Raw genomic sequence first — 104,645 nt, forward strand, 5'->3', positions numbered from 1 at the left:
CTACATGTACGTGAGTCTACATGTACGTAAGTATACATGTACGTATACGTAAGCCTACATGTATGTAAGTCTACATGCACGTAAGTCTACATGTACTATACGTTTTCGAAACAAAAGATAACAGAAAAATATATCAATAACACTTATGATATCAAAAACGTTTATATTGTGACCAAAGATGAAGTTAAAACGCCAAAAAATGCAAGAGTCACTGTGTAAATCTTTGTTAAAGTTTATATACCTTAATTAAACAGTGATCATGGATTAAGCCGAATCCTGATGAAACACCTACATTATGAGCACCAAGGCATCTTCGTAAGAAAGAAAGCAACAAAAAGCTGATTGACAGCTAATGTTAATTTGTCGGGGCCAGTTGGTACGCCAACTAATGCGGTGTTAATTTAATTAAGTATCTTTGACATAACAGGATGGAACACTACACCACAACATTACTCTGAATTAAATCTTACATTTCCTAATAATATAGAATTACGTCAGAGAGAGAAACATTGCAGTTGATTGTCTCTAGACCTGTAGCAGCGTATCCAGTTTGGAATTATTTCAGTACATCGGCAAAGTTTAGTACTTGTGCCAACCGCTAAAAATTGGATTCAGAATTAACATAACTTTGCCACTTTATTAGTACAAATGAGTGAAATGACCGTCTTGTACAGTCGGAAATTAGGTCAGTGTCGGGAATCCATCTATATTATTCTAATGATTGTAATATTCTGCACTTTAGTCTGCCCTCATGGGGCGGGGCGAGAACTGTACTACACGAAGCACAGGGACCTGGCACGAAAAAAAAATTAACCAATAGTATACATATATATATTATAGTATCAAGGGTATGAACTCGGCGGTCGAGAAAAACGGACCTATTTTTTTAAAACCATGATTATTTTAATAAATGGGTTATATACAACATTCACGGATATCTTACCTTAAAGCAGATCTCAAATAAAAATGGCCAAGTATTAATGGCTTGATGTCGAAAAATATGCTAGAAATACATTTCCCTGTCCGGTGATGTCGTCTACTCTTCCAAAATTGAAAACAGTACCCAATGCCACTTACATACTTCAGAAGTCACATGATCAGTTCTGAATTGAAATTAGGGGTACACATTTCCACACACCAATGCCAATTGGGTCCAAGAACTAACTGACTTCTTCTCCTATCACTGCCTTCATATTCATTCATTATTTTTTCTCTGCATACAAAAGGTATATCAAAATGGATATGGATCAAATAAAATGTTATGTGGGATGCAAGTCCAAAGTTATCCAAATAAAGAATATGTTTTGGGATTGTTACAACATCTGGGTCTGAAGACAGGTTGCCCAATCAACCCTTCTAAGTGTAAACAAATTTGTGTGAAAGGCAAGACATGTTTTTTCCCAAATCAGTGTATTTTCCGTAACATCCATAACTAGAAACAAATAGAAAATAGGACACTGTGATACATATACATGTATAAAATTTAAACATGATGATGTAAATGACTAGAAATATTTAGAATGGAAACAACCCTTCATCCTAAAACAATACATTATTTATATAAGTACATTGTTAATCACAGACATAGAACAAACACACACACCAGGGCTGTTACAGCTACCATTACAACATATAGTTACAATATATATAGTTACAATATATATAGTTACAATATATATAGTTACAATATATATAGTTACAATATATATAGTTACAATATATATAGTTACAATAAAAATCCTTTCATGGATTTATTTATGACTTTCACACAAAAGAAAGACCTTATGGTTAAGTTACCACTGCTTAATGCCAGATAATTAAGATAAATACCAAAATAATTGTCCTCAACAATCATTATCTAGTCACAACATGAATGTTCACAACTTAATCATTATACATATGTATGTATGGCCGATGTTGATTTGTTATAAGGATTGCCTCCCCTTTTTGTATGTTGTGTATTTCAGAAACAGCTAGATCTAGAGTCAGTATATTGATAGGATTTTTGTTTATAGCAAATAATGCTGAAAAAGGGAAATAATACTTTCAAAGGCCAAAATAACTTTGTGAACTACAGTTAACTCATTTTGAAAATTCCTTGGGCGATGCATCATACATATAATACTATTAAAATATGTATATAGCACAGCTCCCAGCACTCCCCATTGAAAAGTGTTTATTGGTTCTTGTAAACACTGATATTTCCATCTCTTACTAAAGTAAAGATTGCACAATTAGCAACATCAAGCTTCAACTGCTGAAAATCACACTGTCAGGCAATTTGTTTTTCTAATCAATCCCAAAATTTGCAGTGCTTCTAAAAGAATAGCAATTGATAACAATTTTCAGCTGCCATATATTCAAGATGGCTGACTGTTGGTCATCTTTATTAGGACAGATTATAGACCATGGACATAAGGAAATTCAGAGAGCACCTCATTTGAAGATGGTCAGCTTAAAAAGGAAAAAAATAAACACATCTTTAGAACAGTATTTTTCATAAAGAGAAATTATAACATTTTAAAGCCTTCAATAAAAGTATTTTCATTAAATGTACACATAAATACAAATGTAGTGCCTACACAATACAAGTTAGTATTCCCACATGTCACAAGTGTTATAGATATTCTAGCTTAGAGCAATAAAAGTAATACATGTAGTTTAATTACCGGTACCTCATTCTTATATTTACATCAATCAGAAATAAAATGTACATCTTTTATCTCAATAATCTTATTGTCCAAAGGGGCCTAACTCTCATAGAAAAAAATGCCTTTAACAATAAAGTATAGAGGTGAACAAGAAGTACAGTTTTACATGATAGTAACCCATGTTGACTTAGTGATCATGAACCGTATTGAAAATACAAAATGTACTCCTTCTCAGGTAAAAAAATAACATTTGATTTTTGTTTATTAGAAGAAAAAAAATGGTAGGGCCATATCATAGTTTTAATTCCTGTAAAACATTAATGGTCTAAAAAAAATTGAAAGATTTCCATTAGCAAGTAATCTATATTCAAAGCGGCTTTGAACCATGAACCTGGTACTATACAATCTTGGTCCCATTTATTAGCAATAATACAGACCAGCAGACTATGGCAGACCTAGATTCCTTGGTGATCTAAGTTATTGCACTCTCCCACACCTTGGTTAAAATACTATAGTTCTAGTTATAATAAACTTGCTAATAAATATAATATCAATGGAAACCAATACTGATGTAAAGAATATTGCATAAAGTGCTATATCTAGTTATAGTGTACAAAACTTCAAACTACAGCGACAAATTTATCTATGATTTCCTTGCAAGCTTCACATTACACTATGCTGTACACTTTAACAATAATAATTCAGCAACATTACACAAAGTACAGCTGTATCCATGCCTAGGAATTATCAAATCACCAAGTCTGTATATTATAATATTTCTTAGTACAACAGTATACACAGTTACTAGGACATACTTGTACATATCTAGAAGTACTACTGTGATTTTTATTTTAAGAATTATCTATTGCTGGGTTTCCTAGCCCACTAAATGCAATATTACATGATGTAAAACACATGATACCCGTGAAATATTTATGAATTGAAATCTAATGAAATTCACATTACAATGAAAATCCAAACTCTCCATCAAGGTCATAATCATAATCATATATATCATCATCATATTCAAAGTCATTGTCTGTATCATGTCCGGAGTGTGTAGTCCCACTATCATCAGTATCTGGGTCAGAGAAACGCATTGTCACCTGTAGAGCATTTGCATAGGCATCATCATAAAACTCCACCGAGTCAAGCTCCAGGAGGTCGGACTTGGTCAGGTATCCAAAGGTTACCAGGGAGATATTGTCAATTGGAGGTGGCTTGTGGATAATGGTTTGCGGATACATCTCGCTGACCTCGTGTAGTGATGTTGTGTATGGTGCTGGGTTGTTGAGTATGAAGATGCTGTTGTCTGTGGCTGCCTGTATTTGGTATCCATACATATCAGTCAAATTATCAGTCAGAGACCCAGGTGTTGGCACCTTGCGGAGGGAGGTAACCCACTTACACCTGACTTCATCTAAGACAAGTGCAGGTTTGCCTGGGTGGTAGACGAGAACGGTATCGTCTCTGATGCATAACATGTACGGCTTCACAAAATCATCATAGGAAATTTCGGGAGGGGAGATCTCCCATGAGTTGAACACTTTTGATTTGGTATCAAACATGACAAATCCAACTGATTTTTTGATGCAGAATTCCTCTGAAGGACCAGTGCGATGACGGAACCATAAAAAGATGAATCTGTCATTTCGGACAGCTGCTCTTGCTAAACTGATGAATCGGGCTCCAGGGATTTGATGACACTTATACTGATGATTAGTTAGACTGCACTGGAACAAGTTACCTGCTCCTTCCTTGTTGCCAATCACATAGAGGTTGTGACCACATACTGCCACAGCTGGTGGCACTGAGCGGTAGTTGGTAAGGGTTGTTCGGTACGTTGGATTGTAGTAGTCTGCAGTGCGGAATGAATACACAGCTGGTTGCCCTTTCAGAAGGTCAACCACCAAGATGTTGATCTTCAACATGTCCGAAGGGTAAGGGAAGCTCGGACAAAGGTACATATAAAGGCAGTTTCTATGGGCAACGAGACTGCAAACGGTTTGTCTGGATGGTATCATTTGAGAAAGCTTCTCGCTGCTTATTGGAAACTGAAACCATTTTTGGCTGTATATGCTGTAGACCAAAATTCTAAGGAATTTCATACCTTGGTTGCAAATTACTGTATAGAGAACTGGACAAATTGTATCTGTTACACTTATCGACTCATGAAGAACATTTTCCTTCAACATACATGACATATGTCCTTCAGCATCTCTTCTGATTGCATCGGAGAGAGAAGACTGCATGAAGATGGACAGGTCCCGCTGCTTTACACCTTGTCCCAACACTGTTGTAGCATTGTCTCCTATGTCATATACCCATAATTTTATACAGGCACACAGGTCATTCTTGTACATCTCTCTGCTTTCCTTATAGTACTCCACCCAGCGTGTGATCAGCCTTTTCAACTCATTGTAACTTGTTTGGTGGACAGTTCTCGGATCCTCTAACAACTGGAAAAAGTATGGCGGAGGAACTTCCAGAATTTCATCATTATGAATCAAGTAGTCATGGAAACGAGATTCAATTATCTTTTGACATGCTTCACTTACTTCAAGCAAATTGTGGTTTTCAGTGAGAAATTTCACTCTCAAACAATTGCTTAGATCTAAGTTACCAAGGTCCAGATAGAACTGCTGGCAGTAATCTTTCACATCATCCAACAGTAAGAAGTCTGATACCCGGAGTATATCATCAACATTGGAGATATTGACTGTTAATGATCCAGTGTACATATAGTCTAGTACGCTACTGAATACGGTATCGTCTTCCAACAGCAGAGATTCTGTGAGGTCTATTTCCCTAGAGGATTTCTCTCTCATTTCACATGTAAACATGGACAGAAAGTATGGGCTCCACAGCGCCAGTATAGCACGATGGGCGTGATAAACTCTTCCATTTATCTGGAGGACGACGTCGCATAGCTGCCCCGTCTCTCGCTGCCTCATCAAAGGCCTTATGATATAATCCTGTGGATTCCTGAAGAATTGCTTCTTCTCTGCTCTCATGTAATGAGACATTATCGTTTTTATGAAGACGATTTAAAAACATCTTCTTCTTGTCCACATTCTTGATGTTACTTATTACCAAATTATTCGACAAGATCAGAATAATCACCGCGCATTCATAATGTTAAGACAAACACAATTGGTTTGCCCAAGCAATCAATACTTATGTTGATGAGGCGGAGCCAACATAAACAAACGTCAAGCGTTTAGTTGATTCAGACATTGCTGACCTAGGCCTAAATGCCCACTTGGACCCATGAAAACCGACAAAAGAGGCAACGAATCCGATTGCAAGTCAGGGGTGTGTTGTAGAGTTGGCCGTTTTCGCTTATGAATTAAAGACGGATCTCGTGATTTTATATTGTTTTCAGATGAGCATTGACAAAGCCTCATAGGACTGTATCAAAAAGTGTACCGTAGGTCTATCTAAATCTTTGTTGTAAACAGAGGGGTGGCTAGTCGTTCCAAATTCTTCTGATTTTCCGCATGTGGATGTTAGTGCACCCTCTAAACGCTTGAAATGTTGCTTCTGAAACACGTGCGTTGTGTATTGGATGTTCTTCCAATCTAAAGCTTGCCGAAGGTATTTTTTCTAAAACGTCTAAAACGTCAGATACACACAAAAAGTACACTTTATTGTCTGTCTGTCTGTCTTACTCTATCGGTTGGAATATTTGTTTACAACAGTGGTGTGTTTGTAAGAGTTAACCCCCTTGCCTCAAAACTTTTTACATTTTCGACTTCTTCTCCAAAACCACTGAAGCAATTTCAATGATATTTTACACAAACCTTCTAAGGCATGTGGCAAATCAAAATTGTGAATCATATGACCCCAACCCTCAGGGAGCTTTGGAGGCACCAAAAGGTGTAAAATTGAGTAAAATTTCAAAAATCTTCTCCACTCCCAGATGTGGTAGAATTGAATACTCTTCATTGCAATCAATGTACCTTTCAGGCCAACTTCCTTTACTATAGTCATCATGTTTCGTCCGTCGTCCGCCGTGCGTTATCTTTTTACATTTTGAACTTCTTCTCAAGTTCTACCAGCGCGATTTGGCTGAAACTTGCATGATGATCCTGACATGGTCTCGACAAAGTGTTGTTGTTTTTCTGGTCGATCCAAAATCCAAGATGGCCGTCACAGCTGCCATCTTGAAAACACATTTTGAACTTCTTCTCAAGTTCTACCAGTGCGATTTGGCTGAAACTTGCATGAAATGATTCCTTCTCTTTCCAAATCAATATGCATGAATGGCAATTTTTCTATTGTGAGGTTACACTATTTAATGTCAGGTTTTCACAGCATTGATTTTATTATATGATTAAACATTCTCAGTGGCACTATTTGCGATTCATGTTAAAGATTACTTCTCACAGATTTTGTGTATTTACAATCAGTATTTATTTCAAAATTAACAAGAAAATAATGTGGATGTATGGGAGTCTATATATGGTGGCTAAATACCTGATCTCCATGCTTAATGCTTAAATTCTGTAAAATTCTTATTTCATGAAAACTAGTTTTAGAGGAGCTTTATGATCAATTCATATATACCGGTTCATGTATATGTACTTGAACAATGTTATTATGTATGACGTCAATGATTTTAAAGATGCTCCACCGCCGACAGAGCATAAATGATATTCATAGTTTGAATAATAATTGGTGTTTAATCGTGTATATATATATATATAATTAACACAAAAAATAATACAAAATAATTTGCTTCGTCTTTGGTGCATGTGCAATCAGTACTTCATTCCATATAGGATATAGTGGCACAGAATTTTTTCGGGATGCAATTAATTATTTTTTATATTTTTAACTTTAAGTAAAATTAGCAGATCAAACTTTTCATTGGTGGTAATGGTCTAAAGTAACTTTTGTAACTGAAGAGAAATACTAAATCGTCTGCTCCTGTTTTTAATAGTGAAAAAATACTATTTGTCTGCGATGGAGCATCTTAAAGAGTTTCACAAAATATCTTTTTTTTTCTTTATACATACATGTGTACATGTACTTTAATATACAGACATGATTGTACTTCAATTTGTTATTTCAGAAAACACTGGTAATGGAAATCAGAATAAATGAGCTGATCATGTATGGTGTACAATGTCCATGACCTACTTAAACATGTCCTCTAAGGTAATCATGCATAGACCATATCTGTTCTGTAGAAACACTGTTGGATGTTCAAAATGGATTTGGAAAGACAAAAGCATGATGATTCCAACACCATTAACGATACTTTTGAATCGTCTTCATGTCAACCAAACATTATGCAATGAAAATCATACTGCCTCAAGAGATGTTGTTTGGAGCAGAAAGCAGGGACGTCGTCTGAAGATCTTATTATCAAAACTTATAAGAGAGGGCCACCCATTGGAAGTCCATGAATTGATATCTACGTTGCAGGAAAAGAAACTATATAATGAAAAGTTGTTTCCGTACTTCTTGTTGAAAATGACAAAAGATCAATCACTGGAAACTATAGAAGACATTTTGCGAGATCTTGATTGTACCAAATTTGATATTCCAGAGCTTTCCATTCTTATTAGTTTCTATGATCGTCACGATGCAGAAGACCTTGTTTTATCAACTTATGAGCGTATGTGTGAAATCTCCGATGGTGTCTTTGATCATTCAACATTAAAAGTGGTAACAAAAGCACTGTCTCGGACAAGTAAGTGGAGGGAATGCTTCAGACTAACCGACTTGTACTTGATAGTTAGGGCTGATGTACCTAAAACCTTTGATTATGTCCTTGCTGCCGCAGCAAAGGAAGAGGACTTTCAGACCTTCTGTGATGTTTTAGTAAAGGTAGAAAATGTGTTAAAATCTGATACACGTTCCACAGACCAGGCACTGCCACTTTGTTTCGGTGCGTTTGTGGATCCCTACTTGGCAGCACTAGAGAGAGGAGTGAAACATTTCTCATTTGAAAACCTGTTCTACTTAATGAGGAAGTACAAGTTTTTTGTGAATGAAACTTGTATTCCACCACTTGTTGCCTCACTTGGTAGGTGGGTATTAGTTTTGTTTTTACTTAAAACTCATCTCTCATTTAGGCTTTAAAGTCTGTATAGCATACAAATTCATTGTGAATATATTTTTTAAGACATAACAATTTTAGGGTTGGAAAAACCAAAATCCCTGTCATGAAATGAGGAGGGACAGACATAGTGTTTATACTGAGTTGGCCCACATGTTCACATTGTTGGGTGGCTAAGGCCTATATGGCAGTCTGCGACTTTAAGCACTAGTCCGATGCCCATGACTGGTAATTCCATAGCTGGACTATAGTGCCAATTGTAATGAACTAGGCTGATTGGACTAGTGGTTCTTCACCCAATTAAAATCAGTATAAAATGCTGTATTCACAATAATGATGGTCAATTGCATTTTCAACACATTTTCAATGTGTGCAATTATTTCATTCTGAATTCATCATTTTGTGACTTTACTTTGGGTCAAAAATCGCAAAGTGATGATGACCGAAGTGCTGAAGCAAAACGGCTGTATATATTTAATTTGGACTTGTGATTATTAGTAAATAACTGGACTACTAAATTTTTGGGTTTTACTTCTCCAAATGAATAGCAGCGAAAAAAAATTAATGCAGGGATCAATCTAGCTCTGATTTATTACCGTTTATGGGTAAATTTCCCCTCAAGGAATGAATTCCCCTCTGGCCTAAATTTCCCCTGCAGATTTAAAAATTCGCCATTTGAAGCTAAAAAATGACCGTTTTTGTAACACAATTTCCCCTGTGACTTATTTTTCATTAATTTTTTTTAGACTTTTGTTTTCAAATTTCTTCATATTTATCATACAGCTACTGCATGTTTTATGATAAACTTAAATCTTTCATTATTGAGCTTAAAATCTTGCTTTACTAAATCTAAAAATAAAATTAGTTGTTTTGCAGTATTTTTTAATCAAAATGAATATAATTTTAGACCAAAATAAGAAGATTCAAATTCCCCTATATTTCGCCAAACTTTTCCCCTATCTGTAAAAGGGGTAGTTTCCCCCAAAACCTAGATTGATCCCTAAAGTTTAACGTCACAGACTGATATGGGTCTCTTGAGGTGTGTAAAGAGTATATTAATTCTGATTGTACAATTTATATTCCCAGGTCTGGCTATTTATGTCATACTGGAGATCTCATTGAGTAAGTTGGTTTACTGTAAACACTTCATTTTCGTTTATAATATTACCTGTCTTCATTAATTTCAACATATTTGCAAATACATTAATTTGGTAATTTCATTATTACCAAAGTGTATCCAAAAATGCAGACTAATAGAGTTTTTGTGTAGTTACATACATTTTGTGTATAGTTGTTTTGAATCATGTACTTTTGGTTTTGCTGTATAATGTAGACAATTGTAATAGATTTATATGGGAAAAAATTGTGTAAATTGAACTAAAACAATATGACCTTTGAAGACATTGTGTAGCTTGAGGATTGCTTATTTTGACATATTAACTAATCATATATTTCATATCTTTCAGTCCTTTTTTCAAGAATACTGAAGTAAATCGATGGAACCAGTAAGTGGAATGGTCAATTATAGATTTATCAACTTGGTCATTTCGCTTTGGCGATTGAAACAGTCAAATAATGCAATCACATACTTCTATGTATGCTCTCTTTCTGTGAAACCCCTCGAGATTGAAGATGACTGCTGGCCATGGTATACATATGCATGTATATAGATATATCATGGTCATAGCATTTAAACCTAAACTTATTTTCTATTACAGTATCATTCCTTAATTTGACTGGCTTACCAAACCAAAATGACTACATAAATTAATAAATTATCGATAAAATTAGTAATAAGCTTTTATGATAACAAGAAGTCAATATTTTGTACATTGATTCTCTTGACTGACTTAATTTTCCATTTCCTGTAGTTTTTATCACATATATGTCTTGCTTTCTATTGATATTCAGTAAGTACAATTATTAAACCTGCCATAGTGACCATCTCTGTATAGATTTAAAGACTACCTGCTGAATAAAACCAGTTTCTTAGGTCAATTTCAACACAATTTGTATGAAGACCACTTGGCTATAAAGACCTTTGTTTTGTCCCTTGGGTGATCTGTGTAGGCAGGGTTGATATTATTTATATCATTATCAAATTGTAGTATGTCGCTGAGCTGACACTACTGTATAGATTTATAGACGATATTATTAGATAGTGAAATTAAGTATGAAAATTGCAGAATATGGTTTAGAAAAATGCTTTATTAAAATGCGTTTTGCACTTTTAAGATTTTATTTTAATAGAGATTTGTATACACCATTTAGGTTGCCAAGTTGTGAGGTTTGCAACTCGCCATTAAACAGTCACAAACTTACAGTTGAGGAGTTTCATGGTTTACGAGACTCGTACTTCAGCCAAGATGGTGTCAATGTTTATCTCAAGAACAATCCCGCAGAATCCAAGTCGCTGGAAAGACTCATCCGTACAAAGGGTCCATTTGATGTGGTTGTTGACCATTTGAATTTGTGTTTTGAAGGAGGAAATATGATGCCACATTTGGTAAATTGTACTTTTTATTTTGCTACTATAATAAAGAAGGACTGGATTTTTCATTACTCAGATAATTATTAACTTCAGAAATATTTTGACTGTAAGTTTTCTGAGTAATTGAAAGTTTTGAGTTATAATACAGTGCAGAGAAAGTGAGCAACATCTTAAGTCATAAAGAAGGACTGATCCTTTGCTGTTCTGATCGATATCAAGAGGCAACGTAAAAGAACACTTTTAGGAAGTAGCGTTGTCTACATTATATTAGACTGGCCACCAGTCTCTAGAATATTGAAAAAAATCACCTAATTTTGCTCGATTAATTTTGTTTCTACTACATATTTGATTCTAAGTTTCAAACTAGGGGGAGATAATTCTAGTAAAGAACTGCTGAGAAAGTGTTATCAACAACTTGGGGTCTGGTGGCCAGTCTATCATTATACATTTATATATCATGTTGGTCCTATAGCTATTAGTACTTCATTGATGCATCTGTAATAGTTGAATCAAGTTGTTTACATTCTGTATTATCAAATCAAATTATGGAAACTGAACTTTAATTTGGTTTCCTGCATGTTTATTCAAAGGTTATAGTGGTTCATATAAATTGTCACTTATGTTTATGAGTTATGTATGTTCAATTATATAAAACTGTTATATATATCCATTACTTCACCTGTGTCCTTTCAGAGTGTATCAATTTTACAACAATTAAAACGAAGGGGCCTTCATTGTCTTGTGATCACCAGAAAGAAGTTTTACAGAGCATTTAAAGCACATCTGAAGAAAGAACTAGAGAAATGTGCTATTGTGTTCATATCTGACTCAGAGTAAGTGAATGTTAGCCAACTGTGGGTGGGACATTAAAACCACCTTATCAGTCAGGTAAAATTGTGCATGGGTGTTATAATCAGTGGTTGAATAAATCATGAAGAACCATGAGTGTACTTGAAGAACATTTGAAAATAAATTTCAGTCTTTCAATTGAAGGAATATCACTATAGTCAATAAGGTAATTTTTTAAGAATGTAACTTTATTATTATATTTTTTTGAAAATCAAGAAATTTTTAGCGGTTTTCCATACACTTCAAGACTTATTGGTATATAATTGGAAAAGTAATGTTTTTAACTCATCAAAAGGGATCAACTACAGAATCTATAAACACGACTTAACATTAGAAAAGTATCTACTAGATCTCCCTCCACGACTAGCTAACCTGTATTGTAAATTTCGAAATTATCAGTGAAATATGGTAGATGAAACGACATCCCCAGAGAAAATAGAACATGTACCATCTGTAATCAGAACGACATTGGAGATAAATTTCATTATTTATTCAATTGTAGTGACCATCAAATTTAAATTAGCATAAAGAAATTGTCATCTCGATACTATTATGAAAGACTCTGCGCTTTTAAATTCAATACTCTTTTTAATTTTGTTGAAGACGACAAATTAGTTTCACTTGTAAGATTCATCAAACAGATAGATATTCGGCTCAGTTCCATTTAAGTATTACCCCTGTTTATCAAATGTCTATGTATATACGTACGTCCTGTCTGTATGTAATTCTCTACACTTTACATTTATAAGAAAAAATCATTGTCATTTCATTGTCATTGTCATATCAGACATGGTTGATTTTGAGACATGCTAGCTTTTAAAGGTAAAGAGGAAAGTCAAAGTACCTCAAATAAAACTGTAAACCAACATTTACGTGCAGTTTAATTTCATTGATTTCGCGGCCAAAATCTTGAAAAATCCTGCGGTAAACTGTTAAAAATAAAGGGTACAGTTGAATACCAGAAGTCTAGATTGCGAAATTTAGTCGCCACGTAAATAAGTTGGTTTATGGTAAGAAGTACAGAAGAAGAAAGAAGGTTAAAGACTGAAGTTCTACTCTTGTAATACTGATTGTACTGTTTTATTTGTTTAGGTCACTAGATGATTTAATTGTATTTGATGCCACTTTCTATAACGGAATGGACACCATGCTACTGAGTAATGATAAGTTCCATGATCATGCATGCCTGCTTGGATCCAAAATGCAGCAGGTGTTCTGGAGATGGCAAAGGTGTCGACAGATCCTCAGATTTCACACATCTAGAGAGGTTATACACTTAAATGTAAGTTATCAACTATCTAGACTAATATGGCTGTGGATATATAGCATTACTGGAAACAAGTTAACGAAATTCTCTATAGTGCTCATCGTCGGAGACCCACGGGTGATCGCACTACACTACGCTACACTTATCACCCGCAAAGTCATCGTAAAATCCTCGTAAAATATGCTAATTCACACATAGAATTGACCAATTAGAATACTCGATATATAGTTCGGAAGTCTTCAGAATGAAGGCTGGTTTATTAGCAAAACAAAAAATGGTGGCGCCCATAAAAACATGTGAGTTTAGTATATACCTTATACCTAATAACATTAAGACTATTTGTATAAAACACTCAAATGACAATACCTCTTTCTGCCCTAATAAAGAATAATGTTATTATAGAAATACCTAAGAAAGTCCTATACTGCTGTGAACGAAGCTAACAACGCTTTTTGTTCATACATGTAGTTTACCTGGCCCATACACACATGTGTATACACCGCTCCTGCGCTCACAGTATTGCATACCCAAAACATTCGCTAGGTGCATAGTGTTGGCCATCTTTGTTGTGCTGCTGTATACTGTACATAACGCTTACTCTGATTGGATGAAATCCCATCCTTAAAAATGTACTGGAACCAATCAAATTCTTCATGCATAAAAATTACCTACGAGGATTTCACGATGAGTTTGTCAACGGGTGATAAGTGTAGCATAGTGTAGTACGATCACCCGGTCTATGATGATGTATAGTGCTGTAATTTAACATTCCTGGCCCCGATTTCTCGAAACAAACTCAAGTCAAAAATTGTCATATAAGGTACATAAGGAGAAAAACTTATGTTTTGACTTAAGTCTTCACTTTTGTTTTGAGAAATCGAGGCCTGATGTATGTGTGCTCCCCTCATCCATTAACATTAATATATACATAAGAATTGTGTCCGTCTTCACCCATGAAGATTTATTTTGTGTCTACCTCTCATCAACTAAAGTAGTTTTCACATTGTTTGTGTTCACCGGTAATCCATCGATTTATACAATTTCAACACATATGTGTCAACTTCTCATTTATCAAAATTTACAGCGATGTTTGCGCCACTTCTTAATCATTAAAAGTTAAAAACATGATAATCATGCCAATCTCTCATCGATTAAAAATTTTGACTCCTAACTGATATTAGACTACCACCTTGCATCAATTAAGATTTACCATGTCCATCATCCATCCATTAAAACCGAGTGCTTTGATAATTGTCTTAAGAAATAAGAACCAATCATTTCTATTAACTAGAGTCTTTTCAAAATCTTCCTCTTTTGGTTCCAGTTTCCAGAAAGTCCTGACGTGTTTGTACAGGAATCTGACCATGGATGGCACATTCCTTATGGAACAAACACATTTCAATTCCCTGACAAGAAAATCTTGTGTGTGAGAAGAAATAAAGGCATGCAGGATGGAAAGTGTATAACAAAATAGAGAACTGTTTATCTTCATTTGTCTAACTAATTTTACATATATTACATGTACATGAATGGATAGCCAGTTATTTTCACTAGGTTCATCCGGTTGACAATTCCACGGTTTTGCTACTCATTTTTATGTTGGAAAAAATTAATCTGCAAGAAAATGAGAAATGTGTGACTTATATATAGCTCTATCGCAAAATTTTAAATGCTAATTTTTTTTGTTTTTTTGTGTGTTTTTAGTCTGAATCATGAAAAATTTTAACTGCAAAAAATAAATGGCTATTAGGTAGGTAGATGTTTTGCATTTTGGAGAAAGAAAACCAAAATTCTTGAAATAGTATTAAGAGTATTTTATTTAACCATTTAAATATTAGTCTTAGTACACACAACTAAATCCCATCTTTCACACCCATCCATGTCAAGTCATCAGCTCTTGTATGCTCATGTAGAAATTAAAAGTGCATATTGAACAATACAGATTGTAAGTTTCCGTGGTAAGATATCAAAGATTTTACTTTCACTCTTATTTGCAGTAGTCTTTGTGTTTGCATTTGTACATTTTGTGTATATATATAGTAATATATATAGGAAAAAGATTGATTAATTCTTACATTGGTTTGTCAATAGGACATGGATATCTCAACTCTCATGTAAGATTTTGGCTGTCAGTAAGCTTGACTGACTACTGAAAATATTGAAATTAAGATTTGTTAAAGCACATACCTGTATGTATATGCATCAGATTTACAGGAAATAAGCTTTACGAACTTAATGTTCTTGGAAAAAAGGAGTAACTGTTTTAATTGACCTTGTGTGAAAATCAAACAATACATGTTATCAATTGAACAATTCAAGACTGCTTTTGTTATTTATATTTGTCCTGCTGTATCATGTTATCAATAGTTATCACTATAGTCCTGAAGTTAATTATTCCAGATTGACAGTAGATATCCATCCAAGATGTTTCAAAGTTTCTCAAATTAAACCAAGCTGACTATACTTGTGCTTGTCCTCAGCCAATGATAACTAAAAATAATCCATTGTCCATCTTGACCTGAATATCTATCAATAATGTTTGCTGAATTTTGGTTTAAACCTCATTAAGTTGGTGGGACCCTGGTAAAACAGTAAGATAGTCTAGTATTCAGTGTAAAATTCTGTCAAAGGCAACAAAACGCTTTAAATTTCCCACATTTTGCAAAGTATTTGTATTATAGACAACAGAAATCCAATATCACAGCTAGTCTTGTATTCAAAACGTATAACAGGTATTTAAAAGCTTCAATTTGGACAATGTACTGAAGTTCTGAAGTCTTTAAAATACGAAAACAAACACCACATTGTCACTGTAATGTAGTCAACACTTTCTGGTGACAAAGTTATGAGGACAATTACTCAAACTATCAACAAAAAGAACAATGTATTTAAATAGTCAAGGAATTATTAACACTTTCACAGATAACAAGCACTGTATAATGTGGTTGCGAAATAATTACCTATCTTTAACTTTACGCGTCTATCCTACTACATAATTACAAAAAAAAAAAAAAAAAGTTTGTTTCTGTACAACATTTTGTTTTGTAGCACAAGTAATTTCCATTCATGAACAGTTTGAAAAGTTTAACTAAGTGAAAATACCCTCGTTAGCAGTACACCTGTATGATCTACAGTACCTACTGTATTGTCTGATGTATTCTTCACCACATTATTGCTAACCCTCTAACACTGGCAGAGAATAATTCAGATTGGGCAGAAGAGCATGCTAATTTCAAGATGGTGTGCACATCCAATCAAAACAAAGGGAAAAAAAGGTACACAGCCCTTCACTAAGGTCTATGTATATATACACACTTTCATCGAAGCGTAAATACATACCCCTACAAATAATTAACCCACCATATCTTACACAAATATTACAGTACTATAGGCTTTACAAATGTCAATCTCAATATATATCGTATTTCTAGAAGCAAATAAAAATAATAACCAAATAAACATTAAAATCAATCATATGCAATGCAAAATATTAATTAAAAACAGGTAAAAATATAATAAACAAAATAATATGGAAACTAAATGGAATGGAAGAAATAAATGGCATTCAGCCACTCTTAAATGTAAGGCCAGGGCAATGGAACAATAGTTACCTGTAGTGCTGAAACTTGTTTATATTCCAAGGTTGTTGTATTATATTAGGTATTTTAAGAAGGGTACAAGGTATACATTGCTAAAAGACTATCAAATTGTCCATCTACCTTTTATTATTTTGACACGTATATATATGTAATAGTAAAATTAATAAATTTTTCAGATCTATACCCATTTCTTTGTGAGGAAAAGGACTTTTTTCTTTCAGTTAACAGTTGTAAACATTTTATACCAAAGGTGGAAGAAAGATGGATGTACCAGATTGCAAACCACATATAGCTTGACAAGGAGAGAATACCATTTCTGTTTTTGAAAATCTGAGATTTATCTTGGTATTTTATTTTTCAGTTTCTTATACACTAGTTGAAACCATTTGTGGAATCACCATCTTATATTTGCTACATGATAACTGTAGACTTTATATATTATGTTACCAGTTTATAACTAGTCAAACTTGTCTAAAGAGACCACCCAAGGGCAAGAGAAAAGTAGTCTTTATTGACAAGTAGTCATTATATGTACACAGGTCAAATTTTGTTATTAAATCATCATTTTGAGACCCAATGAATGTTGTCTTACTAAGCAGGTGGTCTTTATACAGAGGTGGTCTCTAAGGCAGGTTTCAATGTATATTGAAGTTATTAAAAGGATACATTCTACAAAAGGATTACCTAACCCCTAGACAGGTTGGGGTTCATATCCACCACAAACCCTCCACCATGGGGGATGTCATCAGAGTTGACAAACACTGACCATATGTAGCTGGTCCAGAATCTTCAGTAACCAAGGGGATATATACACTTATGATATCTACATAAACGTTAATACCATTAATAGATATATTCCTGACACTGGGTTATCTCGGATGGTGGACCTCGATTCTACATATGATATGTAGGTACTCTGATGTTCCTACACCTAAACAGGTCATGTCCTTAATGACCACAGACTGTTAAAATAACACAAAACTGAGCATGAGCTTTGATTAATTACTCATTGCTAATATCAAGCAGCAAATCATAGAATACTGAAGTACATGAATTTCTATTGCTGAGCATAAAGCACATTCTTATCTGCCACAACAATGTATAAAATATTAGTTGTAATGCCCAATGATAAAACATTGGTGCAGGCAATCTAGCTAATATTAAGATCACAACCTCATATTATAAGGCAAAAGGTGGATGTCTCTTTAATTGCATAAGATTAATCATTAATATCTAAATATAATCTCTAAGTATATAGGAAACTCCATTTCACAAATTGCTTGCTAATATAGAAGATATTGAATAGTTGCATTCTAGAGTTATCTGCCCTTGCAGGTAGATATCCATTGTGTTTTGACATTATTAGATTGTGAGAGAACATTGTCTGAATAAAATGATATTTTGCTCACTTAACGTAACCTGCAAGGACAAAAACGCAGTATCTAATTTGCAAATACAGAATACTTTGTGACAAATACGTTGTTATGGTAACATATAACATTTTTAAATAAAAAAAGTTTATTGTATCAAATAACTAAATTAAATGTTTGTTTTTACTGAAGTTGTAAACATGGAAGTCTTATCTATTCCACAGATTTTGTCAAGCAAGGATTTCCTCGTCCATAATCATGTAAACATGAACATTGATAATGAACATAAATTCATAACAAGTGCTTAGATAAATATGTCGCAATACAATGTACACATCACAGGTCTGTACTCCTGTTACCATATGAAATCTGAGGATACAAAGGAGAACAAAATGTAACCACCAGAGCTAACATCTGTTACCATATAGAATGTAAATTTAAATACTTACTGGTACACATTTATAGGAAAAGACTACAATAACATTAGAATATTCATTAAAATAATATCTACAATTTCTGAAGCATTCCATAATATATTATATATTGAGGATTGTAAGAGTGACCTGACCTTATGTCATTTAAACAAACTTATAATGGGTATCTCATAGTCGACTTTGTAATCAGTTATTGATCAAATGCATCAGTATGGAAATTCCTGAGTCAATATGATGGCTATAAAATTTTACTTTGACATCCTGAAAATAGACAAAAATAATGTTTTTTGATCAAAATTTCTCTTTATGTTGCATGCAATTGCATGGATGCTAATGGTATTAGAAGCATGTCTATCAATGAAATTATTCACAAATATAAGATTATCAATGATGAATACTGTCAGCTCCCTTATTTATCCTAACAAAGCTGATAGGTGATCATCAAAACTTATTGAAGAAATTATTATGTAGTGAAGTAACTAACAAGTTGGTTATACAGACAACACTTCATTATTATTATGAACAAGTCAATTGCAAGACAATTTTACCAGTGAAAGAATCTGTATTTAATAACTTAATCAATCAGCTGTACCACATAGTTTACAAATACATATAAGTAGTTTTGTCCAACCACTGTTATTTGAGACAGAAAGTAAATACGTGTCATATATATATGAGCATACTCCAAAATAGGAAAGAAACCTAAACTGAGATTTTCCCCCACAAGATATATACAATGATGATATTTATATTTATACCACTCAATAACAATTAACTTAAGGTTTGATACAAACCATAATGAAACCATAATGCAAAGCTGTACCACGATTCATAAAGAAGGGTTCCCCACAATACAAAATACATTTATAATGGTTACATTTTCCTTTCTAAAATTGGTAGCAAAAAAAAATAACAAGGACATAGTCATTCAGATCCCCTGCCAATGGAGATATCAAAGCTGAAGTAAGTGTGATTGTGGAGACTTATGTGTATGGAAAAAACCAGGAAAAAGTGCAAAAAATGAAAACCTAAAAATAGCAAAAGGTACTACTAGACCATAAAATGAATGTGTCTATGAAGTGGAAATATCTCTGCTGGTTTTAGAGTTATGCTCATGAAAAGAACCGGCTACAAAAATATGATATTTTCAGCAATGTTTCTATGATTACAGAAAAAAGCACAAAAAGTGAAAACCTAAAAATAGCAAAAGGCACTACTAGATCATAAGAACAATGTGTCTATGAAGTTTCATGGAAATATCTCTGCTGGTTTTAGAGTTGTGCTCCGGAAACAATTCTTACACAAAAATCTGCCATTTTCAGCAATGTTTCCATGGTTACAGAAAAAAGTACAAAAAGTGAAAACCTTAAAATAGCAAAAGGCACTACTAGACCATAAGACCAATGTGTCTATGAAGTTTTGTGGAAATATCTCTTCTGGTTTTAGAGTTATGCTCCGGAAACGAACCTGGTACAAAAATATGATATTTTCAGCAATGTTTCCATGGTTACGGAAAAAATGAAAAAAATGAAAACCTAAAAATAGCAAAAGGCACTATTATACCATAAGACCAATGTGTGTATGAAGTTTCGTGGAAATATCTCTACTGGTTTTAGAGTTATGCTCCGGAAACCATTCGTACGGATGGACGGACGGACGGACCCATTTGTATATCCCCCGCCAACTTCATTGGGCGGGGGATAATAATATAATTGGTTTCTGTGAATAAAACAATCTTTTTCACACATATAAACAAATATATAACATATGTATATTGTATTGAGCCGTAATTAGAGCTCTTATACATATACTGTATTCATTGTATTAAGCACTCCTCTACAAGATAACTCCCCTCTTCTGGAGGAGTTACATTTATATAAACATCCCCATCGCATGGATTTAACGATGTTTTACAACGTTGTGTTGCTTATCTGGAACATCTGCATTGTATTCCATATTACATGAGTCTTTTACATAATGAATCGTGGTGAAATAATCAAAGGAAAAAAGGCATACTGGGTATATATGTTTACTGCGACAGATTAATGTACAATGAGTGCAGAAAGAGCTAAATATGACTGACTTTTTTAAGAGCTTTCTGTCCACAACTGACATTTTCGTTACCTATAGGCACCCCTTCTGATAGAATATTTTAAGTTCCCTGGGCGCTAATAACACTGAATATGGTATATTGGTTAAAAGCCGATGAGTTTGGTTTGTACAGAGACAATGTATATGTATAAAAGGAAAATAACTGCTGAACATGACCAGCATTCTAAATGTACCATTTACATCACACTTACAGCACAGGGCTGCTGTCAAGAGACTACATCTGACTTTGCATTTTGTATTGTATAAGCTGCAGCGTTTGCTCAGACATTGAAAAGGTACCGGTACATGTGCATTTTTCTGTTCGAAGCGTGGTTACATACCGGGTATATACCACCTGTGTGGCGATAAGTAAATTACATGTACCTGTTCAGTACAGTGAGTCTGTTGAAGATAACAGTCATTAAAAAAACTGCAACCATCGCTCTGAAACCTAACCAACAATTGTTCTTTGGGTTCTGATAATACAATGGTATATAGGAAACTCTTGAGATAGTTGATGGCACATAAATGTTTTTAAATTAAAATTGTACTAAATATGTATACCGTTAAATGCTCCTGATAAATTATGATATCACTATTATGAATATTTAACACAAAATATGTCTACATGTAACCACTTAATTATCCAATACACACACCATACTAGGAATAAAACTACCAGAAAAAATCTTCAGTATCATATTTCATAATAAAAGATGCATCTGCATTTAAACAACTTTAAACAACAACGAAACAGGTTCTTAAGAAAAGCTTGGGAAAATGCTTTATATTTGTAATATACTACTACATGAATTTACAGTGGAGCAAAAATATAACAGTAACGCACATTTTATTATGAGTTTAAGATTTTATACATAAAAGTCCCACAGGTTATATTAATTAATCATGAACTTTTTAAAACCACAAATGACACTCTTTCTTAGAGTGATCAATTGACACCCACTAGCACAACTTGTCTGTGAGAAACAAGCCAACTACAATACATAATGATCAACAAAACATGCACATGAAATTAATCACATGATAATAATCACAACGTTGCTGCAAAATAAATATACAACAACAGCACTGTCAAAATGTAAGTTACTGCAAAACTATAGCCAATCTAACAAGTAAAATTTATAACAGTTAATAACCTCTGATATACAAAAATACTTGTATAAAAAGACAATTTCAATTTTCCATATACTTTACAAGTACTGTATTCGACCCATAAGCCCTTGCCCCTATAAGCGTTCCTCTCCCTCTTTGAGGCCTTAATAAGCACCCTGGTGCTTATTGGATCAAATATGGTATGTCAGAACACATTCAGAACCATTTGTGACAGTGTGAGCTTTATTTTGCTGGGACTGAGAGCATGTCATTTTACTTTAAATAATCTTTCACATTTGTTATGTAAATTCTTAATGTATAATAAATAATTTCATATATTTCTTAGATTGAATAACAGATGAAAATTCATGACTTTGTCTTCCACAGTTGAAATTAATTTCATGGTTCCATTACAATAAAGTGCCTAATTTTTCTTTTATTGGAAAACGATCACAATCTGTTATTGTGTGTGCAGGCTAAGCCAATATAAGAGATGATTGTCAATCAGAATCATGGAATTTATATTGTAACAGTATACTAGATCAGACTGAGATTCAGATTGAGGTTCCGCAAGCGGCCCTTCTGGATTTGACACTGGATAAAACCTATATTTTGTGGTCCCTGGTAAACACCAATTTGAAAGAAAAGTTATAAATACAATACTAAATTAGACTTTGGACACTCCATTGTTGGACTGTTGTGTTGCAAGCTGAAGTTGCCTCTTTCTGTGGCCAGCATATATTTTTAGGAATAATGCAAAGAAAACTACCATTATTCCGAAAAAGCCAATAATTGTCACTGGATGCCCGTAGATTATGCAGGACAGTAATATGGCAATTCCTTGGCGAATTGTCATAATTATTGTAAATGTCACAGGTCCAAACCTAGAAAGTGTAAAAAATATAAATAATTGTCCAAAAGCTGAACAGAGGCTTAAAATGACAGCATGAAAGACGAAGGCTGGGTAGCGCCCCATAAAAGCTATGGAATCAAAGAATCCACCCTGTTCTAGCAGGGAGACTGCAGTAAGAATACATGAGAATAAATTTACACCAGTCATCATCTGTATGGGGGACATTTTGTATCTTCTAAACAATTCACCCTGCCAGTTAGACGTAAAGCTATCAAAGAGAATGTATCCTGCCAATAGTATCACTCCAGAGACTGTGGTGACGCTCCCTTTGTGCCGCGTTACATCACCGCTACTTAACAGGAACATGCTAATACCCGCCGATATCATCAAAGCTGTGATGTATTCGTGGTAATCGTAGGTTTTGCGGGAGACAACTTTCCCCATCAACATGACCGGTATCACTTTAGAGGCTTTAGCAAGCACCTGAGTAGGAAAGCTAACAAATTTCAGGGCCTCATACTGGAACCAGCTGCTCATTATGTTGGAGAAAGAACTAAAAGAGTACTTAAATAAAGGCGCATTATGTGGAGGTTGAGCTTTCACAACTAATACAATACTTCCAATAGCCAGTGCTAAAATTCTGTTGATGAATACTAAAAATTGGGAATTCTTAAAAAATTCTCCCTTCTCTGTGTCGGTTTTGCCATACTCAAATGTCATAATCCTTTCCTGTATAACTCCCCAGGTAAGGTATGCTCCCTGCAGACCAGCCACACAGAACATAAGAGTAAGGCATGTCTGAACCTGGTTGGTGTTGTCATCCCCACTAGAACTGGATTTAGATTGCCCGCCTTGTTCAAGTAGTCCCTTTTCTGTTTCTTTACCAAACACACAGTTCTTGATCATCTGCGACATCAGACTTGGACCTGTAAACAAAACAGTTTGAAGGTTTAGGTACAGATTTCTTTAAGATTATAATGAAACATTTTCCATCAAATAGACGGTTATTCAAAATATAAAACACATCCTAATTTCAAATAAAAAAAAAGTTTTAGAAAGTATAAGAATGCATCACATTGAAAGCTCACTGGCACAAGGTAATGATATTGTATCTCTAAATTGATAAGTTAGGTACTCTTCATCCAGTCCCACAGAAATGAGTGTAAAAAGTGGAGAAATGAAATGATCTGAGTAAAACGACTAATATGCACTGTTGTGATTGTGTTCACTGGTCTCCAGGTTTTTTTATATGAAACAGTCACAACTCTTTAATAATCCCTGCACCTGAAGAATACTTTACTTGAAACTAAATGTAATAATATTATTGTTAACACACGACAGGCCTCCAAATGAAGAAGCACTTTCCATTTTATGCAGATATTCCACTTACCTGCTGTTTCATTATAGCGTTTATCCCTGAAGTACTTGATAAGAAGAGCACCAGGCACAAAAATGGTAGCGTAACCTAGGATGTTGAGACACAGTCGAACAAACCAAAAGTCTACCCAGTTACTTTGTGCCATCTCATCAGCTGAAGTGGACTCCTTCCCCAGACAGAGTGGTAGCACTATATTCAACACCAGAATGCCCAATAACCACATGGTGGCCTGCATGACGATACTGAAAAGTACAGAAAGCAGTGTAAATATAGAACAAATAATGGCATGTTGATACCATATTCAAACCAAGAAGTGTCCCATCCCTATAAAAGCACCTCCCCACTTCTTTTGGCTTCAATTCCATTTAAATGCAGACTGAAAATATAAACACTGTGAACACTGTGTTGGTTTCCTTACTGAATTCTTTGTGCACCCCCTTAACATTATTTGCCTCAATTTTTAAGCCCCCTGCGCATGTTTATTGGATCGAATACTAGTGTTGTATAATCGGCTAAAAATGATAATCGATCATCGGTTGGAATCGGAAGACTCATCCGATCCAATAATCGCACAAAATGATCGGTTCAATTTTCTATTCAAATTGCCTATAATCTATATATTAAAAGCTTGTTTTGCCCTCTCTGTTATGAGCAGTGGATATAATGTTGAAAACAAAAATTTCTGGCCTTTTTTGACAGTATTTGGTAAAAATTATTGACATGGAGGAATGTTAGAGAGTTTTCAGTGTATTTTAGGTTTTCAATAGAAAAATATTTGATTCCCAATGAGTTTAATTTTTTTTCCGATGATCGATTATGACATTTTCAATCGATCATCGGATCGGTTGAGGGTCATCTAGCCAGTTAATCGATTATTGCCGATCATCAATACAACACTATCGAATACAGTACATATCATAATTAGCTCTTACTGCACAAGTAATCCCCATCAGACTATAATTGCATAATACAAAAGTCTCAAATCCAAATTTGTATCACGAAATATTTATAAAAACATAACAAATATTCTTTGAAGTTCACTTCTTTCCTTGGAGGGGATCATCCCTCTGTCTCTTAAATCAAATCTACATTGCAATCTGATTAAAACCAGCCTTACAATATACGCTTACACTATAGCTTATTTAAGAGCTGGTTTTCATTATACTGACCTACAATGGTACAATAAATCTGTAAATTATACATAAGTAATTTTACTAAGTGCTTTTTTCACACATGAAATAGCTTTCAGTCTTTGTCAAATTCACTTGGATTATGGTCCTTTTTCAAGTTCACTCATGAAGTACCGATTATCAGTTATTTTGTCAATATCCTGAGTAAAGATCACCAATAAATTGGCCAATTTGTCAAATTCAATCAAATTTTATTAAAAAGGCTGTATATAATAATAACAAGAGGCCCAGAGGGCCTGTATCGCTCACCTGTTTGTTTGTTTTTGAGCATGCAATTCTGTAATTTAGTAATTAGTGATGGTGTCAGCCCCATCATTTGTACGATGTTGAATCCCCACCCTATAAGGATGCTACCATTGCATTATGAGTGCTACCCTATGCTTAGTTTCAGAGAAGAAGTCGTTTATATGGAAATAGCCAAATTGACCCCTTTTTGTCCCGCCCCTCAGGACCCCGGGGGGGTCAGCCGCATCATTTGTACAATTTTGAATCCTCACCCTATAAGGATGCAACCATTGCATTATGAGTGCTATCCCATGCTTAGTTTCAGAGAAGAAGTCGTTTATATGGAAATAGCCAAATTGACCCCTTTTGGCCCCATCCCTCAGGCCCCTGGGGGGTCAGCCCCATTGTTTGTACAATTTGGAATCCCCACCCTATAAGGATGCTACCATTGCATTATGATTGCTATCCCATGCTTAGTTTCAGAGAAGAAGTCGTTTATATGGAAATAGCCAAATTGACCCCTTTTGACCCCACCCCTCAGGTCCATGGGGGGTCAGCCCCATCGTTTGTACAATTTTGAATCCCTACCCTATAAGGATGCTTCCATTGCATTATGAGTGCTATCCCATGCTTAGTTTCAAAGAAGAAGTTGTTTATATGGAAATTACCAAATTGACCCCTTTTGACCCCGCCCCTCTGGCCCCCAGGGGGTCAGCCACATTATTTGTAAAATTTTTAGTCCCCTCAATATAAGGATGTTACCATTGCATTATGAGTGCTATCCCATGCTTAGTTTCAGAGAAGAAGTTGTTTATATGGAAATAGCCAAATTGACCCCTTTTGACCCCGCCCCTCAGGACCCCAGGGGGTCAGCCACATCATTTGTACAATTTCGAATCTCCACCCTATAAGGATGCTACCATTGCATTATGAGTGCTACCCCATGCTTAGTTTCAGAGAAGAAGTCGTTTATATGGAAATAGCCAAATTGACCACTTTTGGCCCTGGCCCTCAGGTCCCTTGGGGGTCAGCCCCAATATTTGTACAGTTTTCAGTCAGTAACCCATAAGGATGCTACCAATCAAATTCTGTTGAATTCCGACCAGCGGTTAAGGAGAATAAGTCGATTGTTGACAGACAGACGGACAGAAGGACGCCGGTATGGCATAAGCTCACCTTGGTCCTTCGGACCAGGTGAGCTAATAAAGTAATAATGATATATTTTATTAACGTGTCACACATTTTTACACAACATCAGTTAACAAATTCTTCAGTAGTAAAAATGCCCAGCCATTAATGTGCTTACGAAACACATACCGTACAAAAATTATATATATAAACATGCATGTACAAAGCTTCATTTTATAATATTAATATAAAGGTTCAAAAGGATAAAAAAACAAAACAAACAATAACAGACTAATTTACCATATGTCATTTTTAAGTGTTAACATTGAAAAAAAAAAAAAAAAAAAAAAAAAAAAACAAGAGGCCCACGGGCCTTAAAAGTCACCTGATATTTGATTAAAAATTAAAATGAGTTTTGTTATATGACTGTGAGTTTTGTCGTTTTCTGATTGGTCTAGACCGCTCGGACAGGTCTTGACAAAATGCAATGTCAACCTGAGACTGATAAACACCTGGACCTGTTCAGCGGTTGACATTGCAAATCCGGTAACCTGGCTATAAATAGACACAGGGAATTCCCTGTCCCTTCCACATTTTTGACCAATCAAAATAGAGCATTGGTGATCATCGGGCAATAACCAAATATAACATGGCAGACAACAGTTAGGTAGGATAAGGAAATATATTTTAACACATTTTAAATGTAGCTATATTTTCGAAAGTTATATTGTGAAGAAATACAGCAGAAGTACTAAAAGTACCTACTGATATACGTGGATGAAGATTTTCTTGATTTTTTGTTTAATTAGTCATTGCATTGTCCTTTATTCAAAATTGTTTCAAGTAGCAAAACTTGTATCATTGAATCGTTTCATTTAAGAAAATAATTATTGACATTTTGTAGGTTAATACGAGGAATTGTTACTAGTAAATAAATATAAACCTTTTAAAGGTGATATTTCCTTCAGGGAATATCACCTTTCTCAGGTTAAACAATTCCTTGTATTAACCTACTAAAAGTCAATATTTGTATAATGTCATTTACTAGCCACCGATGTCTTTTGTTCATGAAATAGGAACATAGATCTAATAGGTCTATATGTAAAGTTTCAGTAAGATAGGTGCATATTAACTCGCATTATCATGTTTATTAAGCTCGGTTCATATTTACTCAAGTTATCGTGTTCAATTATTATTATTGCAAAGGCCAATAACTCTGTAATCGAATGAAGCTGATTTTCGAAATTGCTCTAGATCTTTCCATTGTTATAGTCTGCATACATAGTTTTATTAAGCTCGGTTAATATTTACTAAAGTTATCACGTTCACAATGTCGAATAATAATTATTAATGCAAAGGGCAATAATTCCATAAATTACTTTTGAATCACACTGATTTTTGAACTCTTCAAGATGATAATCAATGTACAAAGATTCATTAAGATTCAGTTCATATTTACTCAAGTTATCGCGTTCACAAGGTCCAATAATAATTATTAGTGCAAAGGGCAATAACTCTGTAAATTACTATCAAATCACGCTGATTTGTAACTCGTCCAAGATCTTTCCAATGTTAGTCTAAAGTTTCATTAAGCTCGGTTTATATTTACTACAGTTATCGCGTTCACAAGGAAATGTTAACGGACGTTGCACGACGGACGACAGACATTGCACAACGACGGACAAAAGACTATCGCAACAGGTCACCATGACCTATGGTCAGGTGACCTAAAAACACAAGCAATTGTGTTATTGTAAATTAAATAAAGACTGCCATGTGTAAATCTTTGTTTTTGAGTTTCTTATTAATTCATACATTTAATCAGAATAACAAGTTCAACAAAACAGTATTTAGTTTAAACTGTGGATTTGCTTTAATGTTTTTATGTGCTAAGGCTTGCGGAGCATAGCTAGGAAAGCTGTGTTTAACAACGACCAGTAAAAATACACATCCCATGGTATCCAGGTCAATATATATCAGTTTTGTAAATTAAATGGCCAATAAATCATTAGTCTTTCTTGATTTGATTAGTTTAACGTCCTATTAACAGCCAGGGTCATTTAAGGACGTGCCAGGTTTGTTGGTGAAGGAAAGCCGGAGTACCCGGAGAAAAACCACCGACCAGCGCTCAGTACCTGGCAACTGCCCCACATGGGATTCGAACTCGCGACCCAGAGGTGGAGGGCATGTGGTAATATGTCGGTACATCTTAACCACTCGGCCACCGCGGCCCCTCTTTCTTGATCAATTTTGTCCAAACTTGATCTTATAACATGAGGATACCTAATATTTCACATGGTTTTATTACTTGGACACAATACAGAGGTTTCAGCTTTCTGGTCAGTCAAAATTGAGATTTTGTTCGATTAAGCTGACATTAGCTATATATGTAAGGGACCTCAAAGGAAGACAAATTTATACTAATTTTAGTTTTTAAGATATCAGATGTCATTTAGTTGCCATGGTTACCAAATAAAACATCAACACGAACCTAAGTGGAATAGTGTAAGGATTATTAGTGAGCATATCTAAAATAACGTTATTTGGTGGTCACAGTCATAATTGAGGGCTAGTGGGGGCGGGGTTGCTAGGGCCTGTATTAGTTGTATTCGCTTTTAATCCTGTGATCTGAACTAGATGAAGTGTAAGTGAGCTTAAACCACAACAAAACAATTAGATTCAAAACAAAATATTACCTTTTCCAAAAGGCTGGTTCCTTATTACTTGTTTTCAGAGATCTGTTTTTGTACCAAAAAAGTAAACTTTGACTGGTAGATACAACATTACTTTTACACAAACAACATAGCATTGATAAAAGCGTAATAAACCAAATATGTAAATAATAAAATAGTTGATCAAAAATCAGTAAGATTTATACCCTACAAAGTAATATATATACGTAAAGGGTGGAAAGCTCCCCGACACAAAACGTTTACCCTCACCTAACTTTAGTGGCCAAAAAATCACATTTCTAGCAGGTTTCATAACAAGAGGCCTAAAGGGCCTTAACGGTCATCTGACTACCTTGCCAATAGTAAAATTAATTATATGTGGTGTCAATTTGTCAGGACCATGTCAGGATCATTTTCAATTTCTTTCAACAAATTTTATTTCAAACAAGAGGCCCAAGGGCCTTAACATATCGGAAATTAATTAGATATAGTGTCATGGTAGCCATCTTCGATTTGTGATCAACAATAGATGTAACAATACTTTGTCGGGACCATGTCAGGATCATTTAATGCAAGTTTCAGCCAAATTGCACAAGTAGAACTTGATAAAAAGTTCAAAATGTGTTTTCAAGATGGCGGCTGTGGCAGCCATCTTGGATTTCAGATCGACTCGAAAAATAACAACACTTTATCAGGACCAAGTGATGATCATTTCATGCAAGTTTCAACCAAATCACACCGGTAAAACTTGATAAGAAGTTCGAAATATGTTTTCAAGATGGAGGCTGTGGCGGCCATATTGGATTAGATCGACCCAAAAAATAACAACACTTTGTTAGGACCATATCAGGATCATTTCATGCAAGTTTTAGCCAAATCGCACCGGTAGAACTTGAGAAGCAGTTCAAAATGTGTTTTCAAGATGGCGGCTGTGGCAGCCATCTTGGATTTCAGATCAACCCGAAAAATGACAACACTTTGTTTGGACCATGTCAGGATCATTTCATGCAAGTTTCAGCCAAATCGCACCAGTAGAACTTGAGAAGAAGTTCAAAATGTGTTTTCAAGATGGCGGCCATCTTGGATTTCGGATCAACCCGAAAAATAACAACACTTTGTCGGGACCATGTCAGGATCATTTCATGCAAGTTTCAGCCAAATTGAACCGGTAGAACTTGAGAAGAAGTTCAAAATGTGTTTTCAAGATGGCGGCTGTGGCGGCCATCTTGGATTTCGGATCAACCCGAAAAATAACAACACTTTGTTTGGACCATGTCAGGATCATTTCATGCAAGTTTCAGCCAGAATCGCACCAGTAAAACTTGAGAAGAAGTTCAAAATGTGTTTTTTTGGCGGCCAAGATGGCGATCACCGCTGTCAGAACCATGTCAGGATCATTTCATGCAATCAGTAAACTTGATAAAAAGTTCAAAATGTGTTTTCAAGATGGGGCTGTGGCAGCCATCTTGGATATAGGATCGACCCGAAGTTCAAAAATAATAACACTTTGTCAGGACCATGTCAGGATCATTTCATGCAAGTTTCAGTAAAATCGCACCGGTAGAACTTGAGAAGAAGTTCAAAATGTGTTTTCAAGATGGCGGCTGTGGCGCGGCCAAATCAGATGATCTTGGATTTCAAATCAACCCGAAAAATAACAACACTTTGTCAGGACCATGTCAGGATCATTTCATGCAAGTTTCAGCCAAATCGCACCGGTAGAACTTGAAGAAGTTCAAAATGTGTTTTCAAGATGGCGGCTGTGGCGGCCATCTTGGATTTCGGATCGACCCGAAAAATAAAGAACACTTTGTCAGGACCATGTCAGGATCATTTCATGCAAGTTTCAGCCAAATCGCACCGGTAGTAGAACTTGAGAAGAAGTTCAAAATGTGTTTTCAAGATTGCGGCTGTGGCGGCCATCTTGGATTTCGGATCGACCCGAAAAATAACAACACTTTGTCAGGACCATGTCAGGATCATTTCATGCAAGTTTCAGCCAAATCGCACCGGTAGAACTTGAGAAGTTCAAAATGTGTTTTCAAGATGGCGGCTGTGGCGGCCATCTTGGATTTCGGATCGACCCGAAAAATAACAAACACTTTGTCGGGACCATGTCGGGATCATTTCATGCAAGTTTCAGTCAAATCGCACCGGTAGAACTTGAGAAGAAGTTCAAAATGTGTTTTCAAGATTGCGGCTGTGGCGGCCATCTTGGATTTCGGATCGACCCGAAAAATAACAACACTTTGTCAGGACCATGTCAGGATCATTTCATGCAAGTTTCAGCCAAATCGCACCGGTAGAACTTGAGAAGAAGTTCAAAATGTGTTTTCAAGTTGGAGGCTGTGGCGGCGATCTTGGATTTCGGATTGACCCGAAAAATAACAACACTTTGTCAGAACCATGTCGGGATCATATCATGCAAGTTTCAGCCAAATTGCACCGGTAAAACTTGAGAAGAAGTTCAAAATGTGAAAAGTTAACGCACGGCGCAATGTGAAAAGTTAACGCACGGCGGACGGCGGACGACGACGGACGAAACATGATGACTATAGGTCATCCTAACCCTTCGGGTCAGATGACCTAAAAACGGTTACTACCATTGGAAAGAGCAATAATTTTCCTTTCAAAATCATTCTACACATGCATACAAAGTACCATCACTAAGAATCCCCATTCTTACAAAAAAATGTCTAGGAATCATCATGCCATTTAATTATATTTTCTCATGCATTATGCATGAGCGAGATCTCTGTTGCAATCTAACTGGCTGACTAAAATGAAAAGTTGTTATACTCCTTTAGGGACACCTCATCATTTACCTTTGGCATAACCCACACACCAGACACCCGAAGAGGAAATAGTACAATGCATTTCCAGACCTCGATCGCACTGTACATGCACATGACTGTGCTCATTTAATATTCACCAAAGCATAGGCAGATATTATGCACTGTCCAGAATTTTTTTAAGGCATATAACATTTTTAATGTATATAGGATAGATGTGTTAAATGTCAAATGATGAATTAACTTTATCAACAATGATAATTTTATATTCAATGAAAAGTACATCCAAACAAGGTTTATTTTAAAATTTCAGTTGAGCTAACTAATTCCGTGGTATTCATTATTATTATGTACTCATTGACACTAGTTAGCTAATTAAACAAGAGGCCTAAATAATTAATCAATTCCACTTAAGCAGAATCAAGTTCAAGAAAAAGTAATTGACCCATACATGTATGGTCTGGTTTAATTTTTAAAAATCTGGTAATATGTATCAAAAAAAGTTTATATTATATATTTACATATGTATAAAGTTTTAGTTAGATATGTACAGTGTAGACATGAAAATTAAAGCCTTGTTCATTTAAAACTAAGGTATGTATACATGCAGGTATATGCCATGGACGGTACTTTTGACATAGAATGAAGATATTCAACTACACTGTTGACATTTAGAGAAGAGCCGGGCGCCCCATGGGGCTTAAACAGTCACCTGATCATGATCATATAATACTAATTTGTACAGTATTTATATATCAAATTGGATGATGCATTGAGTGCTTTGTGGGCGTAGGACCATTTTTAAAACGTTTCAGAGGTCTAGACCATAATTGGAGTAAAATTTGTATATTTTTGTATAGGCCGATATATATGATGGAAAGCAGAAGACTTGCCCCCCATCAGAGACCAAAAAATCTACATTAGCTACCCGACCTACATTGAACGACTTAAAAATAGTTTTATGCATGTATCACAAAATGTGTTTTGATGACCAGATTGACATTATTTATTGAGCTATAGCTACATGTATAATTTACATGCATGGCATACATTTTGTAAACTATGACATCTGTCACACTAACGGGACCATACCTGGGTTTATATAATATTATGTTACTGATCCCTAACATATATACACTTTAAAAGCTCCTGTCACTGTTGTATTTATGTATATAGCTACAATGTACATGTATACATAACACTAAAAATCTGAATGTGTAGCAGAGACATGTCAGCCACAATGCATATATATATATATGTGCCTAAAACAAGACAAACATTTTTGCAAACTTGTACAGGTTTGGTCTTTTATTTATGCCTGGGGGCAATTGAAATTGAGCTTCAAAAGGCGGGAGGACGTTTATAGGACATGCACATTATTGGTTTCAATACGGGGTACTAATACTTTCAGGTATACAATATTATATTTATTATTAGCCCATCATATTTCTATATCACCAAGTTATTAAGTACTAGAGCACCAAACAGGATTACTATACTGGTACTTCCTAGGGGACAAATTAAACATAGCTGATCGATGATATCATGTTATGAGATCGATGTATGGTACTCATACATATGTGTTTAAATATAGGGCTGTTAGTACCCGGTACCCGGTTTACGGGTCGGGTTGGGGATGTAACCGGGTCAAAAAATGTGTACCCGGGTACCCGTCAAAATAGGACAATTCGTCTGGATGTACGTAAACAAGTCTAGAACTTATATTAAAAGTATAACAAAATCCAACTAATTTGTTTTGTTTTCAAATGCAGGTATGATAAAACAGGTAATTACGGTATTTTGTTTCTTTCCTATTACTTCCTGTTGCAAAAAAATTTCCTCTCGGACTGGCATATGCTACACAGTGTCAGACATGCTGGTTAGACTGACACTTTACGGCAGCTCATTAGCAATTATGAATGTCCAATAGAAATGAAGTAGACAATTAACGACTGAAGCTATCTTTACTGAACTCCGATATGTTTTAAATTAATCGAATCTCCGTCGATCAACCGATCTTCCCCAAACAGCAAACATAACGTAACCCAATTTGTTACAAAAGCAGTAGATCTGTGGTCGAGTACCCGTCGGGTACTAAACTTCAGGTACCCGGGGACAAAATTTAGTACCTGTGACAGCCCTACCGGTAGTTAAATAGTACTTCTGTTAAATTGATAATTTGATACCAATTAAGGCAATGCATCAATTATAGATAATGCACATCCTTGAAAAACTTATGTATTATATAGTTTCATTAATGTTAAAATAATATACTCAAATCATACACTACTTTTACAGACTACCATGTACATTTTGATACTTTTAATCATAATTTTGCAATTCACACATTCCTCAAGGCCTACTCCTATAGATTCAGAAGAAGATATTTAAAAATAATGGCAAATTCTATTTTTTAAAAACTTATTTCTAGAGATATAAAAATAAATAGAATTCATATTAGGAATCTACTTATTAAATTTTCATATATTAGCAACTCACAGTACTGTAAGCAGCTGGAGAAAAGAAAGTAGAGTTCTTACAGTCATGCCAAATGAATGCACAAATGTGGCAAGTGGCATACTAAATTTATGTTTATAGTGTTGAATGTTTCTTGATTTTAATTGATGATCGATCGATTACGAATTTTTCCTAAAGACTATATACTATTGAATTATGAATAGGTAATAAACAAATATTTTTTGAAATGAGATAATTTGAGCTCATTTATACTAGCTGGTAGAATTGTGAACCTTTATTATGTAAACCATATATTTGCTATTGCAAAACTGAATCAATTCAAAATGCCTTAAAAGGACTTGTTAGATACACATACAAATAATTAATTCAAATTTGAATGAAAGAAAAAACAAGTTACAATTCATACTGTTAGGTTCATCTTTCTAATTTTTTTCAGAGAAATTGAAATGTTATAATTAAATACAGAAATATAGGAGAGTTTTCTGTAAGTGGTGGTATCTGATTATAAAATCAATAATTAGTAGGTTTTGTCCCTGAATTGATCATTGATTAAAATTTTACCAAACCCGGACCGATTCCGAACACTATGTTCACCAAAAAATATCAGATAGTTAAAATTGTTTCTTCGAAAAAAATGTTTAACACAAACATCAAATAGTTTTCAAAGTTATTCAAACATTTTTAAAACAATGTTATGACCACACAGCAACAATGTTTAAACACCATTCATAGATAAAATATTAAATAGATGAAATAATTTATAAACGAAATGTTATCAGAAAATATTAACAATCATAACATACGCATGGTGTTACAGGCACATCATTCAGTTTAAGGACAAAATGACCATCTTGCAAAATTATCTGCCCTTAATGGGTAGGTAATGATTGTGTGACATAATGTGCTTAAGAGCATGTCATATTTCTCTGGTAAAACAATGCAGACTTTAGCTCAAAAAATGACATCAGAATCAATACCTACCCGCAAGGACAGCTATCTCTGTATTAACATGCAAAGTCGAAATTGATTGTGACATCATGTTTACAAATACAACATCTCATTTTTCACAGAAACTAATTTTCGCACACAAACTGATGACGTCACAACCAATAAGTACACCCAAGAGCTGACAACTCTGTAATGAACAATATCAACTTAATTAGTGACCACACTTTACCTTTGATGTTGTTTACTGTATCTACATCCATACTGTCCACCTCGTCAAAGTCTCCACAATCCTCCTGGGGGGCGGGGATGTTCGGATGAGGCAGGGGACGGCTCTTCTTGGCTGGTTTTACTGACATAGTGATGCCTGGCTCCTGTTTGATCTCCTGTTTTACCCGTAGAGGGGCTGGGGCTGGTTTGGTAGGTTTTACAGAGGTACTGAACGGGTTGTATGGGGACCTGGAACGTGACCATTAGATAAACTTTAAAGACAATAACAAGACCATTACAATGTGTATAGTGATAGAATATATTAACAAGAATATAAAGAAGATTAATCACAAGGCATACTAAGGTACTGAATAGGTTGTGATGATTGTAGTTTCATCACCGAGTATATGGCTTCTACCTCAAGTTAGCCACAAATTCTGGAATGAAAAGATTGAGGACTTGTGAAAGAATATCACACAGCCACTAGATTATTGCTACTTAGTGAGGGAGTGGGTGGGGCTAGACTTGATTACTATTACGACGTATTTTAGAGGACTATTGGTAAAGTGATTAGATTAAACTGTTTGGCCATAATAACTCTGTGTCAGGGAGCAATTACTAGACTGAGTTCGTACAGAAATTAAAAAATATTATTCAAGGATTAAGGACTATTGCATTTTTTGTCATTTCAAGGCCCCATTGAAATCAAATATAGAATCAATCAATTTAGGTTCAGGGAGCAATTACTACACTGCAATTACTAGAACAATTGCTGAATCTGGATTTTAGGTTGATTCTTCTTCAACATTCCGCGGCAAGTTTGTTCAAAGTTATGTTCATTTTACATATAATACAAGTTTTGAATAAGAATATTGTTCAAGGACTTTTCAAGGCCATTTCTTTAATTCAAGGACTTTTCAAGGCCAAACTCTTAATTTAAGGACTTTCAAGGCCAACACTTAAATTCAAGTACTTTTCAAGGCCTGTAACCACCATGTAGAGAGTAGCTAAGCCATTTAGTAATATTTTGCTATAAGTTTTACGAGGTATGCCAATTTAGACTGTGACCTTACTTAGTAGAAGCAGGGCCCCTCTTCTTTAACTTGATGGGGACTGGGATGATAGCATCAGAAGGTCCATTATGGAGTTCTTCCATCAAGTCGCCGAGGAGTTCATCACCGGCCAGACTGACATCCTTCTGTAAAACAATACAATCATAGGCTGACATATTGTAGTGGTACACATAGACAAAATCTCATTCTAGTAAACTACAAGGTCACATAAAACACTGAAAATTCACAATGCAATGTTCCAGGCTTTGAATTATAAGAGTTCAAATGTGTCTTCAATGAATGAATTAAAAAAAGGTTCCTGCATAATGGGTCTCAGCATGTTTTCACTTAATTTCCATTCTTATCTAACATTTAAATTAGGGCTGAAACGATTAGTCGAATAATCGGAGGCGATTAGATTAATGAAGCTAATTGCTGATAATCAATTAAAAATTTTATTAATCGTTAATCGTAACATGCATAGCCAGTGCATTGTAAGCTGACTAAACACGTTGACAGATCATGGATTTCTGAGTAAGCCATTCCGACTGGAGTTTCATCTCTTTTTGTACATGTTTTGAACTCAACAAAGCATATATGATGTGAGAAATACTTGTTAAATTACGTCTCTGTAGAAGTTAAAGTCATTAATCAATGAAAAAGTGGATGTCATGAGAAAGCTTGCAACACGCTGTTCGCCAATTTTCACTAGCGATCGACTCCATGTTGTTACGTCACGGAGGCCTAATCGCCGCCGGGACGCTCGGGAGCGGAAGGAGCAGTAATCTTGAACATTTAGATTTTACTATTGCATGTGTTTATCATATAAAAAGAATGTTTTTGTTCATATTCTAATTGAATATAAGAGTTGTTGATTTATTTTGTTTTTTTGATCACGGAAATAAAAAAGTTCATTGACGAAAATTTGGTCATGTTGCTCCGTGGCGATCCAGATTTGGTTGATTAGTCGTACGTGTGAAGGTCACGTCAAAACAGCGGGTTAGCAGACTTGATTTAAACGATGTTACGGAAGACAATACAGGAACGGAATTCAGAGCTTATTTGGGATAAAATACGTTTGTTTTGTCAATAAATCTATTCTTATTTGTTGGTAGGCTTATATTATATAAGGCATGTCCTCTGTCATATTATACGGTAGGTGTTATTGTTAGTTGATAACAAAACATGGCGGACGTTTTCAGTAGTAAGTAGTGAAACAATATAGTTGCCTTCAATTCAAACGATTAATCGATTAGTAATCGATTACATGTGACCGAATAATCGAATACAAAAATTACTAATCGTTTCAGCCCTAATTTCAATTCATTTGTTTTTTTAAATTATTTCTTGGATGTATAACTAAGTTATTAAACATCACCCTAAATCATAGTTACCTCTGCTTTCTTTTTACTGCCACCTGTAGCAGCCTGTGCCATGAACATAGATTTGATATTAGCCTTGGGTTTCGTACCAGGCCTCACAATGTTGGGGTTCTTGGACTTTTTTCTGTCTTCCTTTTTTTCTGTAAACAAAAGAAAGATATTGTCTTCAATGTCTTATCCAAATAGCAACTGTTATTTAATTCATGGCCTTGTCTATCTCCAAAGTTACAATACCAGAGCCTAATTAATATTTCATTACAGAATCAGAAATAGAATCTGTTTTCTGTAACTGTTAAGAAAAAAACACCTTCACTTTCAATGAAAAAATGAACATCAATTTTAAAAGTTTAGAAAGTCAACTTTTAAAGATTTTTAGGGTTCATTTCATTCAAAGTTTTAATGACAGCAAGGACCATTTCATGTGTCAGGTTTAGGACTGAGAAGGTGGAAGAAAGCAAGAGTACCCAGAGCAAAACTGACCCATGGTCAGCAACTGCACAAACTCTCAACCCCTGCATGTATTGCTCATGGTTATTTGAACACCTAACCACTAGGCCATTGTGGTCCCCTTACAGAAATAAATGAGCTATCCTCAGGAGCACTAAATTGAACTCACTATTTTGGGAAGGAGTAGAATCATCCAGGTCATCATCAAATATCTCTCGGCCATCTTCCACATAACCAGACCCATCTGGAAACCAAAGGACAGAGATAATAGTTATTGACATACTAGGAAAATGAGTTAAACAATAAATCAATATTCCTGAAATAATAAATGCTAGTAATTAACACAACATCTACATATGCATCTGTAAACAAAGTATTACTTGTCTATTACTAAAGTGTATCAAAATAGGACTAATGAACGTAATGAAATACATATTATGCTAACATGTCAACATCACACTTCAATAGCTTACCTTTTTGGGACTTTTTTGTCACAAATAAATATGTTATATAAATATTTTTTATTGGTATAGAGAATCATATTGGACAGACAGTTAAAACTTCATCAATTTGAAGTCTGACCATTAAATGGGGTTACTCTATATTTTAATCTAATGATTTTTCTGAATCTCACTTCAAATTGATAATTTTTTAGATGAGATAACAAACCATCATCCACGATCCAGTCATCTTCTTGTCTCTCCTGAACAATTTTAGAATATTCATCTTCGTCGACAACATCATAGACCAGCTGATCTTCTTTATCCTTTCAAAATGAAAAAGAAATAGGGCTAAATTCTGCATTTTTGGATGTGACCATAAAAATCAGCAAACTTGCAATTAGTAATTTGACATTACACAGATAGAACTAAATATCTAGAGGCAAACAAGTAATGTTGCAGCTAAACGTCTGGATACCAAAAATAACACTTACACTGGTATTCTATGATGGAGTTTTTTTTTGGCACAGATGGCAGCAAATAATCTGTCAATAAAACTAAACTGTGGCCTCATAAGCCTACCTCATATTTGTTTTTCACTCCTGCAGCTTTCGCTTCACGTAATCTCTGCAAGGCTGCGAACTTCCCTTTCTTGTCGATTTTCTGACGTTTTGACCGTCCACGGGCAAGTGAATCTGTTACAAAATCAACAAATCAGGAATAATACGAAATCGAATGCATCATTATGTCACACTATTCACTGTAGATAATATAATGCTAAGAAAAGATAATCGAACACACACCATATTTCAGTTATCGGGATTAGATGGCATTTTACAAAGAATCTGGTAGAGAGAAATAAGATCTTGACGTTTCGTGCACGATTTATTTCTCAGTCAAGAAAGCATCGCTTATATGAAATAACACATACTTTATGTGACATAGCTAGGTCATTCAAATATATGTAAAGAAAAAATAAAATGTTAAATTACCTTGATCATTATCATTATTGTTTTCTGTGTCCGAAGTTGGAGCTGGCGCCATTTTCGCCGATACTCGAATCTGGCGCGAAACACCAGATGGCGCTAGCGGTCATCTGCCGGAAGCAAAATAAATATTGTAAATATTATAGACGAATCCGATTGGGACCGTATTTTCCGGAAATATAAAAAAAAAACCGACCCGGAAATATAAAAAAAAAACCGACTATAGTGTTCTGTATATGTGTACTTTAAACAATAAGTTACTCTACTTCAGTATGATTTTATTGTACAATTATTGAACTGAGATTAATTTTAAATAAACGGCCAAAATATCTATTGTTGTAAGGTTTTTTTTTTCATAATTTTTAATGAAATATTCAATTCAAGTTTTTTTGTATCTTATTCATCTGAATAGGACATTGGGTGTGTTCATACTCACATTATTTTTACATGTCATTATCTCGACATCAAGAAAATAAAAATTCGCCATGCTAATTATATACTTTATTCATCTTTCTTTGAAAAAAAAATATATTACAGGGCCACTACCTTTCCAAAACGGCTTTTAATTTTTAAAGCGGAAATGTAAAACGAGATCGATAATTTTGTAGAGTCATAAAAGTTATTAACTTACCATTAATACTACACTTATCATCATAATCTGAACAATTTTACAAAAATAAGTAAAATGTTTATTTTCATAACGCTAAATACCTACGTGCGGTAATTGAGCGAAATGACTCCCTTCTGTTATCATATATTACGCAGGAAATCTTACATATGATTGTAGTCCGCTAAACCTGCCTATATTATTAGAATTAAAAAAAAAGTATAGGCAGGTTTAGCGGAGTAATATGCTTGGTGTTGTACTGTTGTAACCACTTGGATCTGAGAATTAGTTACAGATTATATCATCATGGACCACGTACCAGAGTGCCCTAAGACCATTTTTAGACGTTTTAGAGGTCTAGAAAAAAAAAAAAACGATAAAAAACGATATCGTTTCAAAAAGTCTACTCTGGTACGTGTATGAATGTAATGTAACTTATTATGATTTTATATGACCCCTCTATATAAAAACACCAGGAATGAAATGCATCCCTGGCCAAAAAACGTCAGTAAAAGTTCTGTAAAATTTGTTCTGGGCAGTGTCTGCTTAGGGCAATAAGATGTTACTCTGGTATCGTGGGTCCAATGATCCCATGATTTTGAAAGTTTGCAGATTTTCGCGGCCACTTTGTTTAACGAATCCATGCGCTGACGTCACAAGAATGGGATGGGACATCCTAAAATCATGATTGGGCCTGAATCTAAATCAAAAGTACCAAACTGGGCTTTTTGGATTAAAATATTCATATAACTGTGACATTTTATACTCATTCCTATAAAAGACATAATGACATGAGACATATCACGAATATTTATATTCCTAAACCCATTTATTTTCCGTTCATGTCAGATTTCGTCCAAATCAGTTCTTTATGACGTTCCATTTCGAGTGCTCTCCCTTGTGTTAAAACTTTAAAATGTTTATCAAAAATATCTTTTTAATTCACGAAAAAATGTATACGATATGTAACAAGCGTAGATATTTTATAAGTAACAAATAGCTTAAGAGTTTACCGTTGAATAATTGAATTCAAAAATAATTTAATTTCGTTTGTGCGGAACTGTGTGACGTCAGCGCATGGATTCGGGAACAAAACAAAGTGGCCGCGAAATCTGCAAACTTTTCAAAATGACATGGGATTAAACTTATTGTGATGGGGTTGTGAACAGGTTAGTGTTGATATATGTGAAGAATAACATCTTATTGTATTATAGGCTTTGGACACATGCAGACAATGCCCAGAACAAATTTTACAGAACTTTTACCGAAGGTGGTGAACATTTTGGCCAGCGATGCATTTCATTCCTGGTGTTTTTTTTTAGTATAAAGGGATATTTTTTTTATATATGTATACTTATATTATTGACAGAACGTCAAACTCCTGTGCTAATTCTCAGATCCCTGTGGTTGTAACTTCATCTTTGGCCATAGGGTTATATTTTATAGGGTTTTTAATGTTTTTTAAATAACCTTTAGGACCTTTAACTAGCATAATATTAGTATGTGTTTTTCTCATGACCAAATGAAATGAAAATAATTCAAATACGAAAAAAAAATTAAGTTTTCTAATTGCTTTAGATATATCATTTTAACAAAATTTAGATTATTTTCAACAGTTAAAATTATTTCACGATTAAAAGATTGGCACTGAAGTAAGTTATTGGTATAAATAGCTTCATTTGCTTTCATAAGAAATTTAGATAGTGATGATAAAAGTACATTTAAATACATATGAAGTAATCCGGATTTTGTGGTCCGGACATTGGTTCCACGTTTATTATTTTCTGTTTATTAAACATCTTCAACATTGACGTGTACTTGGCTAATGAAAACACTGTGAGCAGCAGTCAGTAGTCATAAATAGATTTCTGTAGCACGGAGAAAACATCGACCTTTCACCGATAACGGAAAGCAGACGATGTAGATAAGAATCCATCGAGATCTTCCCGTTGAAAACCATTAATTCAGTTTTAGTGTTGACACCGGTAAGTCCATCACACCACCATTCACACACGTGTATTGACATCTGGATCACAATTTCGTCAGATATTGCTGCGTGATCAATATCACGTGTAAATGACACATTAATTAAATTATGTTTGAATACTTAAGTTTTTTATGCAAATATTTAATAAAGAAATGTCTTCGATAATTTGTACATGGTGGTGATATTCTGTTCAATTTATTTTGTCAAATGTCAATATATAATCCTGATAAAGGCCATGCTGTGAAATGTGTACTTCTATTGATTTTCGGCCTCCGCCAGCCAGTGCAGATGAGACTGCATATGTGCTAAGACAGGCAACATGCTATTCTGACAATGAATTACGTTTGCATTGTTTTGGTTTTCTGAATTTAGTTAATTACTATGAAAGATGATTTTTTTTTATAAATATATGATGACAGGATGCTTGAATTTTTAATGTGATAAAAAAATCTCATTTAAATATTAAAATCTAAAAAAGGAACTTTAGTAATATGATGCATGTTATTACTATATCAAGAAATAATTTTAAAGTCAGAATTCAAGCACCTGTGATAGGATGGCATGCAATTCTTACAGTAGTCAAACTTGTTTTTATGAAAATTAGCTGCAGGTATACATTCAGTTTAAATTTCAATACCGTAGTATTTTATTAATAAAAAAGGTTGGCAGCTTTATTTATTAAATTCAGTATGTTGTATTTTTAGGCTAAAATTTCATATATTATATATCCGGTAGATATCAGAATATTGTTTCATCATATAGATCCTAAACAGTTGTATAAATTTCAGAATATCAAATTTGTTTAACATAACTCACACATCAGAACATTTACCAGCAGGCAATAAAAGGGTTTCAGTTAAAATGTGAGATCAAGAAATAAAATAACATATACATTTAAGACAAAGTACAGCACATGTACTCATAGGCATTGACTGAATCAATGAAGTCCTTAGTTCTCTGATAGAGTTGGGAAAATCTAATATATAAATTCATTAGAGAACAAGGGAGATCACTGGGGAGTAGTTGATAAGTTACTTGCCCAATTTATTAATAACTGAACAGCCAAAGTGTTCAGTGGCTTAATTTGTTAGAAACCAATCCCTACAGGACCATCAACATGTATAATAAATGATTAAATGTATATATTGATGGCTGACCAGAGAGTTTACAGTACAATAGTGTATTTGTAGATTTCAGAAAATATTTCAATACATGTACACCCCAGCCAATCACATTATAATAGCAACTAGTAGAAGTCATCCTACTCCTTTTATTCTGATGAATGTTAGCAGGATCAAAAGTCTAGCACTTTCATAGACTAGTGTACATGTCCTAGCCAGGAACAGAACCAGCAGACTTCTTCATAAGACAAATGCTCCACCTTAAACCAAAATTGAAGCGGCGTCAATGGATGCATTTGGAAGGAGAACGTATTTCAGAAAGAATAACATGATATCTCAGATTTTGTTGCTTTATCCAATCATGAAATGGGGGAAGCAATATAAGCAGGTACAATTCAGAATTTCCTATGCTCTGCCTGCAGGGTTTGGGTTTCCGAAACCCTATTAGGATTTGTGATGGCCATTTGGATATTTGTAATTACTGTTTGGGATATTTGTAAAAAAAAACCACCATCAGATTATTTAAGTTGAACATCAGTATGGATAGCTAAATTCTGTATGGTGATCCTTTGGTGATGATAACAAATTCTTCAGTATGATAAAGGATGCCTGGAATATATATCCCATAGGAGTCTGTGTATATCTGTGCATATCCATTTTAGAAACATTGAAACTGCTTACGAAACACATACCGTACAAAAATTATATATATAAACATGCATGTACAAAGCTTCATTTTATAATATTAATATAAAGGTTCAAAAGGATAAACAAAACAAACAATAACAGACTAATTTACCATATGTCATATTTAAGTGTTAACATTGAAAAAAAAAAGTTAAAAACAAAAAAAAACAAGAGGCCCACGGGCCTTAAAAGTCACCTGATATTTGATTAAAATGAGTTTTGTTATATGACTGTGAGTTTTGTCGTTTTCTGATTGGTCTAGACCGCTCGGACAGGTCTTGACAAAATGCAATGTCAACCTGAGACTGATAAACACCTGGACCTGTTCAGCGGTTGACATTGCAAATCCGGTAACCTGGCTATAAATAGACACAGGGAATTCCCTGTCCCTTCCACATTTTTGACCAATCAAAATAGAGCATTGGTGATCATCGGGCAATAACCAAATATAACATGGCAGACAACAGTTAGGTAGGATAAGGAAAGATATTTTAAAACACATTTAAATGAAGCTATATTTTCGAAAGTTATATTGTGAAGAAATACAGCAGAAGTACTAAAAGTACCTACTGATATACGTGGATGAAGATTTTCTTGATTTTTTGTTTAATTAGTCATTGCATTGTCCTTTATTCAAAATTGTTTCAAGTAGCAAAACTTGTATCATTGAATCGTTTCATATAAGAAAACAATTATTGACATTTTGTAGGTTAATACGAGGAATTGTTACTAGTAAATAAATTATAAACCTTTTAAAAGGTGATATTTCCTTCAGGGAAAATCACCTTTCTCAGGTTAAACAATTCCTTGTATTAACCTACAAAAAGTCAATATTTGTATTATGTCATTTACTAGCCACCGATGTGTCTTTTGTTCATGAAATAGGAACATAGATCTAATAGGTTCTATATGTAAAGTTTCAGTAAGATAGGTGCATATTAACTCGCATTATCATGTTTATTAAGCTCAGTTCATATTTACTCAAGTTATCGTGTTCACAAGGTTCAATTATTATTATTGCAAAGGCCAATAACTCTGTAATCGAATGAAGCTGATTTTCGAAATTGCTCTAGATCTTTCCATTGTTAGTCTGCATACATAGTTTTATTAAGCTCGGTTAATATTTACTAAAGTTATCACGTTCACAATGTCGAATAATAATTATTAATGCAAAGGGCAATAATTCCATAAATTACTTTTGAATCACACTGATTTTTGAACTCTTCAAGATGATAATCAATGTACAAAGATTCATTAAGATTCAGTTCATATTTACTCAAGTTATCGCGTTCACAAGGTCCAATAATAATTATTAGTGCAAAGGGCAATAACTCTGTAAATTACTATCAAATCACGCTGATTTGTAACTCGTCCAAGATCTTTCCAATGTTAGTCTAAAGTTTCATTAAGCTCGGTTTATATTTACTACAGTTATCGCGTTCACAAGGAAATGTTAACGGACATCGCACGACGGGACGACAGACATTGCACGACGACGGACAAAAGACTATCGCAACAAGGTCACCATGACCTATGGTCAGGTGACCTAAAAACACAAGCAATTGTGTTATTGTAAATTAAATAAAGACTGCCATGTGTAAATCTTAGCTAGCTAGCTAAGCTAAGCTAGCATAGCTAGGAAAGCTGTGTTTAACAACGACCAGTAAAAATACACATCCCATGGTATCGAGATCAATATATATCAGTTTTGTAAATTAAATGGGCAATAAATCATTAGTCTTTCTTGATTTGATTAGTTTAACGTCCTATTAACAGCCAGGGTCATTTAAGGACGTGCCAGGTTTGTTGGTGAAGGAAAGCCGGAGTACCCGGAGAAAAACCACCGACCAACGGTCAGTACCTGGCAACTGCCCCACATGGGATTCAAACTCGCGACCCAGAGGTGGAGGGCATGTGGTAATATGTCGGTACATCTTAACCACTCGGCCACCGCGGCCCCTTTTTCTTGATCAATTTTGTCCAAACTTGATCTTATAACATAAGGGATACCCAATATTTCACATGGTTTTATTACTTGGACACAATACAGAAGTTTCAGCTTTCTGGTCAGTCAAAATTGAGATTTTGTTCGATTAAGCTGACATTAGCTATATATGTAAGGGACCTCAAAGGAAGACAAATTTATACTAATTTTAGTTTTTAAGATATCAGATGTCATTTAGTTGCCATGGTTACCAAATAAAACATCAAAACGAACCTAAGTGGAATAGTGTAAGGATTATTAGTGAGCATATCTAAAATAACGTTATTTGGTGGTCACAGTCATAATTGAGGGCTAGTGGGGGCGGGGTTGCTAGGGCCTGTATTAGTTGTATTCGCTTTTAATTCTGTGATCTGAACTAGATGAAGTGTAAGTGAGCTTAAACCACAACAAAACAATTAGATTCAAAACAAAATATTACCTTTTCCAAAAGGCTGGTTCCTTATTACTTGTTTTCAGAGATCTGTTTTTGTACCAAAAAAGTAAACTTTGACTGGTAGATACAACATTACTTTTACACAAACAACATAGCATTGATAAAAGCGTAATAAACCAAATATGTAAATAATAAAATAGTTGATCAAAAATCAGTAAGATTTATACCCTACAAAGTAATATATATATACGTAAAGGGTGGAAAGCTCCCCGACACAAAACGTTTACCCTCACCTAACTTTAGTGGCCAAAAAATCACATTTCTAGCAGGTTTCATAACAAGAGGCCCAAAGGGCCTTAACGGTCATCTGACTACCTTGCCAATAGTAAAATTAATTATATATGGTGTCAATTTGTCAGGACCATGTCAGGATCATTTTCAATTTCTTTCAACAAATTTTATTTCAAACAAGAGGCCCAAAGGCCTTAACATATAGGAAATTAATTAGATATAGTGTCATGGTAGCCATCTTCGATTTGTGATCAACAATAGATGTAACAATACTTTGTCGGGACCATGTCAGATCATTTAATGCAAGTTTCAGCCAAATTGCACCAGTAGAACTTGATAAAAAGTTCAAAATGTGTTTTCAAGATGGCGGCTGTGGCAGCCATCTTGGATTTCAGATCGACCCGAAAAAAAACAACACTTTATCAGGACCAAGTGATGATCATTTCATGCAAGTTTCAACCAAATCGCACCGGTAAAACTTGATAAGAAGTTCGAAATATGTTTTCAGATGGAGGCTGTGGTGGCCATATTGGAATGGATCGACCCGAAAAATAACAACACTTTGTTAGGGACCATATCAGGATCATTTCATGCAAGTTTCAGCCAAATCGCACCGGTAGAACTTGAGAAGAAGTTCAAAATGTGTTTTCAAGATGGCGGGCTGTGGCAGCCATCTTGGATTTCAGATCAACCTGAAAAATGACAACACTTTGTTTGGACCAAGTCAGGATCATTTCATGCAAGTTTCAGTCAAATCGCACCAGTAGAACTTGAGAAGAAGTTCAAAATGTGTTTTCAAGATGGCGGCCATCTTGGATTTCGGATCAACCCGAAAAATAACAACACTTTGTCAGGACCATGTCAGGATCTTTTCATGCAAGTTTCAGCCAAATCGCACCGGTAAAACTTGAGAAGAAGTTCAAAATGTGTTTTCAAGATGGCGGCTGTGGCGGCCATCTTGGATATAGGATCGACCCGAAAAATGATAACACTTTGTCAGGACCATGTCAGGATCATTTCATGCAAGTTTCAGTAGAATCGCACCGGTAGAACTTGAGAAGAAGTTCAAAATGTGTTTTCAAGATGGCGGCTGTGGCGGCCATCAGATGATCTTGGATTTCGGATCAACCCGAAAAATAACAACACCAATTTGTCAGAACATGTCAGGATCATTTCATGCAAGTTTCAGCCAAATTGCACCAGTAGAACTTGATAAAAAGTTCAAAATGTGTTTTCAAGATGGCGGCTGTGGCAGCCATCTTGGATTTCAGATCAACCCGAAAAAAACCAACACTTTATCAGGACCAAGTGATGATCATTTCATGCAAGTTTCAACCAAATCGCACCAGTAAAACTTGATAAGAAGTTCGAAATATGTTTTCAAGATGGAGGCTGTGGCGGCCATATTGGATTGGATCGACCCGAAAAATAACAACACTTTGTTAGGACCATATCAGGATCATTTCATGCAAGTTTCAGCCAAATCGCACCGGTAGAACTTAAGAAGAAGTTCAAAATGTGTTTTCAAGATGGCGGCTGTGGCAGCCATCTTGGATTTCAGATCAACCTGAAAAATGACAACACTTTGTTTGGACCAAGTCAGGATCATTTCATGCAAGTTTCAGTCAAATCGCACCAGTAGAACTTGAGAAGAAGTTCAAAATGTGTTTTCAAGATGGCGGCCATCTTGGATTTCGGATCAACCCGAAAAATAACAACACTTTGTCGGGACCATGTCAGGATCTTTTCATGCAAGTTTCAGCCAAATTGCACCGGTAGAAACTTGAGAAGAAGTTCAAAATGTGTTTTCAAGATGGCGGCTGTGGCGGCCATCTTGGATTTCGGATCAACCCGAAAAATAAAAACACTTTGTCAGGACCATGTCAGGATCATTTCATGCAAGTTTCAGCCAAATCGCACCGGTAGAACTTGAGAAGAAGTTCAAAATGTGTTTTCAAGATGGCGGCCATCTTGGATTTCGGATCGACCCGAAAAATAACAACACTTTGTCGGGACCATGTCAGGATCTTTTCATGCAAGTTTCAGCCAAATTGCACCGGTAGAACTTGAGAAGAAGTTCAAAATGTGTTTTCAAGATGGCGGCTGTGGCGGCCATCTTGGATATAGGATCGACCCGAAAAATGATAACACTTTGTCAGGACCATGTCAGGATCATTTCATGCAAGTTTCAGTAGAATCGCACCGGTAGAACTTGAGAAGAAGTTCAAAATGTGTTTTCAAGATGGCGGCTGTGGCGGCCATCAGATGATCTTGGATTTCGGATCAACCCGAAAAAAAACAACACCAATTTGTCAGGACCATGTCAGGATCATTTCATGTAATTTTCAGCCAAATCGCACCGGTAGAACTTGAGAAGAAGTTTAAAATGTGTTTTCAAGATGGCGGCTGTGGCGGCCATCTTGGATTTCGGATCGACCCGAAAAATAACAATACTTTGTCAGGACCTTGTCAGGATCATTTCATGCAAGTTTCAGTCAAATCGCACCGGTAGAACTTGAGAAGAAGTTCAAAATGTGTTTTCAAGATTGCGGCTGTGGCGGCCATCTTGGATTTCGGATCGACCCGAAAAATAACAACACTTTGTCGGGACCATGTCAGGATCATTTCATGCAAGTTTCAGCCAAATCGCATCGGTAGAACTTGAGAAGAAGTTCAAAATGTGTTTTCAAGTTGGAGGCTGTGGCGGCCATCTTGGATTTCAGATTGACCCGAAAAATAACAACACTTTGTCAGAACCATGTCAGGATCATTTCATGCAAGTTTCAGCCAAATTGCACCGGTAAAACTTGAGAAGAAGTTCAAAATGTGAAAAGTTAACGCACGGTGGACGGCGCACGACGATGGACGAAACATGATGACTATAGGTCATCCTGACCCTTCGGGTCAGATGACCTAAAAACGGTTACTACCATTGGAAAGAGCAATAATTTTCCTTTCAAAATCATTCTACACATGTATACAAAGTACCATCACTAAGAATCCCCATTCTTACAAAAAAATTGGCAGATCGATGTCTAGGAATCATCATGCCATTTAATCATATTTTCTCATGCATTATGCATGAGCGAGATCTCTGTTGCAATCTTACTGGCTGACTAAAATGAAAAGTTGTTATACTCCTTTAGGGACACCTCATCATTTACCTTTGGCATAACCCACACACCAGACACCCGAAGAGGAAATAGTACAATGCATTTCCAGACCTCGATCGCACTGTACATGCACATGACTGTGCTCATTTAATATTCACCAAAGCATAGGCAGATATTATGCACTGTCCAGAATTATTTTAAGGCATATAACATTTTTAATGTATATAGGATAGATGTGTTAAATGTCAAATGATGAATTAACTTTATCAACAATGATAATTTTATATTCAATGAAAAGTACATCCAAACAAGGTTTATTTTAAAATTTCAGTTGAGCTAACTAATTCCGTGGTATTCATTATTATTATGTACTCATTAACACTAGTTAGCTAATTAAATAAAATATAAAATAATTAATCAATTCCACTTAAGCAGAATCAAGTTCAAGAAAAAGTAATTGACCCATACATGTATGGTCTGGTTTAATTTAACTGGTACTATGTATCAAAAAAGAGTATATTATATATATACATATGTATAAAGTTTTAGTAGATATGTACAGTGTAGACATGAAATTAAAGCCTTGTTCATTTTAAACTAATGTATGTATACATGCAGGTATATGCCTGGAGGTACTTTTGACATAGAATGAAGATATTCAACTACAGTTGACATTTAGAGAAGAGCCGGGCGCCCCATGGGGCTTAACAGTCACCTGATCATGTCATATAATACTAATTTGTACAGTATTTATATATCAAATTGGATGCATTGAGTGCTTGTGGCGTAGACCATTTTTAAACGTTTCAGGGGTCTAGACCATAATTGGGTAAAATTTGTATTCTAGTATAGGCCTATATATGAGAAAGCGGAAGAGTTGCCCCCCATCAGAGACCAAAAATCTACATAGCTACCCGACCTACATTGAACGACTAAAAATAGTTATATACATGTATTCACAAAATGTGTTTTGATGACCAGATTGACTTATTTATTGAGCTATAGCTACATGTATATTTACATGCATGGCATACATTTTGTAAACTATGACATCTGTCACACTAACTGACCATACCTGGGTTTATATAATATAAAGTACTGATCCCTAACATATTACACTTAGCTCCTGTCACTGTGTATTACTGTATATAGCTACAATGTACATGTACACATAACATAAAATGCCTGTGTAGCAGAGACATGTCAGCCACAATGCATATATATATATATGTGCCTAACAAGACAACATTTTTGCAAACTTGTACAGTTTTGGTCTTTATTTATGCCTGGGCAATTGGGGAGGAGCGCTTATAGGGACACACTTATTGGGTCAAATACGGTACTCATACTTTCAGGTATACAAATATTATATTTATTATTAGCCCATCATAATTCTATATCACCAAATTATTAAGTACTAGCTATATATATATAGCTAGCACCAAACAATTATCTATAATGTACTTCCTAGGGGCACAAATTAAACATAGCCTCATGTTATCATGTTATGATATCGCACAAATTAAACATAGCCTCATGTTATATATCATGTTATTATAACGATGTATGTACTCATACATATGTGTTAAATATAGGGCTGTTACGAGTACCCGAGTACCCGGTTACGGGTCGGGTTGGGGATGTACGCGGGTCAAAAAATGTGTGCATGGGTGCCCCTGAAAATAGGACAATTCGTCTGGATGTACGTAAACAAGTCTAGAACTTATATTAAAAGTATAACAAAATCCAACTAATTTGTTTTGTTTTCAAATGCAGGTATGATAAAACAGGTAATTACGGTATTTTGTTTCTTTCCTAGTACTTCCTGTTGCGCATGTGCAAAAATATTTCCTCTCGGACTGGTATATGCTACACAGACATGCTGGTTAGACTGACACTTTACAGCAGCTCATTAGCAATTATGAATGTCCAATAGAAATGAAGTAGACGATTAATGACTGAAGCTATCTTTACTGAACTCACATATGATTTCATCGAATCTCCGTCGATCAACCGATCTTCCCAAACAGCAAAGTTGAAACATAACGTAACCCAATTCGTTACAAAAGCAGTAGATCTGTGTCGAGTACCCGTCGGGTACTCAAATTTGGGTACCCGGGGACAAAATTTAGTACCCGTGACAGCCCTAGTTAAATAGTACTTCTGTTAAATTGATAATTTGATACCAATTAAGGCAATGCATCAATTTTAGATAATGCACATCATTGAAAACTTATGTATTATATAGTTCATTAATGTAAAATAATATACTCAATCATACACTACTTGTATTACATGACTACCGGGTACATTTTGATATTTTTAATCATAATTTTGCAATTCATACATTCTCAAGGCCTCCTATAGATTCAGGAAGAAGATATTTAAATAATGGCAAATTCTATTTTAAAAACTTATTTCTATGATATAAAATAAATAGAATTCATATTAGAATCTACTTATTAAACTTCATATATTAGCAACTCGCAGTACTGTAAGCAGCTGGAGAAAAGAAAGTAGAGTTCTTACACTCATGCCAATTGAATCAAATGTGGCATGTGGCATATACTATATTTATGTTATAGTGTTGAACGATTCTCGATTTTAATTGATGATCGATCGATTACGATTTTTCCAGAAGACTATTGATTATGAAAGGTAATAAACGATTTTTGAAATGAGAGATAATTTGAGCTCATTTTATACTAGCTGGTCTGAACCTTTTTTATGTAATATATATCTGCAAAACAACAATTCAAAATGCCTTAAAAGGACTTGTTAGATACACATACAATAATTAATTCAAATTTGAATGAGAGAAAAAAAAAGTTACAATTCATACTGTTAGTTCATCTTTCTAATTTTTTTCAGAGAAATTAAAATGTTAATTAAATACAGAAATATAGGAGAGTTTTCTGTAAGTGGTATCTGATTATAAAATCAATAATTAGTTGGTTGTCCTGAATTGATCATTGATTATAATTTTACAACCCGGACCGATTCCCAACACTACGTTACCAAAAAATATTTTAAAATTGTTTCTTCATAAAATGTTAACACAAACATCAAATAATTGAAAGTTAACATTTTTTTATTGTTATGACCACACAGCAACAATGTTTGAACACCACATAGATAAAATCTCTTTAACAGGTTGGGGACACTCCTGCATATGCAGGATAGTCCTGCATTTGAGTAATAGTCCTGTATTTGAGGGATAATTTTGTTACTCAAATGCAGGATTCTGTGAAATGCAAATGGATAAAAATGTTTTAAAAATTTATAACAAAAAAGGGCGTCATAGTTTTCAGATAGCCATATAACTAATTGAAGACTTAATGTTTTTGTGTATGAACTATTGAATTCTATTATCTCACTTTGTAATAAATTGACAGTTTAGGTGCTCTCCATAAACAACAGTGTATAGCCATCAGGAAAATTTAGTGCCAATGTCATGGTTGAATGACTTTTACCTGTGTTCTATTTTTAGCCCCATAGTAAGCAATAGAGGTGATTTTGTCTGTGACTTCTACAAACATTTAGATAATGAAATTTGTTTTCATTTGAGTAATAATGTGGAAAGTTGTATTAGTGATAATGCCATATAAAAAGTATGATGCCCTTTTTTGATGACAATGTTTAAAACAACTTTATCACTTTTCATTTCACAGAATCCTGCATTTGCGTAACAAAATTATCCCTCAAATACAGGACTATTACTCAAATGCAGGACTATCCTGCATATACGGGGGTGTCCCCAAAATATTAAATAGATGAAATAATTTATAAACGAAATGTTATCAGAAAATATTAACAATCATAACATACGCATGGTTTTACTGGCACATCATTCGTTAAGGACAAAATTCCAATTTAATTTACAAAGATGCTAACAACTCATAGCAAGCAAAAGGTATTTTTTGTATGTAAACATACAAAATAACATGACGTGGCATCTTACCGTTGATGTGAAAACTTTATATCCAGCATAATTTAAGGAATCTGAAAATGCTTAAGATCAGAAAAACATTAACCATATGGAAACAAAACAACCCGTCTATCTAAAAACACGTGGACATCCTGTTGTTGACATGACATACCTGTGTTATGTTTCTCCTAACACGACAGATTGATGGATGTGACCTGTGTGAGTGATGTATCTAGACAACTTCCGGTTCGAAACATATCCGAAACTGCGGCTCAAGACTACTCGTACTTTTCCGGAAAATAATACGCAATAGAAATATAGTCATATAAACAATCAAATAGATAAATGTTGTTCATCGTATAATGTCAAATTGTTTTGTTTTCAATCAAATATTCGTATCTGCATTGTGCTTTCTGACACTGTTAAGAGTATTTGTTTAACTTAATAAGAAAATGAAAATACAATTTTTGTGTATCACTCCGCATGAAGTAAAGCTGGCTTTTCACAATTTAGCAAACTCACACCGGTACTAGACAACAAACTGCATGAAAGATGTCGCGGGGTAGTAGCGCTGGCTTTGACCGACACATTACCATATTTTCTCCGGAAGGACGACTGTACCAAGTTGGTAAGACAACTGTATTCGCTGAAAACAAGAAAAGCTCAGTTTTCGATCAGAAATCCATGCACACTAGCCAATGCAACAGCACAGCACCCCCCCCCCACACTTTTTTTTGCTCAGTTCATACTTCATCATACTCCAACATTGTTTGTAGCATACCGAGAAACTTTCGACGGAGGTCTAATGAGGGTTAAAATTTCAAACTTTTGATTGTGATGATTGATATAACATGATGGTATATGATGTCATACATGTATATTGGTTTTTAAACAAATTAACAAGTTGGACACAATCTACTCAATTAACATGAGAGTCGATCGACTGGTCAGCCGTTTTTAGCTCACCTGGTCCGAAGGACCAAGGTGAGCTTATGCCATACCGTGGCGTCCGGCGTCCGGCGTCCGTCCGTCCGTCCGTCAACAATCGACTTCTTCTCCATAACCGCTGGTCGGATTTCAACAAAATTTGGCAGGTAGCATCCTTATGGGCTACTAACTGAAAATTGTACAAATGATTGGGCTGACCCCCCAGGGGCCTGAGGGGCGGGGCCAAAAGGGGTCAATTTGGCTATTTCCATATAAACGACTTCTTTTCTGAAACCAAGCATGGGATAGCACCCATAATGCAATGGTAGCATCCTTATAGGGTGGGGATTCAAAATTGTACAAATGATGGGGCTGACCCCCCGGGGGCCTGAGGGGCGGGGTCAAATGGGGTCAATTTGGCTATTTCCATATAAACGACTTCTTTTCTGAAACCAAGCATGGGATAGCACCCATAATGCAATGGTAGCATCCTTATAGGGTGGGGATTCAAAATTGTACAAATGATGGGGCTGACCCCCCGGGGGCCTGAGGGGCGGGGTCAAATGGGGTCAATTTGGCTATTTCCATATAAACGACTTCTTCTCTGAAACCAAGCATGGGATAGCACCCATAATGCAATGGTAGCATCCTTATAGGGTGGGGATTCAAAATTGTACAAATGATGGGGCAGACCCCCGGGGGCCTGAGGGGCGGGGTCAAATGGGGTCAATTTGGCTATTTCCATATAAACGACTTCTTCTCTGAAACTAAGCATGAGATAGCACTCATAATGCAATGGTAGTATCTTTATAGGTTGGGGATTCAAAATTGTACAAATGATGTGGCTGACCCCCGGGGGGCCTGAGGGGCGGGGTCAAAAGGGTTCAATTTGGCTATTTCCATATAAACGACTTCTTCTCTGAAACCAAGCATGGGATAGCACCCATAATGCAATGGTAGCATCCTTATAGGATGGGGATTCAAAATTGTACAAATGATGGGGCTGACCCCCAGGGGGCCTGAGGGGCGGGGTCAAAAGGGGCCAATTTGGCTATTTCCATATAAACGACTTCTTCTCTGAAACTAAGCACGTTATAGCACCCATAATACAATGGTAGTATCCTTATAGTGTGGGAATTCAAAATTGTGCAAATGATAGGGCTGACCCCCCGGGGGCCTGAGGGGCGGGGTCAAAAGTGGTCAATTTCCATATAAATAACTTTTTCTCTGCAACTTAACATGGGATTACGCTCATAATGCAATGGTTACATCCTTATAGGGTTTGAATTCAAAATTTTGCAAATGATGGGGCTGACCCCCCGGGGGCTGAAGGGTGGGGTCAAAAGGGGTCAATTTAGCTATTTCCATATAAACGACTTCTTCTCTGCAACTAAGAATGGAAGAGCACTTATAATGCAATGGTAGCATCCTTATAGGGTTGGGATTTGAAATTGTACAAATGATAGGGCTGACCCCCGGGGCCTTAGACGGCAATAGATGCGAGGTCAAAAGGTCAATTAGGCTACTATTTTCATATAAATTACTTTGTCTCTGAACCTATGTATTGGATAGCATATTTGTATGGTATCAATAGCATCATTGTATGGTTGTGATTCAAAATTAAACTTTGGGAGTCAATTTTGCTTATTTTTCTAATTGTCTGAGTCTTGTGATAATTACTAACAAAAAACCAGGTGAGCGATACAGGCCCTCTGGGCCTCTTGTTTTATCGGACGTTACTTTGCTGACTGTCGACTCTCATTTCCGAAGGCCTTTTTCTTTGATGCAGCTTCCGACGTCAGATGAAAGCGGAAGGAAAAGTGCAATAAATATCAATATTTCTTGCTCTAACAGTGATAACATTGATGTGTACTTACAGTTTAGGTATTAATTATCCCACTTATCTAGGAAAACCATAACTTGAGGCCTCATTGTTTGTTTTGTTTGTTTGATTTATTAACATCCTATTAACAGCTATGGTCATGTAAGGACGGCCTCCCATGTATGTGGTGTGTTGCGTGTATGTTGTGCGAGGTGGGTGTACTGGGAGACTGCGGTATGTTCGTGTTGTGTCTTCTTGTATAGTGGAACTCTTGCCCTTTTTATAGTGCTATATCACTGAAGCATGCCGCCGAAGACACCAAGCAACACACCCCACCCGGTCACATTATACTGACAACGGGCGAACCAGTCGTCCCATTCCCTGTATGCTGAGCGCCAAGCAGGAGCAGAAACTACCACTTTTATATACTTTGGTGTGTCTCGGCCAGGGGACAGAACCCAGAGACTTCCTCACAGGGGCGAACGCTCAACTCAAGGCCAAAAGTGAGGCGGTGCCAAGGGAGGCATTAGGAAAGATAAAGTCAGTTAGGAAGAAGAGAAAAGATAAGATCCTAAAAATAGTCGCCTTTTACGATCATGCAATAGGGGCAGCAGGTACAATTCTAACGCCCTACCTGCAGGGTCAATTGAGGCCTCATAAAATAGTATTTTAGCGGATTAGATATGATGAATCCCTTCCGTAACATTTTGACCTAGTTTTAAATATGGCGGCTGGTTACTACAAAAATCGGAACGTGAATTCAAGCGGGCAGAATGCAAATAAAAGTAAAGGCAGATCAAGCATTTTGGGGACTTTGCAATTCGTTTTTTCTATTTACCGGCCGGATCGCTTTCATCATGAAGTTTTGTCTGGGTCATGAAAGTTTACGTTAGGAGATGTAAATATTTGTTTTAGATGGATATTACGGCTGATTTTGTCAAAATACTTGTTGATTTATGAAAGGGAGGTAGATATTTGACATTGATGGCGATTTAAATATGATTTAAATGTTTTATATTGTCACAATCCAAACTTTGAAAATGTTACCCTCAGCATCGGGTAAATGGCCTATCGGAAGTTAGAGGTTAGACACGACGTAATGTTCCAAAAGTGTTTCGTCGTGCTATACCTCTAACATTGTTGGAGTAGACACAATCCTACATACATTGTATGGCCTATGGGTACTTAGTCCGCTAAACCTGCATTTTATTAGTAGGCTTCTTTTTTTTGGCCTAATTTAGTCAGCTAGCAGTACCTCTTAAAAATGTGAAATCGTAGGACAGATTTGGCCTACGCTATGTCAACGGCATATTTCTTATATATCGTTCATGCAACAATAAAATACTTCCGAGACCCTTCTATTTCACACATTTGTTATGGCCGCCGTTTACACATTCAGTTGAGCATACAGTAGCCAATCACCGTCACTTCCGGTTTTATTTTCAAAATACCATGTGTAGTTTCAAATAGACATAATTGTTATGAATGCAGTTGAGATTTCGGGTAAATAAATAACGAATTTCTTACAAGAGTATAAAGGGTCTTTATGTCAGGTGGCCATTAGCTATAGGCTCATAAAATGTCTTATATTTTTTATGAAAATATTTTTCTTTGCACTTAAATAAGTAGTTTATTTTTAAAACATGATAGTTTTGATTTTATTGATTATATGGTTGATATATTAAAATATAAATATGATTAAAAACATGTGTTTTCATGACAGAATATGCGTTTAAAGCCATCAACCAAGGTGGGCTTACGTCGGTAGCAGTGCGAGGTAAAGACAGTGCTGTTGTTGTAACACAGAAAAAAGTACCTGTAAGTATAATTAGCAAACCAAAACAATCACTACCATAATAATAATACAATCACTACCATAATAATAATACAATCACTACCATAATAATAATACAATCACTACCATAATAATAATACAATCACTACCATAATCATAATACAATCACTACCATAATAATAATACAATCACTACCATAATCATAATACAATCACTACCATAATCATAATACAATCACACTACCTAATACAACATACCATAATAATAATACAATCACTACCATAATAATAATACAATCACTACCATAATATCATAATACAATCACTACCATAATCATAATACAATCACTACCATAATCATAATACAATCACTACATAATATAACAATCACTACCATAATAATACAATCACTACCATAATAATAATACAATCACTACCATAATCATAATACAATCACTACCATAATAATAATACAATCACTACCATAATAATAATACAATCACTACCATAATAATAATACAATCACTACCATAATCATAATACAATCACTACCGTAATAATAATACAATCACTACCATAATAATAATACAATCACTACCATAATAATAATACAATCACTACCATAATAATAATACAATCACTACCATAATCATAATACAATCACTACCGTAATAATAATACAATCACTACCATAATCATAATACAATCACTATAATACAATTAGGCAATATTTTTGGAACGGTATGCACCAGTGCACTTTAAACCAAATTTTCTCTTACATGCTAAAATAAAGGCAATTTATTGAATTTAATAATTGCAAACAAAATGTTAGGTGTAGTAATTAGTATATGTTTTTTACCAACTTGTCCTAGAAAACTACATGTATATTTTTGTAAATGTTTTAAAAGTTTATATTGTCTACATACTGATATTCCTTCTATTCTTGGCTTCTATAAAAAATCTGTATATTAAATACAAATTGTTCATCTTTTTATTTCATCAGGACAAGCTGCTTGATGCTGATTCTGTCACTCATTTATTCCAACTGACAGAAAATATAGGCTGTGTTATGACAGGAATGGTTGGTAAGTATAGTTTATTAGTTTTGTATCTGCAAAAGTAGGATACATTTATAAGGAGTATTAGCACCAAATGCTGAAACACAGGTAGTATATACCCTCACCTCCCACTTGGGTGTTGGATGTTACATTGAAAACTGTGTACATATATAACAGTTTTATTTACACCCTTCATTTTTAGCCCACCATCATCAGATGGTGGGCTATTCAAAGTGTCTTTCGTCTGTGGTCCGTCCGTCCTTCCGTCCGTTAACATTTCTTGTTACCGCTATAACTCAGAAAGGGCTGAAAGGATCTTTCTCATATTTCATATGTAGGTTCCCCTAGGGCCCTAGTTGTGCAAATCGCATTTTGGGACTGATCGGTCAACAAGATGGCCGATTTTGATAGTTAAAGTTTGTTACTGCTATTTCTCAGAAAGTATTGACGGGATCTCTCTCAAATTTGATATGTAGGTTCCCCTAGGACCCTCGTTGTTCATATTGCATTTTGGGACTGTCAACAAGATGGCTGCCAGGCCGCCATCTTGGATTTTGATAGTTAAAGTTTGTTACTGCTATTTATCAGAAAGTGCTGAAGGGATCACTCTCAAATTTCACATGTAGGTTCCCCTAGGGCCCTTGTTGTGCATATTGCATTTTGGGACTGATCAGTCAACAAGATGGCCGCCATGCAGTCATCTTGGATTTTTATAGTTAAAGTTTGTTACCGCTATTTCTCATAAAGTACTGAAGGGATCATTCTCAAATTTCACATATAGGTTCCCCTAGGGCCCTAGTTGTGAATATTACATTTTGGGACGGATCAGTCAACAAGATGGCCGCCAGGCAGCCATTTTGGATTTTGACAATTGAAATTTGTTACTGCTATTTCTCAGAAAGTACTGAAAGGATCATTCTCAACTTCATATGCAGGTTCCCTTAGGACCTTAGTTGTGCATATTGCATTTTCGGACTGATCGGTCAACAAGGTGGCCAACAGGTAGCCATCTTGGATCTAAATAATTGAAGTTTGTTATATATCTCAGAAAGTATTGAAAGGATCTTTCTCAAATTTCATATGTAGTAATATGTAGTAAAAGTTTGAAAAGCAGAGAAAAGATCCCTCTTTCCATTGTCAGACGTAGATCATTCTTTGGTGGGCGCCAAGATCCCTCTGGGATCTCTTGTTAAGTCTTAACCTTTAGTAATAAACGAATGACTGCCAGAAACTGTTTTCAAATAATTCTTGTTTGCTGATTTAATTTATCACATTCTTCAATATAAGAAGGAGCTATTCACAGATAAAGGTTAACCAATCAAACAGGTGTCAATTTCACAAATGATGAACTGTGTTGCACATATTTACTTTGACCATACTTTTCATAAAGCCCAAACACTATAACTATTTCTTTATTATTTCTTGCCTTTAAAATAAAGCCTGTGTCATTGCAACTAGATATACATAAAATAATCACAATTTTTGTCCCCAAAAAATGTTTGGTGATAAGATTTCTGAAGGTTTTTGATTTGTGTTATGTATTGTGAATTTTTCTCCAATAGCTGACAGCCGTTCCCAAGTACAGAGAGCCAGATACGAGGCAGCAAAATGGAAGTATAATTATGGATACGAGATCCCAGTGGACATGCTTTGTAAACGGATAGGAGACATCTCACAAGTCTACACACAAAGTGCTGAAATGAGACCTCTAGGATGTAGTAAGTAGGACAGTTTTTAGGTCATCTGACCCGTCGTGGTGCGCAGTGCGTAAACTTTTCATTCAAACGACTTCTTCTCAATAAATGAAAGGCCCAAAGTACTGATATTTGGCCTGTAGCATGCTGGGATGAAGGGCTACCAAGTTTGTTCAAACAAATGACCTTGACCTTCATTCAAGGTCACAGGGGTCAAATAGGAAAATCTTGAAATAACTTTTTGTGAATAACTAAGAGGCCTAGAGACCTGATATTGGGCCTGTGATATGCTGGGATGAAGGGCTACCATATTTGTTTTTAAAAAAATGACCTTGATCTTCATTCAAGATCACAGGGGTCAAAATGGCTAAAATCTTTAAATGACTATGTTGTATTGTGCCAATAGTCAGATGACCGTTAAGGCCCATGGGCCTCTTGTTTATTGAACGTCATAATCAACTTTCTGGTAACAAAACAGTTGGTCCCTGCAAATAGAAACTAGTCTCTGCCAATAGAAACATCATGACTTTGTTAGGAAAAGGCTGTCAATTCCAATCTAGTGATCTACTCCTTGTAGGGTCTTTAATGTAATTAAAAAATCCTTGTTATTGAAATATTTGTATTTAAGATACTGTATAGTTGTAGATTGTAAATTGATAGGCTGTCAAAATATTTACATATACTTACACACATCACACATAAACTATGTTTTTGTGTTATGACAGGTATGATTTTACTGGGATATGATGATGAGAATGGACCACAGATATATAAAACTGACCCTGCTGGCTATTTCTGTGGATACAAGGCTACCTCAGCTGGAGTTAAGCAGCTAGAAGCCAACAGTTTTCTGGAGAAGAAAGTGAAGAAGAAGCAGGAGTTCACATATAATGAAGCAGTAGAAGTAAGACACCATTTATATACTTATTGTATCGCTAGAAATGAAATAATTAAAAAGAAATGAAAAAAAGATAGAAAGAAAAAACAGAAAAGTCAGGAGGTTTATAGTTATGTGTTAAGATAAAATATTACAAGCTTATGAACATTCTGCTTTGAAAAAAATCAGTTGTTAAGAATCTGATCAACATGTTGTTATGACCTTAATATGCGAACATATTTAATGCTTACAAAAAACATTCTGACCCATGATCAAAAAGTCGAGTTCACTGTGTCAAAGTTTAAGATAAACAGTTTCATCTTTTCAAACTTTTCTTTTTGCCAACATTATTTGTGTTGCGATGGTGACTTGCCTACATAATGTCTGGAAGAATGTTTTGAACAGAGTGAAAATGGCTAAACAAGTGGCACTGTTTCTGGATATAATGAAACCTTTCAGAGTTTATTCTTATTATGTTACAGATTGCAATAACCTGCCTATCCACTGTGTTATCAGCTGACTTCAAGTCTTCAGAAGTAGAAGTTGGAGTAGTAACAACAGAACACCCCAAATTCAGGTAACTTGGATGTCTGACATACATCTAAAATTCTATATATTGATTCCTGATACATGTTAATACCAAATTCAACCAAATAAGTACCCATTTCCCTGGAATTACTTCTCAAAGTGCCTCAATTTATGAAAAAAGCGGCATTATATAGTGCTTAATCAGGCAAATTCCATATCTATATGTCGCCAAATACTTTTTTAAAAATCAGCATATTTAAACTGAGATGCATTGTTAACAAATATACAGTGCATTATTTTCATTATTTCTGGATCAAACATCCAGTTTGACCACATTAACCTGTTATTGACTGTAGACCTATCCTTTGATATTACATCAGTTTTGTTTTCTGGTTATAAATTATAACATTGTAACTATAATAAGTTGTTAATATGACCACACTAATTATAGATAAATTCATAAACTACAGATTCAAATTGGTCAGAATTATAAGAACTATGGCAGTAATTATTTTGTTGAAAAACAACAACATGGTAGTCATTTAGTGGTCTTAGAGTGGTTGAAATTCAAATTTTTAGGATGCATAACATAATGTCATACTGACATTTCTAATTTGTTGCTCTAAATGCTTTCATGAAATACATCATAATGAAAGTATAATGATGATTTTCTGTTATTTGGTGATCCAGCCTATTAAATTTGTATGTAATTTTTTCAGGGCTTTAACGGAGGATGAAATTGATGCACACCTAGTAGCCATAGCAGAGAAAGACTAACGAACAATCTAAATCATCTTATAGTTTATCACCCTGTTGTACCAATTCTCTTCATTGATGCCGAATGGAGAGAAAAATCTCATTTAGGATGTGATGTCGTCCATCTGTCCATCACTTCCCGAGGCAGAAAAAGTGCTCCCAGAAAGACTAATGACAATAGTGCTATACACTGATGTATTGAGGTAGAATAAGCTTAAATGTAATGATTCTGCCTAACCCAGAAAGTTTGTTTTATTGATGAATGGTTATAAACAACATTTGTAATATTCCATGTTTTCTAAATGTATAGATTTTTTTCCAAACATGAACGGGATCACTAGTGTCAAAGGACATTTTGATAGACCTCGAAAACTGATTTACATGATGTTATTTCAATTCAATGTAATCATTTTCATTTAATGAAAACAGTGTTTCTGCCATTCAATAACTAATATTAAATGTGACAGTTTGTATTTACATTGTTCTTTTTCCTTATTTGAGGATCATCTTGGAGAAAATTTATTGGGTTTACAATGTAAAAAAGACGACCACAATGTGGCAATCTACATGGTTATATAATTATAATAAAAATACACAAAGCATTATTGATCTACAATTAATTGCCCTATATGTTAGCATATAGTGAAGACCTTTCGCAAGTCTCCTGTGTGATTAATGACATTATAGTTCCCTTTATTCAATCAATTTAAAGTTGTACAGAAGTTCCCCAAACTTGACAAAAGTGTTTGCTTTGGCTGGATTTTAAGGTCCAAATGTCAAGGTCTCTGTTACTTCAAAGGGAAATGTTTTCTTGCATTAAGTTAAAAGGTGATGCATCCACTTTCATGGATTTTCTTATGCATACAGTTTACATCTATCATCTGTACTTCCAGTGATTTACAGGACTACAGTTCCTAATGGTCTTGCCACTTAACTACAATACCATCCAGCTACTCGCTACATCCTAGCGACTCTTCAGTTGCCAGTTCAATGTCCTGTGACTTGGACTGCAGTACCTTCTGGAGACTTGCATTTCAGTTGCCGCAGTGTCTCAAAGCAGCTGTTAGTTAGCAGTCAAATGGTCCTGCCAGAGTCGCCAGTCCAATAGGCCTATCACTAGACTGTCATAACCATCAAATGGTCCTACCACTAGCTATATAGATTGTAGCACATCCTAGCGAATAATCAGCCACCAGTCAAAATGGTCCTACCACTAGACTGTCATAACATCCTAGCAAATCTTTAGTAGCAAGTCCAAATCATCCTGTCAGTAGACTGCAATACCTCCTAGCAAATCTCCAGTCGCCAGTCCAATTTTCCTGCTTCTAGATTGTAGTACATCCTAGCGAATCATTAGTTGCCAGTTCAATGGTCCTGTCACTAGATTATAGTACATCCTTGCAAATCTCCAGTCGCCTGTCCAATGGTCCTGCTACTAGATTGTAGTACATCCTTGCAAATCTTCAGTCGCCAATCCAATGGTCCTGCCACTAGATTATTAGCCCACCATCATCAGATGGTGGGCTATTCAAATCGCCTTTCGTCCGTGGTCCGTGGTCCGTCCATCCGTCCGTTAACAATTCTTGTTACCGCAATTTCTCAGAAAGTGCTGAAGGGTTTTCTCAAATTTCACATGTAGGTTCCCCTAGGGCCCTAGTTGTGCATATTGCATTTTAGGACCAATCAGTCAAGTCGGCCATCTTGAATTTTGATCGTTAAAATTTGTTACCGCTATTTCTCAGAAAGTCCACAAGGGATCTATTTCAAATTTTACATGTAGGTTACCCTAGGGCCCTAGTTGTGCATATTGCATTTTGGGACTAATCGGTCGACAAGATGGCCGACCGGCGGCCATCTTGGATTTTGATAGTTAAAGTTTGTTACCGCTATTTCTCATAAAGTACTGAAGGAATCTTTCTCAAATTTCATATGTAGGTTCCCCTAGGACCCTAGTTGTGATTATTGCATTTTGGGACAGATCGGTCAACAAGATGGCCGACTGGCAGCCATCTTGGATTTTGATAATTGAAGTTTGTTACTGCTACATATCTCAGAATGTGGGGCCGCGGTGGCCGAGTGGTTAAGATGTCCCGACATATTACCACAAGCCCTCCACCTCTGGGATGCGGGTTCGAATCCCATGTGGGGCAGTTGCCAGGTACTGACTGCTGGTCGGTGGTTTTTCTCCGGGTACTCCGGCTTTCCTCCACCAACAAACCTGGCACATCCTTACATGACCCTGGCTGTTAATAGGACGTAAAAATAAACAAACCAAACTAAATCTCAGAAAGTACTGAAAGGATCTTTCTCAAGTTTCATATATAGTATGTAGTAAAAGTTTGAAGAGCAGGGAAAAGATCCCTCTTTCTGTTGTCGGACATAGATCATTCTTTGGTGGGCGCCAAGATCCCTCTGGGATCTCTTATAGTACATCCTAGCGAATCTTCAGTCGCCAATCCAATGGTCCTGTCACTAGATTATAGTACATCCTTGCAAATCTCCAGTCGCCAGTCCAATGGTCCTGCTTCTAGATTGTAGTACATCCTTGCAAATCTTCAGTCGCCAATTCAATGGTCCTGCCACTAGATTATAGTACATCCTAGCGAATCTTAAGTCCTCAATCCAATGGTCCTGCTACTAGATTGTAGCACATCCTTGCAAATCATCAGTCGCTAATCCAATGGTCCTGCCACTAGATTGTAGCACATCATAGCGAATATTCAGCCGCCAGTCAAAATGGTCCTACCACTAGACTGTCATAACATCCTAGCAAATCTTTAGTAGCAAGTCCAAATCATCCTGCCACTAGACTGCAATATCTCCTAGCAAATCTCCAGTCTTCAGTCCAACGGTCCTACCATTACACTGTCATACCTCCTAGCAAATCATTAGTTGCCAGTCCAATAGTATTGCCACTAGATTGTAGCACATCCTAGCGAATATTCATCCGCCAATCAAAATGTCCTGCCACTAGACTGTCATACTTCCTAGCAAATCTGCAGTCGACATTCCAATGGTCCTGCTACTAGATTGAAGTACATCCTAGCAAATCTGCAGTCGCTAGTCCAATGGTCCTGCTTCTAGATTGTAGTACATCCTTGTAAATCTCCAGTGCCAGTCCAATGGTCCTGCCCCTAGATTATAGCACATCCTAGCGAATCTTCAGTAGCCTGTCCAAATCGTCCTGCCACTTGACTGTAATACCTCCTAGCAAATCTCCAGTCGTCAGTCCAATGGTCCTGCCACTAGACTGTCATACATCCTAGCAAATCTTCAGTCGCCAGTCCAATGGTCCTGCCACTAGATTGTAGTACATCCTAGCAAATCTTCAGTCGTCAACTTCTACAAATCTTCACGACATCCAATGGTCTTGCTACTAGATTGTAGTACATCCTAGCAAATCTGCAGTCGCAAGTCCAATGGTCCTGCTTCTAGATTGTAGTACATCCTAGCAAATCTGCAGTCGCTAGTCCAACGGTCCTGCTACTAGATTGTAGTACATCCTTGCAAATCTCCAGTGCCAGTCCAATGGTCCTGCCCCTAGATTATAGCACATCCTAGCGAATCCTCAGTAGCCAGTCCAAATCGTCCTGCCACTAGACTGCAATACCTCCTAGCAAATCTCCAGTCGTCAGTTCAATGGTCCTGCCACTGTCTGTCATACATTCTAGAAAATCTCCAGTCGCCAGTCCAATGGTCCTGCCACTAGATTGTAGTACATCCTATCAAATCTCAAGTCGTCAGTCCAATGGTCCTACCAGTAGACTATCATACCTCCTAGCAAATCTTCAGCCGCCAGTCCAATGGTCCTAACACTAGATTGCATAGCATCCTTAATGAGTTGACAGTCCAATGGTCCTATCGATAGACTGCCATACTCCTAGAAAATCTTTAGTCACCAGTCCAATGTTTCTGCCACTAGACTTTCACACCTAGCAAATCTTCAGTCGTCAGTCCAATGGTCCTATCACAAGACTGTCATACATTAAATTTACTTCTAGTGACCCTTCAAACACCAGTTGAATGTTCGCACACTAGAGACCATATGATCCAGCCTCTAGATTGCCATACATCCACTCAAACCTTCATTCATCCTTGCCCCAGTACCTTGCAGAAGAGAGAGGCAAACAGTGCCTAATACATTGTAGAAGAGGGTCACGCACGTTGTGTACAGTGTGGAAAGGAGGCGCGTTTTTTGTCCTACCTGTACATTATAGAAGAGAGATATTTGTCTAGTATATTGTAGAAGAAAGACACATGTCTTATGTACTGAAGAATTGAGATGCACATGATCTCTACATTGCAGACGAAACACCCTAAGAGGTGACATTAAAATCGCATTTACAGTAGCTCAACTCAAAAGGCAAATGTGATAAATGCTAGGCAGTTTTATCACTTTTCTGAAGTATTGGGCAATTACCCATGCTGACGTAGTTAAGGAAACAAACAAAAAAGTAAAAAACGACGTCATAATATGACTGGCATAAACCCCGGACAGGAGACGGATACGTGGGTGGCCATCGAAGAAAACTGGCAGTCATGAGGGCTAAATGGTTGTGAATGAAATGCCATGAATAGATAACCGTTGAGAGATTGATCCATGTCTTTTTGCGCAAAGAAAAAAAGGAGTTTAGAAGGAAAAGGCCAGATAATTTGTCATAATTAAAGTTCGTCTTTTTTTGTAATGGAGGCATCGATAACAAATCCTATGTATGTTATGTATAACTGTGGAAGATAGATTGAAAGTCATGGGTTGATACATCGTTATCACCAGACAATAATATCCCTGTGTCAATGGTTTTGGTTTAACTGTTCATGTGCTTACAGACAACATATCGTATTACTCACAGTTTTGTGTTAGTACCGTGAGGAGCTATGGATATCTCAGCAATAATTGTGATTTTCGTAATATCCAAAGCTTTGATGGTTTACAGTTGTATTTTGGTCGTTGCTTTGTGCAGTATTTTTCGCCAGGACCAATCAACGCAAGTATCCCATCTGTCACCATATAAAGGAAAGTCACCGGCCTCTGTTGTCACGTCTTGTCTGAAGTGATGATAAGTATCCATCCACCAATGATATCTCGTATTAATTAAGGTAGACAGTCGTACACATTCTGGTGGCCCAGTGTGTCAAAAAGGTAAAAGTCACTTAGGCTCAGCTTGTGAAGGAGTGTTATAAATTAGTTGTAGTACGGTAGGCCTACTTCATGTGTGCAACCCTGGTGAATACTAGCCGCAATATACCGCTCGGCTAGAGAGAACGATCGGTTAAGCGTCAGCTAGTAACCCAGAGGTCCAGAGTTCGAATCCTGGCAGAGACAGTGATTATTTTTGGTGCCCAACGTAGGACCAAGGGAAATAATCAGCCATGCCCCACAGGTATCGCTGTTAAGCACTGGAACATATCTCTTAAATAGTTAAATGCAGCACAATCACTTTGGTACGTTATAAAAGTTGAGTAATTTTCAAATGGTTTGAGTACGATTTTCCAGAAAAAATAATATTTTAACTTATATATTAATAAAACAAAATGCAATTCTGGTTTTGAATGTCTGATTTTCGAAAAACCAGGTAAAATTGCAGATTTTCATGCTTTCAAAAATCATATTATATAACATCAATCGGGAAAACTGGCCACGACAAACCATGTTATGTTGATGCAAAAAAAATCATATTTAAAAGAATATACTTAAAAGTAGTTAGCCAAGAATGCCTATAAACCGGAGGTCCCGCTGTTTGTTAACAAAGACAAAGAAGGAGTTTCCTGTCTCTCTGTACATTTGTATATATGTTTCTAGTAATCCATGTTTACAGTGGAGATGCATTTTCACTGTTTTGCCGTCTGGTGCCGTGATACAAGTAACGCGCGGTAATTAGGACGACCGCGTTATGAAAATTAACATTAAATTTATTCTGATTAAATTTTTCAGAAAGTGATGAGTGTAGTATATTAAAGGTAAGCTAATAACCTTTTGCGACTCTACAAAATTATCAATTTATCAATTTCGTTTTGCATTCACATTTTTAAGACATAATAAATGTCGTTTCGGAAAGGCCTTTAGTGGCGTTTTAGATGTGTTATCTGATATCAGGGGCGTAGCTAGAGTCTTTTACATGTGCAAGCCCAGGCGAGGGGTCTGGGGGCCGCCTAGGCTCCCAGCGGGTCCTGGGCAGCGCCCTGGTTAGGGGGTTCAGGGGGCGAAGCTCCCCGACGGAAAATCGTTTTAAGGAAATGTTTAGCACCGAAAATGATATTTGATAATGCTTGGTATTGCTAAACTATATTTATTAAAATCAAAGGTATAAGACTGTTTTCTACCTGTACCTGATAATTATGTGTTAATGTTTAGTACTTAAAAAGTATATGAAAATCTCATGATAAGTCCTGCATGTATCTTGAGTGACTCTAATGGGATTTGATGATAGATTGACGGAACTTTCTTACGTTATCGAATTCTTTTTATGTGTAAAAAACCGAATTATATATATATGTGAAAAAATGAATGAATATAAAAACAGCGCCTCATATTGTAAGGAACAAAAGTCGCACTGATTGAAAAAAATAGTATTTGTCTTCTTAAAGTCTATCTTGACGGGAAGTTTTAATTCTCTATACAATGTATCGCTCCCACAAGAGTACATGTGTCAGTATATTGTGCATTTACTAAATAGAATCTTTTCCGCTAAGCCTGCCTATTATAAGTTGTTTTTTTTTTGGTTTAATATATAGACTTTATATTTTGCAAAAAAAATAAATAAAAAGCATAATAATATAAGCATGTTTTAGCGGACTATCTAAGTAGAATCTACTCTGTGTCACTATAATTTGCGAGGTGTCACTTTCGATATTTCATCTGTCGTCCTTTGACTTTTCGTGTCTTTCGTTTTAATCTTGAACAAGCCATCTTGTGTCTTAGAAGATTCATATTAACGCATAACGTATATTTCAGTATTATCAATTTTAGATAAACGTTTAGGTTATTTTAACTTTGATTTTAATTTACATTCAAGACTGAATAACCCATACTAGGATTTTTTTATGTGCAAGCCCGGGCTTTTTTTTTAAAGAGCAAGCTACGCCCCTGGATATCACAGGAGTTTGAAGTTCTGTCAATAATATGTAGGCTGGCATAAATATGTGAAAAATAACCCTACATAGACTCTCCGGTTTTTACATATAACTGAACCTCGTCCTGATTTTATTGTGTCTGATCTTCTTGTTTGAACCAGAAAGTTTCTGTTTGAACACTTATTAAAATCAGAGATTTAAATCTCTGTTAAAATCTACTATCTACTGTAAGTTAGGCAGTTGTCTAACTAGTATGTATTTGGTGTGTAACATAAGTTATGGATATTTCCAGAATAACCCGCTATAAATTTTACAATACTATTTATATAATTTAGACCGAGAGAAGAAAAGAAAAATAGTTGCTAAAGGGAGGCCACTCTGTTGAATTGCTGTAGCCAGTCACTTATTGGCACTACGACGATTCTCACGCGGTGATTAGCGGTACAGTTCCAATTTATTACAACATCCGGTATAAAAACACGTGTGGTTTTGGGTGGAACAGAAGTTGTTTGTGTCTGTTCTCGTCTTTTACGACGGTATCGAAATGTCGACAGCAGACACTCAGATGAGATGTTTGGAAATTGACATTCTACGTGACCAGAGAAACAAAGATGAAGGTTCGTAATCGTACTTCATACATGTATTTACTATTCATGTGTGTGACGTTTATGATAATTATTTATATTTACCGTTTATAGACCGTTGAGGTTGAGCTGTCGAGTTTGATCGATTTGTTCAAAAAGAAGTAGCATTAGTATAGAATAATAAAGGCAACTGTTAAGAACATTTACTGCTTTTATCATTATTAATGGTTACTGAGAGTTTATGGGTAATCAGGATTTATAAGTGAGAAGGATTCGTGACTGTCTCTTTACATTACTAAACACCACGCGAGACGCCTATGAACCGGGAATAAAAACCGTTTTTCTCAACAAATACTTGTCTTATCGAGTCAAACGAAACACCATTGTAAAGTTTATTAAATTTCACGACGTTTATTACTTGCTTTAAGGACGGAATATTTAGAGGATATGTCTAAAATTTTCGTTAAAAAAGATTGACAGCTCATGAAATGACGGCCCCGCTTCAGAAAGTAAGATGGTAACCATCGCACCCGCAAGCTACATCAAAGGCTGCGCCGGTGGATATCAAAGCAAAATCAGTCATCGCCCAACGTCACGGTCAGTGCACAAACACAAAAGCGCCTGCCATGGACTTCCCCAAAACGCAGTGTGACTTATCCTTCTCATATACGTCCTTGGGGTAATGAATGTGTTATCCTATCGAGGAATTCTGTGAAAGAAAAGTACATGCGGTTGTTTTAAAACATTTTTATCTAAAAGGGCGTAATAATTTTGATATTGCACCATTACTCACATAAATTAGTACATTAATATGACTGAAGGCAAGGCCTTAAAGGGCGCAGCCAGATGTTTTAGTATGAATCATGCACGGCATAGGAAGAGCGTACTCCAACAATGTTAGAGGTATAGCACGACGAGACACTTTTGGAACATTACGTCGTGTTTAACCTCTAACTTCCGATAGTCCATTTACCCGATGCTGAGGGTAACATTTTCAAAGTTTGGATTGTGACAATATAAAATGTTTAAATCTTATATAAATCGTCATCAATGTCAAATACCAACCTCTTTTTCATAAATCAACAAGTATTTTGACAAAATCAGCAGTAAAATCCATCTAAAACAAATATTTACATCTCCTAACGTCATCTTTCATGACCCAGACAAAACTTCATGATGAAAGCGATCCGGCCGGTGAATAGAAAAAACAAATTGCAAAGTCCCCAAAACGCTTGATCTGCCTTTACTTTTACTTGCATGCTCCCCTCTTGAATTCACGTTCCGTTTTTTGTAGTAACCAGCCGCCATATTTAAAACTAGGTCAAAATGTTATGGAAGGGATTCGTCATATCTAATCCGCTAAAATACTATTTTATGAGGCCTCAAGTTATGGTTTTCCTAGATAAATGGGATAATTAATACCTAAACTGTAAGTACACATCAATGTTATCACTGTTAGAGCAAGAAATATTGATATTATTGCACTTTTCATTCCGCCTTCATCTGACGTCGGAAGCTGCATCAAAGAAATAACCCTTCGGAAATGAGAGTCGACAGTCAGCAAAATAACGTCCGATAAAAAAACGGCTGACCAGTCGACTCTCATGTTATGGGAGTAAGGAAGAGCGAAGCTCTACTTGTTTATTTTATTTTCTATTTCATTTAGAAGACATAATTTAGAAATAAAAGAACACACTTTAAACTGTAGAAGTATATGGTGTAATGATTGTCTAGCATAAACTCAAAGAAATGAACTCAAAGATTCGGATTTCTCTGTGTCCATTCATGGCCTGGAGTGCCGCGTATGCCAATCCTGTGATTTCGCGCCATTTGTTGAATTTGAGTTCATGATATTTCCAGTAACTGTTCAGTCTGCTCTTGAAGGTGTTGATGTTTTCAGCATCAACTATAGTATCTGGTAGTGTGTTCCAACTGTTGATGACGCGTTGTGAAAAGTTGTATTTTCTACTATCTAGTCTACAGTTACTCTTTAGTAACTTATATTTGTTTCCACGCGTCACAGATGTTTGGTTGTTTTATCTTATATTTTCATGTATCTGTTACCTTAAAAGTGCTTCGCATTTTGTGCTCTTCGGGTACGAAGGCCTGCGCCCTTATTAATCAAAATGGAACAAACTGCATTGTCTCAATTTTGGTAAAAATCACAAACTAAATCACCTCCTTTGCTTACTATGGTGCTAAAATAAAACACAGGTAAAACTCATTTAACCATCACATTTGCACTGAATTTCCCTGATGGCTATACACTGAAGTCAATGGAGAACCCCTAAACTGTCATCTTTAAAGTTACAACAAAATGAGACTCAGACAGCAGAATTTGATAGTTCATGCATAGAAACATAGAGTCTCAGATCAGTGGTAAGGCATTTTAAAAATAATTACGCCTTTTTTTTAACAATTTTTAAAATGACATGTAGTTTTACCTCATTTGAGTAACTAAACGATTACAAACGATTACTCAAATGGGTAACTGTTACCCATATGCAGGGTTGTGCCCAACCTGTTGAGTGTGCCATGTAAATGTACTAGATATATAATAACCCAAGATACTCTGGCATTGACACCAGACTTAAGACATTAATAACAGATATATCTATATCTACAGGTTTAGGGCCAGAGCACACTGTTATATCAAAAGGTGGAACTTGACGACACCGTTTGGGCCAAGTCATCTCCTTTTCAAACTGACCATAGAGAAGCGGCATTTACCTTTGTTTTTTCAAAAAATGAATAATTTATCTACCCAAATATAGCAATTCGTCGAGATTATAGCGTTTTGCATACTATGAGAAAATGGCGATGACAATGAGGGAAATTTAAAATTGTGGAAAAGAAGCTACTGTGTTGTCACAATAGAATGTGCATGCGTAATAAAATGGATGCCTATAAGTAGATAAATTATCCATTTGTTGAAAAGACCAAGGTAAGTGGGATTCTCGGTGGTAATATTTTGTAAGCAGTCTGAATAGGAGATTACCTTGCCTGATACCAAATGGTGTTGACAAATTTCACTTTTTGATATAGCAGTACGCCCTGGCCCTAAACCAGACATCTATCTGTCATAATGTCCAAGTCTGGTGTCTGGGCCAGAGTATCTCGGCCTATACTGCAGCCTATAGATATATATATATACCTAATTTTTGTCCATGATGCATATGTTACTATTATGCTGCACATGTACATCAGATTATATTTATTGTATTAATCTAGAGATATTGTGAGTGAATTTTGGCAGCTAGTATGATTAATTTAATTTCAATTTATAATTTTGCATTTGGTAGCTACTAGCTGTTGCCACTTAAAATACTTATGACCGCCTTTTCATTCAGAAGTGAAATTTTCTTTTCCGCTACTACAGTAGTTATAAACTTGGATATTACAAATTTGTAAATTTTATCTAATAACTGTCATGTAGTTTTTATGTCATATGACATGACCACTTTAATTACTATTACATTTATTATTTTCAGATCGTCAATACAAAGAATTTTTCAAATACATTTGTGAAGGGAACTATGAAAATGTATTATGGCATTCCATTGCTGAAAGAATTTTAAAGAGAAACCAGGATAACAAGAACTGTATTGAAGTCATCTTAAAAGAGAATGTAGACAACTTCTTCAATGACTGCACAGAAGAGGACAGATTTTCTTGGTAAATGGGCTAGGATGAATTTTTGTGGGTTTTTTTTACACCCCAGAATGGTAATATGATGAATTATTCCATGTAATAAGTCCATGTTTGATCAATAGAATTAAAAACTTTACTTTTGTTAACAAATTATGTGAGTGTGAAACAAGTGAAAAATAGGATGAACATATGTACAAGTATATATGCATAATTAAGATATATTGAAATATTCAACTTAACTTTTAAAATGTATTCCACTGGAAACCAGAGGGTACAATACATGTTGATTTGGTTTTGAATTTAATTGTGTTTTGTCAAATTGTCTGTTCATCCATCGTTCGCATATTTTGATTACTGCACTTCTATATTTAAGGTACTGCATTCAAACTTCTTACTAGGTGATACAGTGTGTCAACAAAACCGGCTCACTGTGACCTATTTTGTACCTCAGCTGAATAAAAAAAAACTTGTCTCTCTCCAATATGACATAAGATACTGAATCTTTATTCTTGGTACCAGTATACACTGGTCGACATACCGTAGATGAGACAGTGTGTTGCATCACAGAACCAGGTCAATATGACCTATATTTTGTCCTTGAACCTTCATTTAAGGATGCTCCTTCACTGACAAATGGTATTTTTTCTCTATCTAAAACAGGAGCAGACACTTTCAGTTACAAAAGTTACTTACTTTACACCATTATCAGCATTGAAACAATTGGGCTTCTAATTTTACTTCAAGATAAAAATATTAAAAATATTTAAAAAATTGCATCCCAAAGCAAAATATTAAAAATATTTAAAAAATTGCATCCCAAAGCAAAATAAATTATTTTGTATTGTTTTTTAGACATATATACACACAATTACGCACCTAATTATTGTTCAAATGATTTATACTCTGTCGGTGGTGGAGCATCTTTAAGAGAAACTTTTCTGGACTGTCCATTCTGTATCATACAGAACTGAAACTTCATATTTGGTGTATGGGTTCATGTTGTTGTTTCCATTGTAATAGTCCTTATTTAATCTCCAAGCATATGCATTTTGACTTTGAGGGTCCTTGATTGGTAATAAAAGATGATCATCTTGTATCTAGATGAGGCAGCGTATCAGGTTACCATTACCAACATTTTACCTTTGAGTTTGACCTGAATTTAGGAAAATACTATTGCTTGAGCTCTCTTGGTCCACTTCTTAAGAAACTATATACTTGATATACTCCTTGTTAATTATTACACATCTCTCTTTCAGTGAGTTGGAGATACTTGGTGTGGCCATTTCCTGTTTACAACTGTTTGTTCAGAGTAATTGGACTGGACCACTTCTCCAGTCAACACCCTCCGATCATCTTCCAGACATTTTCTCTTCACCAGAGCAGGTAAGAAATACTATTACTTTTTATATTGCCATCTGGAAATGAGAGACATATTCCATCATATCACATCACATCAGATTTGATATAGGAAGGCTGGGATATATAGACAATGTTAATATCTAATTTGGTTTTAAAATTTCGTTCTGGTACATTTTGTGTTTGTAAAAGCCGTTATGAAACTCTACATTTAATTGGTCACTTTTTCTGTAGCATTAATATTTTCCTGTATTACTTTCAGTTGAAAAAGCTACACAACTATATTCTTGAGGAACTATTGACGGATGGAGAACCAGTCTATGACAAATGCCTCCATATTGAGCTGTTATTTGTGGCTCGCTTTCTGTTGCTGGACTGCAGAGAGTATCTCAAAAATCTCCAGGTACACCGTCACAACCATAACTCAGACTTTGTTCTTTAGATATGACAGGTCATGTGTATGTATGACAACTTCTTAAGTTTGAACTTTAGAAATATTTCTTTTTGTTATTTGTGTATACTATGTGTATGCCTATTGCTATTAGGATTTTACTAGTAAGAGATAAAATGTCAGTAGTACGATCTTTGGTCAATTGTCATCATTACCATGTGCAGGATATCTTCCAATTATTTACCATTGGTGACATATGTCCACATAGAACATAACACAGTGTGGCTAATCTGTATGATTGACTTACACTTGTTAGTGACTAACACTAGAATTCACAGCATGCATCATTGATCAAACTTTATATTACTCCTAAAGTGTATTGTTTTTACATCTTTATAAAGAAGTATATATATTTGATAAATCTTATAGAATTCTTAATGCGGTTGGAATAACTGCCTTTGGCCTATTACATGTTCTATTGCTGCAAAAGATACATAAGTGAATTAATTACTTGAAGAGTATATAATGGTTTACTTGCAGACTGCTGACTGGTGGCTACTTAGGTGTGTATCAGTTCTACAACAGGTGTTAGATGACAGGTCCCCTACACTGAAGGCAACGACGCTGGAACTGATCGACAAAAGTAAGGTGTAACGTAGGGATCATGATTATATAAGTATGTAACAGATAGGATTGGAAAAAGTAAGATAAAGGAAGAGCCATAATTTTGTAATTATACATGAATGTATAAAACAAAATTTGATGTTACAATGTTGTTTGAAAATGATGCAAACATATGGTGCCAACAGACACAAGTGGAGACAACTCTGAAACTGATTTTTAAAAAAAGTTGGAGCACGTGGATCATTAATCATAATTTATATATAAATGAACAGAGTAAGATGGAACAAAGGAACTATGTTTTGTATAATATACATAATGTCATAAAAGAACGGAAACTTAATCTTGGTTCTGAATATCTGTCACAGAAGGAGACAACCCAGGGATTGATAAACAATAGTGAGATGGCCTGGATCATGGGATCATAGTTTTATATTTTTCTATACATAACAGAGATCTATAAAATACAAGGCTAGGCAAAAGTTAGATATATTCTAAACATAACATAGATCTATGAAATACTAGGGTAGGCAAAAGTTAGATATTATTCTATACATAACATAGATCTATGAAATACTAGGGTAAGCAAAAGTTAGATATTATTCTATACATAACATAGATCTATGAAATACTAGGGTAAGCAAAAGTTAGATATTATTCTATACATAACATAGATCTATGAAATATACTAGGGTAGGCAAAAGTTAGATATTATTCTATACATAACATAGATCTATGAAATACTAGGGTAAGCAAAAGTTAGATATTATTCTATACATAACATAGATCTATGAAATACTAGGGTAAGCAAAAGTTAGATATTATTCTATACACAACATAGATCTATGAAATACTAGGGTAAGCAAAAGTTAGATATTATTCTATACATAACATAGATCTATGAAATACTAGGGTAGGCAAAAGTTAGATATTGTGCATGATCTCAGTGTTATAATTATATATATAAAAACATTAGTTCGAAAATAGTACAACTTCACAATGTTGATGTTAAGAATTGTTTTACCAATGTTGTGCTCACATGATCTATCAAAATAGCCAAAACAGGATTTATATGTATCATAGTTATAACATTGGTACACCAGAAGTTACTATTTCAGGTGAAACATGCCTTAAGTAGTATCAAATATACCTTTAATTATCACCTCAGAAGGAGCTTTGTATTTACTACATGTGGAGATGATCTACATATTTGGTGGTGTAATTTCTTTGAAGGTAAATGCTTTTCTTTGCATTATATTTTCAGTCTCCAAGTTGGAACCGCTACTCACTGATGATAAAAACAGGTAAAATATTAGATTCGTTAAGTCTTAATCAAAGTGTAAAAGAAGTAAAATATTATCTTTGTTAGCCTTAAAACCAAAGTATAAAACAGGTAAAATATTATCTTTGTTAAGTCTTAAAACAAAAGTATCACTGTCATCAACTTGTCTGTATTCTAATTTTGGTATTTAAAGGTACAGAAGATCATACCCAATTATTATGTATTAAATGTTATGCCTCATTTATGTCAGACTCAGAATACATATTATGTGACAATTCTTGTGTTTCAGAGACCTTACCATACAGTTCCGCCTTGAGGCAGGGTATACGACCATGTTTTACTATGAGTATAGTCAGGCCCATGAACACTTTATGTCTGCCAAGAAAACCGCTGGTCTATCTATTGAATTAACAGGTAAACTACCAAACACACAAACTCTGTTTAAATCTCCTAGTTATATCATTATGACTGTTACTGGTCTTTCTGTTCCTTTAGTATTATACTTTTTCATGAAATCATCGTACTTTGATTTGAGTCGGACAGATCATTGTCATCAATTGGATATTTGCCTTTAAGGATAAAAATTAAGAATTTCAAATTTTGATGATAATTTTGCATAACGCTATTAAAGGTTATATTTCCTAACCTTTAGAAATACAGAAAAAGATAGCAGAGAGAAGGCTCTGATTTGGTTTTTAAGGCAGATGTTGTCTAATTAAGGCCTATGCACTGAAAATTGGAGTATTTTGGATGTGGTCATATTTTGGCTTATGTGGCGTTTGGCATGAATACTCTAAAATTTAACACATCAAAATTTGACTACATATTTTTTTGTTTTTATATAAAGAACAATACATCTACACACTATTTATAACTGATGTGAACATGTACCCACTTTAAAGTTACTCTATCATGTTTCCTAAGCACACATTTTAGGTTTGTTCTGTTAACCGGAATAACACCTGTGTCAGGTTTTCTTTCTTTTGTAAAAACATGTACAGTGGAACCTCCCAAAACCGAACCTTCTCAAAACCGATCACCTCTAGAAACCGAACATGGATGTCATGTACGGAATGAATTCCTCTTTATTAATAGTATATAAAACTTCCCAAAACCGATCCCTCCCAATTCCGAATACCGGACCGATTTTGAGATCGGAATAGTCAAATGTAACTAAAATATACTTCTGAAAACCGGCCTTACCTGAGCGACACCGATAGATTACATTGAGGTCTGATCAACCGACCGTGAAATACACACGTACCTGTACCATAGCTGTTGCATGCCATGTCCTTGGGCATGTATACAGATGTGAATGGTTATAGGTACACGGTAATTATACCCGAGATGGTGGTGTAATTATTTCATCATGCCTATTGTTTAGATATCTAACGAAGGTCTACCATGTGCACGCGGTTTGTTTACTGTAAGAAAACAAGCAGAGCTAGTAATAAAGAGAAAGTTTCGTATTCATATCACACGTTTTTATTTACATATGTAGATTTCTAGTTGTCGGATAACGTAAATTATCTGTATGAAGAAGCCGAAGCCATGTATTGTTTTAGAAAATGACTATTATAATGACCGGCATTGACTGATCATCGTGTAATTAGACCATATAATTTGATTCTTGACGTAGGCTAACCGGAAGCGATCGGCCGTATGTAGGTTGCAGACGATAACATCCCCAAGAACATTCACGCAACTAACTAACTAAACTACATTTATAAGCGGTAACAAAGTCAAGTTTGCTGTAATCCATTCCTTTTAAACGTATGATTCTCTCTTTTGTGATAACATTCACATTAACAATCAATATCGGTCGGTTTTAACGATCACTAGCTTGGCATACATGCGATGCACTAATGTAAAAAACGACTTCCTATCGATTAAATCCGGATCGTGATGATCGGTATTCGGTTCACTTCTCCAAACCGAACCCTCTCTAAACTGGCCGAAATTATATGCACCGACCATGATCAGTTTCGGGAGGTTCCACTGTATATAGGTATGTGATTATTTAATACATCAATATTGAAGACCAATTATTTTAAAGGGCTGTCTTTGTATCAATTTGGCTTCAAATCCAATAATGTCAGACTCTCATGGTTGAGGGATCTATGCAAATAGACAAAAGTTGGCTGTTTAATGCAGTAAAAGTAAATCTTCAGAATTTTTATCTTTCTTTCAGAACAAGTCAGGTGCCGAAAAATTCCAGAGTACACCAAAAATAAACCACCCTATTTTCATACAAAAACGCCAAAATCTCCCAATTTACGATAGTACAGTAAGGAATTTGAACATACATTGCTTCCCTTTAATATGATGGAAAATGGGCTATTAATTTATACTGTATAACTACTGCACTGTCTAATGTATATTACACAATATGTAATTAACAGGTGCCATGGGGAAAAGAACAAAGTTTCAGCAGGAGGCTAAAGCACAGTTAGTGCTGAAAGTCCAGAAAGACACATCACAACCATGTGGAGGAGAGTTACTACCATCCAGGGAGGATTTGGCCCTGCCAAAAGTGAGTTTCTGTTTCTTAGGTGATTAACAACAATCTACTATCAATTCATAATAAAGGAATCATTGTGTGAAATGATCATGTTGAAGGGTGGTCCACCTCTCTCCCCCCTCCTATTAAATCAATTCTTAATGCTTGATCTAGTTGATAAATTGAGTGTTTTACTGAATTTAAAAATCTAGATATGTTATGAAATTAACCTGTCAAAAATATTTAAAGCCACATTATACGTAACTATCAACAAAAAGTCAAGTTAGATTCGACCCCAATATTGTTAGTATTTGTAGATGTAGTTGAAATTAAATTATATCAAAGAATACTTGTAATGATTTCTGAATAACTTTGGCACAGCAGTTGTTGAAAGTTGATACTTGTAAACATGATTTTAAACCGATCACCATTGTTCATGACCCGTTAGTCATATGAGGTTCAAGGCAACGACGTTACAATTCGGTTTGTTTGACTAAATGGGACCCAGTAAGCGATGCATGTTCAATATTTATTTGATTTTCATCAAAAGTTTCCAAATCATTTTCGCTCATCTTGACTCAACATTCTTCTAAATCATTAAAAAAGCAAGACAGATACGGATATTGGGACTATAAGGAAAAGATGTAAATACAAAATATTGTACATAAATAATGCAAACAGATTTTATTCTTTTGAAGTGATTGTATACCCTTAGTGAAAATCTATATCTTGACAGATTAGCTGTGATGGGCCATCTGAAAAGAATGTCTAAATGTGATATTCATGTCATAGTGAACTTGATTGCTCTGATAAATCACTAACACTTTACACCTCGGACTTTTTCTCTAGGACCTCCTCTTAGGCGATGATACAGTGCTTGATGCCATCAAGTTTGAAAAAGATGAACTGTTTGCTGACACGATTTCACCAATAGAACAAGCAGTTGTGGTTGGACTGATGTAAGTAAAGTTTATCGTAGAATTCAGTGTAGTTTGGCTCAAACGCCACTGGAACCAGTATATTTGGTCGATAGCCAGGTTTTCGGATTATAGAGATTTTATTTGCTATAACTTATTAAGAAGGAAATTGTCATACAATTATGCCCTAATAGACAGGGATCTGGATTAGACACAGGCTGGTTTTGACAAGTTTTACCGTATATCAAGGATCCACGGCGACCCTGATGTGGATAGTCTGCAAACTAAAGACAGATGTTAGGCAGGTGACTTTACTAGTATTAATTGTACTGGAATGTTATTTTGAAGTGTCTTTGTTGTTAAACTGGCTATTTTTGTCTATAAAATTCCCTGCATATACAATCTCTTAAATCTGAAAACTAAGGTGAGCTTACGCCATACTGTAGTATCCGCATCCGGCATCTGTCATAAGACAACCGTCTACAATTTAAAAAAACCCAACCTTTTGAAAACCACTGGTCAAAATTTGACCAAATATGGATTATAGCATCCTTATTAGTTGGGGATTCAGAATTGTACAAGGGAAGGATCAATGTAATATCCAAGTGAGCGATGCAGGCCCACTGGGCATCTTGTTTTGGTTTATCCTGAACTAATAATTCTGTCCTGAATTAAGAAAATAAGGAAATCCACAAATATTTCAGGGAAAACTACAGACGAAGCAGAGCCCACTTTGACAGGTTGACAGATGAAGAATTAGAGGCCTACATTTCTGTAAGTGCAATACATCAGACCACAGTTGTTAAGGCATAAATCTTAAATGCCATAATTCCTTTAATGCTTATTCAATATTAGCCTGAGATACTCTGGCCCTGACACCAGACTTAGACATTATTATGTCTGGTGTATGGCGAGAGCGCAGTGCTATATCAAAAAACTGGCGCACCGTTCGGTACCAAACAGTTTTGGCGAGTTCCACCTTTTGATATAGCACTGCGCTCTGGCGTACACCAACATCTAGTGTCATTGTCTAAGTCTGGTGTCAGGGCCAGAGTATCTCGGGCTAATTCAATATCAGATGCAGCATGGCGTTGGTGTTATGAGTTATGTAAAGTTGTAGTAAACTGTGATGTTCTCCGCTAAGTTCCTATTGGCTGATTTAGATATGTTAATCAAGTTTATTTTAGGGCTCTAGCTTCATTTACAATAATGATCATACACATCTGCTAGATAAGTGTTTGTACTGTTGTAGTGTATCCTGGCCCAAGTGAGCTGCTGGTCAACCTCTGTCCACTGTCTGGTGTTAAGATCAGCTCTACAGAAGGACAGCAGTAGACGAGCTGAGAGGTCCATGATGCAGATAGAGGTTAGTAACTAGGGCTTTCAGTTAAGGAGATAATCCATGATACTCATATAGTATGTTTTATGTCACGAGGAAATGATTATTTAGAAAGAATGTTTAATTAGTTGTCATGATTACCTAATCCAAAGTCACCCATAGTGCTATTTACTGTATAGATGTTAAAGATGCTCCACCGCCGACAAATGGCATTTTTTCGCTATCAAAAACAGGAGCAGACGATTTAGTTTTTTTCTTCTGTTACAAAAGACACTTACTTTACACCATTACCACCATTGAAAAGTTTAAGCTTCTAATTTTACTTCAAGAGAAAAATATTGAAAGTAATTATTTGCATCCCGAAAAAATTCCGTGGAACTAGGTCCTATATATGGAATGAAGTATTGATTGCGCATGCACCAAAAGCAAAATAAATAATTTCATATTATTTTTGTTTGTTAATTAGACATATATATATATATACGATTTATCACCAATTATTGTTAAATTGATGAATATCGTTTATGCTCAGACGGCGTTGGAGCAGCTTTAAATGTTGCAGGTATGAAATTTCAAAATGTATTGTAGAACTTATTTCGTGGGAGGTTATTTTCGTGAATCACCTTTATTGTCATTCAGGATGTGATATGTAAACCCATGATTTTTGGAGAATTTTCGCAAGGTATTAAACATCGCAAATTTCAGAGAATCTGTAAATGTTTGCAAAATTATGATCCCCTCAATCTTAGTAAATAGGACAATTGAAGAAACTTATTTTGAAAACCACTTGCCCGAATTTAAGATTTCAGTCAAAACAGGGTAATTAACATTAAAACCGGGCAAGTTTACACCAATTTTCATATGACAACGGGAGCATATTTTACTGGTCTCGGCCTATGGGATATTTATTAAGCTGGTAAACCATAGTAATTAGGGTGGTAAGGTAGCACCATAGTAACCCATCTTTATTTCCCATTTTGACATCAAAAGATATAGTCACCTGCTCAACCACTCACTAGATTTTGCACAGGGACTCCTGTTTCCTCTAACATTAGACCTTCCTGCACTTCCAGCTGATCAAACAAGAGTGTTATAATTTTGTTTAGAACAGTTTCACAGCTGTTGTTTATCATAGACTCATATTTAGAATGGTTACCTATCAGCCATGTCAATGTTGTATCACCAACAGGAGATAGTGAACCAGATCACACGGACAGAGCCTCCAGCCCAACACAGACTCCATCTGTTCTACTGCCACAGAGTCCAGTCCTCCTGGATGATCAAGGTAACCACATATTGTAGGCATGGTGTAACAGTATCATTCCTGGCTGTATTGGGTCACAGTTTTAAGCTAAACATATCTTGAAATGCCTTGTTTTACTAATGAATTATCTAATGCATTTACTTTAACAATTTCAGTGTTTTGATAACTCCTCTATACTTATATATGCACATAAACTGTAAATACTTCTGTAACAAATTACTTTTGATGTTATAGATAATTGTTATGTTACCATTTGTCCACAGAAAGAGCTTGCAGAACTGTTTCTGAGTCTGGGAGCTGTCGGGTCAGCCCTAGATATATATGAACAACTACAGATGTGGGACCATGCTATTGCATGTTACAAACGTCTTGGGAAAATGGAAAAGGTAAGGATGACAACTTTCTGGTGTGTAGAACTGCTATAAACCATTGTAGGAAAATATTAAATGAAAACTTTTAATCAAGTGTTTTTATCACATAACTGGCCCATCCAGCCATGTCATACAGCCATGTCATAAATATGGTAAGACATGTGTAATAACACTATTATCACATGTAGTCATATATATATATATTTTGACGTGGCATAATTGTCTCAGTAGATGGAAACGTCACATCCGCGCCAGATTTCTACTGATTTAGATATACAGGGAATTGAAAGTCTTACTTATATTTCTACAGTGGAACCCCCGAAACCGATCATGGTCGGTGCATATAATTTCGGCCGGTTTAGAGAGGGTTCGGTTTGGAGAAGTGAACCGAATACCGATCATCACGATCCGAATTTAATCGATCGGAAGTCGTTTTTTACATTAGTGCATCGCATGTATGCCTAGTGTTTGTTAAAACCGACCGATATTGATTGTTAATGCGAATGTTATCACAAAAGAGAGAATCATACGTTTAAAAGGAATGGATTACAGCAAACTTGACTTTGTTACTGCTTATAAACGTAGTTTAGTTAGTTAGTTGCGTGAATGTTCTTGGGGATGTTATCGTCTGCAACCTACATACGACCGATCGCTTCCGGTTACGTCAAGAATCAAATTATATGGTCTAATTACACGATGATCAGTCGATGCCGGTCATTATATGACATAGTCATTTTCTAAAACAATACATGGCTTCGGCTTCTTCATACAGATAATTTACGTTATCCGACAACTACATATGTAAATAAAAAAAAACGTGTGATTTGAATACAAAACTTTCTCTTTATTACTGGCTCTGCTTGTATTCTTACAATAAACAAACCGTGTGCACATGGTAGACCTTCGTTAGCACGGGCGGATTTAGGTTTTGAGGTTAGAGGGGGCGTGGGACAAAGCAAATCAGGCGAGGGGTCTGGGGGCCACCTAGGCCCCCAGAAGCTCTCGAATAAATGGTGCAAAATCCTGCATTCTGAGGATTTCATGAACACATTTTCCAGCAAATAATTGAAGCCATTTAAGGATGTTTATTTATGGTTTTCGTGTCAAGTGTCATATTTTTTATTTGAAGTTTTGATTTTTTTTTTTTTACTTACAGAATTGCAATATCAAAATCTTAATATTTATATGGACATAAAGCGAAGAAGGGTGGGGGCCGCCTAGGCCCCCAGAAGCCCTCGAATAAATGTACACTTTTTCCAAAAAATAATTGAAGCCATGTAAAAATGTGCGTTTATAATTTTTTTTTGACGTCTAATGTCATATTTTGAATATAAAGTTACAGAATTGCACTGCCTAAAATCTGAATATCTATTCATAGAGGCACGAAGCAAAGAAAAGGATGGGGGTCTGGGGGCCGCCTAGAACGAACATACGTACCCGGCCTACTATGCCTTTAGGCCGGGTACGAATTGGTCACTATGTATCGTAGTGGAGCACTGCCTCCGAAAATCACTCGGGCACAGTTTTTCATACTTTTTTGAAGGTTTTGAAGTAATAGGGAACAATTGTAGCTCTAAAGAAGACACCATTTTCATTCTAAAAGCCTTTTGAGCTACAATATTGCAGCTAGGGGTCGCCTATTGAAGGTTTTTATAGGACTAATGAAAGTGTATGTGAACTTTTTTAACGATATAAGCTTTTACTTTTATACATTATCTGTCAGATTAGATAATTCATTTTCCCTAACTTACACAATCTTCATAATTCGTGTATTGGACAACGAAAGAAAAGAAGGCTAGTGGTCTTGTCTATGGCCATACGGTGCCAGGAACCATTGCTATCATCCTGTTTTCTAATAGGAAGCCTTTTGTCATGTGCATTAATTTTTTAACATCGTTTGCCTATCTTATAACATTATCGTTAAGATATGTTTTTATTGAAACAAAAAAGGAAGGCATCTGGCCATGGGGTGCACCCAGACCCTAGAAGCTCTCATTTCCTGTCGCATTCCACTTTTTTCTTTACACACATTTTCTTAGGACAAATAAAAGGCTTCTAGAAGCATTCGGCGTCAGTAGTGATCTTGTAACTGGCGTTTTGAAAGTACGCACACATTTGTGAATTGATAGTCTGATTTAATACAGGACTTTAATGCTGATTCAAAAATGTGTAATATATCATTTACAACCTGGAAAACGAAGGGCATGACATATAGTCAACCAGCGAAGACTCATGGCCAGCTACAATTCCTTCCACCCCCCCCCTCCCCCTTTTCTTTTATTGCTAAGGATATCGAGATATAACCTGTCAATATTGAATATTAATGACAATAAATTATCTGATATATTGGGATTTTATCGGGGTTTTTTTTGAAAAAGTAAATACTTGGAGGGATTTACATTGTACCTTTTAAGCGATGGAGATAAAACCTTAACTTACATGGAAAAAAAAATATAATTATTTCATTGTGCCTGGATACAAGTATGTTCATGCATGTATGTACCACAAAGTCGAATACATTTAGATTTTAAAATGATAACATCAAACGGTAAAGGTAGGAAATGGAGCTTTCTGTCTAATTCTCACTCTTTATCTAATTCCTTAATTTTTTCCCTTTCTCCCTCTTTTTTTTCTTTCTTCCTTCTTTTCCTTCCTTCCCCTCTTTCTTTTTCCCTTCTTTTTCCTTTTTCTTTTTTTTCTCTCTCCTATTTTAGGAGGGGCCGGGTCCGCCCCCCCTTGGATCCGCGCCTGGTTAGATATCTAAACAATAGGCATGATGAAATAATTACACCACCATCCCGTGTACCTATAACCATTCACATCTGTATACATGCCCAAGGACATGGCATGCAACAGCTATGGTACAGGTACGTGTGTATTTCACGGTCGGTTGATCAGACCTCAATGTAATCTATCGGTGTCGCTCAGGTAAGGCCGGTTTTCAGAAGTGTATTTTAGTTACATTTGACTATTCCGATCTCAAAATCGGTCCGGTATTCGGAATTGGGAGGGATCGGTTTTGGGAAGTTTTATATACTATTAATAAAGAGGAATTCATTCCGTACATGACATCCATGTTCGGTTTCTAGAGGTGATCGGTTTTGAGAAGGTTTGGTTTTGGGAGGTTCCACTGTATTTATAAAGTTCTGTGATAAATATAATCTTATACTCTAAATATGTAATATGAAATTTATTATACTCTTTAAATAATTTGATATGCCACCCGTCTGAAGGCTGATATGCTCCTCCAATGAGGAATGGCATTTTTTCTCTATCAAAAACAGGAGCAGATGAATTAGTATTTTTCTTTCTACACCATTACCACCATAGAAAAGTTTGAGCTTCTTATTTTACTTTTAGATATAAACATCAAAAATAATTAATTGCATCTGGACAAAAATCCATGAACCTATGCACTATATGGAATTAGGTACCGATTATGCTTGCATCAACATCAAAACCAATTATTTTATATGTATTTTTGTGACACTGCTGTTCTATTATAAGATTGCTGAAATCACACATTGTGATTGGCTGACAGTCTGTGTATACACAACCTAGTTGTGCATCCGCGAAAAAACACCTGCGTTTAAAATTGTCTCTCTTTGTGCAATCGGGATGTTGTCAGAACATTGAAGCAATTGCAAATGTTCAAATAAAAAAAAAACCCGAAATATTAATATTTGTAAAATAGAAGTATTACACTTTAAAAAATAATGCTGATAAAGAATTTGAGCTGTAAAAATGTACATGGACTGTTTGGATTCCGGGTTGTTGGTTTTTTTCCGTTGTACACCTTTTGAAAACACATTGTAGCACATTTAGCATATGTACATAGCAGCGACAGAAAAAAGTGTGGCCAGATTCTGCGGAGACATGGACTAAATCTTGTCTTTCAACCACCATACTCTCCACAGTACAATATTGACGAGAACGTATTTTTAGGTCATCTGACTCGAAGGGTCAGGATGACCTATTGTCATCAAGCACCGTCCGTCGTCGTGCGCCGTGCCCCGTGCGTAAACTTTTCATTCGTGCGCCGTGCCCCGTGCGTAAACTTTTCATTCAAACGACTTCTTCTCAATAACTGGAAGGTACAGGGTACTCATATTTGGCCTGTAGGATGCTGGGATGAAGGGCTACCAAGTTTGTTCAAATAAATGACCTTGACCTACATTCAAGGTCACAGGAGTCAAATAGGCTAAAATCCTTTAAACAACTTATTGTGAATAACTATGAGGCCTAGAGGCCTGATATTAGGCCTCTGGCATGCTGGGATGAAGTGCTACCAAGTTTGTTCAAATAAATGACCTTGACCTTCATTTAAGGTCACGAGGGTCAAATAGTCTAAAATCTTTAAACGACTTCTTCTCAAGAACCAGAAGGCCAAGGGTACTGATATTGGGCCTGTGACATGCTGGGATGAAGGGCTACCAAGTTTGTTCAAATGAATGACCTTGACCTTCATTCAAGGTCACAGAGGTCAAAAAGGCTAAAATCTTTAAACGACTTCTTCTCAAGAACCAGAAGGTCCAGGGTACTGATATTTGGCTTGTAGGATGCTGGGATGAAGGGCTACCAAGTTTGTTCAAATAAATGACCTTGACCTTCATTCAAGGTCACAGAGGTCAAATAGGCTAAAATCTTTAAACGACTATGTTGAGTTCACAGAATTAGCAATCATTATTGTCTTGTCTGACATTCCTGATTCTGAGCTAAGCCGCTATTATGGGCAGTACATATATATGGTTATGCTTAAGATTAGCTTAAAACAGAAAAATATCTATTAAAAGAACTGTTTTATATTTTTTTGTCCCTGAAAATAGTGTTTTTTTACCATATTATGATAGAAAAAAAGACAAAATAAAATAAATGGTAAATAAACTTTATTGTGCACACACTTGTTCTCTTCAATTTTTAGATCAATTGTCAGCCAATCACAATGTGTGTTACATAGACACTTCACCTGTAACATGTAGCGATGTAATCTACTACAGTGAGTCGATACACTAGAACTGTATCACAATCGTGCAATCTTATGATAGAACGGCAGTAATTAGACACACACATATATACACTGTTAAACATCATTTATTGTTCAAATGATGACTATCGTTTATGCTCTGATGATGGTGGGGCATTTTTAAGGCATGCACACAAATTATTTAACTCATTTGATTTTCATATCACATATAGCCGCTCATATAATATCCTCTCTATATATGTGTTCTTTTTAGTTCATATTTACTGAAATTCATTATTATGATATTGTTGGCTTTTCAGGCTGAGACCTTGATAAGGGAGCAGTTAGCCATAAAAGAAACACCAAGCCTGTGGTGTTTCCTAGGCGATGTGACAAGGGACATAACTCACTATGAGAAAGCATGGGAAATGTCAAATCACAAAAGTGCACGGGCCATGAGGTGTATGGCATACCACTACTTCGCTCACGAAGATGTAAGCTGTCATATCTGTTTTTTAGGTAGAACTAGAGGTTTCACCTTACATGATAATTGTTTTGAAGATATTCATTATCTATCTGATAATGTGCTTGGTCCAGGATCCTTACAACTATTTGGTACATAGATTCATGCTCTACTATTAACCGACACTTCCTCTTTTGGGGTCATCTCAAACAAATCTACAGTATGAAGGATGCTCAGCTGTTCTTGGTTGTCAACCAGAGACAGGCCATTGTTAGATAATTAGTGACATGCTTAGGTTGGGGATTCCCATGTCTAATATTGAAGATAAGAGTTTTTATTTATTCTCACATTATGCAACATTGCATTCTATTTAAGAAGGTTCAAATCAGTTATTTATGTGAGAAATCATCCTATGTATTCTAGGCTCTTTTCCCAAACAGGAACTGTGGAGGACATAGATTTGTGTCATGTCAGTCCATCCACACATTATTACCAGTTACTAAACAAATACATGTACTACTAAATCAATTGTTACTATTAAAGAATAAGTTTTCCTGAAAACTATCTCTGATATTGAACTCCATACTTAGCTTTTTGATCCATCTAGGAGTCACAGTGTGATGTATACCAATCCAGATCACTGACCTGTATTTTGACCTTTTACCACAATTTAAGAAAAACAAATATGTAAGGGTGCAATATCCAATATTTTGAGGCATTAGAACTGAGAAGATGTATTAGTGTATGGGTCCATCTAGGTGAGACAATAGACCAAAACCAAGTCACCTTAATCTATAGTTTGACCTTTAAGAAAAAAACTAGTCCTGTTTATATCCTGATAGTATAAGGTACTGAATCTTCAAGGGAGATAAACCTACATACAGCAGGGCACTTTAATTCATCAAAATATCCTGTACTATACTAAGTCAGCAAACAGTTTTTGACACTGGGTTTCTGATTTCATGATTTAATCTGTTTGGGCACAAACATTACTCTTCAGATAAAGATAAATCAATTGTCACTGATCTATACTCTTATATTTTGTTTTCAGTATGAAAAAAGTTTGGATTGTTTTGAAAAGTCATTGAAAATTAACAATTTACAGGTAAGACCTTCTAAAGGTATTTGTAAGAGGTTAACATTCAGAGATACAAGCACTGATCAGGCACATCTTATTAAAGTTTCTGTATAACATCAAATATAATTTCTGTGTACCTATGTCAGTATCTTATGTCAGCAACACCTGGTACAGGTTTCTTTGCATTCCTCCAAATTTAGATTAGACCAGTTTATTTTAAATTTTTAGGTTTAATGAGATAACTCAAATTACCATTGGCATATCCAATGTAAACTTTCTTTATATAAAGCACTTGCTTTTTAAGTCCAAATGTCATTATTACTTAAATTAGGCAAGTTCAGATATGTACATTTCCAATGATAAAATCGGTTGATTCACTTGAAACTTCAACAAGAGGGTTGGACTCTTTTCTGAGAAATTATAGATAAGCCTGCCTGGTTTGATTTGCAACCAGAGATTTTCAACGAGAAAAGAACTTTGTGATTTTCACGGCTTTGCCAAAGGATTAGTTATCTAATTATGTGATTTCAAACACAGATCTAATTCAGCTGTGCATGATTTGTATAGGTACCAGTCTGGTTCACATGTGGATGTACAGCTCTCTCCGCAAAGCAGTTCAAAAAAGCTGTGCATGCCTTCAAGATGTGTATTAACATTGATTATGATGTAAGTAGAAAACAGATTACATTTCAAGTTTACATCTACAATACCTTCTATCCACATTAATTATATACATTTCAAGTTATATCCACTGTACATGTATCTACATTCGATACAATGTAAATAGAGCACTGATTACATTTCAAGTTAATATTCACTGTACATGTATCTACATTTGATACAATTAATGTAAATAGAACACCGATTACATTTCAAGTTAATATCCACTGTACATGTATCTACATTCAATACAATGTAAATGGAACACCAATTACATTTCAAGTTATTATCCACTGTACATGTATCTACATTCGATACAATGTAAATAGAACACCTATTACATTTTAAGTTAATATCCACTGTTCATGTATCTACATTCAATACAATGTAAATAGAACACTGATTACATTTCAAGTTAATATTCACTGTACATGTATCTACATTTGATACAATGTAAATAGAACACCAATTACATTTCAAGTTATTATCCACTGTACATGTATCTACATTCAATACAATGTAAATAGAACACCTATTACATTTCAAGTTTATATCCACTGTACATGTATCTACATTCGATACAATGTAAATGGAACACCAATTACATTTCAAGCAATATTTATCCGACTGTGAAGTTTGACCCATTTGAGTATCTCTCGCTGAACTTAATGTATGTTTTAGAACTTAAAGGATTTGTGCAGCCAAATTTTTTTTTGATAATACGTCAGGATATTGCTTTGGATGAATGAAAAATTAAGTCCCACCGAACGAGTCGCCTAGCTTTTAGCGCAATCGGTTGGTTTTGGTCGTGATTTACAGGTAGTGTCGACTACGGTTCAGAGATAATGAGCTAGGCGGTCACGTGGTCTTGTGACGTCACAGTAGTCTGCGGCTACACAAGGTAAGCCTAGTACTATAGACCTAGACAGCACATACACGTATACGTTAGATCTACAAGTTGAGTTTTTCGAGTAAATGATTTTTCTAGCTTTATGATGTAGATATTTTCAGTTTCAAAACATTCAAAGATTTAAATCAGTCCAATTTGATAGCGATATCAAAATGATGTTCGGATCAGTCTGGACAGAGATTTAGATAGCATATATTATGTAAATTTCTGTGTAATAAAAAACAATATAATGTAACACTATCTTTTACGAGTAAAATCCCAAAATTTAGCATGAATATATCTAGAATCTGTGTTTTTATTTCAAACTTCTGCCATAACGAAGCAAACATGGCACAGTTTTTGAGTAAAAATAACATGTGGACGGTTATCAGTTATGTGATATTGGAGTTACAGTACCGAACTTATACCGAAAATAATATGTATATCTATATTGTTGTTTTTGAAACTTACGTTAACTAAAAAGCAAAAATACATCAATGATATTTCTAAGATATGTTTCTAAATTACAGTATAAGTGTAGATTTAAATTCATTATTTCAAAATTAGAGTAGATCCTTAAAATAGTATATTCATTGTCGATCCTTTTGTATATCATACCGAGATTTAATAGCATGATATATGAAAATTTATCGTATAATCCAAAGAGTAACCACATACAGTGTTCAAATGAAAAATGAAATTATTTGTATACAGGCATTATAAATAGATATAATATCTTGTACCTTTTCAAAAATATACTTAGTGATATTTAAATAAGTATATTTAGTGTGGTAATGCTGTAACCCTTCTTGTATGACTATACATGATTATATTCGAAACGGTGAAAATACATGCTTAGAATTTTTACTAATACCTTAGAAATTACGGGAGATTGCTATATGCCCCGATTCCGTAATTACAGTACTAGACTGGAATAATTTTTAAGGTTAAATCTTTACAAGGATTTATAAGTGATTCATATACGTCCTTAATCTTTAGTTGAAATAGTTCTTAGAACCATTTTTGTTTATGAATAAGTCAACTTCCATTATTGTTTTACCTGTGTACGACATATATATATATATGTAATATATATATTCCTAGGTATGATCAAGGATATTTTATTTCCATTTGCTTTCACATCTTCATTTTAAAAATGGAGGTGACAAAAAAAAACCCTAGAGCATAGATGTACGGGGTTTCCATAATTCAAATCACAATCCAATTAACGGATGTCCTAACCTGATTGACAGTAAGACAATAGCAAATACCCGATATAGTCCACCGAATAGCAAATTGCCCGTGGCCAGGTAATTACAGGTGAGTTCGATGAATGGCGTTGTGTACAGGTAAACAACATCCTGGTCCAGGTATTACATAACCATCAAACCAAAGGCATGGCTAATTATGTATCTATATCGGATTATCTACTCGTATATCGATTAAAAATTGAAAGCGACCGCACAGTCTGAAAAAATTGTTTGTTTTGCTTAATATCTCAATATTTAGATCTTTTATAATATCAAAAATAAATTCTTTCTACAACTAGTTGAAACGTTTTACGTTATTGTAATAAATGTATCTCAATTTATTCGGTTAGTAACATACAACACAATGTTTGTAATGATCAATCATGGGTGTGTACGTACTGTACGTCAATACTTTAATGAAGGATTTCTTAAATTGTTACGTTTAATTTCATTTTACAGTCACACACTTTGTAATTCACAATGTATCAAAGATACAGACTACAGGTAAATATTATCTAATTAAAGTTATTCGTTGCCGAACTCCTCAACAAAAAATCCGCAACTTTTCTGTGTGGATTTTCTTTCATAATTGCATGAAGATACCTGCTATTAGAGCATAAATTAGAGAGTATTTGAAACATCGAATTTCACTCTTTTAGTTATTTACATTTGAGCCAAAGTTATTGTACGATTAACTTCACTCAAAAGTAATCATAAAATATCGTTGATCGACTTTTCCTGTGACCGTCGATGTAAGTGATAGCACATCAGTTATAGTACAGCTATAAGCCACGGACTATTATGACGTCACACGGTTTAGCGCTAGAAAATATGCATAATCGGGCGGTCAGAATTTTGGACCTCGATATCGACGGCTTACAGGTTATTCTGGTCGCGCGCAGCATGGAGAGGTTTCTACACGTGCTAATAAAGCCATTTCCAACATAAACTGAAATTATCATTTTTGACTGCACAAATCCTTTAATAGTAATGCAATGTTAATAGATGTGAAGTCACGACATTCCATTGTAACATTAATGAAATTTTGCTGTTTTACAGAACTTTGAAGCATGGAACAACATGGCAACAGCTTATGTACAACTCAAAGAAAAGTAAGTATTTGTTGAACTTAAACCTGTATCAACCAATTCCATCTCATGTTAGATAAATGCATTTTTTATCAGTACTGGCATTAAATCCATTCAAATCTATTCAAATAAAAGATTTTCATTTTCAGAATTATATGTAGATATTCCAGCATGTTAAAAATGAAGTTTGTACAATTATTTTGACACAGTGATTCAGTTTTTACATTCAACACCATTCATTATTGAGAGGTTAATCAGATTTAATATTGATGTAGATCAGTAATTAGAAAATTTCCAAACTTAATAATTCTTACTTGGAATCTGCATTATGCAGGAAGAAAGCCCTCAAAGTTTTGACTGAAGCAACAAAGTACAACTTTGAGAACTGGAAGTTATGGGAGAATGTCCTTATCGTAAGTATAGCACTTCAACATCCCCCAACATATAAATGAAGTGGCTCAAGTTGAGACTTTTCACATAAGTGAACTTGTAATCTTTGAAACCAAACAGTTTTAATTACTATACACAAGCAAAATGTCTTCAGGTTCTGAAAAAGGTTAACCTGAACTTATCTTGAAAATTCACTGAAAAAGAAAACAATTTCACATAAAGAAAACTCTATAACGATTTCAGACATGCTTTTTTACCTGAGTTTACCTGATAATATTTTACCTGTGTATATTATATGATTTAATCATTGCCCTAAAATAATAGGTAGCGACAGATTGTGCTGATGTGAATAGAGCTGTGATGGCCTACAACAGAATCCTGGATATCAAGGACAAGTGGGGAGATGGCGAGGTAAGTACCAACATTAGACTTAGGACTCTGTTTGAGATTCCCTTGGTCCCTAGTTTTGCATTATCCATTTTAGAAGCAATGGGAAAACACCATGGCTGATAGGCACCCATGTTCTTTTGACAATTGAAGTAATTTGTTTCTACTATTTCTAAGAAAATACTGAGGAGAATTTTTTACTGGAATTTTATATAGAGGTTACTGTTTTACCTTTGATATGCAATTGTTGAACCGACTTAATTCCAGTTTGAAGTTATTTTAGCATACTGTTTCATGCTTAACATTTCAAAATGTTTTTGTTTTCATTTATCAAATAGATTATTCCCAGAGAAAATCCATGATTAAATCAGATAGATTCATGTACACAGCTATCTAAATTACTGGGCCCAGTTTCATGAACATTCCTTAACCTTAAGGAGTTCCTTAACTTAAATTTCCCCATAGAAAAGCATTATGAAAGTTAAGGAAAAAATCTGTAATGCTTTCCTATGGACAATTTTAAGTTAAGGGATTCCATAGATTTAAGGAATGTTCATGAAACTGAACCCTGGTTAAATTTATGATCCCAGCACTGGCATTCCTTTAACTTGATCATTTTAACAAAAAAGGTTTTGAGAAATTACTGGTTTAATTTGTACATGACTGTTGTAGGTTTTGAGTACTCTGGTGCGAGCAGTTACAGAAGACTATGCAGACATCGATGGACAGCCTGCCTCTATTCACATACCTAAGCTACTGACACTGTTTGGCAGAACAACTTCCAAGGTAAGAGACTTACTAAGATTGCCTAAAAAGAGATGTTGATGTCTCATGTGTGGCACTGTTTGTGAATACCTTGGTATCGGGTCTTGTGGTCTTTGTATCATCGTTGTTGGTACTCTGTATCCAACTTTTGATGTTTTCAGAGTAGAAAAAGTCTTGATATTGTCTGTCCACATTGAAACCAAGTACTATACATAGGATCTGAAAGGAGTATATATATTATACATGATTTTATGAAACAAAACTCAGAAGTTTATATTTTACGAGCCTCTGCAAGCAAAAATGCTAAATTTTTTGCCTGCGGTTTACCGTGCATGTCATTTCTGCATGTTGAATCATTGTTGAATGGTATCTACTACAAATCTGAAGGACTTTCATTTGAAATTTTCAGGTTTCTAACAATGCTGAAATATGGAAAGCTTATGCCAAATTGACAGCTTATAGTATGGAAGGAAAAGAAGAAAAGCATGAAGTGGTAAAGTATACACATAGTTACATTAAATTTTTACTTTTATGTTCAGTATGCCTGCCCTGAAGATGTATTTTGAATTACAGTTTAACCTTATTACGAAAAACTCCTAATTTCCTCAAACTCATACAACTTGAGACTCTTTTTTATTTGAAGTATTGTTAAATTAGTTAGTTTGCTTCATCAAGGTCAGTCAGACACCATATTAACCTCATCAAAGAATGATAGATATAGATATGATATAAATGTCATACCTGCTATAACAGGTGTTGTACATAATGTTATACCTTATATTACAGGTGTTGTACCTAATGTTATACCTGATATTACAGGTGTTGTACCTAATGTTATACCTGATATTACAGGTGTTGTACCTAATGTTATACCTGATATTACAGGTGTTGTAACTAATATTATACCTGATATTATAGGTGTAACTAATGTTATACCTGATATTACAGGTGTTGTACCTAATGATATACCTAATATTACAGGTGTTGTACCTAATGTTATACCTGATATTACAGGTGTTGTACCTAACGATATACCTAATATTACAGGTGTTGTACCTAATGATATACCTAATATTACAGGTGTTGTACCTAATGTTATACCTGATATTACAGGTGTTCTACCTAATGATATACCTTATATTACAGGTGTTGTACCTAATGTTATACCTGATATTACAGGTGTTGTACCTAATGATATACCTGATATTTCAGGTGTTGTACCTAATGTTATTTTGATATTACAGGTGTTGTACCTAATATTATACCTGATATTACAGGTGTTGTACCTAATGATATACCTAATATTACAGGTGTTGTACCTAATGATATAACTAATATTACAGGTGTTGTACCTAATGTTATACCTGATATTACAGGTGTTGTACCTAATGATATATCTAATATTACAGGTGTTGTACCTAATGTTATACCTGATATTACAGGTGTTGTACCTAATGATATACCTAATATTACAGGTGATGTACCTAATGTTATACCTGATATTACAGGTGTTGTACCTAAGGCTATACCTGATATTACAGGTGTTGTATCTAATGTTATACATGATATTATCTAATGTTATACATGATATTACAGGTGTTGTACCTAATGTTATACCTGATATTACAGGTGTTGTACCTAATGATATACCTAATATTACAGGTGTTGTTCCTAATGTTATACCTGATATTACAGGTGTTGTACCTAATGATATACCTAATATTACAGGTGTTGTACCTAATGTTATACCTGATATTACAGGTGTTGTATCTAATGTTATACATGATATTACAGGTGTTGTACTTAATGTTTAACCTGATATTACAGGTGTTGTACCTAATGATATACCTAATATTACAGGTGTTGTACCTAATGTTATACCTGGTATTACAGGTGTTGTACCTAATGTTATACCTGGTATTACAGGTGTTGTACCTAATGTTATACCTGATATTACAGGTGTTGTACCTAATGATATACCTAATATTACAGGTGTTGTACCTAATGATATACCTAATATTACAGGTGTTGTACCTAATGTTATAACTGATATTACAGGTGTTGTACCTAATGATATACCTGATATTACAGGTGTTGTATCTAATGTTATACATGATATTACAGGTGTTGTACTTAATGTTAAACCTGATATTACAGGTGTTGTACCTAATGATATACCTAATATTACAGGTGTTGTACCTAATGTTATACCTGGTATTACAGGTGTTGTACCTAATGTTATACCTGATATTACAGGTGTTGTACCTAATGATATACCTGATATTACAGGTGTTGTACCTAATGTTATTTTGATATTACAGGTGTTGTACCTAATATTATACCTGATATTACAGGTGTTGTACCTAATGATATACCTAATATTACAGGTGTTGTACCTTATGATATATCTAATATTACAGGTGTTGTACCTAATGATATACCTAATATTACAGGTGTTGTACCTGATGTTATAACTGATATTACAGGTGTTGTACCTAATGATATACCTTATATTACAGGTGTTGTACCTAATGATATACCTGATATTACAGGTGTTGTACCTAATGATATACCTGATATTACAGGTGTTGTACCTAATGTTATACCTGATATTACAGGTGTTGTACCTAATGTTATACCTGATATTACAGGTGTTGTATCTAATGTTATACATGATATTACAGGTATTGTACCTAATGTTATACCTGATATTACAGGTGTTGTACCTAATGATATACCTGATATTACAGGTGTTGTACCTAATGTTATACCTGATATTACAGGTGTTGTACCTAATGTTATACCTGATATTACAGGTGTTGTATCTAATGTTATACCTGATATTACAGGTGTTGTACCTAATGATATACCTGATATTACAGGTGTTGTACCTAATGTTATACCTGATATTACAGGTGTTGTACCTAATGTATACGATATTACCTAATGTATACCTGATATTACAGGTTTGTACCTAATGTGATATTACAGTGTTACCTATGATATACCTATATCAGGTGTACATTATACCTGATATTACAGGTGTTGTACTAATGTTATATATTACAGTGTTGTACCTAATGTATACCTGATATTACAGGTTTGTACCTAATGTATACTATAACAGTTTGTACCTATATTGTTTACATGTATGATATTACAGGTGTTGTACCTAATGTTATACCTGATATTACAGGTGTTGTACTAATGTTATACCTGATATTACAGGTGTTGTTGTATACCTATATAGTGTTTAATACCTGATATTACAGGTGTTGTTAATGTTACTATGTGTTGTACCTAATGATATACCTAATATACAGGTGTTGTACCTAATGTTATACCTGATATTACAGGTGTTGTACCTAATGTTATACCTGATATTACAGGTGTTGTACCTAATGATATACCTGATATTACAGGTTTTGTACCTAATGATATACCTGATATTACAGGTGTTGTACCTAATGTTATTTTGATATTACAGGTGTTGTACCTAATATTATACCTGATATTACAGGTGTTGTACCTAATGATATACCTAATATTACAGGTGTTGTACCTAATGATATACCTAATATTACAGGTGTTGTACCTAATGATATACCTAATATTACAGGTATTGTACCTAATGTTATACCTGATATTACAGATATTGTACCTAATGATATACCTGATATTACAGGTGTTGTACCTAATGTTATACCTGATATTACAGGTGTTGTACCTAATGTTATACCTGATATTACAGGTGTTGTACCTAATGTTATACCTGATATTACTGGTGTTGTACCTAATTTTATACCTGATATTATAGGTGTTGTACCTAATGATATACCTGATATTACAGGTGTTGTATCTAATGTTATACATGATATTACAGGTATTGTACCTAATGTTATACCTGATATTACAGGTGTTCTACCTAATGATATACCTAATATAACAGGTGTTGTACCTAATGTTATACCTGATATTACTGGTGTTGTACCTAATGTTATACCTGATATTATAGGTGTTGTACCTAATGATATACCTGATATTACAGGTGTTGTACCTAATGATATACCTGATATTACAGGTGTTGTACCTAATGATATACCCGATATTACAGGTGTACCTAATGTTATATATGATATTACAGGTGTTGTGTCTAATGTTATACATGCTATTACAGGTATTGTACCTAATGATATACCTGATATTACAGGTGTTGTACCTAATGATATACCTGATATTACAGGTGTTGTACCTAATGTTATACCTGATATTACAGGTGTTGTACCTAATGTTATACCTGATATTAAAGGTGTTGTACCTAATGATATACCAAATATTACAGGTGTTGTACCTAATGTTATACAGGTTATTACTGGTGTTGTACCTAATGTTATACCTGATATTATAGGTGTTGTACCTAATGATATACCTGATATTACAGGTGTTGTATCTTATGTTATACATGATATTACAGGTATTGTACCTAATGTTATACCTGATATTACAGGTGTTGTACCTAAGGATATACCTAATATTACAGGTGTTGTACCTAATGTTATACCTGATATTACTGGTGTTGTACCTAATGTTATACCTGATATTATAGGTGTTGTACCTAATGATATACCTGATATTACAGGTGATGTACCTAATGATATACCTGATATTACAGGTGTTGTACCTAATGATATACCTGATATTACAGGTGTACCTAATGTTATATATGATATTACAGGTGTTGTGTCTAATGTTATACCTGATATTACAGGTGTTGTGTCTAATGTTATACCTGATATTACAGGTGTTGTACCTAATGTTATACCTGATATTAAAGGTGTTGTACCTAACGATATACATGATATTACAGGTGTTGTATCTAATGTTATACCTGATATTACAGGTGTTGCACATAATGTTATACATGATATAACAGGTGTTGTACCTAATGTTATACCTGATATTACAGGTGTTGTATCTAATGTTATACCTGATATTATAGGTGTTGTACCTAACGATATACATGATATTACAGGTGTTGCAGCACCTACAGAAGGCCTATCGATGTGTAACACAGGATCCCAAATGGGAAGTTACCACAGACAAGTGTAAAGACATAGCTGACCAGGCTCTAGAGCTGGCTCAAAGTAGGTTCTTCGGGTGTTCAAACTGGAAAACAGTATTGTAGTGATTACTTCAATCACAGACAATATTCTAAAGAGTTCTCCATTTTTGTTTTTTTTAGCAAAGTTGTTAAATTGGCATGCTCAAAGTTGTTAAATTAACATGCTGTTTCAGTAAAAAAAAATGAATCATTTCTTAATTTTTTTTTCCATTTATCTATAAGATAATTCCCAGAGCTCATGGACGATTGATTAAATCAGAGAGATAATAACAGAAATGATTTAATTCTATCAAAAGTACTGGTTAAATTTATTATAATGAAAAAGGTTTGTGACCTCTTACACCACTTCTAAAGGAATCTTATGTTTAATGTGTTAGGATATGAGGAATGTAGTAGCAAAGCACACAGCTCGACCAAGGCTGTCCAAATGCTGTCCTCGGCTAAGCTCATGCTGAAGGGGGTTATTTCAAAAATCAAGGTAATAAAGTAAAACTTTCTTAAGACGAACCTTCTAGATATATGAAGTTCTGTTTATCACGAAGTGAATTCAAATTCCGGGTTTTGGCTCCTCTTTGTTTATACTTCTTTGAGAAACGTATAACGGTTTTTGCTTATAACATATTATCTTTTGATATGAAGTGATTTCTTGGTCCCATCAATATTTGCTGTATAACATATTTTCCGTATTTTTTCTGAAAGTGCTGAATGCAGCCTTGTGAAATTTATGGCCAAACTGGGGAGTCAATTAATCATGGTCAATACAGTAATACAGTCACAATCTTCATTCTGTTGAAGTAGGCAAGAACATGATAGAACAATGTGTAATGGAAAATCAGCCAAATATGTGATTCCCTACACTGACCTTGTCACTGAATGTAAACATACATGTGTATTACGATTTGCATACGAGTTATAATTACTCTTTTTATTCCAGAAACAACACACAGATGTAGTCTCCGATATTTTGGATGAGGCCGTAGCCGAACATTGCTCCAAACTGGATCAAAAACTACAAGAAATAGTTTCAAAAATAAATGAACTGAAAGGAAGTTGATATTGAAAAACAGAGACATTTCTCATAAATTATGTTAATAAATATGCCACTGTACACTTATGCCATTTTTCGAGGGAATTCGTTATTTTTGTATGTCAAATGATACCACTGATGTAAGAAATCATGAACGTTTTATGGACATGGATGCATCTAACTTGATTTCCACATGCAAGATCAGCAAGCTTAGAATGAAGCTTTTTGTTAAAATATTTAAAGTCATTGGACCGCAACAGTTCTTAGCTTTTTCTGCAAATTGTAATATGCAGTGTTCCCTTATATTTTAATGTAATCACAAGTACGGTATACATAATGTTCTATGATCTTTTAAATACGTCACATGCCGTTTCCCCTTGTCCCATGCCTAAAGCAATTTTCGAATAATTTTGAATTTTATATAAAAAGTTTCCAAATCCTATTTACCTATCTTTTCTTTTAAAGAAATTCTTTTAAATCATAAAATAATTCACTCAGGTGTACATATATTGGGACTTTATACAGAACTGGAAAGGAACTTAAGCCTCCCATTGTTTAATATTGGAATTATTGATACAGAGCTGTTAACAGATAATTCAGAACCAAATACAGTCCCTTTAAACATTTGTTTCCAAAAGTGTATTGTATCCTGGATTGGTATGCTACGTATATTTAAGTCATTGCTTGTCAGTGCTTACCTCGATTTTATTTCCAGTAATTGGTAACAGCATACATCCGGCCAAAACATTATGGGACATTACCGCCCCATATCTGTAAAATATAGCCCAAATAAACCTTAGTACCGACCCCCATATCTGTAAAATATAGTGGAGTGCGCGACACACATTAGTAGCCAACAGTATGCCATATCTAGACATCGAATAATTTTAATCCTTCTTCAAAACGGATTCCTGTCAAAGTTAAAGCAGCAAAATCCCATTACATTCAATACATACGTTTACAATAGCTTAGTCCATGGAACAGAAAGAGACAAAGCCGTGGTGATATTCTGGATAGCGCAAGCGATAATGTTGATCGACAGATACTGATTTCAAATTTTCCCGCTTTGTTATCAGCTCCAAACTGACTACCTAGACAAATGCAACAAATACATCCTTCATGGACAACAACTCAAACGCAGGAATAAGCTTACAAGATTGCTGCAGCAAAGCAGAAACGGTCATAGATTCAGATTCACATAGATAGACATTGCATCTCACACAGGCCATATTAAAACAAATATACCACCTCAATATTGAATAAAAGGTTGTTCAATCTGGACCTTTGACAGAAACCTGTAATAAAAATTATATTGCTGCTATGAAACACAATAAAAATCGAAACACATCAAAACATCTATTGAAAAAGACAAAAATCGTACACCTCAAAATCACAATGTTATTTTCTCACTAACCTGCAAATTACTTATATTAGCGGATACTAATTTTTGCGATTTCAGTTTCACGAAGATTAATATTGATTTAAAATTTGAATTGAAATCCCTATTAACATAAACGATGAAGGCCTTAATTCGC

At 35.1% G+C, this 104,645-nt stretch overlaps 6 protein-coding genes across 10 annotated transcripts; 3 read left to right on the top strand and 3 right to left on the bottom strand.

Moving 5' to 3' along the window:
• Positions 1–1,977: 1,977 nt before the first annotated feature.
• LOC138318827 (uncharacterized) lies at positions 1,978–5,883 on the bottom strand. The gene has a single exon (XM_069261549.1). It carries the CDS (start codon positions 5,675–5,677, stop codon positions 3,614–3,616), a length of 2,064 nt encoding a protein of 687 aa, XP_069117650.1. The 5' UTR covers positions 5,678–5,883; the 3' UTR covers positions 1,978–3,613.
• Positions 5,884–6,097: 214 nt separating this feature from the next.
• LOC138318829 (uncharacterized) lies at positions 6,098–15,646 on the top strand. Of its 2 annotated transcripts, XM_069261550.1 has the most exons (8): positions 6,098–6,248; positions 7,729–8,692; positions 9,808–9,843; positions 10,188–10,226; positions 10,993–11,227; positions 11,906–12,045; positions 13,154–13,343; positions 14,653–15,646. In XM_069261550.1, the coding sequence occupies exons 2-8, from the start codon at positions 7,782–7,784 to the stop codon at positions 14,800–14,802; spliced, it is 1,701 nt and encodes a 566-aa protein (XP_069117651.1). In that variant the 5' UTR covers positions 6,098–6,248; positions 7,729–7,781; the 3' UTR covers positions 14,803–15,646. The 2 variants fall into 2 exon arrangements, with proteins under 2 accessions (XP_069117651.1, XP_069117652.1); XM_069261551.1 differs by lacking the exon at positions 9,808–9,843.
• LOC138318830 (adenosine 3'-phospho 5'-phosphosulfate transporter 1-like) lies at positions 15,128–54,490 on the bottom strand. 4 transcript variants are annotated; one of them, XM_069261556.1, is made up of 4 exons: positions 54,398–54,463; positions 29,406–29,447; positions 24,179–24,408; positions 15,128–23,714 (listed from the first exon to the last, which is right to left on the bottom strand). In XM_069261556.1, exons 3-4 carry the CDS (start codon positions 24,399–24,401, stop codon positions 22,603–22,605), a joined length of 1,335 nt encoding a protein of 444 aa, XP_069117657.1. In that variant the 5' UTR covers positions 24,402–24,408; positions 29,406–29,447; positions 54,398–54,463; the 3' UTR covers positions 15,128–22,602. The 4 variants fall into 4 exon arrangements, with proteins under 4 accessions (XP_069117657.1, XP_069117653.1, XP_069117656.1 ...); XM_069261552.1 differs by lacking the exons at positions 29,406–29,447; positions 54,398–54,463 and adding exons at positions 46,939–46,980; positions 54,259–54,321; XM_069261555.1 differs by lacking the exon at positions 29,406–29,447 and having other exon boundaries at positions 54,398–54,490.
• On the bottom strand, positions 28,399–40,213 carry LOC138320150 (DNA polymerase alpha catalytic subunit-like). The gene is made up of 8 exons (XM_069263203.1): positions 40,120–40,213; positions 39,710–39,822; positions 39,357–39,453; positions 38,857–38,931; positions 38,253–38,380; positions 36,880–37,004; positions 35,829–36,055; positions 28,399–28,436 (listed from the first exon to the last, which is right to left on the bottom strand). The coding sequence occupies exons 1-8, from the start codon at positions 40,169–40,171 to the stop codon at positions 28,399–28,401; spliced, it is 855 nt and encodes a 284-aa protein (XP_069119304.1). The 5' UTR covers positions 40,172–40,213.
• A 203-nt stretch (positions 54,491–54,693) lies between the features above and the next one.
• Positions 54,694–64,154, top strand: LOC138318831 (proteasome subunit alpha type-6-like). The gene is made up of 7 exons (XM_069261557.1): positions 54,694–54,853; positions 58,698–58,792; positions 59,772–59,853; positions 61,389–61,544; positions 62,246–62,424; positions 62,880–62,974; positions 63,645–64,154. The coding sequence occupies exons 1-7, from the start codon at positions 54,778–54,780 to the stop codon at positions 63,700–63,702; spliced, it is 741 nt and encodes a 246-aa protein (XP_069117658.1). The 5' UTR covers positions 54,694–54,777; the 3' UTR covers positions 63,703–64,154.
• Positions 64,155–71,189: 7,035 nt separating this feature from the next.
• On the top strand, positions 71,190–103,197 carry LOC138318832 (tetratricopeptide repeat protein 27-like). Its single transcript, XM_069261558.1, has 24 exons — positions 71,190–71,369; positions 74,828–75,011; positions 76,244–76,370; positions 76,606–76,746; positions 77,275–77,377; positions 78,620–78,659; positions 78,927–79,051; positions 81,040–81,170; positions 81,987–82,096; positions 82,759–82,828; positions 83,307–83,420; positions 84,583–84,678; positions 84,921–85,043; positions 90,312–90,485; positions 91,506–91,559; positions 92,100–92,198; positions 95,391–95,443; positions 95,754–95,832; positions 96,134–96,220; positions 96,869–96,982; positions 97,371–97,454; positions 101,994–102,105; positions 102,461–102,561; positions 103,018–103,197. Exons 1-24 carry the CDS (start codon positions 71,297–71,299, stop codon positions 103,135–103,137), a joined length of 2,514 nt encoding a protein of 837 aa, XP_069117659.1. The 5' UTR covers positions 71,190–71,296; the 3' UTR covers positions 103,138–103,197.
• Positions 103,198–104,645: the final 1,448 nt, after the last annotated feature.

Source organism: Argopecten irradians, chromosome 3 (assembly GCF_041381155.1).
Source record: "Argopecten irradians isolate NY chromosome 3, Ai_NY, whole genome shotgun sequence".
Taxonomy (NCBI): domain Eukaryota; kingdom Metazoa; phylum Mollusca; class Bivalvia; order Pectinida; family Pectinidae; genus Argopecten; species Argopecten irradians.

Excerpts from the sequence above, each read along its gene's own strand:
- LOC138320150 (XM_069263203.1), bottom strand. The coding sequence starts at position 40,171 with ATGGCGCCAGCTCCAACTTCGGACACAGAAAACAATAATGATAATGAT. Across the intron at positions 39,454-39,709 it reads GAGTGAAAAACAAATATGAG|GATAAAGAAGATCAGCTGGT; the intron begins GTAGGCTTATGA and ends TCATTTTGAAAG. Across the intron at positions 38,932-39,356 it reads TGACTGGATCGTGGATGATG|ATGGGTCTGGTTATGTGGAA; the intron begins GTTTGTTATCTC and ends TTTGGTTTCCAG.
- LOC138318831 (XM_069261557.1), top strand. The coding sequence starts at position 54,778 with ATGTCGCGGGGTAGTAGCGCTGGCTTTGACCGACACATTACCATATTT. Across the intron at positions 54,854-58,697 it reads AGGACGACTGTACCAAGTTG|AATATGCGTTTAAAGCCATC; the intron begins GTAAGACAACTG and ends TTTTCATGACAG. Across the intron at positions 62,425-62,879 it reads CATATAATGAAGCAGTAGAA|ATTGCAATAACCTGCCTATC; the intron begins GTAAGACACCAT and ends ATTATGTTACAG.
- LOC138318832 (XM_069261558.1), top strand. The coding sequence starts at position 71,297 with ATGTCGACAGCAGACACTCAGATGAGATGTTTGGAAATTGACATTCTA. Across the intron at positions 81,171-81,986 it reads AGGATTTGGCCCTGCCAAAA|GACCTCCTCTTAGGCGATGA; the intron begins GTGAGTTTCTGT and ends CTTTTTCTCTAG. Across the intron at positions 102,562-103,017 it reads GGGTTATTTCAAAAATCAAG|AAACAACACACAGATGTAGT; the intron begins GTAATAAAGTAA and ends TTTTTATTCCAG.
- LOC138318830 (XM_069261552.1), bottom strand. The coding sequence starts at position 54,287 with ATGCTGGATATAAAGTTTTCACATCAACG. Across the intron at positions 46,981-54,258 it reads ATAAAGTTTTCACATCAACG|ATCTCTGAAAACAAGTAATA; the intron begins GTAAGATGCCAC and ends GTACAAAAACAG. Across the intron at positions 23,715-24,178 it reads ACGCTATAATGAAACAGCAG|GTCCAAGTCTGATGTCGCAG; the intron begins GTAAGTGGAATA and ends TTTTGTTTACAG.
- LOC138318829 (XM_069261550.1), top strand. The coding sequence starts at position 7,782 with ATGTCCATGACCTACTTAAACATGTCCTCTAAGGTAATCATGCATAGA. Across the intron at positions 8,693-9,807 it reads CTTGTTGCCTCACTTGGTAG|GTCTGGCTATTTATGTCATA; the intron begins GTGGGTATTAGT and ends TTATATTCCCAG. Across the intron at positions 12,046-13,153 it reads GTGTTCATATCTGACTCAGA|GTCACTAGATGATTTAATTG; the intron begins GTAAGTGAATGT and ends TTATTTGTTTAG.
- LOC138318827 (XM_069261549.1), bottom strand. The coding sequence starts at position 5,677 with ATGTCTCATTACATGAGAGCAGAGAAGAAGCAATTCTTCAGGAATCCA.